This window comes from Dendronephthya gigantea, unplaced genomic scaffold (assembly GCF_004324835.1).
Source record: "Dendronephthya gigantea isolate DGI-Jeju-01 unplaced genomic scaffold, DenGig_1.0 000081F, whole genome shotgun sequence".
In the NCBI taxonomy this organism is placed as follows: Eukaryota; Metazoa; Cnidaria; class Anthozoa; order Malacalcyonacea; family Nephtheidae; genus Dendronephthya; species Dendronephthya gigantea.
The window spans coordinates 874,599-1,010,419 of NW_021163091.1; the positions used below are offsets into that span (position 1 = coordinate 874,599).

The 135,821-nt window shown below is 37.9% G+C and overlaps 10 protein-coding genes and 2 pseudogenes across 12 annotated transcripts; 6 read left to right on the forward strand and 6 right to left on the reverse strand.

Annotated features, from left to right (window-relative positions):
- Nucleotides 1–454: 454 nt before the first annotated feature.
- Nucleotides 455–12,067, reverse strand: LOC114532872 (calcium/calmodulin-dependent protein kinase type II alpha chain-like). Of its 3 annotated transcripts, none has more exons than XM_028554466.1 (18): nucleotides 11,956–12,067; nucleotides 11,742–11,836; nucleotides 10,783–10,842; nucleotides 8,046–8,100; nucleotides 7,550–7,615; nucleotides 7,387–7,459; nucleotides 6,833–6,935; nucleotides 6,616–6,699; nucleotides 6,329–6,423; nucleotides 6,130–6,171; nucleotides 5,957–6,037; nucleotides 5,574–5,657; nucleotides 4,558–4,606; nucleotides 3,629–3,660; nucleotides 3,086–3,213; nucleotides 2,540–2,634; nucleotides 1,884–1,998; nucleotides 455–1,629 (listed from the first exon to the last, which is right to left on the reverse strand). In XM_028554466.1, the coding sequence occupies exons 1-18, from the start codon at nucleotides 12,018–12,020 to the stop codon at nucleotides 1,524–1,526; spliced, it is 1,428 nt and encodes a 475-aa protein (XP_028410267.1). In that variant the 5' UTR covers nucleotides 12,021–12,067; the 3' UTR covers nucleotides 455–1,523. The 3 variants fall into 3 exon arrangements, with proteins under 3 accessions (XP_028410267.1, XP_028410268.1, XP_028410269.1); XM_028554467.1 differs by lacking the exon at nucleotides 4,558–4,606 and adding an exon at nucleotides 4,974–5,019; XM_028554468.1 differs by lacking the exons at nucleotides 455–1,629; nucleotides 1,884–1,998; nucleotides 2,540–2,634 and adding an exon at nucleotides 4,974–5,019 and having other exon boundaries at nucleotides 3,153–3,213.
- A 6,216-nt stretch (nucleotides 12,068–18,283) lies between these two features.
- Nucleotides 18,284–20,142, reverse strand: LOC114532861. The gene is made up of 2 exons (XM_028554457.1): nucleotides 19,927–20,142; nucleotides 18,284–19,581 (listed from the first exon to the last, which is right to left on the reverse strand). Exon 2 carries the CDS (start codon nucleotides 19,538–19,540, stop codon nucleotides 18,587–18,589), a length of 954 nt encoding a protein of 317 aa, XP_028410258.1. The 5' UTR covers nucleotides 19,541–19,581; nucleotides 19,927–20,142; the 3' UTR covers nucleotides 18,284–18,586.
- Nucleotides 20,143–23,245: 3,103 nt separating this feature from the next.
- Nucleotides 23,246–24,916, reverse strand: LOC114532832. The gene is made up of 2 exons (XM_028554425.1): nucleotides 23,672–24,916; nucleotides 23,246–23,258 (listed from the first exon to the last, which is right to left on the reverse strand). The coding sequence occupies exons 1-2, from the start codon at nucleotides 24,778–24,780 to the stop codon at nucleotides 23,246–23,248; spliced, it is 1,122 nt and encodes a 373-aa protein (XP_028410226.1). The 5' UTR covers nucleotides 24,781–24,916.
- Nucleotides 24,917–27,942: 3,026 nt separating this feature from the next.
- LOC114532833 lies at nucleotides 27,943–28,494 on the forward strand. Its single transcript, XM_028554426.1, has one exon. The coding sequence runs from the start codon at nucleotides 27,943–27,945 to the stop codon at nucleotides 28,492–28,494; it is 552 nt and encodes a 183-aa protein (XP_028410227.1).
- Nucleotides 28,495–34,317: 5,823 nt separating this feature from the next.
- LOC114532871 lies at nucleotides 34,318–43,968 on the forward strand. The gene is made up of 3 exons (XM_028554464.1): nucleotides 34,318–34,410; nucleotides 40,255–40,356; nucleotides 42,202–43,968. Exons 2-3 carry the CDS (start codon nucleotides 40,329–40,331, stop codon nucleotides 43,530–43,532), a joined length of 1,359 nt encoding a protein of 452 aa, XP_028410265.1. The 5' UTR covers nucleotides 34,318–34,410; nucleotides 40,255–40,328; the 3' UTR covers nucleotides 43,533–43,968.
- A 4,043-nt stretch (nucleotides 43,969–48,011) lies between these two features.
- On the forward strand, nucleotides 48,012–51,202 carry LOC114532870 (annotated as a pseudogene).
- A 1,580-nt stretch (nucleotides 51,203–52,782) lies between these two features.
- LOC114532860 lies at nucleotides 52,783–57,428 on the forward strand (annotated as a pseudogene).
- A 10,041-nt stretch (nucleotides 57,429–67,469) lies between these two features.
- LOC114532834 (nuclear pore complex protein Nup205-like) lies at nucleotides 67,470–86,167 on the reverse strand. The gene is made up of 27 exons (XM_028554428.1): nucleotides 85,111–86,167; nucleotides 84,732–84,914; nucleotides 84,279–84,332; nucleotides 83,703–83,912; nucleotides 82,906–83,088; nucleotides 82,193–82,250; nucleotides 81,542–81,734; nucleotides 80,979–81,099; nucleotides 80,784–80,877; nucleotides 77,795–77,962; nucleotides 76,720–77,450; nucleotides 76,268–76,459; nucleotides 75,690–75,837; nucleotides 75,208–75,384; nucleotides 74,352–74,455; nucleotides 73,604–73,795; nucleotides 72,621–72,923; nucleotides 72,151–72,411; nucleotides 71,824–71,848; nucleotides 71,694–71,792; nucleotides 71,467–71,550; nucleotides 70,960–71,123; nucleotides 69,698–69,818; nucleotides 69,253–69,387; nucleotides 68,854–68,945; nucleotides 68,300–68,365; nucleotides 67,470–68,022 (listed from the first exon to the last, which is right to left on the reverse strand). The coding sequence occupies exons 1-27, from the start codon at nucleotides 85,216–85,218 to the stop codon at nucleotides 67,927–67,929; spliced, it is 4,362 nt and encodes a 1,453-aa protein (XP_028410229.1). The 5' UTR covers nucleotides 85,219–86,167; the 3' UTR covers nucleotides 67,470–67,926.
- A 1,873-nt stretch (nucleotides 86,168–88,040) lies between these two features.
- On the reverse strand, nucleotides 88,041–92,999 carry LOC114532835 (nuclear pore complex protein Nup205-like). The gene is made up of 9 exons (XM_028554429.1): nucleotides 92,758–92,999; nucleotides 92,526–92,662; nucleotides 91,219–91,429; nucleotides 90,968–91,126; nucleotides 90,427–90,558; nucleotides 90,215–90,337; nucleotides 89,391–89,641; nucleotides 88,553–88,615; nucleotides 88,041–88,151 (listed from the first exon to the last, which is right to left on the reverse strand). The coding sequence occupies exons 1-9, from the start codon at nucleotides 92,771–92,773 to the stop codon at nucleotides 88,041–88,043; spliced, it is 1,203 nt and encodes a 400-aa protein (XP_028410230.1). The 5' UTR covers nucleotides 92,774–92,999.
- A 601-nt stretch (nucleotides 93,000–93,600) lies between these two features.
- On the forward strand, nucleotides 93,601–103,727 carry LOC114532875 (transcription factor E2F8-like). Its single transcript, XM_028554470.1, is given in 14 exon segments — nucleotides 93,601–93,811; nucleotides 94,225–94,777; nucleotides 95,587–95,663; nucleotides 96,455–96,585; nucleotides 96,947–97,033; nucleotides 97,972–98,068; nucleotides 98,265–98,353; nucleotides 98,519–98,594; nucleotides 99,856–99,999; nucleotides 100,494–100,729; nucleotides 100,732–100,789; nucleotides 101,023–101,103; nucleotides 101,516–101,731; nucleotides 102,375–103,727. Coding segments are annotated over 14 exon segments (2,925 nt in total). The 5' UTR covers nucleotides 93,601–93,807; the 3' UTR covers nucleotides 103,451–103,727.
- Nucleotides 103,728–112,019: 8,292 nt separating this feature from the next.
- Nucleotides 112,020–114,033, reverse strand: LOC114532845 (BTB/POZ domain-containing protein 2-like). The gene has a single exon (XM_028554445.1). It carries the CDS (start codon nucleotides 113,898–113,900, stop codon nucleotides 112,596–112,598), a length of 1,305 nt encoding a protein of 434 aa, XP_028410246.1. The 5' UTR covers nucleotides 113,901–114,033; the 3' UTR covers nucleotides 112,020–112,595.
- A 2,755-nt stretch (nucleotides 114,034–116,788) lies between these two features.
- On the forward strand, nucleotides 116,789–118,676 carry LOC114532836. Its single transcript, XM_028554430.1, has 4 exons — nucleotides 116,789–116,829; nucleotides 117,472–117,500; nucleotides 117,575–117,739; nucleotides 117,992–118,676. Exons 1-4 carry the CDS (start codon nucleotides 116,789–116,791, stop codon nucleotides 118,507–118,509), a joined length of 753 nt encoding a protein of 250 aa, XP_028410231.1. The 3' UTR covers nucleotides 118,510–118,676.
- Nucleotides 118,677–135,821: the final 17,145 nt, after the last annotated feature.

Below are 135,821 nucleotides of genomic sequence, written 5' to 3' on the forward strand. Positions count from 1 at the left end.
ATATATAGTAACGTGGGGTACTTTTGATTGCAGGAAAAAGGGAGAAAGCAGTTAACCGCTAAAGAGTACAGAGTACTTAAGAAAAAAATGCAAGCAGCAGGAAAAACAATAAGACCTATGGACTGAAAGAGAATACGAAACCAAGGAGAAGCATTATAAAAAACAATTACAATACTCCGCAACTTTCTAGAGGAATTAGATTTTGATTTCTTCGAACATTTTCAAAAGCATTAGTCTATGGCAGACCACCATAGCAAAATTCAGATTGACAATGAAAGTATTTTTGTGACTATATTTGAGTGGACTATGTATTTGAGTCAACTTCTTACTAGATTACTTGAATGAGGAAAACGCAATTTCACTTTCTTGCAAGGATCCTAGGCTGTCTAAATGACAATATACTTTCTGTATATACATTTTATGAAGTGAATGAAACAACTTCCCTTATCAGCGATACACATTTTATTCAATTACTAAAATTCATGTTGATACAGGAAATTTTAACATTATATTTATTATTTAAATGAAGCAAAAAATAAATAGAATAAATAGCTCAAAGCATACACCATTTTCTGTTCTTATAATTGGGGTGGGGCAGGAATGATTCACAAACTCCCTACTTACCAAGTCAAAAAATATTAACTCGACTATGACTTTTCACCCAAACTAATTCAGTTATATTTCAAGAGAGTTTTAATAAATATCCCTTGGCCCCTAATGAAAGTCTACAGAACCCCGCATTGTATCATTTGTATGACCAAACCGCATATATATACTCGTTACTGCCGCTTAATTTACCCCTTTTCTTAAGACAAGCATAAATAGAAATTCGGTAATTTAACTACAATCAGTAAAGTTGTCAAGCTCTCAAGTTGTCATTTTCAAAGCCAACAAAGCGAGAAGGGTCTCAGAAAATTCATTCGCTAGCAGCTAGGAGCAAAAGGAGTGCACATACTTTCCGATGTTATTGAAACGTTTACCAATTATTGTTGGAAAATGAAATTAAGGCCTTTTGAAGGCCGTCCAACTAATTTAAAATTGCTTTCAGTTTATTGTTCAAACTTAAAAGTCACGAATGCCTTAGTGCGGCCTGAACCTTTTTCTTCAGAGACAGATCGGGTTAACTATAAAATCTTTGGAGAATTTAGCTCAATTGTTCATTAATTGTCTGCAAATAGCAAACTCAAATTTTAAATTAAGCTTCATATCACATCGCTTCTTCAAAGCAACTGGGCAATTGCTTCTCCATAAAACTAGAATATCTACATTATATACTACACAAGCATTTGAATCACTAAATTTCCATCACTGACTGCAAATGAATAATTCATGTTGCTTGATTAATATTCACTACGTCCGCTGGTTAAAATAGTATCGTCCATGCTAAAATTAATGTCTACATGAAATATAAACTCGAAGCCATATATGTACCAAGAATGCTCATATTGATTTACGGCCGGAAGTGGAAAATTAGACGTCAGCACTACACAGGCGTGCACGTGATCAAGGGGTGGGTGGCGTATTCATGAGGACTGGGACGAGCGATGGAAGTGTACGCATAACCAATGCCCAGATTTCTTCTGCCAAACACGCGTCTCCTCGGACTGCAACGTGAATGGCATACCCGAGCTAAAAAAAACAAATTCAAAAAGCAATGCTTCAGGTTGAATGAACTGGCACACACGAGCGACGGTCGCTGGCAACAGTGAATATGGTTTTCAAATATATTTTTGAGCCTATTGCGTATTGGCGTAAAAATATTTACGGTTATTCATATTTAGCCTTAAAGTATTCGTGATTATTATAATAATACTGAAAGTTTTCAAAATATTCATGTAAAGCGAGATATTATTGCTGGGAAAACAAAGCGTTCGTCATGGTACCTGTCAAGATATTGTGTCAATCTCACATAACATATCGCTGCCGAGTCTTCGCTTAAAACGTGAACAAAGGGAGTGAGAAGTGTTGTGTTGATTGGTGTTGTTCTCTTGGAAAACACTAGAAAATGACAGGAAAAAAACATTGAGGAAAAAAGTTGCCTCGCACCTTTATACCCGCCACTTTCAGCTAGTAAAAAAGACACTTCCTCTGCGGCATTTTTATAGCTTCTATCTGAGAGCGGGGGGGGGGGGAGGGAGGAGGTGGTACCTACTTCCTACGTGCTAGTTTAAGGTAACAAAGTGGGGACGGATAAACAAATTACAAATTATATTTTGGGAAGTTAAATCGTAGTTGTTACTAACTATGGATAGAAGTGAACTACCTTCATTTACAATCGGCCACTAAACACAAAGCATTGCGAAAGCATCCCGCTTTCCTGCTCTCGCGATGTCAGAAACCTACGTCACATTGTATAACAGGTGATTTAGTTGTCATTGCATGAGGATGACAATCGATCTCATCGAACTGTCGTTTTCGCCGGATAACGAAAACCCCGAACCATAAAACGACGAAGGAAGTATTGGAAACTCTATGGATTAAACTAAAACAATGTTCATCTATCATAAAATCTAGCATGCATCGTCCACTTTCAACCTACCATTTTCCATGTAAAATTTATGAAACTCTAACCCTTGAACAAGATTTCCTTTCGTTTCTGGCTCGAAACATGTCATTGAGAAGTCGCATAATTTACTACAAAAAAACGATACATATTTAACAGTGATAATTTAGTGTTGCTTAAAAACAAATTGACGTTCCCCTCTCCCAAAAAAGTGTAAGGGTTCAATGTTCATGATACCTACATCAACCACAGTTAATAATATACATAGTTTGGAGACCACCTAAAACTACAATACAACTCATTAACTATGTTAGGTAGATTTTATGCAAAAAATTGTTCCTTTCTCGTCACATGTCTATTGTATTTTGAACATATAAGCCAATAGGAATAACATATTTTTCAAGTCAAGGTTGGGGAGATTAATAAGACGAATTCCATCAGTAAGTTTGGCTAAAATGCAATAGACACGTGACGAGAAAGGAACCTTTTTTATATAAACCTGGACAATAACATAGGGTTAATGAGTTGTATTGTACTTTTATATTTAGTCTCCAAACCAACTGTGCATCAACATAGTCTTACCTATAAGCTTCAAAATCGCCAGTTGTGATGCTCGTGAGCATTTTTTGAGTCAGCTTTATAATATCTTGTTCTATATCTCGCTTCGAGGCATCTCCATCTTCCAGTAAGACAGCTTCTTCGTCAGAACTCTGTGCAGAAAGATATAATTTAGCATTGAAGAGCATATTGCAAGATGTTTATGCTAAAACTCGCAACGATGTATAGGCTTGAAACAATGAAGACATGAATTTTGAATTTTTACTTTAGAAATAGTGTATATGGATGCCATATATGGACCGTTTATTAATTCCACTTGGAAATAGTGAGCAGAGGGAGCAATGCATGATCTACTCTAGAACAGCAGCACTCTGGGTTAAGCTTAAGTTTTTCTTCCAAAAGAAAATATACACTTTTTGATTGAAATTTCCTAATGCTTTAAAATCTAATTGACAATACCACTGCTATAGTTGATTGGTTCATATATTAATTCCAATTTGCTTAATTTCACGAGAGAAGAAAAGCTAGTACTGCTAAGGTGTTTAGACAAGTCATCGTTTTCCATACCTTTTTCTTAGAAGATGAGGATTGGGCACGAACTAAAAAACATATGCCTTAAATTAGTGGAATGTAGAATAGAAACAACTTTACGTACACACATATAAAACTCGCATCCTGTCGACAAGATATACTTCCAGTTGTATTAAACAATTCCCAGAAGGTCATGCAGTTGAGTCAAACTTTATGGGAATTTGACATACTGACAACACCATGTCAACACGAATGGAATACTTTACCATATGTCTAGTGACTATGGCTTTTAGCACCTCCAAAGTGCAATTATTTAGTGTGAACTATAACGACTTCAACGATAAAAGCTGGGTTTCATTTGAATGATTCGCAAAGAGGAGAGAAAAAAAGTTGGCTAACACGAATCGGCCAACTCTTCTATCACAAAGAACCCAAATTACGACAGTTATAATTCACACTAAGTAAGAAGTTAAGTAATCACAAATAAAGCGCCTAAACTGCATCATTGCGTGAAATGAAATGTAAGAATGGCGTTATGTATGCATGTTGGTTATACATTTTACACATTAGTTAGCACACGTCAGATTGAAACAGAACTTCATTAGTAGTTAGAAAAATTTAGTTAATATTGTTTGCCTTTTGATTTCAAATATTTAATAATCAACAGAAATTGAATTCAAAAATTAAATCCAAATGTTTATAAAATTTTTTGATTGATTTGAAGTTAAATATTTCATTTATCATTACAAATTATATCCGTTTCATAATAATAATTATGAAATAATCAAAAATCATAACGAAATTGTAGCATCAATTAATTAAATAAATTAACGCAGATTATATATATGTTCATTAAAGAGACTCAAAAGCGTAATAAATTAACACAGTTATAAAAATATATATTAAATTTAATTGATTATAAATTCATTTAGGATATATTTGAGTTTTTAAATAAGGTTAGTCACCTGAGTTAGACGAGAACCTACGAGCCACTATGGTTGTTAGTATAGCTCCCTAAAAGGGATAAGAATGGAACAATGAATGCATTGCATTGAGTGGATGGCTGCTCTGATGACGTCGCGATTGAACGTTCACGTATTAAGATCAAATGTAAACGTCGGAATTTCAGTGATTAGCCTACAAGAAACAGATTAATTGTCAAGAGCTGACCACGTATTATTGAGACTTTACCATGGATCGTAGTGAACATTACCTTACACGTTATATTGATCATACACTCGACACATTTTATTCTCAAGTTCACTACCTTTAAAGAAACTGCTCAATGCCGCAATAAATAATACGAATATCGCGTGTATGCTCCGCATAAGTAGACGACGTCATCAGAACCGCCAATCCGTTGTGTTTTTAATATCTATACCTGCGTGAAAGTTAGTCTTTGCAATCATTGTAGTTAAGATTGCCCCCTAGACAATCAACAAAAATATTAAAGATGACAAAACAAAGGATTGCGCACGCGCAAGTTGGATGCCACCTTTTGCTCAAACAAAAACAATTCTAATTCAAATTCAAATGCAAAAAACAAATTTCAATTCTAATTTCAAGGGCAACAACAACAACAACAAATACTGGAAGTGAACCAAATACAGAAAAGTATGTACATTTTAAGTCGCATCTGCAAAGTAGATATATCTAATTTGAATTTCTGTTTAAGGGCACAAATTTTTGCTCGCAGAAAAAATATATTACTCGACACCTCGACTACAAATAAATACTGAGAACAATGAGATTTTCAAATTTGATCGCGATCAAAATAGGCCGTATATAGTATAATTATTTAAATCGCACACAAATACTACCGTTTATAAGAATGCTTTTGACTCATTTGGGCCGCGCCATACCTGTATTTACGCTTGTATAGAAATAACCTTTTATAATGGCCTTTTATAGAAATAAACACCATTTCAACACGGTGCAATGTTCACGGTATCGTTAACATACAGCAATTACTAAGACAAACCTTTAACTTTCGTCGAGCATTGAACTTTTTCAATCCATCAATGGTTCCTTGACGATGAACCTTTGAAGCAACTCGTTCACGGTTCTATAAGCGTCAGAATGATTACCTCAATTAGCAGTTGAAAATAATGAAGAATGCAATAAAACAACGTGAAGCAAATCCTTGTGGTGATGAAAAACAATCAGTGACGACAACCACAAGGGACAATCGAAAGTAACAACAACCAGCAACAAATACCACTCACAAGAAACCAACCAACAACAAAAACAACGACAATCAAGATAACCGCTTAGAACAAAAATCAGTACTAACTACCACAGTACTAACTAACAGAAAAATCAAATAATAAAGTACGTGCACGTGAACAAGTTTAAAAAACATACAAGAATCCAGGGATCTTTCAAAGCTTCACTGGATGTAATCCGTTTTTCAGGATTGACAGTTAACATTTTGTCAATTAGTGCCTAAATAATTGAGTAACAATGAACGTACTGTACGATGAAAGACTATCAACACATTGTTATACAGGCATTGCAGATGCATTAGACATATATACCTTCGCCTCATCCGTGACTGTGTCCCATTCTGGTGATGGATACTGCAAAGAAATACAACTCAATGAGTCTTTGTATGTAGACAAATAAACTGGTTCCATACTTGTCCAAAGTCTGTCACTTATCGAAACTAGCACCCCTTAATCAAAGTCCTCAAAATAATAACGCATGAAGGGACACACTAAGATATGGTCCACTTACATCGTAAACTCCAGCCTTGATTTGACCGTACAATTTATGTTGGTCCTCATCCCAGAAGGGTGGATATCCAACAAGCAAAATATATAATATCACACCTAACACAATAAAAATATTTTAAAGCACAGTAAACAATGCACTCAAATGCCTCACCACAGAGTAAATAATAGATTTTCTTTACTCTGTAAACAATAGATATTATTTACTTTGTAACTCACGACATAAAGAATAGCGGTAATTTTTGGCTTTTGAGATTCGAATCAAAGGACGTCAGAATATGAAGAACATACCACAAGCCCAGATATCAACTGCTGAACCATAATGTTCCTTTTTCAAAACTTCTGGTGAGAGATACCCTGGCGTGCCGGCAAAACCTGAAAATGAAAAGTGGAAAATAGATCGAAAATCTATAGCAACTAGGCGGCCTTAAACCTCTTGGAATTTCTCGAAGTTAATGTGGCCAAGTTCAACTACCCAGTATACGGAATATCTACTCCAATTACTTACCATACCATCCTGGTTTGTTATTTTCTACTTCAATCGCCAGGCCAAAATCAGCCAATTTGCAAACAGCATTCTTCTTTTTTGATTCAAGAAGCAGATTTTCTGGCTAAAATGATAGGAAATTTTTTAGTAGGTTAGTCTTTTGTTACAACTAACAGGATATATTGGCAATGAAAACCCAATGCTTTCAAATAAAAGGACTGTTAAAATTATTTATAAGACTCTTCTACAATTTTATAACTCGTACAAACAGTCTCTCTATATATAGTCTCTACAAGGGTAATTATTCGTTAATTAGGAGTAGGTTTGGACTGGGTTTCGGTATAGTAAACGTCGTGTCACTAATATAACTAATTAAGGAACAGTGTACAGTGTACAGTGTACAGTATAGCAGAGCACATAAATACTAACTCTTCTGACAAAGGATCAAAACGGCGACAAATATTTTTGTCTTTTTTTAGGCAGTTGTTATACCACATTTCGCTGACGTGGTAATTAAAAATAAGTCCTATCTCAAGAAAGTGTGCTGCAGGCCATGTTAATTAAAATAATTATACCTTCAGATCTCTATGAACAATTCCGATACTATGACAATGTTGAACACTTTCTAATATTTGTTGAATACAATGACTGAAATAAACATAATATGCATTCAATCAGATGTGACATTTGTATACCATATAACATACGGAGCAAGGATTAGCAGAAGTCTCAAAATACCTGGCATCAGCTTCACTATAATATTCTCTTGCTACAATATCTTCAAATAATTCCCCACCAGTAACTCTAAATGTCATGAAACAATAGGTCTTTTAGAAGGGTTTTACTATTGCCAGGCATGCTCGGAGAATTTTTAACATAACACTAACGACTCGCTCGACTGTTCAAAGTTAAAATCATCAACGGAAATGCTGCAGCCTCAGGACCTTTTCTAAGAATGGGGAGGGGGATAACGTAAAGACTTAGGAGTTGCAAGGGAGAGATTGGATCTCTCCCGGATAATTTTCTGCCTATCGGAAGCTCTATGCCTTGTTTTCTTCATTTATGGGACAGTTATTGACGAATCCATCTCGGCTGGAAACGTTCTCTATTAGCAAATAATATTTCGTACTTCTGAACATGGTTATTTCGCCAATATTTACACTCAATAAAAAGGGAACTTCACTGGGGGAATAGATCTCATTTACACCTGATTTTTACAAATCAATATACTTACAAATCAAATACTAAGTAGTGAACGCTCTCCTCCGCAATACTTGCATGTAGTTGGACTAAAGAAAATTAAAACAATTCCCTTGTGACATATTTCATTTGGATTTTATAACGAAATAGTTGGAAGTCCTATTGAGGTGTCTCATTTTAATAGAGTAAAAGTGATAACATAAGAGCAGTAGTGAAAATTTCAACCGCAAGTCTCATGTGCAAACAGTTAAGGAAAATATAGAACTCATCTCTCGCAAATTATTTTCCTCTTTCGTCTTTTTAGCTTTAGTTTTTCTGGAATTTGGATGGTTAGGTCAATATTTTTTGGACAACAACAATAGCCCTACAATATCCCCACAAAGAAAACCAAATAATTTTGTTTCTGTATTGTTTATACAATATAGAGCGGTTTAATTAACGCCAGTGGTAGTTGTTATGCTCTTCCAAATCAGCTTCAGGTCAAGACGGCTCAAGTGGTATTTCGGAACTCAATCTAGACCTTTTCATATCTGTGTGTCGTAACCTAGTACCTCTTGATCCAGTAGCTCGGTTGGAGAGCATTGGACTATCAAACCAAAGGTCGCGGGTTCCCACCGTGGTCGTCAAACTAATTTTTCAGCCTGTCCGGTTGGTATGTCAGAGACAGAGTAGCACCATCACTTTACTAACAGATTTTATTTACTATGTGATTACAAAGTTGCAATCATTATGTAAAAGAAATGTAACGTAAGAGAAATGGTAGCTGGCCTAGTTTTGGCAAAGCAATCGGTTTTGGCAAGGTAATAGTCGGTACAAAGAATAATGTTCCTCAACTTGCTTAATTATTTGCAATAATTTGACAAGTCGTCTCACTCGTCTATTGATAAATCGTTTTTAAAAACAGATAAAGTGTTTAAAAACAGAAAAATCGTTTTTAAAAACAGATAAAGTGTTTAAAAACAGAAAAATCGTTTTTAAAAACAGATAAAGTGTTTAAAAACAGATCTCAAAAAATTAATTGGCCTAATATTGACAACAATAGTTGTTCAAATTTTAAATATAATTCATGTGCCCATATAAGAATTACAAAGGTACATCTGTTTGGAAAGGGCTGTTATAAATTTTAGAGGTTCAAAGGGTCTTAATTTCGAGTTGAATTATACACACTTCAAATTCAAGCCAAGAACAGTTGATGGAAAAATGAGTCAACAATCGGTCCTCTGGCAGGAATCGAACCTACGCTTTTGTGATGCCTGTGTAATGCCAGTAAAGGCATCATAAACCAGCCAATGCTGTCTAGTTTATTTCAGATGTAATAATACAGGGGTGTAAAACATTGCACAAGGGCTCAGGGGGCAGACCCCTAGTTATAAATATTACTAAGTTGGGAGGACTCTGCACTTTCTAACTTCTTTAATGTCCTAATCATTAACTGTATGTGCTCAAAACTTCTAAGAGAAATGTATATACTTCGTATGTTTTATATACTTCATATGCTTCATGTGTTTATTAGGCATATTTTCTGTTTGTTTATTTGGTATTACATATGCTTGAAATAAAGCCCCATAGGTAGCAAGTCATACATACAAGCGTCCATTATAAAATATCATCAACTAGAAATCTACTCCTGCTGTAAATATAGGAAGAAATTACTTCGCATGCAGAATGAGATCAGTTAAAACTATATTTTCCAATTGTTAAAACTATATTTTCCAAGTGATTCATGGTCCTGCATGGTTTCAGTTTAAAAGACAAATTTAATTTAAATGAATATGTGCTGAATTAAACAAACATGAAACTAAAATTATATTTTATTTGCATTTCATTTAATAAGAAAACATCTGGCCCAACAAAATAGATCAAGGAGTCATACATTTGTCAGAGACCATCACAGACTGACCATCATAGAGTTTACTTTTGAATATTCGTTTAGTTCTAAACACTACAAACATATTTGGACATATAAATTGTAAGGCAGATGAAATTATTTTATTTTGCTGTATTATCTGTCTTAACATGATTTTCCCTCTAAGCCTCTCCTAGCAGAGAAATGCTGTTTCGTTGTGAATGACCATTTACTGTTCATAGCAAAAAATTTTTTTGTCAAACAGGTAATGAATTTCTGCACAGGTCAGTCTAATTTACTCTGACATGAATAGAATGGACCCACAAAGCATTTCTGTCCACAATTAAAAAAACACTTTCAATTCGCTGCTAACTTAGTGTCAGCCACAGGAAACTAGTTTATTCATTAAGAGCTCTCTAATGCATCCTATATTTGCAATCCAAGAATTCAGATTAGTGGCATATGTTTTATTTAACTACGCAATTTTCTAACCGCACAGCAAGCCATAAATGTCAAACAAATTGTGCCCAGCGGAAAAAATTAAAACTTCAAAAGCATCCAATAATGCTTTAACAGCCTTCAGGTTTAGTTGAAGTAGCAAAATTTGATATTTTCGTAGAAAAATATTTAAAATATTTTTTAAAATTCACAATTAGAAACCTTTTAAACGATTAAAAGGTTCCAATGTTCTAGAAAACTAACATTCAAACATTTTACGATTTTCAAAAAATTCTATAATATTCTCGGCGTAGTCGGTGAATTGCAACAATATCGATTATTTTCAAACTTATTCGAACAAACTTGGAACATTTAATACATTTACACCGCGTGAATGTAGCAATTTCGGACATCACGGATTTGCATACGAAATTATCATGAAAATACATCATTAGAAACGGCAAAATATAAAATTAATGAAAAATACCAATATTAGGATGCTTTAAGCGTCTACATATACGAGCTTCTCTCTCGAGTTTTTGAAGATCTAAAAGAGAGAAAAACTTGGTTTATATCTATACACTTTAAACGATCAGTGAATATAGCTTCAGGTGTTAAGGCTGAATTCTGAACGACAATTGCTTCGTGTAAAGTGTTGTGTACTGTATATATATAGTCGATGATTACATAGGTTAAAATCCTTTAGCTTTTAGATCAATCTAACATCACTGATTTAAGGCTAGACATGCTTCCAGAGACTTTAATGCAAGATGAAAATTACAGTTATGCATGAAATATATTTTCGCCCCGGTGAGAATTTCAAAACAACTTTGACAAATTATATAAACAACAATACAGACAAAATCCACAACATCAATTTCGGATTGTATTTCGAAATCGCTAAAATTAAAATTGGATTTACTAATTTCGGATTTTTATGCCCTGCGGACCCTAAACGTAAGATCTTCGTTCGAATGTGTAGGCAGCTGGGAATTTGGTAGAATGGCGTCAAAATGCCGAATGCATATGCTAAATTTTTAGACCGCAAGGTCAAGAGAAATATACAAAAATAAAGGTCGCCCACTCAATAGAGAACGCAAACCATCTAGTGTTCATATAAATGTTTCTAGAAGTCGAAAGATCATCCGATCATATTGCTTCTGCTACACCGAAATTCAATGCCTTCTTCCTGCCCAGATTATGACCACAGTTTATTTTTATCACATCGTACAAACATAGACAAGGCGCAAAACATACGTTTCTAACCATATCTCACAGCTCATAAAATGATTTTGAAAATTTTAGATGTACTTTTCAGTGAACACTATACAATATTATATAATTTTCGAAGCCTTCTGCATTTAATAAACTTGCATGAATAAAAAAATATTATGTAAGAATATATTCATCGGCATACACAAATGGCTAATAATACGTTCCACATACCTCTGGAAGATAGCTTTCTTGTATGTATAATCTTAGCTGCATAATCGACTTTGGTTTCTTTGTGAACACATCTTCGTACAACGCTAAAAGCCCCTCTATAACAAAAGTCGAATATAAATTATCCCTTTTTCGATTTATGAAATCTGTTCTGAAGGCAATCTAATAAAAGGATAAACCATCATATCCATTCTTATACATCAAAGCAAATACCTACTTTCCTAATTCTTCCTTAAGATCGAAAGATTCATGAAAATTATTGCATTGTAAATTCGAAGCCATCTTTACGCTATATTTGTGTTGTTGAAATAGACAAAGTCACGTGACCAAACACACCTGTTACACCCTTTTTGCCCATGTAAGCTTCGGGCTGTCCAATGATGCGGGTAAAGGCAAGAGCTGTACGTAATTTTAGGGAGATTTAGCATGAGGACGTGAGCGTCAAAGAGGACGTGAAAATGGCGAATAAATGGCGTGATGCGTCTATATATGGATATGCCAAGCCATTTTCACGTCCTCCTTGACGTTCACGTCCTTATGCTAAATCTGCCTAAACAATAACAATTTGCCTAATTTACCAATAACAAGACGCCTGTGCTTGCGTTAACTCCGGCGTGCCGCGCACGTGCCAGTCTTCAATTTAAAACTTCTGAACATAAACAATACAGCTCATGCTCATTTAGATGTCTTGCCAACCTAAATGTTGTTCGATCGCGATATTCAGAAGCACATCGTACTTTAAAAAGTATTTGAAGTTCAATTGTTCAAAAAAATGTAAATAAACCGCATGATGTGTTAACTTTGTCTTACACTTTGGAATTCGCGCTTATATTAAATCTTCAATCCTGTGCAAACTGCGACGTGTCAACGCGTCCATGCACGACCACAACTTGTTAAACGGCGAAATAGCAGCGATATTATTAAAATAAGACAAGAATCTCCATGTATTAAATATATTCTTACCCGAATTAAATCTAAACCTAATCGAACAGCATCAAAAGAACGGTTTATAACTGATTTGCTCCTCTTGGAGGAATTGCCATATCGTGCGAGCGAAATCAAATCGCGCATCGGAAAATTAGCCAGGATTTCGAGCTGTGCACCACAACTTTTGGGAGACAAAACTGTGACGTAGATAAATACGGTCACATACACTTTTCAAATACCAGTATAATTCGCGCCAAAAACACTTGCGACCACGAAAAATAAAAAAAAAAAAAAAAAAGGCGAATTTTCCACTCCGTCGCTGACGCCAGAGTAATAAATTTTCTATACTTTTCTTATTATGTCATATCGGAGGCTCGGACCAGGAGGCACTTCGTTCTCATTGTTCTCATTATTCTCCTAATCATTGAGTGCATTTATTACAGTGAAAGAAGAAATGGACAATAACGGACCCTGTAGCGCATGCACCGTTGCACCTAGTTTCCAGTCCTCTCAGAGTTAATCGATTTCCTGATAACCACAACCAGCCACTGCTCTGATTCTGACCTAAACAAAACTGGTTTATCATACGCCTGGAGTCATTTCTCCTCGTTCTTCCTTCTAATAGTATCAACCCTGTTTTCCATTAGGCGGAATTATGCGCGCAGAGCGGAATTTTTCTTTGTTTTTCTCACGTTAGTTCTGCGTGAAAGCGCGCACACACATGGTGCAGACCAGGGCGCTTATATATAAACGCCCTGGTGCAGACAATGAAAAATTCCGCTCTGCGCGCAAAATTTCGCCTAGTGGAAAACAGCCCTTAAGGCCCACATACACTGGACGCGATTCGCTTACGCGACGCGAATTTTTCATTTTCAGAAGCAAATAAATTCAGCCTAGGTATAGGTAACAGACCAGTCAAAATGTATATCTTTCAGTAATTACCAAGGATTTCATGGCATTGTCAAACTTAGTAAATTTTAAAAACTGAAAAATTCGCCATATTCGCGTCGCGTTGGCAAATCGCGTCCGGTGTGTGTCGGCCTTCATGATATGCGATATTAGCGCGTTGTATTAAGGTCGACACAGACCGGACGCGAAGCGGCAACGCGACGCGAATTTTGAGTTTTCAGAAGCATATAAATTAAATTCTGGAAGCAAAATTTGAATCTATTGACGCCCAGAGCAGTCAAAATTTATTATTGTTATGTAATATACAAGAATATTATGATAGGTTGAAATTTATTTCATTTTGAAAAATAAAAAACGTTAAACATTCGCGTCGCGTTGCCAATTCGCGTCCTGTCTATGTGGGCCTTTACAAATGGCGGACAGTTCGGGGCAATCACTGGGGGCAGTGGTTCGAGGCGAACGTCGCAAGGCGAAGAGGCTCGAATAGACCTTTTTCATAATGGCGTAAAACGCGGAAAGTCTGATGTTACACGAAGTTTGATTGGCTCGATAATTTTCTGGAGCCAATCAAATTTCGTGTAACATCAGACTTTCCGCGTTTGACGTCATTATAAGAAAGGTCTATTGCGAGTGACGAAGATAAGGCTGCTAGAAAAAAGCTATATAACAAACGTAAAGAAACATTGTTATGCGCAGAATATATGCGCAGAACGGACTTTACATCATACATAATCATCTTTAAATCATCTTTACATACTCTTGTAACGATTTTATTCCTTTGTATTTCAGCAATTTGTTCTAGATGGTTGCAGTTGAGAGCTCTGGAACAAAAGTAAAATGTCGAATCGCGCAAAAATATCGCTAGTGGAAAACCGGCTTCAACATTCCAAAATTTGCTCCCCCACTAATGGAATGTGTTGCTGCGCAGAATACATGCGCAGAACGGACTTTACATCATCTTTTTTGACTTACAATTGACTAAAAAACGAAGGAAGAGATAATAAAATTAATCTAATTAATTTTCAAGAGCCGAAGTTATATCATAAAGTAGGTAATGATAATTCAATTTTGTCGAGAACCTGGTTTCTGAGGACCTGTTCATATGGGCAAAAGTTTTCCCGGTTAACGAGGGAAATTTTCGGCAACGAGATCTAGCCTCATTAACAAATAATTCCATAAACTTGATTGCTTTCATATGACACGAAAATATTTTATATGAGGAAAAATATATATGTGGAGCGGAAATATATGACATGAGGAGAATATTTTCCTTATGCATGTGAGCGTAATTTTTCCGCCTGCAGGGCTGATTTTCTGCGTAGTCAGCAACTTTGTAAAATTCTTAATTTGTCGCCAACTTTCAACCAGGAATAGCATACGTCACAGCTGAGACTTTAACCGGTTTGCAGGGGAACGCGAAATAAAGTTTCGCCATATGAACAGAACAAAAAATTTGGTTGGTCAGGAACATTTGCCCATATGAACAGGCCCTGATCAGTGGCCCTGATAAGTACAGTAGTCCACCGCTAACTCGGACTCGCTTAACTCGAACTCCTCACTAACTCAAACTCCAAATTCAAATCCAATTCCCCTTGGATTTGGTAATGTTCTTTATAGTAATTTACTCCGCTTAATCGATCTCGCAACTCAATTTGTGCAGTGATAAAATAGAATGTGCAGTGATAAAATAAGAAATGTGCAGTGATAAATGGTATTTTCTCAACAGAACTCACTCTGTTGAGACGGATTCGTCAGTAGTTGTCCCCCAAAATGCTGGAAATCAAGTCATTAGGGACTTGAAAATACAGAAAATTTTCTGTGGCAGGTACTGCAGACCCCCTACATCTCATCCATCTTTAAATTACCAATTTCCAATTAGTACCAATTGTACAATCTACTATACCCGGGACTATACTATTGTAATCATATGTGCAGTGATAAAAAATTCTTAAAATTAGCTATGATCTGTAAGCGTACAATATTTTTTATGTCATTATTATAAAAATATTTAAATTAAGAAATATCTCCTCTCAGTTTATTTAGGAAACTTACAAAGTACTTTTATGATCATTAGTCATTACTCTCGAGACTTTTGTCTGTAACACCGTGTTACTAAGTCTTGCAACTTACAATGCAATTCTATACTTCTAAGAGATGTAAATTAGTGAAGAGTCTAGCTTGCAGAAGAAAAATGCGTGAAGTGTAATAAACACAATTGCATTGCAAGTTGCAAGAAAAATTACACCGTGTAACAGGGCCTTAACACGCTGCAATTTTTCCATGGAATTTGCAATGTGAATTCTACTTTTGAGAGATATATTTGGCAACTACGTAACGTTTACGTTTATTATACACCATGTCTTAGTACAGGGCCGTAACTAGAACGATAATTGGGGGGGGGGGTGTTTATTCATATATATTCAGTTATGCCCGACGGATTAGCTCACTATTGCACTTACAAAAGAAATCCGTCGGGCAGAACTGAATATATGAATAAACACCCCCCAATTATCGTTCTAGTTACGGCCCTGCCTCAGTATGGACGTTCTTCGGCCTGTTTCAGGCGACGAACTTTTCATGTGCCGAACTTAATGTTAATGAGCTAAAGTCTTTGTTTAAGTTCATTTCGGCACATGAAAAGTTCGACGTCTAAAACGGGCCTTACATTTCAAATACTCTTTACTAATTTACATCTCCTAAAAGTAGAATTGCATTGCAAGTTGCCTCCAAAGGAAAATTGGGCATCGTGTAACAGGGGCATTAAATAGAAGAAAAACAGTCTATTTTGACTTTTTCGATCGTTTTTCCCTTCGCGAATTTGCATTATAATGTGTTCAAAATAGCTGAATGTTTTTAGGCAATGATACTTGATAGAACTACGAGGAAGGTTTATTGAGAAAACGAAGACTCAGTTCTCCGGGAAAACTTAACATTTAATTTATGGTCCAATGAGCAAAGAAAGTGCTATTTAACCAATCTATTTATGATCAGGATACTTATCCGTTCAGCCTACTTGCGCCAATAGTTAATTCAAGATCTTCCAGCATACTTATAGACCTAAACTTTCTCCAACTAGATAACCTGACTAACGTTTCACACAAATACAATTCATATACGGAAGGTACCAGCAGCATTTGAGAAAAATAATACAACCACCTGTTGAGCTTGTACTCCTAATGCTTGATAAGCACAATAAGGCATTGGGCGTAAATTCTATATACACTATATACATCTTTAACAGTGGTTTATCGCACTTTCTCCGACGAATTCTGGCGAACAAAAACGCATAATGTAATAAAATAATACATTAAACAAAATAGATAACAATCGACATTGTTATTTTAAATGAAGAATGGCATCTTTCACGAAGAACAACTTAAAGGACTGCGTAATATTTTTGGTGACATGTCTAACAGTTCTAATCCCAGAGAGTGCTGCGAAAAATAATTTTCGTGGCAAAACGACGTCCTATGGAATACATCTTGAAGCAACCGGCGTGAGTACCAAACTCAGTTACGACCTCCCGTCAGCTCGTGTGAAGGCTAGCCCTTCGAAGGACTGGAAAGTAACGAACAACAATGCCTTCCTGACGTCACTTTTAACCCCGATTGTTATGACATTGTACGAAACGCATCCCAAATTTGATATGAAGGGAACATGGCCAAAGTACAAAGTAAAAATCGACAAAGCTCAAAAGCCTAAAAAAAGATTGTTTCGGAAACAAACAACCGATGAACAAAGGAAAGATAACGAAGCCAAAACCTCGCATAAAAAAATTGGATAAAAGCTGAAAAATCCAGATTGGCATCTCAAGGTGAGAAGCCGGATTCGCAACGTTAAACTTGTCTCAAACGTATTTCAATTGCAACTGAAAAATTTATCCTAACACTACCATTTCCTTGTATCCGGGTTTTGCTTGAGTTAGGTAGACGTATTACTCTTTGTGGACATTTAGACAACAAAGTGAGTTGGAAAAAAACCTATTTGAGTTCACTGCTAGACAAAATAACATATCACTTTTTCTTTGAGGATTTGAGACATTAATTACCATCTCATAGTCTGTTCCGACTTTTATAGAGACAATATTCACCAACTCCCGGCAATCACGAACAGATTTTCTCAGGAGGCAGTGGCGCAGTGCTACGGTTCGAAACTGACTAACTGTCATGATCGTCGTGAATAATTGTTGCAACAAAGAATTTGAAACTGATTGTACTGACCATCTATCATGCAAATTCCTGTCTGCGGATCGCAAATCCGCCACCTGTGTATAAATAATTATTAATAGACTGAGTATGCAGTATAGAAACTTATTAGAAACCTATTTAACAGTTAAAAACGTATTTAACAAACTGATTAGAAACTTATTTAACAATTATTCTTCTTCGGCGAGATGAAGACGAGGTTCAGGTTTTCAATGATATTCACCGAGCCTGAGGTGATTATTTGTAAAAAAAAACAATCAGCTGTTAAGTGTTGTAGAGAATACATAAAATAAGTAAAGTTAATTAAGCACGCCGTTCTACAAGAGTTTTCAGTTACCTCGAAATAAGTTTAGCTCATTTTTGCTTTTTTTTTCCGCTTTAGGTACATAATTTTCTTTAAAATTGCTAAATTTCGTTATCTGATTGCGAATAACGATTGTACAGACCTCGCGCTCGGTCAATAATCAGTTAATATTCTTACTATTGCTATTTTTTTACACTTTTTTGTATTGTATTATTAAGAAATAAAAGACACGCTTTGTATACACTTTTTATTAACATGCAAAAAAAGTAGAGTTGCAAAATTGCAAGTGTGCATGGTACTAATAGTTACTATAATAAGCTGGAATGTAGCCTTTTGTGTAGACTGTGGCTAACGAATTATGTATTTTACAAGTAACGAAGTCCGATCTCGAGATTTTAAAAGCGCTATATCTAGATGTCCACATTAGCATAACACTTAAAATTTCTTCTTGTTTTCCTTGGATGTATCACGATAATGCACAAATATGACGGACAAAAGATACACTAATCTATCGTCGGCAGACGAATGTGATATCTTTGTGAGTTTGAACTTGAAGGTAATTTGTTTGCATCACTAACGCGAGCCTGATGTTCTATCTCTTTTAGACATAGCTGACAATCAGAACAGTCTTCACTTTCGACATTTTCAAGTCGTTCGTTTAAATTATCGCGCTCATGTTTAATCACTTCGTTTAACTGACATGATCTAACTTTAGGAAACTCAACTGACGACTGAATTTCTTCCGAGATGATATCGCATGGCCGCGATTTCCCTTCAAAAGTCAAAAGCCCTCTGCGGATATTGTACGGATCAAACAGCGCAGGAAACCGATTTCTTCTGCTTCGGGAAATGGATTTTACAGGTTTCATCATAGAATTATTCTTCATGGGCTCACAAGATTTGACATGCGTGGGATGGTCGTCAAACAAGTCCATGAAGGGTAAACTAGGCCCAGGATCTTCACGGCAATCCGGCCATTGAATTCCAGTTTTCAGGCACTGTTCGCCAAATGTTGGACGAATACGAAAACCCAGGGGTTTAAAACCGGGGTAATGATCGCTGGCAAGGGGCCATTTTTGGGTATTATAGGATGTAGCGTTTATCATTTTATTTGTAACGCCACCCGGAGTCAATTGTTTTGTGAAGTACTTGCCGTAGAAAGCCGTGATTTTTGTGCTACGTTTAGCACTCAAGTCTGGTAGATTAACATTGTTTCGTGCAGAATTCTGAATTGCATACGAGGTTTCCACGGTAGAAAACTGACTAACGGCGCTTGATTTGGGTAGTTTGTTCAGAATAGATAACGCAGTTATGGCAACACACTTTGAAGACAGTTTAGGATTACTTCCTGTGTTGGTTGTTACACTTGGAGCAACAAATGCATGGGATGCTTTTAGTTCGGTTTCATCTTGTTTCTCTAGATTGTCACTTGAGTTCTCATTTTTCGGTAGCAACATCTAGAATATTTCAGTGTTATGTAGATTCCTCCAACTTAATCCTTAGAAATGACAAAATATATGTAATCTATATAAATCACTAACGATATATGTAGATTGGTAGCATAAAGATTATCTTCTAAAGATACAGTATTCTTAATCAGTGGGAACCTAAACGTTATCAGTTTTTAGTAAAATAATTAAAGGTTAACTAAAGAAATTGTAAACGAAATTATGCACTAAATATATTCATCATAAATCAACTGGAGTTCAAAACTACAGCTGTGGCATGTCTAAAAACCACATTTGAATATTCTATGTATATATGGGCCAGTACTGTGGCAGCGTTGATCTGGTATATGAAAAAATTATACCTTAGTACAATAATTTGATCATACGTACTTTACCTTTTAATATCTTTTGTCTATGTAGTCGACTCCGCGAGAATGAATAGCATTCTCTCAATGCATATATATGGCAAAAATGTAAGTTTGACTGTTATATATTGCAAACTGTCTTCAAACAAACAGTATAATTTCGACCCCAACTTAGGTTTCCCTTGTATGATGAATGAAATTCGAGAAAAAAAAAAGACTCAGAGCACAAACATATTCTAAACAATATGTCACCATGGTAAGCGCACATGCAGGACAGTAAAGTGGAAAATTTGCATGCGGAGACTAATTTAAACTTTAGACAAAAGGTTTCGATCATTAGTGGACGGGCTTATATTTGAATCGATGACAATTATATCTATGTATATTCAGCTAATTCCAATTATACAAGGGCTGTAGGCCTGTTAGTATAATTGGGGTTATATGAGTGGACGAAGGGAGAAATATATGAGAAAACAAGCGGTATGGCTTACCTATTTGTGCTTCTGATCACCTTTAAACACTATGGGTACACCCCAAAGTAAGCGAAAAATGCACCCACAGGACCCCCTGAAGGGTGCCGTCCCATAATACCCCTGTGGCGTTTTAACACTTAGCGTAGTCACCACTCTGCAGGGGGGGTTAACGTGGTGGGACTCATATATTTCTCCCTTCGTCCACTCATATAACCCCAATTATACTAACAGGCCTACAGCCCTTGTATAATTGGAATTATATTTCATGAACTCCGGTCGAAATATATGAGAAAACAAGCGGTAGACTTCAACACTACAATGAGTCAACGAAGGGAGAGCGTTTAATAACTTCTGTAACTACAATTTACACAAAGCTCCCTAAGGAAGAACAATAAAATGTACATGACTATGAAAGCACAGCATGTCCGAAGTCTGTTGAAAAAACAGGTTTGTAATAAAACTGTCTAAAAGTTTTGGCATTAGTCCAATCCGCCATTTTTAGTATTTCCTCCAATGGTACGAGTGCATTAGCTGCCGCGGATGTAGCTGCGCCTCTAGCTGAATGTGATTTGAAGATAGATGTATCAATCCCAGCTTCTTTTAGAAACGAACGTATCCAACGAGCCACAGTGACTGTGGTTACTACACCATGAGGCTTAATGTATGAGATAAACAGGTTTTTAGGTTCCTCTGTGGTCTTCCTCCTAACTCGTTCTGTGAGCGTAATATACGACTTGAGGCAGTCTACTGGACACAATGTCACATCTTGTGGAAAGCTGGCGAAGAAAGCTGTAACCGTCTCATCTGGACGAGATGTTTTAGTTGGAGTTGTTAACGTGAAAATAGCGCCCTCCGGAGAAAGCCGGTAATGATTCAAATCGAGTTTTGAGAGTGAGGAGACACGTTTAGGGCATGTGATAGCCAGTAATGTTGCTAGTTTAAGAGAGAGTTGCTTTAACGATAAAGCAGAATTGTTACCTATCTGTTTGATGTGCTTTGTTACCTGGTGCACGTCCCATGTATATGAGTATCGAGGTCTAGGGGGTCGATTGTTGAGGATACCCCTCATTAAATTAAGAACATAAGGGTGTTGTCCGACTGCAAACCCATCAATCTTGGGGTGCGTAGAAGATAACGCAGAACGTAATACATTAATTGATCGGTATTGGAGACCCTCGTCAAAGCAATCTGCTAGAAAGGAGAGGGCATTCCTCAGAGATGCTGAAAAAGGATCAACTTCCCTTGAAAGACACCAGCTGCACCAGCGTTTCCAGCTGGAGTCATATGTTTTTTGAGTGGAACGTCGAGTTGCTGAGATGAGTAATTGGGCAACATTTTCCGAAAGGCCTTCTGCCTGATATCGTTGCCTGAGATATAAAACACGCCCAGATGGAGCCGGGGGTTCATTGGGTGGATCTGATGAGGGTCTGTCGGATTTATCAGAAGTTTCGTTGATGATGGAAGGAGAATGGGATGCCGCACTAGCAGACCGAGTAGAAGGGGCCACCAAGGCTGTGCCTGCCATATTGGAGCCACAAGAACCACTTCCGTCTCGTCCGACACTACTTTGCTGAGAACTCGTGGTACTAGGTTGAATGGGGGGAAAGCATATCCTTCTAGGTGTTTCCAATCCACACTGAATGCGTCCGAGTGAAGTGCCCCGGGATCCGGCCTCCAACTGATGTAATTGGGCAGTTGACGAGTGAGACGCGAGGCGAACAGGTCTGTGGAACAGCCCTTCAGGAAAGGGAAAATAATTACTGGGTCTATCATCCAATCGCTGTTGTCCCAAAAATCCCTGGATTCCCGATCTGCAATCACATTGGTTTTCCCCGGTACATGATATGCTATTACATAGAGATTGCGTTTGATGCACCAATCCCAAAGTTCTAGCGTTACTTTGAGAAGTTCCGGAGAGTGGGTTCCACCTTTGTGATTCACGTACGCAACTGCGGTTGAGTTGTCCATGTTCAGGGATATTATCTTCGAACGTTGTCTCCTGAAGAGAGACTGAATTCCCAGCATCGCACCCTTCAATTCGAGCACATTTATATGTAAGAGTCTTTCTGTGGCAGACCACCTTCCGTTGGTCCGAGCATTGCCGTGAACTGCCCCCCAGCCCTTCGAGGAAGCGTCGGTGAAGATTGTTAGATCGGGTGTTGGGAGAACAATTGGGCTCCCATTTACATATGTCAAATTCTTCAGCCACCAATTGATCTCCTCTTTGGTTTGGGAGCATAATGGAACTTGAGTCTCGTAGTTGTGGTTCGACTGACTGAGGCCCCTGATGAGGAGGGCTTGTAAGTGTCGAAAATGAAGGGGTGCTTTCCAAACCGCTGTGCGGTATGATTCGAGCAGGCCCAGAAGTTGGGCTAGAGATCGAAGTGGAATCTTGTCGGCGGAGCGAATCTGTCGACATAGAGACAGTAATTTCTGAATTTTCTCGGGAGGAAGAGTGAAGAGCATTGTTAACGAGTTGATCGTGAAACCGAGAAATGTTATAACTTGAGTAGGAGTTAATACCGACTTCTCCCTGTTTATTGTGAATCCTAGAGACTCTAGGAGATTCATGGCCATCTGAGTGAATAGATGGGCTTCCTGATGGGTGGAACCTATCAGTAACATGTCGTCCAAATACAGGATCAGGCGTATGCCCCGTTTTCGCAGAAACCCTGTTACCGGTTTCATCAGGCGGGTGAACACCGAAGGCGCTATGTTCAGACCGAATGGGAGAGAACGGAACTGATACGCTCTGTTGTTCCATAAAAATCGAAGGAATTTCTGACTCTGCAGGTGGATACTCACCGAAAGGTAGGCATCCTTTAAATCCAATTTGGTCATAAAATGGCCTTGTCTCAAGAGAGACTTCACTGTTGTTAAGTGCTCCATCTGAAAATGAGAGGTTTCTATGAAGCGGTTTAAGTGACTTAGGTCTATAACGGGACGCATACTGCCGTCCTTTTTCGGGACTAAAAACAACCGACTGTAAAACCCGTCCTTTGTGAAGGGAACTTCCCGTATTGCACCCTTCTCTAGAAGGGTCTGAACCTCTTGTTCTAAAATGGAGACTGTCTCCGGAAGTGTCTTTGTCACCTGAGGCAACATTTGAAAAGGAACGCAACGAAAAATAATTTTTATTCCTGAAACAATTTCTAACACCCTCGGGTCCGACGTTATGCTTTTCCACTGTTCGATGAACTGTGGGAGTTGCGCTGCTGTGGCTGTAGCCGGAGGGACGAAAAAATTTTGGCCGTTGACGAAAATTTTGATATTTCCCATTTTTTGAGGAAGCATTATTGGACGGGAGGTTTGAGTACCTTGAGTCACGCGGCCCTGGGTAGTGAGGCTTACTTTTGTCAGCCGCCTTTGATGGTGCCAAATTTTTAGCGAGGCCGCGGGATAATTCTGCCTCTTTAGAGGCGATAGACGGGAAATCCTCGCCAAAAAGCGATTTCCTTGCATTGGGCAAGGGTTGATTTGCTAGGTCGATTTTCGATTTGTTAATAGAGGCAAGTATTTTTTTGCGACGTAAAGTCGACAGTTGTGTATTGGCGGAGCCCAAGAGGCAAAGCGTTTGCTCCAAAATTATTTTTAGCTCCGATGGAGCTAGATTACCGCCCTGTTCGAGTTGGTCGTGCAGTGAACACAATGGGCCAGTAGCGTTAAGCATAGATCGTTGGACGTTAGCCAATTCCTTGTCTCGCTCCTGAAGGAATTTTTTGTTTTGAGGAGCGACGTGATGCAACATGGACTGGTCTAAAGTTGGAGCCAAAAGTGCATCTACGGCGGGAACGGCCTGTTCGTCAAGTATGTCACATACTTGGTCGTAGGATAGCCTTCTTCGGAAATTCTTTTCCAAAAAGGTAGTAAATTCACTAGAGGGGGCCCAAGAAGTGGCCGAGGCTTCAGGGTCATAAAGACTGGCTGGAATATTCTCTGTCGCTTCCGGTTGTTGCTGGAGGGTCTCCGCTTGAGCGCTGATAGCTGTTGGTATTGATGCCTGATTAGTCGAGTTTGGTGGCTGAATAGCCGAATTTGGTGGCTGAATAGCCAAATTTGGTGGCTGAATAGCCGAATTTGGTGGCTGAGTAGCCATTTGATCCTGTTGTAACGAGTCTGGGCGGTCGAAATCGTTTCCCGCCGAAACGGAGAGTGTGTCAGAGTCACGCTCAAAGCTTTGGTCTTGCAGAGGCTCTGAGACGCCATTAAACGAGCTGTGGTTTTCCAAGTCGCATATTCTCGCCTTACACGAGCTTATATCGGATTTTAAATCCTTTAGATTAGCCAAAATAGTACTGAACATCTCCTGACGCTCGTCGCTAGAGCGTGAAGACTTGTGTCGTTTCGCATGCGACGAATGACGCGACGAATCTCGAGAACGAGAGCGTTTACGAATATGTTGGCTAGACATAATTCGCCAAAACAGTGGAGGTATCTAGTAAAGGTCTAAAAAATGGAAAAGATTGCCTAAAAAAGACAAAAAAAAGACCAAAAAACCCTCTGTAAAAACTTACCTGTCGGTGAGCGAAGCACAAGGTAAAAAAGCCACAGGGGTATTATGGGACGGCACCCTTCAGGGGGTCCTGTGGGTGCATTTTTCGCTTACTTTGGGGTGTACCCATAGTGTTTAAAGGTGATCAGAAGCACAAATAGGTAAGCCATACCGCTTGTTTTCTCATATATTTCGACCGGAGTTCATGAAATATAATTGTGTTAGCATAATACTGGTCTAATGTATTAGAGGTAAAATGAATAGAATTATCTTTGTCTTTACATAGGCGGAATTAATATATACTGTATAAACGAAACATATTTTTTTTGTTTCAAAGCATTTACAAATAGCTAAAGTCTAAACTAACTTTTAGACTGCAAGACCGCATGGATCAACATAAAACAATAATTAAGATTAGATTGCTTGACTAGAGATTCTAATAATTGCATGTGTGTGATATTTTTCTATATGTAAAGTAATCTGGAAAGTTTTACCGTTTCTTTCCATGCATTTTCGCATTTCCTTGTCGTGATGCATGCTTACGCTATATCAGAGTGAGAGAGAGCCATAGCTATCCCCTTGCCAAAGATGGCGAACAGTCTGTAATGTATGCAAAATTTTGTTTACATTTTGACACGCTATATCTATTAAAAAGGTGGAATACAGGCAGTAATGTAAACAAACGCATGTTTACATTTTGCATCGCTATGACAGAAATACTGTTATGTTCGAGAATAAACGAAACATGCTAAATTTGGACTAATTTCGACCGAACAACCCACCATTATTATGAGCAGAATCAATATGGAAACTGCTGTATCTGTGGCCTGTGGCCCACTTTTCTAAAAAATAAACTATTATAAATTCCTATTCCAAATATAGCATTTGTCTTTTCTGAACGCTAAGAGCTATGATAACTCAATGATATGATAACTCAATGTAATCCAATTACTTTATCTGAGTCTGTACGTCCGTTAACTAGGGCTGATTAAATGGTGTCTTTTTAGCCCGGGCTGAGTTTTAAAGTAAACTAAAGTATTTTTCAAATACATAACAAGTTTCAGCTTGGCCTGTGCTTATGACGCATCAGAATTATTTTAAGAACAGGCTGAAATTTCGGTGGTGGATAAGTGGTGGTGGCGGATACGTGTCACCGCATTAATATTTACAAGAACACATTTCAAAATTCTCGCTACACATTTCAAAATTCTCGCTACACATTTCAAAATTCTCGCTACACATTTCAAAATTCTCGCTACACATCTCAAAATTCTCACTACACATCTCAAAATTCTCCCTACACATTTCAAAATTCTCGCTACACATTTCAAAATTCTCACTACACATCTCAAAATTCTCGCTACACATTTCAAAATTCTCGCTACACATTTCAAAATTCTCACTACACATCTCAAAATTCTCGCTACACATTTCAAAATTCTCGCTACACATTTCAAATTCTCACTACACATTTCAAAATTCTCGCTACACATTTCAAAATTCTCACTACACATTTCAAAATTCTCACTACACATTTCAAACTTCTCTCCGCACATTTCAAAATTAGGTGGACTAATAAGGACTAATAAGGAGAACTGAGGAGAACTGAGGAGAACTGAGGAGGACTAAAGAGGGCTAAGGCAGTCTAAGCAGGGCTAAGATGGTCTAAGCAGGGCTAAGGTGGTCTAAGGAGGTTCAAGGTGGGCTAAAGCTAGAGGTCTAAGGTGGTCTAAGGAACGCTAAGGTGGTCTAAATACGGCTAAGGTGGTCTAAGGTTGTCTAAGGAGGACTAAGGTGGTCTAAGCAGTTCTAAGGCGGTCTAAGGTGGTCTAAGGAGGTCTAAGAGCGGCTAAGGAGGGCTAAGGAGGTCTAAGGTGGTCTAAGGAACTAAAGGAAGGCTAAGGTGGTCCAAGTAGGGCTAAGGACGTCTAAGGTGGTGTAAGGTGGTCTAAGGAGGTCTAATAAGGGCTAAGGTGGTCTAAAGAGGGCTAAGGTCGTTTAAGGAGGGCTAAGGTGGTCTAAGTAGGGCTAAGGATGGCTAAGGTGGTGTAAGGTGGTCTAAGTAGGGCTAAGGACAGCTAAGTAGGGCTAAGGACGGCTAAGGTGGTCTAAGTAAGGCTAAGGACGGCTAAGGTGGTCTAAGTAAGGCTAAGGACGGCTAAGGTGGTCTAAGGTGGTCTAAGGAGGTCTAAGGAGGGCTAAGGTGGTCTCCTTAGGGCTAAGGTCATTTAAGGCGGTCTAAGGTGGTCTAAGGAACGCTAAGGTGGTCTAAGTAGGGGTAAGGTGGTCTAAGGTGGTCTAAGGAGGGCTAAGGTGGTCTAAGATGGTCTAAGGAGGACAAAGGTCGTTTAAGGCGTGCTAAGGTGGTCTACGGAAGGCTAAGGGCGGCTAAGGAGGGCTAAGGGCGGCTAAGGAGGGCTAAGGACGGCTAAGGTGGTGTAAGGTGGTCTAAGGAGGTCTAAGGTGGTCTAAGCAGAACTAAGGTGGTCTAAGATGGTCTCAGTAGGGCTAAGGATGGCTAAGGTGGCTAGTTTCGACGTTTAAGACGATGTCTCTTTCTCTCTTCCGTTCCAACAGGGTCAAGCTCTCTGAGAATTTGTTGAACTCTATCCCTTGATACACTCATGCCATATTTAGGCCTGAGAGTGTGCCACATAGCTCGATATCCTGATATGCAACCGGGACCTTCCAATTCTTGACCAATGACTGTAGCAATTTCATCATCATCAATCTCTTGTGCGTTTTTTCGCTGTGGGCCATAATCATGTAACCTTCTTTGAAGTGTTGACATTGAAATATCAATGCCATGGTACTGATACAATAAACACAAAATTGTTTCGTATTTATAACCAGCTAGAACGTAGCTTTCTATTACTTCTCTCTCGTCAGTAGTTCTTTGAATTGCAGCTCCGACATTAGTACCACAAGAAGAGCAAAATATGTGATTTTCTTCGAGTCGATTTCCGCATGAGGTGCAATACATGGCGACATCATCCTGACATACCAAGGCCAGAACGATAAGAGTAATATTTCAAACCATTATAAATAACATGAAGTACCCGTCGATTTCAAAAGTTTGAAATGTGTAGCGAGAATTTTGAAATGTGTAGTGAGAAGTTTGAAATGTGTAGCGAGAATTTTGAAATGTGTCGTGAGAATTTTGAGATGTGTAGGGAGAATTTGGAAATGTGTAGTGAGAACTTTGAAATGTGTAGCGAGGATTTTGAAATGTGTAGTGAGAATTTTGAAATGTGTAGGGAGAATTTGGAAATGTGTAGTGAGAACTTTGAAATGTGTAGCGAGAATTTTGAAATGTGTAGGGAGAATTTGGAAATGTGTAGTGAGAATTTTGAAATGTGTAGTGAGAATTTTGAAATGTGTAGGGAGAATTTGGAAATGTGTAGGGAGAATTTGGAAACGTGTAGTGAGAATTTTGAAATGTGTAGTGAGAAGTTTGAAATGTGTAGTGAGAATTTTGAAATGTGTAGCGAGAAGTTTGAAATGTGTAGTGAGAATTTTGAAATGTGTAGGGAGAATTTGGAAACGTGTAGTGAGAATTTTGAAATGTGTAGTGAGAAGTTTGAAATGTGTAGTGAGAATTTGGAAATGTGTAACGAGAATTTTGATATGTGAATGTGTTTTCTAACTTTGTAATGTGTTCTTGTAAATATTAATGTGGTGACACGTATCGGCCACCGTATATTTCGACTCTTCGAGCGCTTTAAAATCCCGAATGGCAATAACTTGATCTTTAAGGGACTATGATTGATGAATTAATGAAAAGGCTTGAAATTACGAGTAAAATGTATTTAACATAATAATATGATTTATTGCTGGCGAGCGCAGCGAGCCAGTACACTAATCTGAAGATTGGCCGCGTACGCCTCGGAGTCTGGGCACTATATGAGGCGAAATCTCGATTTTTGTCATTCATTCTGGCGAAAACCATATATGGTATACGTTCTATATATGGAAGTTACCTGCGTCTGCGAACCCCTGCAAGGTTATTTCCGTCATATTGCCTGCAGGGCAAAAAAACTGGCTTCGAGCCGCGCCGGTATTGACGGGAAGAAAGAAAACTAAATATCTCGGCAAGTATTTGGGCTAAAGACCCCGAAATACCGCCAAACGATAGAGCTTGAAAAGACGATTTAAATAGTATCAAACATGCTTGATATGCGAGAAAAGGTTGCATGTGGCGGAAAACTCAGAAAAATCTATCCGCACACAGTGAGCTGTCGGCTGCGCTAACAGGCACGAGTAACTCGTAGCTCAGCTGATAGCAGATAACTCTCGTGTGCTGCAGGCTTAATATGCATGCGATTTATTTATTATTCAATATTACATATCAAAGCACACCTAATCTATAAAATATTGCGCAAAATACAAACTAAAACGGTTACAGTGAGTTACTACAGTTAGTTCACATTCTCTGGATTATTTTGATATCTTTAGCGTCAAAATCGAGCCTTTAGAGGATTTTTGCCGACTTTTTAATATAAACATGCATGATGATATGAATTATCACATCACCGGCAATACTATTTCACTATAATACAAATATCGAAAAAAAAATCTGGCAAAAAAAGCTGAAAACTGACCCCTTGGTCCAATTTTACATCCAAAATCAATTTTTGGGGTGAAATTTACCCTAGGGGGAGGGTATCATAGAGTTTTGTCGCCTTTTCCAACCGCGCTACAACATTCCGAGCACGTAGTAAGCACGCGCTTAACTCAAGTGAATATTATGGCGAATTGGCAACATATCGATCTAAAAAAAGAATGTATCTCAGGAGAATTTTCTCCTTAAAATGGTTCTATTTTTATTAAAATCGGTCAAGTATTCACACAGAAATCGCAAGTTAAAATGAGGTAACCACTTTAAGATGCCATCTGATCCGATGACAATGATTTTTAAGAGTCAATACGAATGGCGGTCATAGAAAATTTTCGTTTTTGCCACTTCGTTGGCTAACCGCAAGTGAACACTGAATTTAACGATTTCTAACGAAGCACTCGTTTTATTGAGCGGTTTAACTTGCTTGAAGTCACAACAAAGGACGATTTGTGTTGATTTATATTTCCACGTGATGACAAGCGCACGACAACCGCCCCGAAAAGCCGCCACTGAAATGGCGCGAAACATTGTAGTACTGAAAATGTGTATGTAACCGTATTTGTCTACGTCCCAGTCTTATCTCCTAAGTGTTGTGGTGTACCGCTTTGGCTAATTTTCCGATGCGCGATTCGATTTCGCTCGCATGATACGGCAATTCCTCCAAGAGGAACCAATAAACCGTTGTTTTCATGCTGTTCGATTAAGTTTTGATTAAATTGGGGTAAGAATATATTAATACATGTTGATTCTGGTCCTATTTTAATAATATCACTGCTATTTCGCCGTTTAACAAGATGATGTGGTCGTGTATGGGCGCGTGGACACTTCGTAGTTTGCACAGGATTGAAGATTTAATATAACTATACAAGCGCGAATTCCAAAGGCAAAGTGTAAGACAAAGCGAATGTATCATGCGGTTTATTTACATTTTTGAACAATTGAACTTCTATACTTTTTAAAGTACGATGTGCTTCTGGATTTCGCGATCGAACATTTATAATTATAGGTTTCGCAAGGTATCTAAATGCGAATATGAACTGTATTGTTTATGTTCAGAAGCTCTATATTAAAGACTGGCACGTGCGCCGGAGTTAACGCCAGAACAGGCGTCTTGTTCTATAAATAATGGGGAGGCTCATATCTCCTGGGCCTAAGTATTAGCTAGGCCCAGGAGGTATGGAACTTCTAGTTCAATATAACAAACATACCATAGGTTATACTTAGTATAAAGGCGTATCGTATCATTCGTATGGTATGTTTGTTATATTGAACTAGAAGTTATTATCGGAACGAAAAATTGCTGCCGAAGATCTGAATTAAAAATCTGTACTTTAATATCCAAAATGGCGGATGAAGATATTCAAAAATATCTTGAGAAGTAATAAAGTTAACAAAAATCCGTAAAAGAATTTTGTACATAATCATGACGTTCTTTTAAAATAGACAAAGATAATTTTTATTGCCGCATCCCTTACCAAGGACTGCATGTATCATAGATCAAGTATCAAGGACTGCATATATCTTAGGTCAAACGTGCTCTAATTCACCTCCAGCATCAATTGCAATACCCGGTAGCATTGATTAGGTGAATAACACACAATTTTAACATCTACAAAACATTGAGGAAAGATATTATTGATAAAATACTGGTGGATAATTACAAAATGTATAATCACCCCCTCGTGCTCTATTAACACTATTAGTGTCTCAACAGACACCGCGACATCCAATTTTAAGCTATACGATAGTCGCCTGGGATGTGCTCATCACTTCGAGGTGTTCAAACTACTACACTATAAAATATTTAAAGGTAATAGGAATTTTTTTTTTTTGTGAGTGTCTCTACTTTCAAATTACATTACGTTTAGCATAGATCGTTGCCGAGGTGACATGCACGTTTAAAATTCACCTCAAAATCAACTATCGCCTTGAAAGGTTGCATGATGAACGTAAATATTTTCTGTGCAATTATTAACAGTGACAAAATACTAACGATTAGCAAAGCATAAAAATCTCTGTTTTTGCCAGATTTTTCGGGAGGTCCAAAAATTCCGTTTTCGTCTAAAAACAGGGACGAATTTGGGCAATTTGGAATCAACATCCTTCAAAAAATTTCTGAAATAACAACTTTATGGATTAGCTATACAGACAGTCGGTCTTTTGGTTAAACTATACCTAGTAACAAAGAATCTAGCATATAGAACAGTGTTAAAATGCTCAGACATGCAAGAAAGCAGTGTTCGCTAAATAATTCCAATTTCCAAACAGATTTAATCAACTTAGCTGGTGTTTATAAACCTCCGTGAAACAAATCACTCAGTCCAGAGGTTCGGTTGATTGTTAGCAATGAATGATCGATGCCTTTTATTGAGCCCCATGACAGGGTTGACATTCTTCGTTCATCCTATGAATTCTACGCCCCGGGGAAAACATCCAGACATACGAGCTGCCCACGGCACAGTATTCGCTAAAAAATACCATTGTCATGTGGTATAAAACAAGTTTTGTGATTGACACGGTTTATTTTGAGGTATAATATTCATTTGAATTTGTCAAATTTACTGCATACATTCTTCATACATGATATTGCTGAAAATTTTCGTCAAACATTTGACATTTAACAATTATTCGCCGAAGACGAGGAGAATATTCCCCGATAATCACCGAGCCTAAGGCTCGTTTTAGTGTTTTTGCACAAGTGAATTGCACTACAGGGCGACGGAAACGCACGTACACCATGTGATTAAATTACAATTTGCATTAAAAGCGTGCAACAAACGTTCAACGTCCAATCGCGTTCATTTACAGCAGGTCATTCGTCTCTACGTATGCCCATATCTTCAAAAACACAGGTGAATTTGCTTTGTTTTGCATACCATTCTTTTCAAAAATATTTTTGACAAATTGTAAACCGGTAAAGCCATTACTCTTCGTACTATAAAGTTTTGAATTTTTGAATGTATCATTTTGGATAGTGTAAATATAAAAAATCATACCTCGAAAAAGGTTCAATGCAAATTTTGTCGCATCTTTTGTGTTTTTGGCGACGGCATTTTCTTGTCTTGCTCATCTCTTTGTAAGAAACGTCAACTGCAATTTCCGTTTTGTTATATTCACCCGAAGGCGAAGGTAAATATAACAGCATAATACGTCAAATTTGCTCAATCAATATGTAGGATTTAGTATATTCACTTTTACAAAAATGCTAAAACAATATAGTGATATCGAGAAACCATAGCGGTAGTGTTACCATAGTCCTATGATATCGAGGAACTAGATCGAGCACGAGTGAACACGCTTTTCAGAGATTAAACATGCATCTTAGCAATTTTTTTTACTGTTTTTGAGGTAAAATGTGTTTCTATTTTTGAACGACTGAGAGAACTTTCTATCCAGTTGCGTGGGGAGGCTATTCTGGTATTTAAAAGGCAAATTACCAATTCCACTCACCTCGAATTCAACACTGTATTAATTGTTACTGACTTCGATGGTGTACTCATGCTAGAATTTTTCTGGTATACCTAATGCCGATAGAGCATGTGCATTTACAATTCATGGAATAATTTTGAAAATTTTGAACCTCTTACAATAAAAGCCTCTCACTACAAAAAAAATGATATGATTTTTAGGTTTTCAATCTTGTCTTTAGGTTTTCAATCTTGAACTGGCTGAACAAGTACATAAGTGAAATAAAATTACTGGCAACGACATCAATTTACCAGGATATCGAAGCCTGAAAAGTATAGCCACGAGTATCTTCACCAGTTCGTCAACTTACAGCACGTTAACATCACAACAGGCGTCTTGTTATTTCATAATTATTGCTCAAAGTCAAACTCGATTAATGAATTACCACAATAATCCCCGTATAGTAAGCAAACTTACCTGCGCCGAACCTTTGGCCTCAAACCCTAGTCGAACCTTTGGCCTCATCACATTAGTTATATAGTAGTATACATTAGTTATATTAGCTATAAATCAGTGCCTGAGAGCCTAATTATGGCATGCCAAACGTGTCTAAAGTATTAATTAATGAAAAATGTTTGTTGAAATTAAATAAATAACAGGTGAGATTTAGGGTTTTGCTATTCAATTATGAAACGGGTCCAGAAAAGTTTTAATGGTAGAGAAAGAAAAAATACTGGTCAAGATAAAAAAATCATATATTGAAAGTTCTAAAACATTGCGTTAAAAGTATCATTTACCTAATACGGAAAGTGCCAACTGCAAAATGAAAATCGATAGGCGAGAAAAAAAATGATGGTTAAATTCGTACCCAGTCCTTTACTGCGCGACAGCCTAGACCCTAGGCCTCAATGCACGCACGATTGTCTCAGACTAGTCCCTAGTCTTCCTTAGAGCGTCTTGCATTCTTGGACGTTTCCGGTTTGAACGCGCGGGAGAGGACTAGCACAAAATTTTTTTTTAAAATTCTTAATTCAAAATGGCGCGAGTAACACATTTAAATGAATTTTTTTATTCCAAATATATCCCTCGCAAAAACAAAATGACTGAAATGGCGGGAAAAGGCCCAGTCGATGGCGGGAGATGGAGTGGACTCAAGTCAACCATCATATCTTGACTTGTCACTTTTTTTTCGCCTATCGATTTTCATTTTACAGTTGGTACTTTCCGTATTAGGTAAATGATACTTTTAAAGCAATGTTTTAAAACTCTCAAAATATAATTCTTGATATATATAATCATACCGACTTCCAGAGCCTAAGTTAATTAACTATATAACAGGAAATGGAGAGTGCCGGATGTATTGTTGACTTTTCCAGTTTCCATTGAAATGTTGAGGGTTTTTCCCCGAATTGACAAAGAGGCGCTCTGATCATACTTGGACTGATTGAGTCTGATTCACGCAGTTCACCGCTACTTTTAACTGGTTTCTAAAGCAATACCACATCAGTTCCTACTTGAATAAGGTAAATTTTAATATTGTAAATGTGTTAAGGTATTGTTTGTTTTAGCCATCTGCGGCTAAACATCTCTATATCTTATCATCAGTAATCTAGTGCAAATTAAAAACGAAAGCCAAACGAATATTGGCCTAAATATACAGCATATTGTTCAGTTTGTAAAATCCATGCTATTAAATTCACAGGTTTTTAGCATACATCTTTTCTCGATTATGATATATTTTATATAAACTTCCTGAAGTATTTTCGTATGAGTACTGATGACAGTATGCTTGTAGGACAGTAGGAGTACAACTTTAATAGCTGTTAAACCAATATACAACAGCGCCAGTGAAGCCATGCCTTCATGCCATTGTGAAAATCGTATTTGTAGGTTTTATCCGGCTTTAATTATTGCCCGCGTATACGTGTTTTGCTTCTTTGACTTTGATCTTTATATTGAAATAAGATCTTTATATTAACAAGATCCCTGTTCTGGCGTTAACTCCGGCGCACGTGGCAGTCTTCAATATAAAGCTTCTGAACATAAACAATACAGTTCAAATTCATTTAGATGCCTTAACGAACCTAAATGTTCGATCGCGAAATTGAGAGGCACATCGTACTTTAAAAAGTATAGAAGTTCAACTGTTGAAAAATGTAAATAAACCGCATGATACATTTTGTCTTACACTTTGCCTTTGGAATTCGCGCTTATATAGTTATATTAAATCTTCAATCCAGAGTCTTCAATCCTGTGCAAACTACGTGTCAACGCGCCCATACACGACCACATCTTGTTAAACGGCGAAATAGCAGCGATATTTTTAAAATTAGACCAGAATCTACATGTATTAAATATATTCTTACCCCAATTCAATCTAAACTTAATCGAACAGCATGAAAAGAACGGTTTATTTGACCCCCTTGGAGGAATTGCCGTATCATGCGAGCGAAATCGAATCGCGCATCGGAAAATTAGCCAAAGCTGTGCACCACAACTCTTGGGAGACAAAACTGGGACGAAGATAAATACGGCCACACACACATTTCAAATACTACTATATTTCGCGCCATTACCTGCGCCATTGCACACTTGCGACGACGAAAAATGAAAAAAAAAGAACAAAAACAAAACCGAGGCGAATTTTCAACTCCGTCGCTGGCGCCGGAGTAAAGGTCGACACAGACCGGACGCGTGCGGCAACGCGGCGCGAATTTTCAACGTTTTTAATTTTTCAAAATCAAATAAATTTTAAACTATCATAATATTCTTGTAGATTACATAACAATAAAACATTTTGACTGCTCTAGCGTCCATAGTTTCCAAATTTTACTTCCAGAATTTTAGATGAAAACTCAAAATTCGCGTCGCGTTGCCGCATCGCGTCCTGTCTGTGTCGGCCTTAATAGTCTGACATTTTAACGTTACATATTTTTTTCGGGCGTACCGACAGCAAACTAAATTTTTGCGAATGTCAAGTTTATTATTAGTAGGTCAGCTTCTACTCGAGCAGTATCAAAGGACTGCAAATTTGGATCAATTCCACTCGCAATTTAGATCCTTCAGCCGTTCAGGCCCACATTGGTCCTAATAATGTAGATAGATAGTCTTTTAGTCGTAGGCGGCATATTTAGAATTGTAATAGAGTATTTCGTTAAGAATATAGCGGTAAACTCCATTTTTCATGCTAGGCAGATGTAAACAACGATATACTTGAATGCAGAGCTCTTGAAACACTGTAAAATACCAGTAGTCTTTCTGTACTGAAGTACCACAAGACCGATCTGGTCTTCCATATAAAGGAAAGCGCCCTTCTTCAGAAACAATTTTAATTTAAATTTTACCAGCGCCGCTTCGCGGCGCGCCCGTATCATCATAATTATGCGGGCGCGCCGCTTCGCTGCGCTGGTATAATTTAAATCAGTATAATTTAAATCCGGTCGAAATGTATCGAATACAATTGGTAGATTGTAAAGCAGACGAACAACAATTCTATAAGACCAACAAAAAGGCAAAAAAAACCTTATTTATTTATACTCCCATTTATTTATTTTTATTCATTCATTTATTTATTTATGTCCCAAACGTAATAGGAAGAGATGGTCTATAATAAAATTTATCAAATGTTGTCGTGTTCGTCCAGTCGGCCATCGACAATATTGTAGCGATATCCAGGCCGGCTTGCTTTGCTGCTGATGTCGATGCGCCTCGTACCGAGTGTCCTTTAAATATGTTTTCTGCAATCCTTGCCTGATAAAGGACATCTTTGAGCCGACGTGAGAGAGTAGCCGATGTAACCGGCTTATGTGGTTTCTTGAGCCCTAGAAATAGCAAATCCTGTGTATTGTCCGATGAGGGGCTTCAGGATATTTGCGCATATATCTTACATCTAAGGAAGCCATTATGGAACTTCTTTCTGGACATGTTAATGCCATTAGCATACATAACTTCTGTGAAAGTAGTTTTAATGTTAAGGACGCGTTCTCGCCAAGTCCTTTTAAATAGGTGGTCACTTATTGTACATCCCAGGTGTGTTGATAATGGGGTTGTGGTGGTCGGGAAATTGAGATGACTTTCATTAATCTAATCACCAATGGATGTTGACCCACTGGTTTATTATCTATGTAGACATGTGCCGAAGATATTGCTGAGCGGAGAACACTGATTGTTCTGTATTGTTTGCCTTTAGAATATTGTTCCGCTAAGAAGGTTAGAATGTCCTCTACTGGACAAAGTAGGGGATTACTTTGCCGTTCACTACCCCAGCGACTCCACTGAGTCCACGAACAGTTGTAAGATTTGGTGGTTGAGGCCTTGACGCTATTTGCGAGGAGCTCAACAGCCGTGGCTTGAAAGGCCTGTTGCAGTGAATTGTTCCCTGATATTCGCTATACGGCTAGTTTGAGTGCAGGGAACAGAGGATGAGTTCTTCCTGGATTGGTCACGTCGGTCAGTAGTCCGGATCGTTTCCCAGATAGATCGGGTACTCGATTAGCATCCCAATTAACAGGGGCCACCAAGGTTGAGCTGACCACAGGGGCGCTACAAGGGTTAGAGTTGCCTTGACCGTTTTTGCCTTGTGTAAAACTGCATTCATCAGGTTGAATTGGGGGAAGGCGTACGCGTTGAGGTTGGCCCAATTCATTGTGAAAGCGTCGGTATGGACCGCTTGGGGGTCGGGTCTCCAACTAACAAATTGGTCCAGTTGATGAGACAGACGTGACGCAAATAGGTCTAACTGGCACCCCTGATTAATGGTTTGATTACCGTGTCTTGAGTTTCCAGTCGTTCAGATCTCGTGTAGTCCGAGATTCGATGTCCGCGACTGTGTTCAATTTGCCTGGGATATGTTGTGCAGTAAGGAATATGCGTTTTTTCTCGCACCATTTCCAAATCTCCAAGGTCAGTTGTAGCAGACGAGGGCAATGAGTGCCCCCCATATTGTTTAGGTACGCTACTGCTGTAGTGTTGTCTAACTTTAGGCAAATTACCTTGTTCGTGTCGTTTTTCACAAAGGATTTTAGAGCAAAAAAGGCTGCTTTCAGCTCTAAGATGTTTATATGGTCCTGGGTTTCCACCTGTGACCACCTTCCCCCTGTTCTTAGCGCTCCGAAGGAAGCGCCCCAGCCCATCGTCGATGCGTCTGACGTTATCGTAACATCTGCCGTGGGCGGGAGAATGCGACTTCCTTTCAACAAGTGAAGATTTTTTATCCACCATAACAGGTCGGTCTTTGCCGCATGAGTCAAGCGTACCTGCAGGTCGTAATTTTGTGTCTGTCTTAGCGCGCTGATCTGAAGATTTTGAAGCTGCCGATAATGCAGGGGAGCTGACCAGACTGCTGGTCGACAGAATTCTAGAAGGCCTAGTACGCTGGAAATATGTCGAATAGTTGGCTGTTGTTCGTTGACAAGCTGTTGGCATTCTTTGCGAATTGCCTGTATCTTGGCTTCGGGCGGAATGAAAAACATTTGTACAGAGTCGATCAGAAGACCGAGAAACTGAATCTTTTGGGTTGGGATTAACATCGATTTGTCGTAATTTATTAGGAATCCTAGAGACTTTAGAAGTTGAATCGTTATTTGTTTGTTGATTGAGGGCAGCTACAGAAGGGGCCATTAACAGAATATCGTCCAAGTAAATTATCAGTAAATAATCATATACTTACCTTGGCTGAAAAAAATGGACTGTGTGACTCCGACCACGAAAGAAAAAAGTCGAAGAGTTATGCTGGGGGGGGTGGCCCTTTATGCAAGGGGCCTCTTCCTGCACTTTTTTCTTCAGCCTCAGTGCTTTTTATGTGTGGCTCCGACACGGAATGACTCCGTCATACCAATTGTATTCCATAAATTTCGACCGGAGAGTGTGAAGTATAATTAAGATTTGTATCAAAATATACAGTGAAGAGTTACAATATGAAAGATTTCATTCCTCAAAGCCCCATTTAACGTTAGTCAAGGTGGCTAATACAAACGGAATATTGATCTACGTGTGTGTAGTAAACAATGATGGATTGAATGCAGAAAATCGGCAAAATAAAGAGAAATTCACATGCGGACTATTTCTCGGATAGTAAAAAACAAATTCCGATTCGGACAAGACATCTTGAGAGTCAATAATATATGATTGAGACAAGACACAGGTTCAGACCGTAAATTTTCGACTTTATTTCACAGCCATCTTCATTCATTCTGTCTGAAGATGACTTTGAAACTAAATTCGAAAATTTACAGTTTCTCTAACCAGTGTCTTGTTTGAATCATATATTGACCCTCTATGTCATGTCTATTCGGAATTTGGTTTTTAATTTACTTTTTTAAATTGTCGGCAGCATGGTGATGGTTTTTTACAATACAGACGTTAGTTTTCTCTCCCTTATGTGTACATTTACTGTTTTCTTTTTCGATTCTCCCCTCGAATCTATAGCTTCGCCGCTGCTGGACAAAATGTCGCTAAACAACCCTTTTTATTGTTAATTATACTCTATAATACCGATAAACAACTCGAAAAGCTTCGTGAAAACTAAAAACCCAATTGAAGAAATACTTGATGAATAATAAAATTAAAAAATTATAACGTTGTTAATTCATTCTGAAGCAGTCATATTTTAAAATTGCCCTTTTTAGTCGTTCAACACGAAGTTGAAATTGCCATTCAACTTCGTGTTGAAATCATATATATAGGCAGCCCAAATATGCGTTATAATTTGAACGCGAGAAATTTCTCGGGAATTTGTCAACATGGTGTAATAATATATACTTACATATGTAATTATTATGTATTAATTATATTTTATTATATCATCCATCGCAATTATCGCAACGATCAATAGAATTCTATCGAGCCATCCAATTTACTGTAGAGAGTGAGGGGAAATTGGCTTTTTTGGATACGTCGTATGTTCATAGAAATATCGTAAACCTACCCATACTGACAAATATCTATCCTTTTACTCACACCACCCAAAATCCCCTTAAACAGTCCGTGTTGCAAAATCTTTGTGTCAAAGAGCTGGGGCTGGTTGTATAAACTACATTTTAAGCAGTTAATAATAGCTAACTTATTCCAAATGTCCAACTCTGCCACTAACGATCCCAATGTATTGAGAGGGAAAACTTTTGAAATGAAATTGTTTAAAGTTCCTGTCGCGACTAAATGTAACTCGTCAGAGGGTAAATTTGAGTTGTATATGATTTCCACTAGAAATCCATTTAATCCTGTTGTCTGTTAAAGCCAATTGGATGTTAAGGCCAAACGTAGTACCAATACAGGCAAAGCGGGATGTATTACTACAAATCTATCAATGAGATGTGCTGTAGTTCCGCCATCTTCTTAAAGTAGACTTTTTTGCATTATTTTCTATTTAGAAGTCAATCTTTTACGAAGCATATATAGACATCATTGTTAATAAAACTGCAAACAAACAACAAAGATACAAGCAATGAGCAATAAAACTGGCCAGAATAGAGGTAAAGTACATCGATATAACATGGGGTTTCGTTCAAATTAATTGTTCCAAGGACTATTTCAATACGGAAATATTTTAATTGTATGATCAAATTAGCACGCTGGTTAGCAGATCACAATCTGAAATTGCAAATCACCATCCGATTGATATGGATATCGATCGCTCTCCAGCTGAGACCTTTTACCTTTCACTCTCTTTGTTTCCCCTCTTTAAAAAAAATACCCCTGAAACTTGCGTTAACATCCGTCTGGCGCAGGCTTAATTAGTGTGGTCAATAAATCAATGGTCAATTGGGAACGATAGGCAAGTCATCACAGGTTTTAGCATCCGAGAATTTTTGAGTGGTGTGAGTTGTTCAAAACACGTGAGTCGTGGAAACCAGTAAATCGGTTAATTTACAAATTTGGAAAACAACTCAGGTATTTGGTAAAGAAATTTGCGTCACAATGTCAACAATTTGTAAAAGTATATTCAAAATTGAGTCGTAAACGTGTCAATAAAATAGATTACATAGTTCTGTGTTTGTGTTCTGCACCAGAGACGTAGGAAGACGTGGAAGACGTACACCCCAATAATATATCTAGGGGAGCTGAAAATCTTATGAGTTTCGCCCCCTTAATAATACGGTCCTTAAAAAAGAATGCTTTGAAATTCAAACCCTACTTTTAATTCAACATAACTTACAAACGAACTAAAGAATTAAAATCAAATAATCCATATTTAATCCACATTACTCAACTGAGTAATGTCTAACTTAAAATTTGATATTCTTACATATGAAGTTTGAACGAGTAGTTTCCGAGATATTCGCGTTTAAAGACACAGTATAACGTTTTGAAATTTCTGAAAAATCAGCAAGAAATGGCCTGTTAAATTATGGTTTCTTGTAACTTATTTTTTAGTTTGCTGAGAAAATTCGTTTTTTACTTGTTCTTATTCCTCTGCAAATTCATGTCAAACGGCAACAACACACTTTCTTGCCCGTATCAGCATGCATCAAAAGACCATCCCGTCCAAATTGCGACATGACCTAAGAATGGCTTCGCGAAGTTCTCCCAAGTTTTAAGGTTGGTGGTCATGAAGAACTTCCCAAATCTGCTGCTTTAAATAGCCTCAGAGGACATGAATTTGCAGATGAATAAGAACAAGTAAAGAATTTTCTTAAAAAAACTAAAAAATAAGTTACAAGAATTAAACCATGCTACGAATGGAATGTTCCGGGAGAAATCGCTTTTACACAAAACTCACAATCTCGCACCACAAAAAATTTGTATCATTGACGAAAAATCAAGTTTGGTATTGATGTCGGCAAAGCAGGGCAATTCTGGCAAACGCCGAATTTGCAACCATTGCAAAAATGGTAGAAATCGCCGTGTTTGCACGATCGGCCATTCCAAATAGACCTTATGGATAATGGCGTAACAAGCCGTGACACCTGCAGGGAATTCTGGTCTTAATAGTCACGGCGGGTAATTTTGAAGTTTGAATTTTTTGCCGTGACTACTGAAACCAGAATTCCCTGCAGGCGTCACGGCTTGATACATCATTATGCATAAGGTCTATTTGCACTATTTGCCAGCAGGAATATTTGACCCAGATTTGAGAAAAAATAATTTTAAACTTCAGTAGCCGGTTTTACGAAGGCTGGATAGCGCTATCCACCGGATAGTGATTTTTTCAAGCATTGCAAAAATGCTTCAAAAGTACTAATAAAATTGTAGATTTTGATCCAACAATGAATAATTCTGCTGTGAAGAACATTCTGTTCTTATCTTAAGTAGGAACTCTGAGTACACCTTTTTTTACTTATTTATATATGTATTTGAATGCATCTGTGCGATTTCAGGGAAATCAACTTCGATGGGGAAATTTGATAGTGCAGAATATGTGGTTCTCTTAGGAGATGTTGGTTCAGGAAAATCTACATTGGTCGAGAAACTTACCGGGGAGAAGGGAAGGAGTTCTGACTGCAGTACTAGTTGCACGAAGACATCTGAAGCTGTTTGTGTTCCAGATGGCAGCCTCATCATATCTGATACACCTGGAAGCAACCCAATGGATGAGGAATTGGAGCACAATGTTTGGATAGCAACAGCATTCAACTACAAACCAGTCTCAAGGCTGTTTATTGTGGTTAAAGCTGAGAATCGCAAGGACAATGTTATCCGTAACATAAGCGAATACGCAAATCGTTTCCTGGAACCCGCCGAGATGGACGTATTGGGAGTCCTCGTTACACACATGGATACGGTGAAATGGACGGAGGAAGAGTTTAAGCACGACGTAGAAAGAAAACTCGGTATCGACACAGTTGTCTTCTCAGGTATGGACACCCAGGGAGACACGTTGCTGAGCAACGTCCTGAAGACCTGCACGAAGAAACACAACCTGACGGTTGATGACGAGAATTTTTTCAAATTTTTCAAACTTCACAGCAACCACAGGGAAATTCTTCGCTCTACTAGAGAAGAAGTTGAGCAATTTTCTGCTATGAAGCAAAATTTTGATGAAGCTAGGAAGAGTTACACTGGCAAGGATCTTGTTGATCTTGTCTTTGAATTTCAAGCATACATGACTGACCAAATAGTTCAGGCCCAGCAGAGGTTATCTGAGAAGAATAAGTTTACCTTTTACGGCGATGGTGCGGCAGACGAAGCAAGTCATGTTGCGAACTTGGCGAATCAACTTCGAATGATACTGTACGATATCAGAGTAGAATGTGTTGGGTATCAAAGCCAGCATGGTGTGTCCCAGCTGCGCAAGTGTCCACACTGTGGTTTGATTTGGACCAAGGTAGAAGGCTGTGATGGTGCTACAACCTGTGGAAACCGCCCCAGCTCCGTCAACGACATCAGAGATTCGGCGTTTTCTGTTCTGGCGACTTTCAGCTTTGAATGGATCAAAAACAAGTTTAGCATTATCAAGCGTGGATCAAAGAACGTGAAATCTGAAAAAAGTTCCTCGTCCAATTTCGCTGGCTGTGGCAAAACAATCGACTGGAGTGGTATGGCTACCGTTGCAGTCCCAGATGAGTTCAGTGAGACTGTGAAAGTTTGCACAAATGATATAAAAATGCTTCCCCCTTCTGCATCTGGTTTCCGAAAACAACTGGCTAACCGGTTACAAACATGTGAAGTGGCGATGAAACAATCGAGCGAGCGGAACATTTCATGTTAAAGAATACTGAAGCAGTTTTATTTTGTATTGTATATACGAAATCTGTTCTTAGTTGTCTTGATATTTTTGGGATTTGTTCATATTCTCACAACATCATAACGTCTTTTGTTGTGTTTTACCTTCGATTATTGGCTTTACATGATATCGAAAGTGGAGTAGTGTCCCACAAACTACTTGGGTCTAAATTGTTTTGTTGTATTTGAATGCTTTTCGAACTTTTAATTAATAATAAGCAACATCTAACATTTTAACTTGTAGTTTAGCGATTTTGACTTGAAATAAATCTATATTTTTGGAACAAATCAGTAACATCAAGGATTGACGCCTGTCCGCATTCCAAAAGCTCACTCACACTCAAACTCATTGAGCATGCAAGCGATCTTAATCTTCTCACAGGGTTTCCATACATGTATTTGCAGTCGAATAAAAACTTGATTCTCAGTGTTTGACCTTAAATTTTTCCAATAGTTAAGAAAAAAATTTTCATTAATCAGTAAAAATAAAATTTGTATGTCACACTGAATGAGTGTGAGTAAGCTTTTTCAATACAGGCGTGAGTATATCATATAGTTTGGTCTTCAGTGTGTTAGCGCTGCTGATTTGGACGAACTCCATGATTTATGAGCGAACCTGTAGCTAAAATTAATATACCTATAATGTAAAAAGTATAAGGGCCGATATATAGATTGGCAGATAGATTTGTAGTAAGTACTCACTAGAAATATTGCTCTCTCTTCAAAACCTCATATCGGTTAACACACAGATAACACACTCTCAAACACACGAACTCTAACCTTCTGCTATCCTTTGAAGCTTTATACATTAATATAGAAAGCCAGTGCTAAATAATGGTCTAAAAGCGTCAAAAGAACTCGCGGTCTCAGTTACATAAAGTTGTTTTCTTTGAAGCAGTTCCCTGCTATGTGTGCATGCTAAAGCCAACTCGTTAAGTTGAGCATGCACGGTTTCAAATTTAGTTTAGTTTTTTTTACATCAAGAACAAAAAACGCGTCCTGCTTATTGATAACACAACGTGTTATCGAAAAATACCTATATTCAACATTCTTGGTGGCACAGCGTTTTCTATACGCGTTATTTCAAAACAATGCGAACCATGCTCATTCCTTGCAATTAAAGTACTAACATCGCAACTTAAGGTTTTTAGCCTTTGGTGAACGGCTGCACGTACAATCGTGAACGGCATCGTTGATCGGCTAAAACACCAGTTTAAAGCTATTCTCATATCTGATTTTGTAAATGACTACATCTTGTGCATTAAATATGTTCTTCCATATCATGAAAACTAAACTATTTACATCGAAATATGTCAGCTCATTTGTTTGCCCCCATACAAAACATGTATTCTCCCCTATTTATTTTCATACTAACTCTCCTGACGAAGGCCCACAGGTCAAGTGTTTAGTCTATTTAGGCAGTTGTTATACCACATTTGATGCTAAGTTGTTTGAAGACGCTGCTACGCTGCTCCTTGGTTATATTGAAATATATAGATAATTTTGTTTTTCATTTTAAACTTATCCACTGTTCAAGCTACACGCCTTTCGAACACCGGCCCCAGGTGCATAGGTACCACATGATAATTCCGCACGCAGAACGATATGCGTATATGGCTGATGCTGAACATCGTAACATCAATTCCTAGAAGTAAAAAGAGGCTGTTTACATGTAAGCATCCTTTTGCTTAGAAATCGAATTCGTGAAAGTCACTATATAGATGTGTTTAGAAAAGCATCGCTTTACATTCAAGGAGTATTATGGTTATATAAGGCCTGGTGGCTGGTGTACACATGTAAATTTTAACACGGAGCGTTTATGGCAGTGCGTCATTTACTGTTACTGATTTATTAGAAAGTGTTTTACAAGAATCAGTTTAGATTATTTTATATCAATTTGCTTAAAGGGTTTGAAAACATGTTCCTTTGGGATCTCAAAGTCCAACCGAACAGCATTTGTCAAAATGGCCATGGCCCATAAATCTAAAATCTTCAAGGCCAAATATTCCTTGCCTGAGCAGTACATAACCGCTTGCTGTTAAAAATCCTATAAGAATATTATGACGAAAATCCGAAACAAGACAATACAAGTCTGTCCCTTACAATAATTTTCAGTTTCTTTCACCGGCACTGCCACTAAATGATGCCTTTGAGTAGATATGCGTTCAGCAGTCAGCACGTGTTGACCGTATATTTATCAGAATGATTTAAAAAATATTACCACGTTACCAATTAGTTTAGCCATATGAGGTGGTATAGACGTCTATTCATATTGCATTCCGTTCTTGATTTATTTTAAAGCTTTTTTTGATAACCCATTGACTCGTCATTACAAAGACCAATCAATTTTAGTAGAATATTTTAGACAATTTTAGTAGAATATAGTCTCTTATCACGTGTTATATTTTGTTTTGGTTTGGGTGATCTATGTTTCCGTTATTATGTTACCAAAAAATTAGAACCGGAACAAAATAGGAATCAAATAGCAGGAATTGCCGTGTCATAATGTTTCATATTTAAGACCTTCCCATTCAAGTTCCCGTATCAGTGAAGCCGGACTGGAAAGGTACTTGAGTTCAGCGCCACTCTTTATTGGTTTGTAAAGCTGTACGCCATCGCTATCGTCTGCTTGAAAAGGTGAAGTACTAAATATTACTGTTGTAACATTTTAATAGCAGTCTATTCCTCGATTCGAAGCATGATACGTTTCGAATTGATCAATGAGTAATTTGAATGTCAATGTGTTTGATTCAGTTTGCTTGGTTTATTGCATGTATTTCAACAGTTCAGCCTTTATTTATTCTATATACATCAGGAACAAAAAAGCCCCATGCTCGTTGATAATGCAACAATTCCCCAGTACCAAGACCAATCTTGTGAACAGTTTTGGTAGAATATAGTCTGTCATCGCATGTTAATATTTGTTTCGGTTTGAGTGATCTATGTTTCCCGGTATTATGCTACAAGGAAGTTAGTACCGGAACAAAATCGGAATGAAATAGCAGGAATAGCCGTGTCATAATGTTTCATATTTAAGACCTTTTCATTCAAGTTCCCGTATCAGTGAAGACTGGAAACGTACTTGCGTCCAGTGCCACTCTTTATTGGTTTGTAAAGCTGTACGCCATCGCTATCGTCTGCTTGAAAAGGTGAAGTACTAAATATTACTGCTTGTTGTATCATTTTAATAGCAGTCTATTCCTCGATTTAAAACATGATACGTTTCGAATTGATCAATGAGTCATTTTAATGTCAATGTGTTTGATTGAGTTTGCTTGCTTTATTGCATGTATTTCACTAATTTCAGCAGTTCGGCATTTATTCTACATATACATCAGAAACAAAAAAGCCCCATGCTCGTTGATAATGCTACAATTCCCCAGTACCAAAACCAATCTTGTCCACAGTTTTGGTAGAATATAGTCTGTCATCGCGTGTTATTAAGTATTTGTTTCGGTTTGGGTGATCTATGTTTCCCGGTATTATGCTACCAGGAAATTAGAACCGGAGCCTAAATTTTCAACTGAATTTTGATTTCTGGAATAGCAACTTTAAGAAATCAAATGCACCGTGACGGCGAGAATAACCAAACTCTGGGTGAATGCAAATACAAATTTTATGGCGGATTGCTAGTAAATGAAACTGAAAAACGAAAATGATTGTGAGAGGAATTAACAGCTTGTTTTAGCGCAGATTAGACTTCCATAATAATTTTCTAATTTTCTTTCAACAGGAAATAGCTGTGTAATCACGGCATGTGATACCAAATTCAGGAATAAGGGCGTTTAAAGGCGAATTGGATATTGAAATTATATCAGAGGGGAAATTTTCCTAGGCGAATTTATATCCAATAAATTCATCATTGCCTTCAAAACTTTAGCCCCCATTAATGGACCTGAATTCATGTGACAGAGTGACACTGATACAGGAACTTGAATGGAAATGTCTTAAATAAATTATGAAAGAATTAGGGTGAAGGTTAGGGTTAGGGTTACTAGCTCATAACTACCTTTACTAGAGCCATTTCATTTGTCTAACTTTCCACCTGTTTTCCCAGTCATAGTACAACTTCAATATTTGATGTTCTTCAAGTAATTTCGACAGCTTAGGTTGCTTACTCATGCGCAAACTTGCCGCGAACTTATAACTGAACTAATAATTCCTTTGTGCTGGTCCAACAGGAAAAACCTGAGTACAATTTCATCGACCTCCCAGGATTAAAAGCTTAGAATGCATTAATTCACATATACAGAACAATGTCTTCACTTAAGCTGGTTTTCCACTAGCGATATTTTTCGGGCGAAGCGACTTTATTCCTTTGTGTTTGAGCAATTTGTTCCAGATTATTGTAGTTGAGAGCTCTGGGAAAAAGTAAAATGTCGCTTCGCGAGAAAGATATAGCTAATGGAAAACCGGCTTAAGACACCTGAAAATGGATGGGTATGCGCATGAATCAGACACACCCTGTATTTCCCTTTTATCGTTTCTTGTTGTTTTGCTCTTTTTATTGTCTAAACTTTATTATTTTGTCATTTCGAACTCTTTTTAGGTAACAATTGTTTGATACTTTTGAAATTGGGTTTACACATACTGCCGATTGGTCGAACACTTCGGTATGCAGTCAATCATCCAAGGACTGGTCAATATATTGATTTTTGTGATATTTTTGGGTTTGTTGCTGAAGCTAATATGGTACGTATATTTAGCTATAGATGTAATAATTGAAGCTATTGAAAAAAAATTCTAAAATATCCGTAATAAAAATATTAAAAAAATATATCCAAAAAATTAAATAAAAATCTATATCTTGAAATACAAACATTTCAGACTGCGAACTAAGCTAAACCTGGCTAAAGATTTCGTTTTAGCCCGCAAAATGCCCTATAAAGTTCTTTGATTGATTGCTCTTGCCTGCTTGAATAAATATTGTGTTGGTCTATTTTAGGATGAAAGTTGTTAAGAAATTAAAATTCGTAGTTAAAAGAGAAGACACAGGTAAACTGGCTCGTATAGAAATCGAAGCCAAGAACCAAGTTTTCGATTTGTTGGAGTCGAGCAGACTGCCGCTGAATTTTGAGAAAGACACAATACTGTGTATGCGGCGAGAGGGAGAAGATAATGACGTGAATGAAGTTACTAACCTAAATGAGATTGCAGATTCTAAAGTTATTTGGATAGTAAAGAAAAAGTTTACCGAAGAAATCTCCAGGGAAGATGGAAGTGCATTCTATTCCATTGGAAGAACCCCTTCGAAGTTTACGAAAAATGCTTCTGGCCAACACCCTCGTAAGCCTACCCAGCAAGAGAAGCTACTGAAGAAGCTAAAAATGCAGGCAATGAAAAATGAAACTGAGCGAGTTGACGGTAAAATTTAATTGTTAATAATAAATCGGAAATCAGTTACTGGCGACTTTAGCTTTTTCACATTTGCCAAGTAGTAATAAGTACTACATATTATTGGGCAATAAGTACTTGAAAATGTTTTGAAATTCAAACCGCATGAGTATTTGAAATTGTATATAGGTTGTAGTAACAATGTACTACTGTGCTCTGAAATGGTCATTTTCGAGGAACTTATGCAATGATATTTTAAAATCTGTGATTATGCATGCCTCTCAAATCTTCAACATCTTAATCGCCCCTGACTCCGTCGGACACTTCGAACTCGATGTAGCTTTCTCGAGATTCCACCATGCATTTTTAGAATGAACGTGCTCCAACGTAGTTAACAGCGAGGTTCAGATTAATCGATTTTTTAATACTATGCACTAACAGTAAATCTCGCTGATCTATTGAGCGATTAAAATGTTATATCAAAAATTAAAATGTTCCATACGAAATCTTACGAGTTTAAGTTGTAATAAAGTAACGAACTGTAAGTTGTAATAAAGTAACGTACACCTTTCTATACATACTTTCCTAAGACAAGTGTACCTTTAGGAAGGACACTGTTTTTCCTTACTTAGATGTATATTTAAATTTAGGGAAATCAACGATGCTAGGAAACTTTGACAGTGCAGAATATGTGGTTCTCTTAGGAGATGTTGGTTCAGGAAAATCCACAGTAGTTGAAAAGCTCACTGGGGAAAAGGAAAGGAGTTCTGACTGCAGTACTAGTTGCACGAAGACATCTGAAGCTGTTTGTGTTCCAGATGGCACCCTCATCATATCTGATACACCTGGAAGCAACGCAATGGATGATGAATTGGAGCACAATGTTTGGATAGCAACAGCATTCAACTACAAGCCAGTCTCAAAACTGTTCATTGTGGTTAAAGCTGAGAATCGCAAGGACAATGTTATCCATAACATAAGCGAATACGCAAATCGTTTCCTGGAACCCGCCGAAATGGACGTATTGGGAGTCCTCGTTACACACATGGATAGGTGAAATGGACGGGAAGAGTTTAAGCACGACGTAGAAAGAAAACTTGGTATCGACACCGTTGTTTTCTCAGGTATGGACACCCACGCTGACACATTGCTGGACGACATATTGAAGACCTGCACAAAGAAACACAACCTGACGGTTGATGATGAAAACTTTTTTAAATTCTTCAAACTTCACAGCAATCAGACGAAAATTCTTCGCTCCACCCACGACGAAGTTAAAAGGTTTTCTACAATGAAGAAAAATTTTGACGAAGCTAGGAAGGGTTTCACGGGCAAGGATCTTGTTGATCTTGTCTTTGAGTTTCAAGCATACATGACTGACCAAATAGTTCAGGCCCAGCAGAGGTTATCTGAGAAGAATAACTTTACCTTTTACGGCGATGGTGCAACATACGAAGCAGGTCATGTTGCGAACATGGTGAATCAACTTCGAACGATACTATTTGATATCAGAGTAGAATGCGTTGGGTTTCAAAGTGAGCATGGTGTGTCAGAGCTGCGCAAGTGTCCACACTGTGGTTTGGTTTGGACCAAGGTAGAAGGCTGTGATGGTGCTACAACTTGTGGAAAACGCCCCAGCTTCGTCAACGACATCAGAGATTCGGCGTTTTCTGTTCTGGCGACTTTCAGCTTTGAATGGATCGGAAACAAGCTTAACATTACCAAGGGTGGATTAAAGAACGTGAGATCTGAAAAAAGTTCCTCATCCAATTCCGCTGGCTGTGGTAAATCAATCAACTGGAGTGATATGGCTACCGTTGCAGTCCCAGATGAGTTCAGTGAGACTGTGAAAGTTTGCACCAATGATATAAAAATGCTTCCCCCTTCTGCATCTGGTTTCCAAGACGAGCTGGCTAACTTGTTACAAAAAGCCAAAGGAGCGATGAGACTATCCAGCAAACCTTCTGAAATCAAAGATTGAACGGGTTTCATGCATGTTTTTCTAACAACGTGGCTAATTGTACATATGAAATTTTTTAATAGTTTCAACTTTACTTGACTTCAAACAAATTGGTTAGCTTAGTTTCTTCGAGTGAACATTTCATCGTTTAGCCTTGATAACAACTTAAATAACTAACTTTTAAAATCTAGTATTGACTTTAGTAATTTTAAGAAACCGAGAGTAAAAATTATGAATCCAGCTTAGTTCATTCACTAATTTTGTACGCGTCATCAAAAGGTGGGGATCAAAAGGTGACCCCATCAGCAACCAGCTGGGACCGGTTGTATAAAAGCCTGATGCTCGGATAGTGATTTTTTCAACCGTTCTAAAAATGCTTGAAAAGCAGTAAAATTTCAGCTTTGGAACCACAATTATTGTTAAAGAGAAATTATACCCAACAACGGGCGATTTCAAAGCGATTTAAAAAAAGCACTATCCAGTGGATAGCGCTATCCCGCTTTCATACAACTGGCTCCAGGGGCCGGTTTTATCAAGCTCGTTTAGCTTAAACGGTGGATAAGTCAAAATTAAGTGACACTCTTACAACTCTCTTGAATGAGTCAACTTGAATTCTATATATGCACTGAATATGTAGTTGTAATTTGTAAACAGTATCTTTGTATGAAAGTAAAAAAGTTCGCTTGTATAAAACGATAATTAAATAAAACGATAAACTTGCTTTCTATTTTGAACTTAAGCCTAGTTCATACGTCGCATTTTGGTCGCGTCGAATGCAATTCAAACAATAGATAATGAGATGGTACTCCTTATTCAGCCTCATTATCATCTCATTATCTATTGTTTGAATTGCATTCGACGCGACCAAAATGCGACGTATGAACTTGCCCTTATCCACCGTTTAATTAAGCTAAACGGGCTTGATACAACCGCCCCCTGATGCTTAATGATGAGAATTAAGAAATTCTTCGAAAATTTTAACGAAGAAATTTTAAAGAAAGAGTGTTGGCAAAGCAATCATTCACTGTTGGAATCATTTTCCCTTTATACGAGCAGGATCCTCTCGGTAAAAAACATTCATAGGCATTTTTTGGTGGGTATTAGGAATTCTTAAAAAATGTGACAAACTTCTAAAAAAAAGGCTGAATGTCAATGGCCACAGCAAAGGTACACGCAGATATGAGTTATATTGGCGTAGATAGCGTATTTATTAAAGCTAAGATAGCGTACCAAGATAGCGTTAAAGCCAGCCATGGTTTATATTCTAAACTCAGCCCAAGATTCCCTCAAAATTCAGGTATAATAGATGACCGACTCAAACATGTATGAAAATTACCATTTCTGAATCAACGTTTACGCGTGTACTCTTGACCGATGGCGATATGTGGTTTCTTGTTATGTGTTGACCTTAAAATGTATATTAGCCATATGAGGTGGTAGACATTCATATTGCATTGCGTTCTTGATATATCTTAAAGCTCAGTGTTCTGATAACTTATTAGTGAGCTTAAGCAAGTGACGTTTTTGACAACACGTACCTTGACCGGAAGTAAAGTTCTTGTTTTTCACCAATCACAATCCTCGACCCAGTCTTTTGACGTTACTCATGCCGTTCGTGTTGTCAAAAACGTCACTTGCTTAAGCTCAGTATTCATTCATCATTACCGGGACCAAACTTGGACAATTTCAGGAGAAAAAAATGGGACATATTCTGTCATCACTGCAGACACAGGTTATTATTTTATATTCGGTTATTCGGTTTGAGTGATCTATGTTTCCCGGTAATACGGAATATTATGCCACTGAAAATTTGAACCGGAACCAGAATTTTCAACTGAACTTTGATTCCTGAAATAGCAATTTTAGGAAATCAAATCGAAGGAAAAGCCCTAATGTTTTCATATTTAAGACCTTTCCATTAAATTCCCATTCAGTGAAGACTGGAAAGGCTGCGTACGTTCAGTGCCATTCTTAATTGGTTTCTAAAGCTGTATGCTATCGTCTGCTTGATAAGGTGAAGTATTAAATTTTTGTGTTGTGAGATAATATTAACCTGCAATGTAAATATGTAGGCTATTATTCGCTGATTCAAAACATCGTACGCTTTGCAAACCCAGTCTAATGTTTTCATCAGAGTGATCGGATGACGTGACCTTTGTTATAAACTTATATAATTTATGAATGAGTTTGTTTTGTCTTTTGAGTTTGTGTTTTGTTTTCTCTGTAAATTAGCAGTTCCCTGCTAAAGCCAACTCGTGAAATTAAGAGCGGTCAGTCAATCACCTAGGAGCAAAAAAGCGCCCTGCATGCTCTTTGATAACGATAAAGTGTTCAGAAAAATTCCGTTCAACTATCAACAATCAACAATATCTCACGGTGACCTATAGAAATTCGTATTATTTCCAACAACTGCGAACCACATTTCTTGTAATTAAAATACAAATACCGGAACTGAAAGGTCTTTGGCCTTTGCAGTGAACGACTGTACGCGCAAATGACATCGCTGGTCGGCTAAAAGCACAAGGTGCATACAAGTGCCGCGGAACCATGCCTGAAAGCATGATGTCAGCGTTTGGGTTGCCAATCTCGTTCCAACGGGAATTCTCTAAAAGGCTGTTTAGGAAATTATCATTTTACTGTACATGTCTTCGAAATTGTCACGTGATTGAGGTCCATAGAGGATCATTGGGATTGTTCGGTTTCGCATTACATCAATGCCATGATAGCCTACATCATTCATATTCCTAGTTTCAAACTTGCATTCCCGGGGAGAAGAGGTTTTTATTAAGAGCTCTTATATAAATACTATCAATACGAACATTCGCGCCTCCCCCCAAAAGCATTAATCCACACATTTTTACTTAATACATCCCTATACAGAGTGAGTTAAAAACATTGTTGTTAATTGATGTGAAAACTTAATAATTTCGATAAAGTACAGTTTTATCGCTCCTGTTGAGGATTAGAATGCATTTTAACTCCCAAAAGAAACAGCATCTCCGTTTTAGATTAATCAATGATTAATGCACTTTAAACACATTCTGCCAAATAACAGGAGTTAAATATATGGGGCAAATTAGCAATAAATCAGGCATAAATCAGTTTTTTACTCAACCTACATTTGTGTTTCTTCGGTTAAGTGTTATTTAGCCTTTTTATTGCTTAATCTTTATTAGGTAACCATTGTATTTTCGTTAAATTTGCTTGCAATTGGTCGAACAATTCAGCATGCAGTCAATCATGCAAGGACTGGTCAATGTATTGATTTTTGTGATATTCTTGGCTTTGATGCTGAAGCTAATATGGTAAGTTTATTTATTTATGGATGTAATAATTAAAAGTATAGAAAAATTGTTTATAACCATAATAGTAATAAAATCAAATTTATCAATGCGTCTTAAAATAACCTTTTGAAACAGTAATATCTTATCATAAAATTTTAAAATTAATTCCCGATTTTTAAAATTTAATTCATAGTCAGTAACAATATCAACTGGCCTTACTAAACCTGGCCTTTTAACGGTTTAAAACATCTCTAGGCTCTATATCTCTCTATATTCTCGCAATACTCTATATTCGACTGGATGAACATGGGCGTCAATCGAACGTTAATTGAGGGGGACCATAATCATATATTCTGTTATGCCAGGCTGATATTTATTGAAAGTGTAATAGTTTTCAAAAGAAATAATGGAAGGAATAATTACATTGTCATACAAACTTGGAAAAATAGACATATTTCAGGCTGGCAAAAGCTGTCATTTCAGCCCCCAAATTTTACGATAAAGTACTTTGAATTGCTCTTATATATCTGTTTGGTAAATGAATATTGTTTTCTATTTAGCTCGGATGTTGTTAAGAAATTAAAATTCGTAGTTAAAAGAGAAGACACAGGTAAACTGGCTGAAATAGAAATCGAACCCAAGAACCAGGTTTTTGACTTGTTGGAGTTGAGCAGACTGCCGCTGAATTTTGAGAAAGACGCAATACTGTGTATGCGGCGAGAGGGAGAAGATAATGACGTGAATGAAGTTACTTACCTAAATGAGACTGTAGATTCTAAAGTTATTTGGGTAGTAAAGAAAAAGATAACCGAAAAGGACTCCAGGGAAGAAGGAAGTGCATTCAATTCGATTAGAAGAACCCCTTCAATGTTCACGAATATTACAAACGATCCCCGTTCTCCAACGAAGAAAGAGAAGCTACTGAAAAAGTTAAAGAGGCGGGCAATGAAAAATGAAACCAAGCGAGTTACATGTAAGATTAAATTACTGTTAATAATAATAACGGAAAACAGTCACTAGTCACTTTTGCTTTTTCAATTGGCCATGGCGGAGCGAAATTGGCAGGGCGTGAGAGGGCAAAATATCTTTCGTCACTGCAATAATACTGAGTTTAAAAGAAATTGTATTGAAATTCAAAGTACATAGGATTTGAAAGCAGGTTGTAGATACAGGTTGTAGAAGCAGATGTACCTGTCCTCTAAAATGGATATCTCGAGGATATAGTGCAATCAAAATTTTGAATCTCTGCCACTCGTTATTTCGAGCTCGCTGTAGTTTTCTCGAGACTCAACCCTGCATTTTAGCATGAACCTGCCTCAACGTTGTTAACAGTGAGGTTCAGATTGATTTTTTGCTACCATGTACTGACACTACATCTCGCTGATCTATTGAGCTCGTGATTAGTTAATCTGATTGCGGACGTCAAATCTTAACTTCGCAAAGCACTTTTGGATAAATCCCTATATTTTCCTACTTACATGTATATTTGAATTTAGGGAAATCAACGATGCTAGGAAACTTTGACACTGCAGAATATGTAATTCTCTTAGGAAATGTTGGTTCAGGAAAATCCACAGTAGTTGAAAAGCTCACTGGGGAGAAGGGAAGGACTTCCGACAACAGCGTCAGTTTCACAAAAACATCTGAAGCTTTTTGTGTTCCAGATGGCAGCCTCATCATATCTAATACACCTGGAAGCAATACAATGGATGATGAATTGGAGCACAATGTTTGGATAGCAGCAGCATTCAACTACAAGCCAGTCTCAAAACTGTTCATTGTGGTTAAAGCCGAGGATCGCAAGGACAATGTTATCCATAACATAAGCGAATGCGCAAATCGTTTCCCGGAACCCGCCAAAAAGGACGTATTGGGAGTCCTCGTTACACACATGGATAAGGTGAAATGGTCGGAGGAAGAGTTTAAGCACGACGTAGAAAGAAAACTTGGTATCGACACCATTGTCTTCTCAGGTATGGACACCCACGCTGAAATATTGCTGGACGACATATTGAAGATCTGCACGAAGAAACACAACCTGACGGTTGATGATGAAACTTTTTGTGAGTTCTTCAAACTTCACAGCAACCAGACGAAAATTCTTCGCTGTACCAACGACGAAGTTAAAAGGTTTTCTGCAATGAAGAAAAGTTTTGTTGAAGCAAGGAAGAGTTTCACGGGCAAGGATCTTGTTGATCTTGTCTTTGAGTTTCAAGCATACATGACTGATCAAATAGTTCAGGCCCACCAGAGGTTATCTGAGAAGAATAACTTTACCTTTCATGGCGATAGTGCGGCAGACGAAATAGGTCATGTTGCGAACTTGGTGAATCAACTTCGAACGATGCTGTACGATGTCAGAGTAGAATACGTTGGGTTTCAAAGTGAGCATGGCGGGCCAGAGCTGCCTAAGTGTCCATACTGTGGTACTACAACATGTGGAAACCGCCTCAGCTCCGTCAACGACATCAGAGATTCGGCGTTTTCTTTTCTGGGGTCTTTCAGCTTTGAATGGACGGGAAACAAGCTTAACATTACCAAAGTCGAGCAAACAACGTGAAATGTGAAAAAGGTTCCTCTACCGCTTTCGCTGGCCGTGGTGAAACAATCAACTGGAGTGATATAAAAATGCTTCCCCCCTCTGCATCTGGTTTCAAAGACGACCAGGCTAACTTGTTACAAAATGTCAAAGGAGCGATGAGACTATCCAGCAAACCTTCTGAAGTTAAGGATTGAACAGGTTTTATGCACGTTTTTCTAGCAATGTGGAATAGTGGCATAATACTTTATTATTATGTTCTCGTCGGTTTATGCACAATGTGGTTTTAACTCGACTTTGTTTAGGATAAGTACCATATAATTTTACTTAGCATGACGTCACTTAAAGTGTCTATATCAACCTCAGGGAAATAACCTACTTAGATAGATTAGACGATTTTAAGAACATTTGTAATATTTTTGATAAGACGAAAATTTGATCTTCATGTACCTATCGGGCCTCAAAGTTGGCTTTTTTCATGTTTGACCGTGAGGTGCTGTGACTGGGAACTAGTTGCCTTTTTTTACCGGAAGTGACGTACATTGGAGAACACGCTAATTTTGTAAACAAGAAACACGCTTTAAAATATAGGAGGTTGATATAGGCATTTTAACAGTTTATCCAAGCGCGAGCGTAATTTAAAACCCATCACAACAACTCGTGAGATTACATTACGTGAGGGCGCACGCTTGGCGAGTTCTCGTTAATCGTGGATTTTTTGCCACTTTCTTCGTGAATCTGTACGGAATTTTCCACATATCTATCAATAAGAGTTTGATCTACTTGGAACCTTTCATTTTATTATAATTTGGGAAGGAACTTGCTGGATATTGGGAGATTTGGAAAAATCTAAACGGCAGTTTTTGACGACTTCGTTTGAGTTAAGGCTAATTTCCACTCCGGAAAACGAGCAGCGGATCGGATCGGAGCAGCGGATCGTTTTCCGGAGTGGAAATTAGCCTTTAGAGTCGTTAGATTATCGCCACAGAGGAGAAATTGATTCATATCTCCTCTGTGTTATCCCGCAAACATACGGTGCACGCGACTACAGTACTCATTCATTTAGAACAGCGTTAAGAAAAATTATCGCGTGCTCGGATCCAACTCAACTGATCAAGCTCTACGAAATATGATGAAAAAAAGGAGCACGGGTAACTGCAAACGTCTGCTCTACTCAGCGATGAAGTCTTTAATACTACTTACATTGTTTCTATAGTTAGCGACAAGGTCTAAACCTGTACTCGCCCAACTGAACACTGCAAGAATTCCTGGTAAAGTATAGCGATTTCTGCAGAACTATTGTTAACACCAGAGAAATTGAGTCGTATTAGTTGACCTGCATCTAAGGACGAAAGCGGACTAATATTCATTTATGCAACGTTCTTTCGTCAAAATCCCGAGATCTTATTCGCTATGTCAGTGCATATGCTAATGCGACCTATAAACAACTTTTGTATGCAGATTGTTTCCTATGAACTTATGATATGATGCTAATTAGCAGCCATTCCTTTGTTTGTCATCTGCATGACTGCAAATTCCCACCGTTATTTCTCGAAAGACGTTTTAAGTCAAATTGTATTATTGCCAGCTAGTCAACAAATATTCCATCGTTATTATGCCTTTGGGACTTTTAATATGAACAGTATTATGCAATGACATTCGTCATTTGGATAGCTATACAGTCTTTCACCATACCGAACACAATATTCATAACACAATATACGAACATTAAAAAGCGGTAAAGTAGCGGTAGGTATGTAGATGGTAAACAAAACTTGAAATATATTGTTTAAGTTCACATATAGGACATTTAAATCAACAATTTCGTTCTCCATGGTAACTTTCACACTTGTTGTTTGTTGTATAGGCAGTGAAGCAATTCTTAAATGCAAATGATTTTAATTCGTGGCGTAGTCAGCCTGACAAATTAGTCCCACTATGCTGATATTTTGGTGCTGACAGTGAAAACAATGAATCTCTAAAGAAATGAATAATGTTAATAAAATTTCCATAGCAGGACTAAATCGCCAGTCTGGCTACGCCACTGATTTTCATAGATGAAATTATGATCTAAAGAATATTCCTGATTTGCGGTATGTGCTTTTTCCCTTGTGGCTGTGACCAGATTATTGATCGAGGTCTGTAAAACACTGACTAATTAACTCTATATATTATACATTTACGAGGTCATTCAGTCACACTACATTCTATATCTATCTGACAAGAGCGTTAGGGGAACGCATCTTCTATTCCAATCTTGCCAAGATAAATATTTGCGTATTTCTTCCCTACCATATAAATGCATTTATCTAGCTATCAGTTTGAAAGACCCGTTTTGACTTGATCCGTACAAAAGACATGCATATATCGACATTGAATTATTTAGGATTTCGTCCCCTTTCGTCACAACCAATAACACACATCATTTTCCCTAAACATGCAAATTTAAAAGCAGCAACCAGTAGGAAGCAGCGGTTTTGCTTAGGCTTACGTCTCGGTAATGATATTAATGAGCCTATAAGTCCCCTTTCGTTCTTAGATGCAGGTCAACTATTAGTTAACCTGCACCGTAAAACGAGAACGAACGAATATGCAAGTATGCTAATGTTTTCATTGAAATTACGAAAAGCTGATTGGTTTGCATATTTAAATATGTACGAATGGACGAAAGCGACGAACGAATGAGCGACAAAAAGTCGCTTGCTTGTACTAAACATGTTTTCAACCGTATTGTAATGCTTGTATATTTTTTCTGTCGTTGTGCTGATAGAAAAACTACATTTCGGCTAATTCAATCAAGGATGGTGGAAGATAGTCTTAACTTAAGGCCGTAAAGAAGATACACACAGACATGTATTACCATTAGATATATATTTGGGGATATGCAATACACATGCATGCGCACGTAAAAATCTCACATCTTGTAACTGCATGAAAACGCCTAAAGAATTGTAATTTCATCACATTTTTTATTTGAGCCTAATAGGTGATCATAACAGAAAGGAATTTCATGTGATAGAAACTATTTAGCGTTAAGTTTAACTCGACTTTGTGATATTATTGTAATTTCCATAACATGCCAGTTAAAACGTATATTCAAATCCCAGAGCATAATAAGTTTCCATAGCCACAAATAAACTTAAAGCAAATCAGCAGTAACTGCTATACATATTGCGATAGTCAAATTATTGTCGTCAGTCGCTTCGATCTCGCTTGTCTGCTCTTCCATTGCGGCATTTATCACCGGTAGTATACATTGAATATATTGCCTGAACGGCGTTGTGCAAATTTAATAGCACGATGTTTAAAACCTTTACGTCGTCTGCCATGCTTTTTCAAACATCTCATTCGTAGTTCGCACAATTGCAAATCCACCTGGAATTGCATATAAATACACGTATATGCAAATGTCTTAAAACACATCAAGAAATGCTTAAGAATTGTTGTAATAATTGCATTGAGGCTACTTAACACGACCTTGATTAACTATAAAATTCAATTGAGTTTACGAATTGACGACTTCGGTAAAATACTCAGGGTTCTATATATAATATTATTCAACTTATAGTTATTCCTCAGTTTGGGATGTTACCATTACTGTTCATCGATCATCGTCATCTTGTTGCATGCCCCCTGTTTTAACCGTATAATATACACGATATCACAACACAAAATTACCTCACCAAAATATGCATGCTATGGCTTAAAGTTTACAAACAAATATGATAATAAACTTGTTTTAGCCAATAGAAACCATCTATTTCAACGATTGTGAACCGTACTCTCGTTCAGTTAATGAGGCTACTCGTTCGTTCTCGTTCTACGGTGCAGGTTAACTATTAGTTAACCTGCACCGTAAAACGAGAACGAACGAATATGCAAGTATGCTAATGTTTTCATTGAAATTACGAAAAGCTGATTGGTTTGCATATTTAAATATGTACGAATGGACGAAAGCGACGAACGAATGAGCGACAAAAAGTCGCTTGCTTGTACTAAACATGTTTTCAACCGTATTGTAATGCTTGTATATTTTTTCTGTCGTTGTGCTGATAGAAAAACTACATTTCGGCTAATTCAATCAAGGATGGTGGAAGATAGTCTTAACTTAAGGCCGTAAAGAAGATACACACAGACATGTATTACCATTAGATATATATTTGGGGATATGCAATACACATGCATGCGCACGTAAAAATCTCACATCTTGTAACTGCATGAAAACGCCTAAAGAATTGTAATTTCATCACATTTTTTATTTGAGCCTAATAGGTGATCATAACAGAAAGGAATTTCATGTGATAGAAACTATTTAGCGTTAAGTTTAACTCGACTTTGTGATATTATTGTAATTTCCATAACATGCCAGTTAAAACGTATATTCAAATCCCAGGAGCATAATAAGTTCCATAGCCACAATAAACTTAAATGCAAATCAGCAGTAACTGCTATACATATTGCGATAGTCAAATTATTGTCGTCAGTCGCTTCGATCTCGCTTGTCTGCTCTTCCATTGCGGCATTTATCACCGGTAGTATACATTGAATATATTGCCTGAACGGCGTTGTGCAAATTTAATAGCACGATGTTTAAAACCTTTACGTCGTCTGCCATGCTTTTTCAAACATCTCATTCGTAGTTCGCACAATTGCAAATCCACCTGGAATTGCATATAAATACACGTATATGCAAATGTCTTAAAACACATCAAGAAATGCTTAAGAATTGTTGTAATAATTGCATTGAGGCTACTTAACACGACCTTGATTAACTATAAAATTCAATTGAGTTTACGAATTGACGACTTCGGTAAAATACTCAGGGTTCTATATATAATATTATTCAACTTATAGTTATTCCTCAGTTTGGGATGTTACCATTACTGTTCATCGATCATCGTCATCTTGTTGCATGCCCCCTGTTTTAACCGTATAATATACACGATATCACAACACAAAATTACCTCACCAAAATATGCATGCTATGGCTTAAAGTTTACAAACAAATATGATAATAAACTTGTTTTAGCCAATAGAAACCATCTATTTCAACGATTGTGAACCGTACTCTCGTTCAGTTAATGAGGCTACTCGTTCGTTCTCGTTCTACGGTGCAGGTTAACTATTTGGACCTCGACCCGTGACAATCTTTCGCGGAAGCCGTTATTTCCATTTAAAACAAATTACCGCTACGGCCTACAATTCAACATTAAAAACAACAAAGCACATGTTTTTTATGTATTCTTGCGGGTGATGTAGTCACCAATCCTGGACCCACGAAAAGAATCAACTATCAACCAAACAGAAGCCAAAGTTTTTTCGCGAGATGTCTGGTCATCAACGCACGAAGCTTAATAAGCTCACACAAGTTAAATGATAAACAATCTTGCCACTTGTCTAACTTCCAAAATCTTGTGTATTCCGAACAAGCGGACATCGTGTGCGTAACAGAGACTTGGCTACGAAATGACATTAAGAGCTCAGAAATACTTCCATGGAGTGACTATGTTATCTACCGCAAAGACCGAAAAACCCGTGCCGGCGGAGTTCTTTTGCACTGAAGTATAGCTCTCTTTCGTCATCTCGCGAGATTGTTACTGACAACGACTTAGAACTAGTTGCAGTGGAACTAACATCTACCTGTAACCAGAAATACCTGGTATGTTGTACATACAAGCCTCCGCATCATATGAACAAGCTATGGCTATTAGAGTTCAGTTCAACTTCTTTTTGGCCAATAAGTGTTCAAATTTGACCAACATACTGATTTGTGGCACAGTTAATAGAATATACATGGTTTGGAGACTACATAAAAGTACAATAGAACTCATTATCTATGTCTGGGAACATTTATGCAAAAAATTGTTCCTTATTCGTCACGTGTCTATTGTATTTTGAACAAATAAACCAATAATAAGGTCTGAATTAACATGTTGTTCAAGTCACGGTTGAGGAGCTAAGCCAAGCCACTGCTATTGGTTAGTTGGGCTAAAATACAATAGACATGTGACGGATAAGGAACCATTTTTTGCATAAACCTGGACAATAACATAGATAATGAATTGTATTGTACTTCCATCAAGTCTCCAAACCGTGTATATTCTAATAACTGTGTTTGTGGTGACTTCAATTTTCCTAAGATTTGCTGGGAATCGCCAGAATTAACAATTGGCGAGGAGGAAGTCGAGTTCACTGAACTTTTGAACGATCACTACCTAACACAAGTAAACCTATTCCCAACAAGAGGCAACCACATCCTCGATCTTGTTATCTGCAGTGTTGCGGAAAATGTTCAAAATATGTCCTTACTCAACCCCAGTCAGAGCGGTTAATAACCGACCACTCGACAATCTCGTTTGACATCGCGACAACGTTCAAAGCACGGCCGAAAATAAAACGATCTGTATTTGATTACAACCGAGCGAACTTCCACGGACTTCGTGCAACTCTAGAGTCGGTCGACCTTTGCGGTGCAGTTGAATCAGGAGTGGACAATAACGATGGCTGGGTGAAATGGAAAGAACTATTTCTGAGTGGTGTACGCGACAATATTCCAGTAAAACCCATCAGCAACATCATGTAACGTAAGGTATGACGTTTGAGAGACTTTGAATTGACAAAATTCTGTTGATTTATAGGGACTAGGCCATGAATTTTGACGAATTTTGCATTAAAAAAATACAATTGGCATTTTTTAGCTTTGTGCCCAAATCTAAAATTCTACAACTTTATTCTAACAATGCTACACGCCTTTTAAAAAACATTTCTGTGCGAAAGCCTTGAAATACGATGGATTGCTTTCACAGAAAAAAAATGAGATTGCATCAGTTAAACTCTCCCATCAACCAAATTGTTGTGATATGTTCATGTAAATCTCATAACTCTAATTCCCATTGTTTACTCCGTACTTCAGTAGTTCGGTTTTTTCTAACCATATGAATTTTATTGTCTTGCGCATGCGCTCTGCCGCATGTTTTACACGATTACACGTGTTATTGTGCATAATATTGTGCATTGGGCAGTTCATGGTAACATCAGCAATCCAGAGGAGCATCCTTTTCAGTCCCGGCCCAAGGGGGCAGGGGGGGGGGCATCTGCGTTGATGACGAATCTCTTAATTCCACATCTCAATCCTGCAATTGTATTGAATTTATATAATTACCCTAAAATAGCCAACCTTAGGGTGATTATGAGCAGAAATAAAAATCTACGATAATTTTATTGTACATGTCTTCGAAATTGTCACGTGATTGAGGTCCATAGAATTATTAGGATTCTTCCGTTTCGCATTACATCAAGTAGGCCTACATCATATCCCTAGTTGCGGACTTACAGTCCCGGGGAGAAGTAGTTTTTACTATTAAGAACTCTTATATAAATACTATCAATACGAATATTCGCACCTCCCCCAAAAGTGTTATCGCTCTTGCTGAGGATTAGAATACATTTTAACTCTTAAAAAAAAAGCATCTCCGTTTTGGAGATGATTGATGCCCTTTAAACACATTCTGCTAAATAACAGGAGTTATATATATCGGGCAAATTTGCAATAAATCAGGCATAAATCAGTTTTTTACTCAACCTGTATTTGTGTGTTTTTCGGTAATACGTGTTATTTAGCCCTTTTTATTGCCAAATCTTTATTATTGTATTCTCGTTAAATTCGCTTGGCAATTGGTCGAACAATTCAGCATGCAGTCAATTATGCAAGGACTGGTCAATGTAGTGGTTTTTGTCATATTCTTGGCTTTGATGCTGAAGCTACTATGGTAGCTCGCGAGCGTGAGCGAGCCCCATAGTTTGGTGGCTAGTCGAACTTAAACGCAATGCATTATGGTGCGTACGTGCGTATGTACACGGAAATTTTCTACAGTGATTTAAATCCTATCTTTCGCAGTGCACCGGCTCTTTCAGTCCTACTCGTATACAGTGATTTAGAGTACATTTTAAACTTGTCAAGACTAAAGTGCAGATATTTTTATCAATTTCTGAGTGATCAATGCGAAGCCCGGTTTCAATTTGATTTTTGCTGAATATTGATGCAATTCTGTTAGAATTAGTTCTGACGATTTAGTCATGTTATGCAAAATTTATCAACCTTACTGCAAATATTTACAACGTTATAATAATAGTTGTGTTTTGGAAAAAATCACTAAAACTTAGCACACCTGAAATGTGAAACCTAGCAAGTGGTGGCAGGAGGTTAAACATCTCTGTGGAAATAACAAGATTAATACAAGAAACCTTAAAGACATGCTATCGCCAGACCTAGATTATGATGAAGAAGTTTTATGCGAAAAAATTAATGAAGCATTTATAAGCGTAATGCATGATTATTCTCCTTTGTCACCGAATGTACATGTCTCTATGGATATGAATGAACCATTCATCGAAGTTACAGAAATTGAGGTTGTAAAAAAATTAAGAAAAGTCAGCCGTTCAAAAGCCGGAGGCCCTGACGGACTATCTAATTGGATACTAAAAGATTATGCGGATATCCTTTCACAACCAATTACCTTAATCCTAAATGTATCCTTCCAAAACAGCCATGTTCCCAAATTGTGGAAAATTGCCGATGTCGTTCCCTTGCCTAAGGCGTCGACCATCAAAGAGTTTACACAGGATCTAAGACCGATTTCACTTACTTCTAGTCTATCCAAAATCGCTGAAGAATTTGTTATTGAAAAAGATTTGAAACCTGTCTTGTTAAGATCTATCGATAAAAATCAGTATGGATTTATACCTAGATCATCAACTACTCATGCTCTCATATCAATGATTCATCACTGGTTACAAAGGACAGATGGAAAAGCTGTTGTTGTTCGTGCTGCCTTCCTGGATTTCAAAAAGGCATTTGATATGATAGACCATAACCTTCTGATAGCCAAGCTTTTAAGCCTTGGTGTCAAATCCTTAACCATCAACTGGCTTATTGACTTTCTCAGAGACCGACAACAGAGAATAAAACTTAATAATCAATGCTTCTCTGGCTGGAAAAGTGTACCGGCTGGAGTGCCCCAAGGAACATGTCTGGCCCATGGCTCTTTGTAGCCATGATCAACGACTTAGAATTGTCTGGAAAAACGGACTCACTGATGTGGAAGTTTGCAGACGATACCACTATTTCCGAACTAATTTTACAAGATCAAGAAAGTCATCTACAACAGGAAATTAATCATATTGCTAAATGGTCGATGGAAAATAAGCTGACCAAAGAAATGCAAAGAAATTACTATGTGTTTTAGTAAGACCTTTCCAACGTTTAAAGTAGTAGAGGTAGACAATCAACCCTTCGAAAGTGTTCAGAAAATAAAAATTTTGGGTCTTACGATGAGAAATGATTTGAAATGGAACGATCATATCAATGACATTACTAAAAGGCAGCAAAGCGTTTGTATTTCATCAAGCAATTAAAACGGGCTGACATAGCCTCAAAAGACCTTGTTTGCTACTATTGTGCTATAATAAGATCAATTCTAGAGTACTCCTGCCAAGTGTTTCATTCTAGTTTACCAAAATACCTATCGGATGAATTGGAACGTGTCCAAAAAAGAGCAATGGGTATAATTTTTCCTGGAGTCAAATATGTTGATGCATTAGAGAAAGCCAATATTCCAACCTTATTTGAAAGACGGCAATCTCTATGTACGAAGTTTTTTGATGAAATCGTGGATAACAAGGACCATAAACTCACCAATTTATTACCGGAAAGAACCAACGGTATTAATAATCAGTTAAGGACAAAGAGAACATTTCAAACGATCAAATGTTATACAAATCGCTTTAAAAACTCTTTTATGCCAAACTATTCAAATAGACACACTTCTTAAATGTAATCTTGTAGCATGTGATGTCATATAGCTTGTTTAGGTTATGAACTCTAATTTTTAATGCTTGTAGTTGTAAATATATTAATAACTTTTAAAATATACATATTTTTACCATTCATATTGATGTATTATACATGTAATTCAGTCTTAATGACTGCGAGATGTATATTTATTAAACGATTTGATTGATTGATTGATTGATTAAACCAGTTTCTTTCCTAAAACTGGCAATTCTCTCTATTATCAGAAAAGGTTAACTTTCTAACATCTTCATGTTTGCGAGAGAGAGAGTCATAAGAATATATTTGGTAGTAACGTTTAAGACATCTTCAGACTAAATGATAAATTACATGATAATTTGAATAAGTAGACGTCTAGTAATATATTTACAAGGTATCAATTTACAAAAGGTGATAACAAGGACAACGTAAGGACAAGCGGTACATGAGGGGACAAGGGACAGAGACGTCACGACACGATGACAATACAAAGTAAGGACTAAAATAAATTGAGAGGGATAGAGTTACCTTGAACATTAAGAGAAGGCTTAAGTTTGCTTAAGTTTGGTGATTCTCATGTATCATTAGCTCATAAGAGTCAGATGAGGAAGAAAGGATTCTAAATTCGTCAAAGCTAGCCGGGTGTCTGCAAGCCTTTAGGTGCGAATGTATACTGGACATAACAGGGCTTGAGGTCTGTTTACCAGTGATAGATGATACTTATGCTCTGATATTCTGGTGTGTAAATGACGCGTGGTTTGACCCACGTACGACGCGGAACAGCATCGACATTTAAATAAATTAACTACACCAGATCTCAGGTACTTAGGGACTTTATCTTTGAACGGAAAGAGTGAAGAAAGCCTTCTAGTGGAACGAAAAACAAATCTACCATCCAAATGCGGAAAGGCGGCGCTACAAAGACGGTTTTACTGGGTTACACTCTATTCAGATTCACACTCAAATCAACCGTCTTTGTAGCGCCGCCTTTCCGCATTTGGATGGTAGATTTGTATGGCAATGCTTTGTAGACCTTGAAGTTATTCGAAAATACGCTCATATTAAAATTAGTATAAATTTCGAGGTGACTATTGATTTTCCTGCGGTCTGATTGGTGAAAATTCACTGACCATCATTGCTACCTGAATAGTTAGCATTCTTACATAAATCTAGTTCGTGTCCGTGCATGTTCTTTTGACTGTGCAACCAAATTTACGATTTTTATGCAACTGCAAGCACAATATAATTTTATTGTATATAGTATCTCCTATGATCAGTTCTACTTCTATTGCGCTTAAAAATACCATATTTTCTCATCTATCGTTAGTACTACATCCAATCTATAAATAGGAAACAACTGATTCTAAATGCATGAAATTCAAATTTAACATGTATTTTGTTGTCTTATTTTCAACACAAACACTTTTAATGAATCTATCTAGTCGTAGGTCCATGAAGTACGAGAAGTCTTTTGATTTTTCTGGTTAAGGCATCAACAAAACCCGCTCGGGTATGCTCTTTGCTGTGTGCCTGAAAAATACAAAAACATCACAATCACTTTCAGGGGCCGGTTGTTCAAAAGCAGGTTAAATTTAACCCAGGGTTAGTTTTGAACATGTCTACCGTTTGACGTTGTTCAACTTATAGGACAATAACGTCCATGGTTCAACTGGAATTTGACTTCAATTCAAGGAGTGAGATTAGAAATGCGATCTTGCAAGCCGGTGCTAGTATATCATATAGTATCAATTGCAAAATATGATAAAATACTTTATCAGCAGTTCATTCGAGCATGACTGTGCTATACCTTTTCTATATCTCGAAGTTTTCTTAGAAAGGTGTCGGTCAAACAAGTGGATGCTTCAGTTTTTAGCTATATCGATAAGAACAATTGCCATGTTAAGAACGTTAATTAAGATTCTGTGATTCACAGAGGTCTTCTACCGCATGGGATTATGTTGTTTTTAAAAAGTATATTTTAAACAAAAATTGAACGTAAAAGAAACTCATGTCATAGCAACTTCGGATGTTCTTTCATTTTGAATTAAACGCTCTAGAAAAAAATCATCTTATTCTACTATGACGATGTTACACACTTAATCTGCATGACGATGTTATACACTTAATCTGCATGACGATGTTATACGCCTAATCTCGTACCAAGAATATTTTTAAGAAATTCACATGAAAGACCCTGGGATTAGGCCTACACGTGCAAAACTAGAAGACAAAAACTAAAAGCGTTGAAATAGAGTTGGTGATAATCTGGCAATGTGGTGATAATCAATGTCGGTGATAATAAGGCAAGACGGAGAATTCTGATTACAATTTTATATCTGATTGCAACTTTATATCTTTCACCTTTTCAATGTCAGCTATTGTTACTCCAGTATGAAATTTACTATGCAACTGCCCACGATCACTTGACAATTCGTCATCATACAAACCATAATCTGTAACAACATAAATTGAAAATATCGGTTAGACAAAGAATACACGGACAGCTCGTTCATAGCATCAAAATATTAATAAATTTAAACGTTTTGCTTTTGAATATAGCAGTGAGCAATATTTTCCTTCTATTAACTATATTAGTTATTATGGGAAATCAATCTCTTTAAGCCGTTCATACGTGAGTGCTACTAGAGGAACATATATGGAGTGACACATTCTAGAGGCAAACAGGAAGTGCAATTGTCACAGAGGTTTTCTCATAATCAGTCCCAGAACATTTGAGTTATATATAACATAGACAAAAACCTTGAAGTCGCCTTGGTTTGGTCCTCCCTGCCAATGAACTGTGCAACGTGGACATCTCGCGATCAGAGGGATTACAGTACAAATAGTAATACTCCAGGTGTTTACATAAAACGAATAATGAGTTCTCGATAATATCTGTATGCGTTAAGGTATAAAGTAGTAGACAAAAATATTGCATTGGTAATCATAAGGTAATTGTAATTAACTTAGGTAATCATGTTTGAAATGATGTTTGAAATTTTGCTAAAATTGGCGAATATAGCGAAGCGAACAGTTAAATCATATTAAAATCTGGAATATAATATGTTGAACATTAAAACAAGACATCGTAATCTATAAAATTTTTACTGGTGTCATCTCGCGCATGCTCAGACGGATTTCACTTATGTTTATGTAATTATACAACAGACAAACAAATACGCTTGAGAAATATTTTAAAGGATACATAAGTACATATCGAGTTCATCATCGCGATATTTGACAACATCTCGAAGACATTTGAAAGCCAGTTGTTGTTTTTGTTGCGTTGACATTCGCTCGGTTAAGGATGAATATTGTAGTCCAAACTAGTAAAAAAATTGCACAAAATAACACAAATTACAAATGTGCGATTTCTGTGTAACTACTCTATACCTACTTTGACTCTAGAAATATCCCTATTTGATTCAAACCAGCGAACTCCAGCGGAGCAATAAACCCTTTCGGCCATCTTGAAGGCAAATTGAAGGGCAAATCTTAGTGATAGTGATTAGTTGTTCGAAATCCTGTTCCTAGCTTATAAGCCTAACCCTGGGATAATGCATACAGCGGGGGTCAACAGTCTGTGTCCAGTCGATAATTTTTCTTCATTTACAATAAATGATATCTTGTGAGTTGGAAATTAGATAGGTCGATCTGAAGTTGCGCATTGTATGATATAGTAATGCCTCCCATATGTTTTCTAGTTAAATCTCACGTTATTTAAGTGGTACAAGAAATGCGGATTTTTCTTTTTGTGGATCAAACCAAAGATGCCAAAAGAGTTTAACGAAGGAAAGTGGGGCCAGATAATGGAATCAACAATGGAGAGATATGTCTCAGCGAAAAATGATGATGTTACATGTATCAAAGGAAAATTGCGAAACTTTTCGTGAATCAGGTTAGTATTTAATCAAATGAAGATCTGGGAGACCAAGAGCTACTGCTGGAAAGGAAGTTGGAATGAAAGTATAAGGAAAACTAGTGGACCATCCTTAATAAGTGTTGGAATAGAATTGAACTAGAGTGCTAACAAAACTGGTTCACTCTATGCAAGAAAAGGTCAAAGCTGTTTTGAAACGTAAAAGAGGTTATACGAAATATCAGAACAGCGCCAATTTGTGTTAAATCCTATAACATAATTGTATGCACAGTCATGCAGTGCTGTCAGTATATCAATGTGACAATACTTTTGACCCCCACTACATGTATAAAAATCACATTTTGCAACAGCCATGTTGTTTCAAAAATCTTCCACGGTTTAATACAGATTTTATTTCCCTAAAGTGTTGAACAAAAAGCCGTTCAGAAATGGAAAAACAAAACAGTCCCGGGTAAAAATTTAATCTGGATTTAGCTTCGAAACCAGAACAGTACGAAACTCTGTGGGTATCGTGCGAACAGTTGTTGTGATTTGTACTGCACGGATAGTGTAAACTATAGTTCATATATGCCTCTCTCAATTCTCACCTCTCTCAATTCGTCCATATTGAGTTCATCAATGTTGTTTAGTCTGTTGCTTGCTTGTTTGCTCGCTTCGACACAGTCCAAGACCTTGTCACTGCATACCTTGAGATTACGGACAATAATAGCAAGACTTGGTCGACTGCTCGTCGCATTAAGGCCAACAGAAACTAAACCAGAACGAAGGACAAACTATATAAAAACTTCTAAACCACGTAATAAAATAGTAAAAATAATAACTATAGGTATATGCTATGGCTTTTTTAGTATTAGGTAATAGCAAATGCTTCTATTTGAAGACAAAACACTTCTATTTGAAGACGAAACACAAATGAAAGTTAAATCAACAATCTTTGGTATATACAACAGTGGTAGAAGTAACATAAAGCTTTATCATACCAGATTCCCAAAAGGAAAATTCTTTCGAAAGAAACAATCAGTAGCTCGAGTAACAATGTTGTAAATTGAGTCCACTTAATACACAGCACGGTTTTTTTGTGTAATAAAACGAACCTGGTCTATTGAACAAACTGTCTCTGGCATACACGTCGGTCAAATTTGGAGCGAAGATAACTCGACAATGGTTTGAACCAGGAACTACAAAAAGCAATCCATCGAAAAAATCCGTTAAGATCATAAAAATATGAAACCCCCCGGCTTGTGAAAATTTATCTTTAAGACATTATTTTATCGTATAAACACTCACAAAATCGACACTGATAAAATATGCTTAAATATACCTCCTGAAACGACAACATTTTTACAGTAGGTAATCAAGTTGCCATATATCTGCTGCAATGTTTGGTAAGTTTCAAGAGCAACGACATTATACTGCAATGCTTAAACGCTGCCTCTCTTTGCCTCTCTTGCCAACATCAAGTACATCTCGCACAATCTAAAGGTAACGAAGGAATGGAACACCAACATCAATGTTTTGAAAGCACAATTGAAGGTAATGGCAGGTGAAATGCGGTTTTTACTGCAATTAAGCTCCGGGGATATTCTAATAATCCATAGTAAAAATAGCGGCTCGTGTTTTACACGATTCAATTCCATATATATAGCTAGGTTTGGAATCTAAGATCGTTTCTCAAGGCATTTTTTAAAACCATGCAGGAATTTTTGTTGGACTGGAATAAAACTAATTTCTTTTTTAACGATTAAAGTTAGGAAGGCCCACTAGTGCCGAATACTAACTTTATCCCAATTCTCGCGCACGCTATACTTCGGAAGAAGTGCCAACATGAGCCTTTGTATTCTGGATAGTGGTGCTTTGAACTTCATTATATCGTCCAACCTAGTCTCCTCCTCCGAGAAAGAGTCCTCAGTGATACCTGACTTGCATATTATACCACTGACCAGGTACAGTTCATGTAACGAAGACACAGTTACTCTGTCTGTTTGCTCTTGTAAGATGTCTGAAAATACTTCTGAATGAGCGACGATGAAATGTAAGATCTAAAACAGAAAAAGGTCAGCTCTGATTAAACCCCTGAATAACATTCAGATGAAGACGGAAATTGAAATATATTTAATGCGAATTTAAGACGCCATCGATACGATAAAATGACGTTTTTGAGACAACTCATAAAAATAAAAGCCGATTTCGAGAGAGCGAAAATTGTTCTAATTAAAGCCATATCAGCTAATCTCGGAACCAAGTTTACCTGCATTGAAGCTTCATGATGTTCTTGACCAAGTGACGTTAGAAGCGATAGAGACATGCGCAGAGCGGGGATCAATAACTGCTGATATCGTTCCATAATCGAGGGAATAAATGTATCACCCGAAGACGTCATCGTAGGCATGTGATCAGATGAGTGACTGGAGTGACGGTGCGTGTTGAAGTTGCCTGCAGACCCATTAGGACGAAGATCAATAAAGCGACATTCAGAAAGACGAGACATCACTCCTGCATTCAGCAACGCATTAGCACCCTCTGGTGTCTGGGAAAGTCTTGTCAATAGAGCCTGCAAAAAAATTATATGCAATGCCAGATGATGGCCCCTACTATAGCAAACATAAAAAATTTGTTGCGTCATATTTCTTTAGTTTAACCGACAGGTATATGGGCTCCTTTCCCTACGCACATTCATTGACCTGCTCATGCATAAGCTATTTTTTCATAATAAAGTGATAACAACTGATATGAAAACATTGTTTGGAAAAAATTTATTGACATCCTAGTCCTAGACCCACTTTCCAGCATGGACTTCGCTTTTAGTCACGCATTGCTTTCTTATGATAACTTACTTAACTCAAACATCAAAAATAGCCCAAGGAATACAATTTGCAGTAGTCTGAGATGAAAAAATTGAACACTAACAATCCAGGATTACCGGATTGGTTTATTTCATTTGTCAGGCAAGGGGCACACTAACGCCAACATGTATTCGTTGCTTAAAACGCTCACGATGACTGAAGCCTATGGCTGTCACATCTGTGTGACAATAATGCTTTGTATGATGTATCCATAACAAATAAGAGGGGTTCTCTTTGTTAACATTCAAAGCGTCCTAAAATTACCTGGCATGGTTTTTTTAAAAATCATCTGGGTAATCAACAATGCATGTGATAAATCACAACTTGGGAAATACTTTGACTACAAAATTGTTTAAAGTTTGAGATGCATGGATGGTTGAATTCTTACCATTCTTGATTCGTAGACATAGAGGGATTTGAGAGGTTCAGGACTAGGCCGCAACGCATTTTGTAAGTTCTCATCCTCCTGGAGTAGACTTTCAATATGATGCCGTAGATAGCCCTTTGTATTTAGAAACTGCAACCAGCGATGGCGCCAGTCGATTGCTACGATCGAGTCGAGTACAGCACACGCTAGCATCTAAATATGATAAACTATATAAGTACCATCTTGTCTTGCGAACCTTGTAATGTTATATCTGTATCAGTCATGTTGAAATAACTCTGCCCAATGATGTTATCGCCAACAACTTGGAAGCCAACAACGTAAAAACGCGCTTGAAAACTACCATGGAAGATTTTAAATAAAGATTTTTAGCGCAATAGCCTCCTAAGTTAAATAAAAATTCGTAGAGTATAATTTGAAATGCGAATTGTCGTTAAAAATCGTAAAGTGTAAAATTAGCCTGAAAAAAGATACGGCATTTCAGTACACTATCCACCGTAATTTGTTTCTTCACAACTCTAAAAGTATCATATTTCTGATTTCTTTAAAAATCTCCAGGAGTTGTAGGTCAGCGTTCAATTTTTATAGCTCAAAATCAAACCTACCAGCTGTACCTATACATGATATTTTCCATGCTCAATGAATCATCGCACCTAAACTTCTCGATTTGTTATCGATAGAGTTTGATAATCTTCAGCACAGCATGAGCATTTGTAAAGTATTTGTGTAGAGATTCAATGGTACAACTCACCCTAGTAACGTCATGACCATCACAAGAGTCACGGCAAACTATCTCCATGAAGGATTCGCCAAAACTTGAGATAATTTCATAGTTCTTCCTTTGAAGTGCCGTATCTGCAACACGTGAAGCATAAATTATCTATAAGATAATTTTTGTACCCAACACAATGCAGCGACGTTGGCATAGCTATGTATAAACTAGACTATAGCGTTTATCTGTTTAGCGTAAAAGTCTGATAGTCGAAAATACGCGAGTATTAGACTTTCTCACGAGGGCTGATATAGTGTAAATGGACCTTTTGCATAATAGAGCAACTTTTGATTTAGGCAACAAAAAGGAAATGTCCGAAAAGTACATACTAAATTTGGTAAAATTAGTTTGGCTGCAAAATACTGTAAAGTGCGGAAAATATAGCCATGTGCGGTTGGCAATTTTATATACTTTTTTACTACGGCCGGAAGTGTGTAACTAAATTATTTAAACGCTTCCGGCCGTAGTAAAAAAGTATACAAAATTAGCTCCTTTGCATGGCTATATTTTCCGTAATATACTTGACATTTTGTGGCCAAATTTGGCGATTATAATAATTACGGTATGCTCTTTTTAGCCGTGGTGATTTATTTCCTTCTTGTTACCTAGATCGTAAGTTGGTCTATTATGCAAAAGGTCCATTGCTATAGTCTTTTGCTCTGTAAAGTACTTAACAAAATAAGATTGAAGACAATTGCAAGTCCGAGAACTCGAGTCAACCGGGTTGTTTTCTTATATGGCAACATATTGCAGCTTAGTTATAAATTTACAACATCTCATAAATAACAAAACAACATTTAACTTTAACTGTTATGGAAATCACACGCCCACTCACCAAGACTTTCACGCCGGTCCTTCTTACGCTGACCAATCTGCAGATAGTACAGCAGGCTCCCGTATAGGTTAGCTCTAACACGTTGGTAATTCCCGCTTGTTTTTAACAAAGCTTGAATGAGACTCTGAAATATCGCATGTAAAGGTTCGGTCGGAAGATCCAGTTCCTCTGTTTGATCTAGAATATAGCAAAATACAATCAGGTTAACTCCCAAGGATGGACCTGATGCATAATGACGTAAAAAGCGGTGACACCTGCAGGGAATTCTGCTTTTTGTTGTCACGGCAGGAAATTTAAACTTCACAATTTATTGCAGTGACTACTAAGACCAGAACTCCTTGGAAGTGTCAAAGCTTGTCACGTCATTTTGCATTTTGGATGGTAAAAACGGACACTATAATTCTAATTGGAATGCTAAATTCATGGTTGAATAAAAGTTAGTTTTCTTTTTAAAGTTAGTTGAATAAAACTATAAAAGTTACCATCGTCACGCCATGCTGACGCAACAGTGCCACGTGACGGCAGATCCTCTCCAGAAGGCAAGGTAGACTGGCGTAAATGAGCCATCAATGTTAGCACAACCCCAGAGACTGGGGCGATTAATTCAGGTGCTGAATTTTCATCGGACATCTGAAAGCAACCAACATTATCAGGTAAAACAATCCTGAGGCAAAAACACACTGGCAGTAGCCGTAATTTAGAGGAGGGTTGCAGTAAAAACACATTGGCAGTAGCCGTAATTTAGAGGTGGGTTACAGTCGCTTATGCGCTGAATATAGCACTATTCATCAGATGGTGGTTTCTCCAACGCTCTAAAATTGCCCGTACGCGTTGTTTGGTATAAGCTTGATTAAATTTTGGTATTCTTAAATAAGGGATTGTTTTTAAGAACTAAATACTTGTTAGCTCCAAATCTGTAATTTCATTGCTTTTCAAGCATGTTTACAACCGTTGGAAAAATCACTATCCAGTGGATAGCGTCAACCAGCTTTAATACAAACTAGCCGACGTAGTTAGAGTGCTACAGAAACCGACCACAGAGGAATAACAAACTGCTCACCTTGTTTAACAGATATCGCATGAGATCAAAAATAATCGTCTGTTTAATTTCACGATTCAACAACTCCGGAGGGCAACTTGCTAAAATCACCTCAACTAACTGTCGCCACGACTCAAACGCGTGTTGCTTGGAATAAAGCTCTTCTCGAAAACGATTTCGCTCCAGAGAATAATTCATAATTCTCTTCACTTCCTAAGGTGTTTTAAAAAGGAGATTGTTAATCTTTTACCACCACATTGTGTTATGAAACGGGCTATTAGCTGTGTGGCTCTATAGGCAAAAGTTAGACATGGTTGTCCCCCTAGTATGACGTTTGGGATTCTGGTGCCATTCCAAATTTCAAAATCATTCTCAGAATGACATGCTGGGGATCCCCTTGACTTACTCTATCAAATTACATGCAAGAAAATACAGTACCAAACTTAATCTTAACCCTTTCTTAATCATCTCACATGAACCAAAAGATGCCTCTGCACCTCTGTGGCCGGTACTTGCACCGCCTCTAGTTCGGTCATGAGGAGCCTATGTAGCTTACGTAAATTCGTATAAACGAATGGTAAATCACTATTGTTTTCATTGCATGAAGTAATCACGGCTTCGGTGGCTGTTGGTTCAAAATAATTTAGAACGCTTTGTAGGGAGGATGGAAGCTCGTGATTGAAATTAATCGAGTCAAGAATTCTTGTAAGTTTCCGGCTTCCACTGCTACCCATAGTGCTTCGCGACAGCTCTGTGTCTTCTAGTGGGTCAACCACGAGTTCGGAACGCTGTGCATACGATATGGAAGGCTCCATCAGTAAGGACGAGAGCAAACGCTGTACGTGTGATCGCTGGCGCGTATGCGCTGTCAGTCGCAGTTCAGTGGCGATACTTTTGAGAAGCCAAGACTGTTGGTTGAGCTTATAAGATGTATTACCACGTTCATTATCTTCGGCGGGGTGTATGAGTTCCTTTGGAGGTAAATGGACGAGATGGGAGTAAAAAAAGTTATGGCTAGTACGTAAATATCGTATCGAGGCCTCACTAGTTTCTTTATTTTGACACAAGGCGTAGATGAGTTGGAAGCACAACTCGGCGAGACGGGGGGCGTCATGGATGACACCAGGACCACGGGGAGTGTCCAGGCCTTGGTTAAGGATGTCGAGTATGGAATGCAGGCATGTACGCGGTGTACCAAGAATACCTGCGAAATAACCATATTAGTAATAATAACATCACGGTAATGTATTACACAATTAACATTACGTTTGGGATCGTGTGTAAGACTGGAAATAGTTGATTCCTTAAATTAGGGAGCGAAAATTACAGGATTCTTGAGCAAGTGGCGCTAGTGTAAGCAAGATGAAACATGCTGATAGATTAAACAAAAACGTTTTCTAGATCACCAAGTTCGAATACCGATAAGACACCATAATGTTCTTGTCGAATGTTTCAGGCGTTCGGCCGTAGCAAAAATGAGTCGCTCATTGCATCGACTGTTCAAGCATTACTCTTTTTTTAAAAAAGAGTAATATACCAGACACTTACCAGGATCTTGTAATGTCAATTCCTGTATCGGTTTTCGTCCGTGAAATCCAAGTAAATAATGTGAGAGATTCGGGGAGCGTAACTTCAAACAATACAGCAAAAATCGAACAATATTCTGGCGAATGGCTGCTCGGATTTGGCTGTTGCTTGCGTACCCTGCATCAAATCCTAAAACCGTTTGTAAAAATAGGTCTCATCAAATGTCATAATGTTTTCAAGCAGTTGAACAAATCCACGGCAATATTTATTATCAGGCCCACACTATGGCAAACCTCTAGCCTAGCGAAATTTGAAATCTACGGCTGTTTCAGCAAACCCTACCGTGGCAAACCCTACCTAAGCACAGTAATTTGTTGTTATGTGAAAGCAAACATATAAAAAACCGAGATCGTAATTATTTTTTTTTGTTTTACAGACAACATTCAACAGACAAAATGCAATTTAACCAATTTTATTGGTTACGAAGTCAGTTACTTCTATATGAAATATGAAATGAAAAAAAAGATTCATATTTTAATGAAAATCGAAAAATTACGACGAAATCCGACAAGATTCTGGTCTCCAGTCCTAATTGCTATGCGCAAAAACATGGATTCCACAGGCGACTTAATGTGACAGGGCGAGACAAGAAGAACAATGTATATATAATCCCCGAGCGGACGCGGAGCGCCCTGCGAAGGTACTAATTCCGCTGGGAGATTAATTACACCCGGGTATTGTGACATAACATAGTGGAATCCAAAGTTGCCCAAATTCTATGTCATGGAACGTGGACGTTCAATGGTCATGGTACTTGTGCGCACGCGCAAAATTTGAGCGTTTGAGCGCAAAATTTAAGGCCTTCCATCATCGTTTTAACTTCAAAAAGAGTTCTTAAAAGTGTAATTCGGAGTTTTAATATGACAAATATCACAAGCTTTTATAGAGTCGACTGCAATCGCTGCACGAGTTCAATAATCGAAAAACAACATTCGACGTTTACTGCTTGGTTTTGAAGGTTTAGCCATAAGTATAGCCCAGAAATCTGTTTGTACTCAGCCTTCGACTACATTGCTTACGCGCGCGATCAGCTTTTACTGTCTGAACTATATAATTACTGTATTATATATAGATTTATTGAAAGACCCACCTACTGTACCATGCTTGAACACGACGCACCGAAACGAAGTTGAGCGCGGCGCTTAATAACGGGCACTACCTCGAGACGTAGTAACAACGCGTTCAAATTTATTGAACAATTTTCAAACCGAGAAAATGCAAACGGGACACGAGGTCCCATGCAAGGCATTCCTCCGATTCCATATACAAAAACAAATTACACACAGAAGAAACATAAATAATATAGCTACACGCATCGAAGGATAGTTGCCTAAGATAATTTAAGAAACACCTAAATAATTTAGAATCAGGTAATAGCATATGTTCTTTTCGCATGTTAATTAAGCTCTATGACATGAACAGGTTCTATGCAATGACCATGTACGGGGCATGTCGACGTCGTAATAAGACACAGGGACCTTATAAGCATGTAGGACGGCAACACGACGACGACGTGGCTGGAATACTCCTTTAAATAAATGTTATGATAAAGCGTTGTTGTATGTTATCAACTGTACCAATTTAATGAGATATTAGACGTTGAAAACATTGTATTTACGTTTAGGGACAATTCTATAGAGCCTAACTCGAGGTAGCGCTCACTGGGTCCTGAAATGCAGACGTTCTACATAGGACGTAATAATTAAACGACGTTTTGCCGTTGTAAATAGAACCTAGATCACGTCTAAAACTCCCATAGGTATTTAATGATTCATTTCTTTTCAATGAAGCATTGTATTGATAGTTGCTGTCGTGTTCCCGTCCTACATGGTTAAGGTCCCTACTAATGAATGTAAATACGTTCTTGAGAAAAACGATCTGAACATTGCCAGGCTACGTAGGTCTGACAGACACAGTTCCAGGTAGGAACGATACGATTAAAAATCGACGATTGGAATGTACTTGTTTTACATGAGGGTAAGCATTAAACTAGGGTTTAAACAATTACCAGTGCGACCATAGGTAGCCCAGAAATATATATTGATATATCAATATATAATACAGTAATTATAGTACAGACAGTACAAGCTGATCGCGTGCGTAAACAATGTAGTCGAAGGCTGAGTACAAACAGATTTCTGGGCTTCCAATATATGGTTTAGCTATAGTGAAGTATTAACTCTCACTTAAACTGTGAAAGTCTATAACTTCAAGCAACGTAATGCAGCGGGAAGACGGGTAATTTCACTTCACCTTTACGACTGTGTTTGTTTCCGAAAAATTTGAAACATCAGCTATCGGCTTTAAATTTAGGTCATTTCATAATATTGAGGGTTAGGTCTGGCAAGCTTAGGATATATTTTGCTTCGTTTGAAATGGCGAGGGGTTGCTGCATGCATGTATTTCTAGTATTTAATAAATGAAAGCATGAAAGTGCATAGAAGATCTTAAAAAAGGTGCCTCTCTTTATAACGACACCACGGTTTTTTTCGAACGAAACCTACAAACAAGGTCTTCGTTACGGTTTGACATGCACATTAAAAAACTGCGTTTTAGAGAACTAAGACTATGTGCACACGGTAACGTTTTCGAGCGTTTTCATTTTCGTTTTCATGCCAAAACGGTTTGAAACACCGTCAATTTACAATAGAAGTTGAAGCTAACTTATAAGATAAAGCATATTTTTCCTTGGAACGTGTGGACAGGGCGTCAAAACAATAAAATGGACAAAAACGATTTTGAAAACGCTCGAAAACGACGCTCGTGTGCACATAGCCTAAGTGCGGTCTACTTTGTCAAAGTTTCACAGTTTGAGAAGTTAAAACAGTTACTAACACCTAGACCTTATATTTGCTTTTATATTTATAATTTTATCCCTTAGGATTTACGACCTATTGTATATCAACAATTCAAACTGCAATTTGACAACGTAAAACTTTCTTTATGTTACCTTTGTCTTCATACGATCCATCTCCACTAGTCTCCTCGTGTTCAGCGGTATCGAGGTGATCAACAAAACCCACCAGTAGCTCCTGCGCTCGTTCCTGAAAAAAAAACACATTTTAAAAGAGTGCATATAACTGGGTGATTGCAGAGTCTATAGTTCTTAAGTCTTCGTTTCGTGAATTAAGACCAATGTATATACCTTATTAGTTGTAAGTCTGTTGTAGATTTCTGGTTGAACAGTCGGGGTTTGACAAACCAAAAAGAGAATCTTGACAGCGACTAGAGTAAGTTCTGGCGAGGTATGAGTGTGGGTTATGTACCTAAATGACAAAAGGCAAATAAATCCATAATCCCATAGAAAAGGAGCCACCGGTCGGGTCAAGGCAAATGCAGTGGATTGTTTTTACATTTCGGCAAACGATTCTTCAATCCCAGTCGCGTCAATTATCCGTTAAAACGTCAAGAGTTTACCCAACATAGCTTAACAAAACCCGTGCTATAATGCTCGCATTGCAAAATTGTTGAAGCGATTCCTTTTTGTTTCTCGATACATGCAATAATGAAACTCACCATTCAAGAGATACATATATAACATATATTCCTAATTTTTATATTTAGAACGACTTCCAGCATTATTAATTAGGTAATTCATGATTTGTCTGTTTTATTTACGGAAAGTAGTCTATATGCCAATGAACGGCATTACGGTGGGAATCAGTGGTTACGCAACATTGAAGCAAGACGATGTTATTCGTTTTATACCTGGAAATATGAGTGATACTATCAAAGCCATGAGAACGCACACTCACGCCAAGCAGCAATTGATCCAACGAGGACACCAACACCGACGAGTTTTGTTGTCGTAAACAACGCGTAAACTCTCGCTGCTTTTCCATCGTTATTTCGACCATCTTGAGAGAAAGTAAGGCGCTCATTTCAATGTCATCATTATTGCCTAAGAAAAATAGAAAAATACCCATGGTATCTGGAAAAAACTGGTCATAAGAAACCCACTACTTTTACTTTATTTAAACTAATTCGCATGCAGCGAAATTTCAGTTGACTTTAAACCCCTGGGACCGGTTGTTCGAAAGGCGTTTAGCTTAAACGGTGGATAAGTTAAGAATGGAAAACCAAATTATCTATTCAATTTTGAAGTTATCCACCATTCAAGCTCTCCCGACGAGGCCTCTTACACATAGCAACGCCGGGAAGTTTATTTGTATACTATATTTCATACGCATGCATTTGCTGATCCTATCTTAAGAAAGACTATACGTGAGATAGGAACACATTTGCTGTTCCTATTATTCCTACCATAGTATAATATACTACTTGCTTATTTAAACGACGATCAAAGCGAAAAAGAATAGTATTTAAACGCCGTTGATATATAATAAGGGCATAACATACCTTGAAATGCAGTAACTTTGTCAAGCAGCTCGGAAGCTTCATTAATTATCGACAGAATCTACGAAATGAGGATATTAATGAATGATCTCAACATATATTCCTCTTGCACCCATGCAGTATTAACTGTAGACAGTAAATTGGGAAAAGGTGAATGAAGCTATTTGGCGCAAAATGATGTAAAATACGTGTGATCTAAGGGGAAACATTTAACAAATAACAGCTAGGCAAGTCGTATTTCGAGAGAGTTATACGGGACTTATCAATTACCACGTGCGTTATTACTACGTTTGAGGTAGTGCCCGTTATTAAGCGCCGCGCTCAACTTCGTTTGGGTGCGTCGTGTTCAAACATAGTAGCCTAGGTGGGTCTTTCAATCGCTCTTAAATTGCTCCTGTTATGGTACAATTTGAACTCAACCTTTTAATTCTTTAAGTGTTCTCATTCTTTACGTTTCTTTTATTACTACTTATTACTTTGTCTACAATTTCATTACTTTTCAAGCATTTTTCAATGGGCTTAAAAATGACTAGCCTGTGCATAACGCTATACCACCGCGGCCCCTGGGTAACATAATACTCAAAATATTCAGTCACTCGCATGCGTCGGAAGAGGCTTCTCATACAAATTCGAAAAAGTGAGAACAAGCAATTTAGATCAATAACCAAGATCGCATGCAAGACACAAGTAAAAAAAGGACGTGGATATAAACTTACCATTTTCAGCATTGCTGTTTCATTCAGCATATGTACCATCAGAGTATACCCAGGAGACTTGGCGACCGTGACTCGTTCCCTTCCACTGATCTCTACATAATCTTCAGACATATTATCGGAGCTGGGTTCATGCTGTTCAAGCAGTTGGACAAATATCTGCAAAACTCCACTTGCTACTTGCCACTAAATAACGTATTACAAATAACGTATTACAAATAACGTATTATAAATAACGTATTATATCAAAATAACGTATTATACGTATCGTGTTAATCGGTTGCTTAAGGTTATATTTTTAAATTTGTATGTGGTGTGTTTGCATCGAAATTTCTGGGCATGCAGAAACTGTAAAGCATTTTGCTATATTAGGTATTTGGAAACCTCCGTTCAACTCGTTCGAGTATATTGGCAAATGTAAACATCTAAACTGCTTTGTACAGTAGCCAAGAATTGAAGGTATTTTCCCAGAAAGTTGTTTAAATTGCCATTTTGTACTTGTCAAGCTGAACTGCTGATTTGTTTAAAGCGCACGGATACTCAAGAAAACACAAGCCCGCACGCCGCCACCTTGCTACCCTTCATATTTAGCTACGTTTCCTGAGGCACAGTAAAGCTCGTTTTTCTATTAAGGGCAAAATTGTTCCCGCGGATGTGCAAAGCGGAAATGGTTTTTGAAAAGCAAGTTTGAAGTTTTATTTGCTCGTGTGAACGTGCCAACAATTTTGCTCGCCCACGCTGTCTGGCGCCCACAATAGCATTGATTATGATATACGAAAACAGCTTCAACAACGTATTACCTTCTCATTGGGATCTACGTAAGCCCTTGCTTTGAACTTCAGCAGAACTGAATCGCGCAAGAACTCAAGATACGGTGTAAACCCAGGCACTCTGTATCCAGCGCCCAGGTTTGCAGGTACTGGATACTGGGTAAGGTTGCCCAATAGTTTTATAAATGCGCGTGTTTCGGGATAGGCCTCCCCACGTGATTCAATCTCCTCAAGTTCAGCCTATAACAGAGAATGCAGTTATTTCAATGGAAATCGGCCGAAATATCTTATACTGCTTTTAAATAGCTTAAGTACTACTCCTAGTTACACATTTTTCATATACATATATGTATAAGGACGTTAAGAACATTAATTTCTCATGAAAAAATGAACACTAGGTGGGACGGTACACTCATAAGAATATGGGTTTACCCAGCTGAATAACTCACTGGTACAATGATGGTACATGATTTTCAAGTCGTACACAAAGCAAATACACAAATGACCAACAGAAACAAGTCATTGGTGTCAGACGTCATACGAAAGTATACTGTATAACAGAACTTTTATATACAATAGTTATATACTAATAAAAAAGAACGTTACCAAAAGCCCTCCTTCTTGCAAAGCGTGTCCAACGGGCTTAACAGTTTGTAGTATCTATATAAAGTAGTAGAAGCCTAAACTAAGCACATTTTTTTAATTATACACACATAAATTATGTTGATGAAAAACGCCAAAAGTACAAAAATACAACTATTTGAAAATAAAAGATACAAAGATAAAAGATTGTTACCATTCAAAATCTAGCAATATTCAAAACCCACCCGGGTGATTAAAAATACTAAAGACCTTATCCAATAAAGTAAAACCAGGTCGAGTAGTAATAGTAATAAGGTGACTGATACCACCTCCTCCGTATAGGCCCTTTTCCTTGGCAAACCTGCAGGTGGTTATATTTCGCAGGAGTAAATTTAGGAATGAAACCTGCCCGAAACTCCGACTTCCGCGCGTGCGGAGGAGGTGGTGACTAATAGGTCGCAAGCGGCCGTCCTGTACCTGTGATGTCTCTAAAGATTGCCACATGGATGCCGTAGTTTCAGGAGACTTTGCGAATGCAGAGAGTGTCTCAAGTATGCAACCCTTTAGTGACGTAGGAATCGAACAACCAAGCAAACCAAACAATGATGTCAGCGGTAACCATGCTGGGCTTTCACAAATGGCAATTCTTGCGACTTCATCCTAAATAATTAACCATACAGCAAAATAACTTTATAATAATTAAGGGTTCGTGTTGGAACATGGTACACCTAGATTCCTTCTACGTTTAGTACACGTTGTTCCAGTGAGTAAAGGTTCAGGAAAACGACCCCTATCTAAAGAGGACCTTCATTCGATCTTAGAAACGTTCAATTGTTTCATCTCAGAGCATTCATACCATTTGTGCCACAGTTGCTGTCAGTCGTAGCACAGCTTCGAGACCGACTTCTTCTTCAGCAGTGATATTCATTGGTGAAAACTGGGCTTGGTAATTTCCGGACTGCATTCCTACACATAAAACAAATCTACAATTTACACTATTCACTGCATGTAGGTAGATATATAATTAACAATTAGTCGCCGGAGGTGATTACAAGCCTATATTCACTGAGCCGAAGGGGTTTACAAATAATAATCAACGCAATTTCATAAAACTTTATAATTACTTCCAATTTTTTATTTGAAAAGCAACAACAAAAAGCTATCACCGACCAGTGACTATCACTTCCGAGACAGTGAATCTTGACCAATCAGAATGCAGGAAAATCAATAGTCACCTTGAGTATAGTAATCCAATAGTGATCAAAAGTAAATCATGGGGTAAATCACTTATTTGTTTTTTTGACAATGTAAGATAATGGAGTGAGAGATCTTGTATGTATATCTACTTTTGCAATAATTTTAAGACACCGCACCTAAAAACCCTTTTCTATGTCAATATTTATCCCGCTTGTAATGTATTTGAAATAGGCCCTGCATAAACGCTGGTCTATAAAGCGGTGCATCGTTTTGTACGATAATTTTAATGACAACACACCTGAAACCTTAGGGAGACCTTATCCCAATCTTAATGTTTACACATTTTACGAAGTAATTCATGATATCTGTCTTCATTATTTTTGCTTCCGCCTGAAGGTAATTCTGCAGTTTTGCATTCCGCACTTTATTGCGCATATCTCGAAACAAATCATTGCCTAATGTTGCAAACTTGTTATTTAAAATCATGGCAAAATAATATCCATTAATATGAATTATGCTATAATAATTATGTTCCCGTATGAACGATTTCCGGTATATAGAAATGTTGTTCTTCGCGCATTATAAGGGATGAAGACAACATAAGTTTACCTTCAAATAGTGAAGAAAAACCTTCAAATAGTGAAGAAAAAAGAGACTATTGCTCCCTTGGTAGTTCTACCAAACTTCATCTTGTTTGGACTTACCGACATTATCGTGTCTAAGATCAACGTAATACCGTCTCAGTGAGTCAAAGAAATGATCCCACGATACAGCATTGGCAGTCCCGGTTGCATTTTGACCATTTGTCTTGAGTAAGTTGAAACAATGGTGCGCCGAGTGCTTACTGCTCGCCAGGCCGTTCAGCATGTCAAGATATGGTACAAATAGAGAAGCTGGAAGAAGATCGCCAGCAACACGGATGAAATTACACAAGAGTATCTACAGAGATAAAAAACTAATCAAAAAAGCTGGGCGAGGTCACATGTATTGTAACTAAGTTTGTATAACTATAGTTTTTCTACGCTCTGCATGTGTCAAATTACGAAAAGTTTTACGCCGGTATACCGGGTGGCGCAAAAAAATGTTCCCCCTCTTAGACTTATCGTAATTGAAAAACTAATACAGATATCTTATTCAAATAAAGTTTGTTGAATGCAGTAATGTCTAACTTAAATTTGATACATGTCTTGAACATTTCTGTACAGTATTGGTCGAGATCGAGCCGTTTAAAATAAAGGTGCAGTTTTTGACGAAGCGAATAACATGACTAAATATCGCGACTCAACTTATTTTCAACTTCCACGATAGGCGTTTTTTAAAGCGTTTTTTTTCATGCATGTTGTCTTTGCATGTTTAAAGAAGGTATTCGAAGTATCTTTTAAGTGTATTAGATGTTAAAATAATACTGTTCATCGTTCGAACAAATTGGGTCCCTATAAGGAGTTGCAATGCACAAGGGAACGAAAGCAAAGAAGCTTGCCCGCTTTGTTATAAACATGCCTCGTTTAACGATACAGCAACGAGTTTGGATTTGTTTGGAATATGCGAGGACTAATAATGCAAGAGAAGATAAATTTACGTCGATGGCAATTTTTTTGCACCACCCGGTAGATTCTCTTTTATCGCGGTAGCCAACTTCAATTAAGAGCAGCATTTAATTTTACATCTTAACTCAGTTTGAACTACTCGAATGTACATTTTAGATTTGTAGTTTACTCTTTAGACTTTGCAGGTAGCGTAGCGGTAGCAAGCAAGCATGGCTCCCTACTTTCTACAGCCATGCATGGATCTCAAATATAAAGAGTTCATATGGAAAGCAGGCTATTTTTTCATCATGACATCAGAGCTCAGCTGACACGAGATTGTACGTTTCTGAGATAGATGTGTTGGTGGAAACTATACCATCGTACATTCGCGCGGACGCAATTTTGAACACCTTAAAATGGCAAGACGACTGTAAAATATAAAATGACTCAAAACGAAATTTCGTAGAGTGTATTATTCTTTCAAATGATCCACGACTGTTGCCTTTCGTATATTTGCTAAATTTGTTAACAGAATAAAAAAAACGGGGATGTCGATTTGTATAATTATATTAAAATGGATCCAGTAACCAACCTGCTTTGGAATAGCTTTTTGATTGTGTCCCGCAGCAAACGTTGAAGAATATCCCTCACTATCCAATGATATCCAATAATCCTCGGCAAGTTCTAAGCCAAGTGGGTCCTTTTTATACAAATCACCAATCTGAATAATATTCATAATATGAATAATATATTTTATACTGCACCTGATTGGTTCCTAACGGTGCAGTGGTAACACAACATATCAATATCAAATGTTTTCGAATTGGAGGAAATAGATTCACAACTGTAGCTGTGGTAGCTGATTATATTTTTCAAATTTGAGGAAATAGATTGATAACTGTAGCTGTGGGTAGCTGAATGTAGGCTTGTCGCCGAAAAAATTTCTTGCCCACAAACCATAACAATGTGGGTGCAGTTTTCGTAGTAATTTTTACTGAAGTGAGCGACAGTGCATGAGGATACTTTTTGACATCGAAAGCGGCAAGTTTCAAGCACTTACCATCTAATGAAGGTTCAAATCATGACGCTGATCGACTGGAGGTGCTAGACCCTCTTGGGCACACGCCTGTAAAATCCGAGCAGCCTCATCACCCAGTGTGCGCAATTCTTTCACCTGAAAATTACATTTTCCAAAAATATGACCATCTGGGCAAACAATGTTTAACGAGTGAATCTTGTTGCATGCTTAATCCACGGGGCTCAGTTTAAGTTCTTCATTCTCGTGGTCCCCATTTCCTTGGAGCGAGGATGCTACCTAAGTGGCTGTATGTAAGCTAAAGAATAAATGGTGTCAAGCAGGGCGCTTTATAATATATATAAAAACTTTCTGGTTTCAAGAATACTACTGCAAGCTGTCGCCTTTTTATATACGCACAGTAGCTCCTGTACATACAAGCACCCCGGGCAAACTATATCTTAAATACTGCATGGCGGCAACTAAGTTCAGGTTATGTAAAACTGTACGGTTTGAATAACGCACGTCTGACGTGGTGCAACACACGGAGACAAACTTACCTTCAACGGCATGTTGACAATAAAGTTTGTTATCAACAGATGAAGACGACGAACAAAGTACTCCTGGTAAATAATATAAAAATAATATAGGAATATATTATGATTACATCGTGATAAACAATTGCATTGATGTCATTCTCCCACGCTCAGATTATTCCAATTCCAGAAATTCTCCAATTTTATACCTTAGGGACTTTGTCAGGAGAGTTTGTATCATACCAACACACTAACTCTCTTGACGAAGGTCCATTGGTCGAAACGTCGAGAAGTATTTTTGTCTATTTTAGGCAGCTGTTATACCACACTTGATGCGAAGTTGTATGAATGTATAGTTATTAACAATTATACCATAATTTATAATATAGCCAGAATAATACAGTCTGAATAAAAATGTGTGAACTTTTACTAAATTCTCGTCTCATTGGCCGTTTTCACAACTCACCGTATACGAGCTGATATACTATACAGTGGGTAGCTCAGCGAATCAAATTCCGTAGTAAAATATATTCTAATTAGATTTATATATGCATTCCCAACAGAAAATAACTATAAAACGTCTGGTAAGCTTAACAATTGACAGTTGACTATGAGTATTGCGTGAGGTTGGCGAAAAATACGTTGATTTGCCATGCATGAAAGTGAATATATATTTTTACAGTATACGTTTGTAGACCTCCAAAACCTTGTTTCTTTGAATTATTTATACATGACATTCCACATTTGTGATCATTTTTATTCACACAATTTGAATTCTTAATTTAATTCTTTGATTTTAATTTAAAGGCACAGTAGTGAACACAGAGACAGAAAAATACACAAATAAAACAGCCAAACAAACCTCCTCATAAAAGTTGCGAGAACCGACCACTGTTTTCCTAAGAAATTCAAACACGTCATTCAATATTGCCATGGTAACAATAGCGTCGTCTTCTACAAGGAGTTCAACTTCAGCCACAAGATCAGCAGCATACTGACTGCACATTCGTAAAGTGAGGCCCCAAACAAACTGGACTGCGGCACCAAGCTGAGGCCACGCCCATCCTTCAGGTTGTGAGGCGTCTTGATGAAAATGTGGGATGAACTCTGGATCTTTCAAAATTGGAAGGGTATTTTCCACTAGGAAAATAAAATTATATATCAGTGTCCTCCATGAGCCTGGTTTACATTATCGATATTTTTCTAACCAAGATATTTGACACTATTGGAGATGTGGATGATTCGGTTTGAAGATGGCTTTATCTAGTTTCAACATGTGTCTTGTTTGATTCAAACATTGGCAGAATGATTCTGTCTGAAGAAGGCTTTGAAATAAAGTCGAAATTTACAGTTTCAACTTGTGTCTTGATTGATTGAAATATTGATTCTCAAGATGTCCTGTCTTTTCGGAATTTGCTTTTTACTTTACTTTTTGAAAACAATATTAATAGTTAAACGGATCAAAAGTAACAACGAGAACAAGGATTGCCTTATGTTAGAAGTGGACGAGTCAGCGTCAAGTGCCTTAACTTGACAATGTGAAATGTTGAGACGTATTGCCTTATTAATTTTTTACATGATAAATTCGACCAACGTTTTATTGTTGTTATTCAACAGACGTAGAATGAATAAATAGAAATAAACTATGGTTATTAATACCATAAATAGTAAGATAATACGACTTACCATTGTTGTTTGGTAATTCTGACTGTGTTTCCAGGCTATTGACATTCAGGGAATACAAGAGAGCAAAAAACACAAACAGATCAGCTTGATCAATATCTCCAGTCTCTTCATTCGGAGTAACTCCTTTCAAATAGGAAAAAACCTTCAACGTCTCAGCCTTCGAAAGTGGCGTTTGACAAGCAAGACAGAACAAAGATTCGGCCAGAGCAAGCGTTGTTCAGTTATAAGGTTAACTAGCTGTCTTTGGTGTTTTTCGTTCCCGATCGCCTGACCGTCTTGTAGTTTTTTCAACTCGTTTTGCAAAGTGAGTTCTTTGAGTAAGTTGAGCAGCTTTGTAACTAGTCCTACAAAAATATAGAAGAAATACAGGTATGCTACCGTAATTATCTAAAGTTCACAAGAAGATGAATCAACCTTAATTATTACAGTAATTCACATGATTACTATTAGAATTTTCGACTTCTTGTGAAATTACTACAAATATGGCGGATAGGTATCCGAGTTCACGAGTTATCATGCAAATTCCTTTTTTTCTGTCACATCAATTTAGTGTGCATTGAAATTTTGAGAAAATTTTGTCTACATGAGGTGAAGTTTTCTAGTACAAATACCTTTTAAAGGCGTAGCTATATAGTTAAAAACGTGACTCATCAAAAGGAGGTACGTCTTGGTTCCCCGTAGCTTAATAGTAAGGACGCAGTCCAAAGTCACATCAGTGAGTTGCATTTTGCGAATCATAATTAATAACGGTACCTTCTTCTATCATTTGTTTAGTGAATGGCATAACAAGCTCAGACATCTCTTCATCAAGTTCCAAGGTCCAGGTTAACCCATCACGAGATTGCAATAGGGTTCGTAGCGCGGATAACAAACATCGTCTACCGTCATGATATAAAATAACAGCAACTAGACCTAGCAAGAATAACCGAAATAAGGCCAACATAAATTTTTCGGATCATTTCCTAAGATTTTAAAAAAGTTAAAGACTATTATAATCCACCTACCTCTTGTATACCCTGGAAAGTTAGCTTTCTGTTGTTCACTGACCAACAACAGCTCAACAGCAGCCAATTCATTCATGTTCAAGATATCGCTGAGCAATAACGCCTCCTCAACAAACTGTGGAGGAAACTTCTGCTTCTGAGCATGTTCACTAACACTAATTCCTACTGTTGTTGACTGTTGAACCTGGCCTCGATGCGCAGCATTTTTTGCCTGAAATTGATAAACAGTCTTATCACTAATTGCTGTTAGACTTTAACCATAACCATAGAACTTTGCTACTATGTTTTTAATATGACCAATCATATGGTAACTTGTGAACTATAATCTTGTCATATCATACAGTAACTTATGAACTATAACTAATGATGTTAAAACATCACTTCCCGGAGTTTTGTGATGACTTAATAATAACATTACAATACAGAGTTTTCATGACAATTTATTAATTTGGTATTATTGCATTGATAATATTAGTGGTCTATACATTTTTTCACAAGATGTCAATGCTCTATGTTGTTGTAACCAGTTATTAAGTGTATTATTAGACTTGTTACTCAGGCTACCATAAGTAGAACAAGTTGAAACATAGGCTCGGTTTTTACTTTTGCATCACAAGTGTACGAAAATCACATGTGGGCAGCATGAAGTCTTCGAACAAATTGAAATTGTCCTAGGATTGTTTCTCAAAGGGGTGTCATGAACATGCGACTTTACCACAAGATAACTGTAGACCAAGAGAATGCCTAAGCAGGCGTCTTGTTACAAGATTGTTTTGACAAGTCTGATGCAGCTGTGTTATAACAAGGTTGCTACAAGTTGGCAACACAAGATTGTAGCAACAATGTTAGATGATGTTTGTACCAGTTGTTGAGACAACCCTGTAACAAGTCTGATGATTGAACAACTTGGTTAAAACTTTTTAACCAGTTGTCCCGAACCTTTCAACAACTTAGGACAAACAGTGCAAACAAATTTTGGTGAGAGCTTGTGTCAAAAAATAGTCAAAAGAACATTGATCACATATTTTGTAAACAGGCCCTTTCAACAAGTTACCTGAAGATTACAATATTAAAACTGACCAATACTTGCATGTGACAAAACAGCATTTAGAATTCATGGTGTTAAATAGGTTTATTGGATAAAATTATCATGGTCCCCTAAAGCTGTTGCTTTGTATGCAATGCATATTTTGGTCTAGTCACTCTAGTGTTCTGAACAGTGGCACTGAACCAGTATTTGGACGAACGTTTTCGTTGGCTCCATAGCATCAAACTTTATACTATATCCTTTAATTAAAACAACCTACCGGATTTCTTAGGGGTGATAGCAGCTCCGACTTAAATCTTTTCAATATGCTATCAAGATCATAATATGCTTCAGGTCTATTCTTCAAAATAGCAGATTCTACCACCGATAATAACAGCTTATACGACCGCCAAGACCCTAAATATACAACATGAAAGGTGTCAATCGTGATGAAAATAAATTCGGAGTAATAGAGACAAAAAATAAGAAAAAACAATCAATATATTATATACCTTCTTTCCCCGCCATGTGAAAGCAAAAATTATTTATAATTTCTCTGATTTTGTTTCCACTTTAGGAAAATTCGCCATTGAAATTTTTTCTGTCAGACGCTCAGTGCCACATTTCTTCAGTGATCCACTAATGATCAGTCTTCAGTTCAGGTTAAAAATTTAAAATGTTGGAAGCATTTAGTGGCATTTTTAGACGTTTTCTAAGCTATAAGTTTTGGTAACAGTATCACAGTATGCGGAGAAGGTTTATTTTTATGAAATCATTGAATTAGACAGATAGCTTGCTTATCTTGCTATCATAAGAATGCAGTTAATCAAACTAGTTTGAATAATAGTATGTAGAACTATTAACTTAGTCTGTAGAACTTAGTTTTATATGTAATGCATGAACGATTATTGTAAATTTCCCTAGTGCTAATAATAAATTATAAAACTACTTTTCATAGTTTACCGACCTAAACAATGTTCACTGTAGAAATAATAGTGCAGCGCGTAATGTTTTTACTTTTTAGGTAAAAATGGTAATATTCAACGGGAACACTGAACTCTTTTTTTCTATGGATCAGTGATCAGTGACAAAAAGTATCATCACCAGTTTTCGAGTGTGACGGCGACGTGCTTGGCTTACATTCCAACACGAGATTAGCAAGGTGCTCACGCAAGTACGCTAATCCGCACTGAGCTATATTATAGCTCAGTGGCTAATCCGGTTCGCTAATCCAAGTTTGTTGCTCGCAGGCTCAATTTGTGTTAGGCTGAATTTTTGAATTCCTGAGTCGCAAATTCCGGGTTTTAATTGGCTGGCTTTATGAAATCTTGGCATGTGATTGGTTAATTCCTTTTGTCTCATTCAATTGGACAATCTCACTGGGAAACCGCCAATGCCGCCAACCGAAAAATGCCGCGGAAATAGCGCGCCAAAATCAACTGTTGTAGGAATGAGACAATTATTAAAGCAATTTGTAGATTCAATATGCATTTTAAATTTGGATATTATATCATTTTTTCGCCCGTATAACCATACGGAATTTTACGTAAAATAAAGATAACATGAGTGAGTATTTATTTATAATTTTAAAGGTTTTTAAATGCATTATATTTGTTTTATTGTCCTTGCAAATTTTACCCTTGGGACGCCATCTTTCGAGATGTGTATTTTGTGTATTATTGAATGCCAGTCAGTTCTTAGGGGAAATTACAGTCCATGGGCGTTATTATGTTGTTGCTCTTTGAAAATATACATTTATGTATTATGAAGTCTACAAATACAATTGTTGTATTTATAGTTAACTAGGCGGTCTACATGAACACGGTGGTATTTACAGATGTATATTTGTGAAACAGTGAATGTAATGTTTCTATTGATATCATTTATAATATTTCTGGCCGCATGTGTGCTGCCTGCAACATGTATAATTATCAAATAAATAATATTGTTTAAAGAATTATCGTATTTTTTAATTTAAGGCATGTACGACGACGAGAATACAACAGCATCGACTAATTTCGTGCCAAGGCAAATAAACAGTGGAATATGGATTGAAGCAAACGAGAGTCCAACAGAAGAACAACCTCCCTGTTTGCCCAAAAGAATATTTCAAAAGCATTCATCACTAATTGAGCTTTCTGCCATTGCTGTAACAGAAAAAGAAACTTTAGACAAACAGGAAAGCTCCCAGTGTAGTGGTACCTCAGCATGTAGTTCAGCAATTGACATTGAAAACAAAATCCAAGGACAAGACTATGGTTGCTTGAATCAAAATGTGGGTGCAGAACTAGAAGTCCACTCTACCCCAAATAAAATTTCCTCAATTGAGTCAACACCATGTAACAACCCTTTGACTCCTACTGCAAATCTTAAGATGTTAATGAGTGTTGTTAGTCCAGCAATTCGTGACAGAGATGAGAAAAAGCGAGATTTGTTTGTTGGCAATGATGACAATGTGTCCAATGAGATTATCATAGAGAAACCAAATGCCTACAGTAGGAAGGATAAGTCACTTGGCCTTTTGTGTCAGAGGTATGTATGTGTGCATCAAACGTGCAGAGGCTGGTTATACAAAGACTGGATAATGCTGTCGACCAGGGTCAGGCTGTGCAAAGTCAACATAAAGCACCATCCACAGGACTGTGGGTTTGCAGCAATTTTATAAATCCAGGAAAAGCAATAAAATTACCGCTTAGGAGCTAACAATTGTTAAAAGATTGAATCCCCAATTTCAAAATTTCAAATGGTTAATCAGAGTTATGCCTATGTACAGAACAACAGGCAATTTTAGAGTGAAAACCAATGAATAGTGCTACCCATCTTTCATTCCACCACTCCCAAATAGTGATGCTTTCAAATTTTAATTATGCTTGAAAAGCAATAAAAATGTAAGAATGGAGCCAGCTGAGTACAATTAATAAAAAGAATCTTTACTGCGGCTCTCAATAGGCAATTATTTTGACTAACAGATGAGTATGTTTATATCCAGCTTTAAAAGGATAATATAATATGGATGGGGGGGGGGTTGCCAAAATTATTGAAATAGAAATTACGTTAAAGGGTTACATAAATATAGAAAATTAAAATGTCACTGTGGGGTTCTATTTAGAACTTAGCTCTCCCATTCTCTGATAATCTGTAGACCCTGCATAGACCACTCAAATTATGTCAGTTGACAATGTGTATATATATATATATATATATATATATATATATATATATATATATATATATATAATGAAAAGCACTACTAACAACATTGTGACTTGTATTATATTTGTGACTTGTATTATATTTGTGACTTGTATTATATTTGTGACTATATATATAAACCTTTATAGATTCTTAGCAATGTTTCCAGAAAATACCAATGGGAATGCAATTGAAATATCTTTGGATGAAGTCTCTAAAGATCTAAGTAAGTCATGTAGGCTTCATATATTTGTTAACATTTCTTCTACAAAACTCCCCTCAACTCTGTCTCACCTGATTTTGTGACAAATGCATTTTTTGTCTATTTGAATTGCATGGTATAGCCTATACAGGTACTTAGTTACATGTCTATGTCTCTGCATGATTATGTATTGTAAAGTATAATACTAGAAATTCTCTTGTGTGGGCCGGTGAAAGCAGTGTTCGATTTATTATATAATTTAGCGAACAGCATTTGTTTTAAAATTCTTACCAAAAGTTTCATTGTGTAACCGCAACAAAATAAGCCAGGAAAACATCCAGAGCTTAATTACAAGTTATGAGGTTTGCTGCATTCCAGAACCTCGTAAAATAATATTATTCAAAAATGTTTGTGATATACACCATGTAATTTATTTATTTATAAGCTTTTGAATAATATTTAACAACACCATGCAAAACTTCAAAGAACATGCTCGTAAAATAACACACTACATATGCTGCGCATTTGACTTAATTGGTCTTCGGAATGAATGCAAACTAAAAAAGAAATCAAAACTATAAAAGTTGAAATCAACTTGGGTTTTCCAGGTGTATGAAATGAAAATACATATTTTTTGAATGAAAATATACTAACATGTTTTTAATTTTGGTCATTGCTGCACTGTATTTTACTCTAAATTCTACTCTCTAAGATGACCACAAATTATTCATTACTCCCATTGCTGGCATTAGTGTTAAGTATGTTTTCGAGCATTCTTAAACTTATTTTTATTTTTTCTTGTGGTGGCTTGCTAGAAGTGGAAAGAAGAAGAGTTTATGACATAGTAAATGTTCTTGAGAGTGTGGAAGTTTTAAGTCGTTTGGCAAAGAATAGATATTTATGGCATGGCAAGTCTAAGATTATACAAACACTTGGAAAACTGAAGGTCAGTAAGTCACCATGCCTCTGGGTTTTACTAATAAGTGATTTAATTGACCGTTATTAATTTTGGCCTGAATGTTGGGCACAGAATGCAGATACTAATTATCCTCCACAGCCACCACCAAATGAGCAAATGATAAGAAATGTTTCCAATGTGCCACAAATTAAGACACAACTATTTTCAGGCCAACAGACTGAAAAGCTGAATAAATTTGGATAATAATTTTTACCTTTCATGTATTCTCATCTAATTGCAGTTTTTACACTTACAGTTTCTAAATCGTTTCATATGGCTTTCGTGCTAAGCCTGAAGCTAAGCTTGTGGAACGCAAGTTGCCCCATGTTTAATATTACAATTTTTTCAGGCTCTTTCAAGAAACAGTATAATTAAAACAAATGAAACACTGGAAAAGGAAAATTTACCAAAAACCCCAAGTTCTGGTAAACAAAAGGTGGGTGCCTAACTTGTGACCAGTCATCCAGACCAGTAGCAGAGATGATACCTCATATTTCCAGCTGATCCAAACGGAAATAAATCATTTTTATGATAACATTCAGTGACAACATGCTAACGTTTACATTTTTGTCTAAATACACTCATTCGATAATTACGTCACAACATTATCGTTTTAAATCTAGAAACATGCACCTTAAATGAGATTAATTTCCGGCAAGTTTTACTCAAAAATGCAAAACATCCTTCTTTCTTCAACACATGCATGAAAAAGAATTTTTCATTTTGACAAATATATGTGGAAATAGGCCATTACTCGAGAGCGAGGCTCCCGGGTTTGGCCTAGTAGCCTCGTTTTAGTGTTACGGCTTATTTCCACATTTATTGGTCAAAGTTGAATATTCTTTTTCATGCATGAGTTGAAGAAGAGTGTTTTGCATCTTTGCACGTGGCTTGTGAGAGTAAACTTGCCGGAAATGAATCTCATTTAAGGTGTTTCTAATTTTAAAACGATAATGTCGTGACGTAGCTATTATCGAAAGGGTCTATTTTATGAGCCAGGAATTCATTTGCTGACATTTTCTGTTGATTTGCGGAACATCCAGTGGTTTTATTATGCTAATAATAAGGGGGCGATTGTTCAAAGCTTAAGGTTATAGCGCTGACCTTGAGTTAACCGGTTGTTAAACAACCGGCCCAAGGGCAAGGAGTCTTATACATGCATGCGTTCCCAGGAGTCAACTCAAACATTAACATATAGGCTTATATACAATGAAGTGCGATGCGATATATCCACGGCGCAAAAAAAAATAGGCCCCCACATGCATTGGTCTATACTTATGGTATTTATACCATCATGTAGCTATACTTCGTCAGTTTCGTGCGCTGAGCACCTATCATTGAAATTTGTTCCATAATTTCATTATTCCAATATAGATGAAGAGACATTTCAGTTGCGGTGATCTACCTAAACCCAACAAACAGTCGAAAGAAAGAATTTTGACAAAAGATGAAGAACGATTTATGATAAAAGGTGTAGTTTTGCTCAGGCCAATTTTTTAGTAAGCTTATACGATAGTGTTGCGTTGAGAATTGCATAGTTGGTTTCGCATTCACCAAAATAATACCGCCTGCTTAAGTTGCCTCGAACTGCGTGTCTGGCAACAGGCTTTTTAGCCTCCTATACCAGATTTGCCAACTCGTTTTCAAAAGCATCTTTCTCTTTTCAGCTGCGATTGATTCAACGGACAGTTGTCGAAAGGACAAATCATTGGGCGTTTTAAGCCAGAAATTTCTTTTAATGTTTTTACTTTCTAAGGTAAGATGCCAGTTTTTTCCCATTCTAGTAATATATCTCTCTCGGTATATATATATATATATATATATATATATATATATATATATATATATATATATATATATATATATATATATATATATATATAGAACAGGGTGAGCATGTAAGACTTTTGTTTTGTTACAGGGCGGCGTTGTCACACTTGAAGATGCTGCTACTGTTTTGTTAGAAGAACATGACGAACGAAATGTTAAATACAAAAGTAGGTACAATTTTTTTGCGGGGGATCTTTTTTCAGATTGATAGGGGAGGGAATTAACTGCGCGTGTATGTCATAAACTATACATAAAGCAAGATGAATGGTTATTTGCATGGTTAATTCTTTCTTAATTGCTCGTTCACTTCAAAGCGATACTGCAGAAGTTGAAAAAGACCATAGCCGAAATTCTCAATAAGCTTCAAACATGGCAAGAGAAAAGAATTATGTCTGGCGCAAAAGATTTGAAGCTTGCAGACGGCAAACGATTGCAGAATGCGTATTAATTTCAGAACTTGAAATTTTACCTTTTTAAAGTTAGTCAATAGGTTTCTCTTTGATAGCGATAGCGATAACGAATTGCACAATTGTGAACCAGTGAAACTTAGGTGTTCTCCAAAGCTATATGAGAGTTGTGCCCGCTGCAACCTCTGTATATATTCTGATTTCAATAATTTCTTCAGTATGATTATAGTATTCAAGTCTAATGTTTTGGTTTTCTTAACATGCCAGTGGATTTCAACATATTTTTCCAAACTAAAATTGGCCTTACGAGTGTACGCAACAGCCAAAACAAAATGTCGTCTACCCCATCTCTCCCAACGTTTCCTATAAACGGCCGTACACATGCGAACAAATTTCTTTTTCGAAAACTTTTCGTTTTCGAAAGAGTTTTGCGACCTGTTTTTGCTCAAAGCATCATTGCAAGAAAAGCTTGTCCAAACTTTCTCATGCGAACATCACAAGAAAAACGGGGCAAAGCTATTAGCTCATCTATACTAATGAGGCCTTATTTGGAGCCATACGCCATTGCGATTGCCGCGGATATTGGTATAGACTTAGCCGCAATTCTTAATACTTAGACTTCAAACTTGGTGAGAAAAAACATTTATAAATATATTCAAGAAAATATGTCTTGCACAAAAGATTTGAAGCTTGTACACGGTAAAAACGAATCGTCTGAATTAATATAACCTTGTGTATATTTTAAGGCTCTAAATAGCCATTTCACATGCAGCGATCAGATGTGTATCATGACCTGTCAAAGTTAAGATTGCAGAATGCGTATTCAGAAGAAAAATTGAACTTTTTAAGATATTCAAAAGGTTTCTCTTTGATAGCGATACAGCGATTAGATTTTCGGGTTGAAAGGTCTTAAAACAGTCAAATTTCTGCGGTGTCATTGCGATGTGTAGTGAGATACAGAAATTGGTATATATACCACCATGTTCTACCATGTTGTAATTTGTACTTCCATATCAATCAGCCAAAGTTCGCCGCTTGTATGATATCGCCAACATATTATCAAGTCTGGAGCTTATTGAGAAGGTGCATATACGAGGAGCAGTTGGGAAAAAACCTGGATTCAAATGGATTGGCGTTGATATAGAAAGTCTGCCTAATAATGCAAGTATGTAAAATATAAGAATTTCTCGGTCAATTTGGTCATATAAAAGCATGCACTATATTCCATATAATTATTATAATACTTTTCGGGATTAACATATGACGGGAATAGAACTCGAAATTAATATCTAGGCTGAGAATTCATGTCATTTTTACATGAGCCTGCGATTCCACATAGAAAAGGGGTAAATTCCATGGACACATATAGATCGTAATAGATCGTTTTTGTGACATCGCTGGGTATTTTAAGACACAAAATCAGCTTACAGGTGAATAAGAATACATGTGTTTTAATTATAATATATATATTATAATACTGTTATTCAGTTTGGCAAAATCGTTAACTAACCAAAAAAGTTAAAATATTACATGATTGCCTGGAAATGTGAAATGAATTTCAAGCATATTTCTGACGGATAAGAATTATATCTTCGACGTAAGAAATAAATTGCGTTTTTCCAAGCAACCATGTACACTTTTGTTTATTATTTTTACTAGTGCCCGATGGTAATGTTGTAACCTTTAAGACCAAGCACTCGCTGCTACCAGATCCAACCAGTAACCCCACAAACAAAATACAACCGCACATCCTACCAGCACCTAGTTCGTCCCACAGCGCAACCGCCAACCCGAATAAAAGTTGGACAAAGTCTGCCTCCTGTAGCGCATCGTTTGTCAGAAGGTCCAGTTCAAATGGTGGAGGAATTAAGAGAGAGAGGTCAAATAGCAGTACCGCTGAAAACAAGATGGCTTTCACGTTCATGAGTTTGCATCCTCCCCTGTGAATCTATTTGGTATCGTGAAATTTTCTTACTATATATGGAATAACTTTATCATGAAGTCCTATATATAACATACGTCCTAGAGTCAAAAGACGGTTAATCCATAGTTAATGGTTAATCCTTATCAATGCCGTGTTTGCGTATATGCAAATTTTAAATAACTCGTAGCTGGATAGTTTTATAGCTTTGTTTTGATTAAGTACAATAATGTACCTGTTGTGTTATGTGGTTAAATTTTTTCATAGGTCGGGATATGAGTCTGTACAGTCCAACTGAAGTTACATTTCGTGAAGAAATACAAAAACTACGAGAGAAATTCCCAGATCATATCCTTTAAAACTGTATGCCAGTATATTACAGATTGCTTTCTCAAACAGCATGCAGTAACAGAAAATAAAATCTTCTTGTTAAATTTTGATGGACTACCAAGGTGCCTTAATATCAGTATAAGAAACAAGACGTGGTCAATTGTCTCTGCAAAATAAGCGTATTATCATATTGAGTAAGGATAGATAATTCATTAATTAGGGTACATTGCATTTTCAACAGCCCCCCATAATTATATAGATACCTGAGGTAACACTTCTGTCAGATTTTTGCATTATACTAAATAGTGCAGTACTTACCTCCGCGCTTTACATATATATATATATATATATATATATATATATATATATATATATATATATATATATATATATACATACATGTTGTTGAAAATTTCTTAACTCTTTCCACGTATGTCTCAACTGTTGGCAATATTGCCGCCATACCTGCCCTCGTCTTTTCCAGGCAATGGGAACAAGACAAGCAGAAGAAATTTGTTCACTAAGAATAAACTAAACTCAAGCAGCTCTGAAACAAACGCAAAACGAGTGCGTACAAATTCTGAGGGAGATTGCCATACAGTGGATGTGGATAGTGCGAGTTGTTCGGAAGCCAATACGGAAAAAGGTAAAACACTTTATAATGCAATTATTTATGCCTTGGTACTGCTGGAAAATGTGTGTTTGTAAAGTGTATTTGTAAATTTTCTCCGCAATTTGAATAGGTAGTTAGTTTTGACGCATCATCCGTCTGTAAATATAAATACGGGGTGGGGACATAAAAGTCATCAAAAAGGACTCTTTCTAACTTACTCTCTAAAACTGTGCAGTTTCTAACTCGCGATTGTGTTTCGTCTGACCATAGTCTGACATATTCGTCTACATAGTTTATCTAGATAGTTGTCGTGTCTTTATAATCAGACAAATGATCTGTAAAGGCTAGCTTCCTCTCAGGAAAAATCTCCTTTGGATCGGAACGGACAGGAAAATTTCCTTTGCCGGTGAGTTCTCATGCAGGCGGCGTTTATACAAAGGAAACTTTTCTGTCCTGTGCGATCCAAAGGGGAATTTTCCTGAGGGGAAACTAGCCTTAAGACGGATCATTCGTCCTTTATAGTACATATAAATCGGGCCACTGATTTAAAAGGCCTAGTAAAACCGACTAATTACTTCTCGAGGCAGTTAAGTTACAATCACTTTTAGTGATTTTAACCAAATATTATTACTCACATCTTGCGAATCGGTGATTGTAAATATCGTTGATTTTTCAGATGAAGTAAACGAAGAAAATAAAAATCAGGCTGGAAACGAAAGCAAATTCATGCATTCTACTGACTCTCCATTCAAAGTGATGTCCTCGTGTGCCTACAACCAGTCCGAAACTCAAACCTCAAATGCTCTACCTGCGAATACTAATGCTATAGTGACCGGTAATGCGGGTTCAATAATTGATGAAAAATTGCAGCAAGGGATACAAATGAAAGAACCACATAGGAGCAGCTGCAAGTGGCAACAAATGGCGAGACGCTTCACAACTGGCAATGGACGTACTAGCCCAATGGTGCAGTTGGTCGACCAAGCTGTATCTCCTATTCCTCCCAGCAAACTAAATCCACGGTCCTCAATTGCTATTCAGGCCAGCCTTATAAAAGATATCAGCCCACTTAAACCTCTTGTTTTTTTACACCATCGTATTCCATCTCCATGGAAGCCACCTGCACTATCACCAAGCAACACTCCTCCTGCTCCTCCTTCCACTCCAGAGCTACCAAACAAAGCAGGCATGGGTCCATTTCAAAGCCAAGGTAATCAAATATTCATGAGAAGTATCTCACCTTATCCCGTTTCCCAGAGCTGTGGGCCATCACCAGTTGCACCTTTCACAGGCGCAAAGCTTTTTTTCCCAATGTCCCCTAATGGTATGGCATTTCCCAAAGGAAACCTACTGTATGGCATAACCCAGGTAGCTCCGCCCAACATGACACAACCTCTTTCAAGTCACCAAAGCAATTCATGCCCACCCTCCATCAATCCCTCCCCCACCCCCGTCGACTCAAGTCTAACCTATACCCCTGAACTTGTTGTGCCACACTCACAAGTAGCTAGCTCCTCTACAAGTGTCACAACAGGCGTATTACCAATGGTTACTCCAAAATCCTCTACCCAGTCAGCAAGCGCACCCACGGTTACCGAATCCTTCACCCCATGCCAATTACAGAAACCTAGAAAGCAACCATGTATGTTATTTGGGGCAGGACGATCCGGAGAGACACCCTTAAGTTCTATCAACATGGAAACTGCAGAAAATGTGTCAAGGCAACTCTGTTTAAGCAATGGCGACGTTTGAACTATGAAGATCTTGCGAAAATTTTTGACTTTGGTCTTTGGCTTTTGGCCAATGGTTGTGTTTCAAAGTGTTTTTCTCGCAAGGTGGTATATATTGCCTTTTGCGACAATAGTTCTACCTGCAGATCGGAATATTTCATTGCATTATTGTTTAACAGTATGTAGAATTATTCTGCAACAATTTTTTAAAATAGCCAATTAAGGAATTCTGATAATTTTTTTAATCAAATGTGACGTCTATTGTTTGAAGCCTTCCCACATACGAAGCCTAAACTTTTAAAAATTATTCAATTTTTTCCATAAATAACTGCATTGTATTATCCATGAATTAGAAATTGAACAACAAGAAAATTATAAGAAAATATTTGCCAATTTTGTTCGAGCAGGCAACTTTTCTGCCTAACCATAGGTTTATGAATGAGAACGATTTTCCCTTGACAAATTTTTTTTTGGGAAGCTCATTGAAGGTATCAAAACCATAAAAGGTAGTATTATAGGGTAGTATGCGGTACCCGGCTACCCGCATTGACCTGAGAGAGAAAGCTCTTGGAGCATTTGACTTTGACTTACACAAAGTACTGGTGATTGACTTTAATATTTTTCAATATGGCGATGTGCAGGGAAGAAGAAGAGATTGATTTCCGAGAAGAAGCAAAATCTATAATATCGGATGTTAGTTTTGCTGTTCAACGTATCGACGTATCAACGAAGTTTAGCAACTCGAAAGAATGTGTTTATATCAATCTAGTTACTTTGGAGGGCTCAAAAATGTGCTTACAATTGGATACATGCGGTTTAAAGGTAAAATTTATGATTTTAATATAATATCTAAATACTGCGACTTGTTTACGCGGTTTAATTTTCCACGGGCGGGGAGAGAGGATCGGCTGAAGTACACCTATTTTCCATCGACCAAAAGCTCACACTCTTATAAAGAACAAGTAAACTGCAAAAATAACCAGACCAAAAACTACCCAAAAGGTATTGTCAGTGGTTCAATTTCTGAGTTTGCAAATATTCGAAAGATGGATAAAAAATTTTAGAAAATTGGAAACTGAAAAATAGTATCGACCCATTTTCAAACCTAGGCATCGCACACAGGAGATAAACCACCTGGCTGGATGTGAAACATTAAAAAATTGAGCTAGTTTAATGTAATTTATAGTGGTCATTTAGAAAAAGTATTACAATTTGCAAAAATATAGGATACTGTGGGCACACCCTCCCTCTCCACCTATGGAAAATTAAATTTCCTTTTTGCAATTTTAGAAGTAACATAAAATCAAATTAAAGTGGGGGGTGGTATTAAATCAATTTAAATGACCCGAAGAAAGAAAGTAGCATGGGGGGGGGGTATTTGTCAACTTGAACTTTGAAAAGGAGCATAATTCTTAATATAGATGCTCTAATCACTCCAGAAAGAGACATTGCTTATTGCCTTCATTATATAACTTTGACAAGAAAAGGCTCTTTGTCTAGAAGTTATTTAATACATTGAGGGCCTTCTTAGCTACTAGATTTTTCATGTCCAATTATCTAATAAATGATATCAGCCCATCTTTTATTAGCTCTTAAGCAGACTTCCTTGCACTGCCTGAACTTTTAAACTACTTCAAAGCAATAATGGCAGCATTTCGTTCAAACTAGTACAGACAGTATATTCTTTATAGAGTGGCTATATCTTAGTCTATTAGATGCCAAACAATATTCATAAAGATATACTACATATATGCATCGATATTTAGACAAGTTGTGGCTTTGTATTTTATACAGGGTGTATCAGAAAAAACTAGAAGATTTTAAAATGTTCAGAAAAGTATCATTTTATCAAGATATCTCAAAAATATATTTACGTCTAAGTATTTTAGCATCTTCTGGCTTTTCTAAGAGTAAAAACTAGCAGAAAAATTAACCTCGAAAAGCGAGAGAACGGTTTGTAAAAGCCTCATTTTTAACCGCGTGTGCAAAGAAAATGAGACGTTTAAAATCCAAGTTCAGTTAAACAGGTGAAAGTTTGGAATATTTTGTGCAATTTATCGCAATTTCAAAAAATTTGATAAACATTAGGTCCACCGCGAAACGTTTCAAAATTGGATTTTTTCCCCGTTTACTCCGCTCTCTCGCGTAACTTTTTACACGCAAGAATGATTACATGCATGAGTGATAGTTGGAATGAACGTAATTACGAGCACTCTTTGTTAAATGAAAACAATAAAACAAGAGTAATCATTGTTAGTTATGTTTAAGTACGTCATTCCAACTATCACTCATGCATGTAATCATTCTTGCGTGTAAAAAGTTACGAGAGAGCGGAGTAAACGGGTAAAAAATCCAATTTTGAAACGTTTCGCAGCGGACCTAATGTTTATCAATTTTTTTGAAATTGCGATACCTTGCACAAAAGATTCCAAACTTTCACCTGTTTAACTGAACTTGGATTTTAAACGTCTCATTTTCTTTGCACAAGCGGTTAAAAATGAGGCTTTTACAAACCGTTCTCCCGCTTTTCGAGGTTAATTTTTCTGCTAGTTTTTACTCTTAGATAAGCCAGAAGATGCTAAAATACTTAGACGTAAATATATTTTTGAGATATCTTGATAAAATGATAGTTTTCTGAACATTTTAAAATCTTCTAGTTTTTTCTGATACACCCTGTATATTAGTTCAATCAAGCGTAGATTACACCTACTAGCATGGCTAAAAGATAGCCATGGCCAACCGTGAGCCGGTTCGAACTATATAACAAAGCTGTTCGCGTGACAATGTCATGCAACACGCGATCATTTGAAAATGCAATAAATCAATAATCATAAAAAACTAAGAAATTAATATTATAAACCATGCTCTATCACATAGTGCGCATCGTCTAGTTATACATATCAATAGATGAAGTAACTAGCTAAAATAATTATAGAAGCACTGTTGTTCGTGTACAAAAAGAAAGGTCAATGTGTACTCACTTTGGTTTACACGCGCACCGTAATGTTGATAACGTTCAAAACACCGCGAGTACGTAGATTCGTTAAACACGACTTTGATCGATGTAACGAACGTTCACAATTGAAGAACTTACAACTTTCGATTAGTGGACTGACTAATTAATTGACCTTCTTCGGTCACGCGACTTAACGACACTGCCACAAAGCATGCACCCTTAACGTAGGCGCAACTAGATTGACATGTCCTGATTGACAGTTACAGTAAAGGTAATTTCTAGCTACGTTGATTGATGGTGCAATCACCATCTTTACGTTTTAAAACTAACAGACAGCAAGGGCACTGAGTACAAAACCGGTTGTACACTGGTTGGTGTTAACATGGTATCACCACTTAAAGATTTATTCTTTCTACAGCATCTCAACCTTCCATATAGGCAACTTCGCCATTTGTACAATAGGAATCTTGAAAATCTTCCTCGACAAATTAAGTAATTTGCAGGTGCATAGACACTCCTACATGATTTCTGGTCTCAACCGGAAGAAATTTGCACCTACTTCATCCAACAAGGCCACAAATCATGGTTTGTTTAAACAATGTTTTGTTAAAACAGTATTGTTAACAATGTTGTTAAACCTTGTTGAAGCATTAATGCATGTTAATGCAATCACGATGCAATGTTGTTGTAACACAAGTTGCAACAACATTGATGATTCAACAAGCTTCAACAACATTGTTAACAATACTGTTCACAGGGTGCAGCACAACATTGTTCACTCCTGTTTTTAACAACGTGCATCAACATACTTTTAATACATATTTTTACGCGTGTAGTAAATACTCTTCAACCGCATGTCAACATGGTGGCTAAATCAACCATGCCTATTATAAGTCTACGATTAACCAAATTTCTGTTCGATCGGTATTTGTCATGTGTGGCGATCATAGTTGCCAGCAACAGCAGCAGCCTATATCAACAATAAACCAACAGGTCATGCCAATACCATCGATTTTAAAAGAAAGAAAATTATATGCCATAACCAACAATTTTAATTTGACCAAGCTGCACAGATGTTAAGACCAGTATCTGATGTATATTCTAAACCGTCTCGGCTATTTTAGACCATCACTAGAGTTACTCAACATGCACGAGGGACACATTTAAGTACATCAGACCTGCCTCTGGATGCAGAGATTGTACGAGCGCTGAAAAACATTCACAATGCCACTGTCATTAGAGTTATTCGCCAAGCAGCAAGCAAAGTAAATGACATGACAATCAGCTATCTCTTTAAACATCAAACACCATTATAAATAGCATGTATATAACGCGTGTTCTGATTGGTTGAAGCCTATTATGGTTTGTTATTTTATAAAACAATTACTTAATGGTTTCCGTGTTTGGATGATCTGATCCAAACACTTTGGAATGTTGCTCGAGTTATCTTAACTCTCGCAACATTCCCGCGTGTTTGGATCAGGCCATCCAAACACGGAAACCATTATTAAGTAATTGTATAATAATGCACGATGTATACAATGTGTCTGTGACTTACCCGCCATTTCATTGTGTTCCGGTCTATCTTGTAATAACTCAAAAATGCGACAAGCAAAATGGTGTAGTTGTCAATGTATAGCGTGCAAATGTAAAGGTGGGTCAGAAAAAAACTATTTTCGTAACCCTATAAGCAATGCTTGGCACAAACCTAAGCAATGGTTGGCCTTCACACAAACATCTTGTGACATCGGTTAAGCCAGGTGGTTATCCATTTGTTCGGTTGTTCCTATCATCCCCACGGCCTCCGCAGGAGGACGTTGGTGTAAAGAATGGAACAGTTTCACAGCTCTAGAGCTGTATAGCTATAGCTACCATATTTATATAGTTAGAGCACTTTGGTTCATATCTATTTAGAAACAAAAAATTCTGTTAGAGATCATAGCCATGAATCATCGCTTAGTTGTAGTTAAACAAGAGCTACTGTATGTTTCGTCAACTTCGTCATTCCGAGTTGTACTTGACCTTGTAGCTACTCTATTTTTTTACTAGCACTGCATGAAGTATTTCGATAAAAATAAAGCGGTTAAACTGCTTTTCTCGTGCTACAGAGCTCTTGAAAATACTCTATAATACCAGTAATTTCTCTGTATGTACTGAAATTCAGCAGGACCGGCCGGTCTGGCTGTTTTTACCGTATAAAGGAAATGTTGCACCCTGTATACTTACTTATTAGAGTATTTTCCTTGAAATATCTTCATATTTGACAATTTGCACTTGTAGGTCATAGGCAATGAGCTTGATGTCAACATGGAAAACTTAGATGGAAAATGCTATGAATCAATTTACTCGCTCTTGGATTCCACAAGTCCTGGCTACGTTCAGAAATTCGGAGAAAAACTTGCAGGAAAACTCGCTGACCTACAACAGTAAATATAAGCTAGAATATTTAAGACTACTTACGTATTGATACAATATTAGATTACGTCATGCATCAACGGTTACTCGTCTGTCACGCGCTTATGCTCGTGCGCGCTCCTAAAATTTCCGGCATTAAACTTGTTCCTATAATATCAGCATTTTGAAAACAGTTCAGAGAGCTAGTTGAAACATTTGCTTTCTTCTGCACGTGTAATGCACAGTTTTTCCGGAAATAATATAAGTAATATATATATATATATATATTACTATTTATTCACGATGCAAAATATTTAATATTCAGTCCGTAGCATGCAGACAAAATATATTCGTCCGTTCAGGATTATAAAAATGCACCTAGCCTATTTTAAAATAAACATATTTTGTGAAATCTATCGATTAGCTTATATGAAAACATAATGCACGTATTCAAAAGATAACTCCGAGCGAGTTTCGAATATAGCTAATATAAAATCTTCTAATGTACGGCTTCTTTATGACAATTTTTATTTACACCTATACAAATAATTAATATTTAATAAAAAACACGATTATTATTATGATTGTAGTGATTCTAAGAGCCTGTTTACATGCGAGTTATCCCGACTAGACGAGGTGGAAACTGCATATAATGAAAGACTAATCAGGTTAAGCCGTTGATGTGATGCGCTTTTTGCCTCGCCTAGCCGGGATATGATTACGTTCTGCAGTATCAGACGAACCGGTTAACTAAATCATCTCATTTTTGCATCGACGCGACCAAAACGCGACCTATGGTCTACTAATCGGGTACGCATTTCAGCATTTGAGTGGTGCAAATTTTATGTCAAGGATTTATAAACACAAACAAAACTTATTTCGTGCTGCTGTTAACGAACAGTACAAAAAGTCATGTTGTATAAATATAGTTGCTGTGCATGGATGAGATGTGTAATCCTGTGAATTGTGTTTTGAGGCGCGAAGAGTAAGAATCGACTGTTATTTTTATGCAGGGTGTATAAAAAAACAATATTAAATACTCATAATATTTATATGGCTTTTCAATATCCTCTATTCTGATTGATTGACGAGCGGCCGTTAAAACCCATATCCGGACCGTTGTCCGTCGTATCTGGACCAGTATCCCGGGTGTCATGCAGTATTGCAGTTCAGCCATATAATAAACAGATTATTTATTGACCTTGCTTGTTCGATCTGTACTGTGAAATATCAGACCGAGGTTTTTTGCATGAACCTCGCTCTTCGTCGCTCGGTCTATATTTCACAGTACAGACTTCATGCATGCTCGGTTAATAATCAGTTAATATTCGCCTCTTTCAATAACAAAAGATCCTAGCCCAATAGACTTTTAAGGTTGCGTTTTTACTGATACACCCTGTAGTACGAAACAGGCAACCGGTAGTTTCCTCCAGTTCCGGTAGAATAGAACCATTCAGGAGCAAAATGATAAAACAAGCAGCACAGCGACAAAGGTAATTTACCGAAAATTGGAAATACGAGTATAAACATTTCCGTTAAGTTTTCCACTAGGCGAATTTATTCGCGCGAACAGATAAGCGATTCTTCTTTTTCGGGGTGAATTTTTTCACAAACCAATCACATAACCGGATTTCACATACGCGTCACGCGAATATATTGGCCAAGTGGTAAACGGGCTTTAAAGGGGACGTTTGCGGTTATTCCCTGAGAAAAAAAAATATCCACCCGTTGCAGTTTAATACACGGCCATATGAAAGATTGACGCGATGATGGTTAAGACTTGACCATTAATTAAGGCTGGTTAATATGTATATTAATAGTCTTTCAGCCCGTGAAATTAGACGTAGTGTTAAGGTGGGTAATCTTGACCACCGGAAACCAGAATATCGTCAGGAAAAGCGTTGGTGCTTCACAGGTGCCGCTCCGGTGCACATCGAAAAATAACTATGGGGTGTCCTACTACGTTCTGGCACCGACTTTTACAGTGTTTGTATTCGATAGTAAAAGCCTAGTAATATACGGCGTATTTTTAGTGGAGAAACGATACGAATGTCTCCGGGCGTCGAGTGATGAAAGCTGCAAGAATTTTGAAATTTAATTCTTCAGAAAGTTATGTAATTTGGTGCTACAGTTAGGGCAAAAATTCGGAAAACGACGAAAGCACAGAGTTTAATTCCGTTGTTACAAATTCAATTTCAGAGACATAAAATATTATCAGGATTCAATGTGTAAGCTCACAAGGCTCCTCCTTGCTTGGCGAAACAAGAAAATTTTTAAAATTTGATTGGTCTAGGGGCTAGATTCTCGGAAATGAGCATTTCAGAGCCTTGTTAGAGCCATCCATTTCATGAAAATTTTGATCACATTCACAGATACATGTGTTACTACGAACTTTCTACAATTTAACTGACTTAACTTAAAAGACCGTTCAATTAATTTATCTAATGAATATTTTCTGATATTTTTAAAGTTATGTATGTTAAGCTGTTGGCCACAGATTTGCTTCCGTGCAGGCGCAGAGCTGTGAAGCGTTACACGCCCTACACCCTTCTAATGCACGCCTCTGATTATTTTTTAAACGTTTCAATTTCTTAAAAATGATCAAGATATTTGGAATGCAAAACAAGAGGGCAGTAGAAAGTTGAATACCCCTAAAACGAACCAAGGCTACCAAGCTATCAAGAAAACAGCATTGAATGTATCATGCATGACATGAATGGAAGATATTTTTGCAAACTCAGTCCAATACCCTTAAACGAAACACATGTTAATTACAAATGAAAATTTGAAATTTACTGATGACATACAGGAGCAATTAGGGAGTGGTCATAAATATATGCTACTTAGGGACAATGGATATTATGGATAGCCCCCTAAAATATTATGAGAACATTTGCTACCCTATCCAAAAATCATCTTAAATTTTAGTATGGCAATACCACAAATAGTTTTAAAGCTTGCACCAAATAGCTGGCAAACAATATTGGATGTTCAGAGTTCAGACTAAATTTAATTTATAACATGCATAAAAAAGCTTTTTCTAAACCTGTGATGATATATATTTATATCAGCCCCAAATATATACCAGGTCATGTTGAAAAAAAGTAACAAATGTATTATTTAAAATAATCAAATGATTATCTGGCTATACTTACTTTTAAATTGTTTCTTTTTTGCTATGAAAATCATTTGTTGTTTCCAATAAAATCTTTTTTAGACATGAAAGACATTATCCCTTACCAGAAGAATATAATTTATTTTATACCCAATCCTGATCAGCATCAGAATGAATTTTCATACCCCATTAGTAAATTCTACAACCCCAGAGAGCACATTTGACCACTCTCTTACCACATCACTATATATAATGACAAAATACAGGTTGACATACAAACTGAAAGTTAATAAATGGCAATTATAAATAAGCCTATTATAAATAGATCACAACATCCTGCAAATTTTCTGAAGAGTTGCTTAAGTTGTGTGTAAAGCAAACAAATAGCAGCATTTACATCATTAATCTCATCATTAATCCTATTACTTAATGCCTGATTTGAACTTCTTCTAAGAATCAACATCCTTTGACTTTGTCTTCAACCAAACTTAACCATCTTAAATATCAATGATAAATAAAAGTGGAACCAGGACACATATGAGGTCAGGCTTTGTGAAAAAGAGAAAATACAAAAGCAAAACATATGCAAGGAACTAGAACTAGAAACAATGTTTTCATTAAGGTGAAATTAAACACTCTTTGTTCAAAACTGTCCAAAGTTTGCAGCACAACATTGTTAATTCGCAAATCACATGTATTACTTCACGAAATCGCAACTAGTACTTCACGGAATTGGCCATAACTGATGCTCGTTTTATTGTTAGGCATGGGTGCGTCACTAAATGTCACTGAGACGCCATTATAAGTTACTATACGCAAAGCTTCTGTCCGGTCACCACAATATGAATCAGGCCCGGTTATTGTTGCAGATAGCGTCACAATTTCATTTTGATTCAGCATCACCGGGTTTGGTAGCATTACAGCAAAACAAGGCATCCCGTCTTCGTCGACTTCAGAAGTGTAAGTTCCAGTTACACTGGCGTCCTTAACTCTAAAATTCACCGCGTAATCGCTATCATTTTCGTCTCCATATAATACCACGCCAAGTAGCATAACGTTTTTGTCGACGGACAGACGGAGACGATTTGGCGTGCCATCAGCTTTCCACCAACGGCCAACATGCGGTTGGCTTTCATTAGGGCGATCAAATCTGGAAAACCTGACCATATTACCTGTGAATCTATTCGGTCGATTCCATTTCAACTCGGAGGAGTTGAAACCACTAAATTTCTCGAAAATAGGTATCATTTCTTCGGCAGTTAACAAGCCAGACTTCGAAACGTGCTCAACAAACTCTGCGTTGGTCATGGTAAAAAATCGAAACTCGTGGACCAACCTTCCAATAATAGACCTTCGGTTCACACTTGTTGTCTCTAAGTTCTTGAGCGAACATTGGAAATCGATCCAATGCAGGGCAGCTTGAAAGAGTTCTACCTCTTTTATATGCAGATAGTCTCGCTTAAGCAATTTGTACATGGTCGTTCGACTGATGTTATTGAAACCGTGAGAAGCTACCACTTCGGTTGCATTGAATTGTATAAATAGCCAACAACGTTCTTCCAATTCGGTATTAGCATAAAGAGTGGCCAGGTCCAAAGACGTCAGCACATTCTCAGGGGTGAAGTTTGTCACCTGGAAATCAACACATACCTTGCTGAGCGAGGGAAGAATGTATTTGTTCGCTAGATCAAAGGTCCCAGCAATATTTTCCATCGTTAATGTGCACTCTTCTGTGTATAGAAATCTTAAAAGCTGTTCAAAACAATCCTGGTCTGTATCAGGTAAATGGACAGTAGAATCTTTCACAGCCAAGCCACCATTAAACATTGCATCGAATACAGCACTACTTGTGCACAAGACATAACGATGAGCGTAGAATATCGTGTCTGAACCTTCGCAAGTAAAGCTGATGTCGCTCATGTCTGGATTGTTGAACATATGACGGTTTCTTTCCAAGATAGTATTTTTTGACGACTGCCAGTCCACGTTAGATTGAACGAAAGTCATGTTTATTAAACAATAGAACGGATAAAACGAATACTAAATGACCACAAGATCGTAAGTTATTATCGTAACGGTGTGCGCGGTAATATGATGATCTCGAGCAAATCGTATTAGAGTGTCAATCAAATCAATTAACTTTATTAAATATCTTCTAGCTAACTGTCTAGCCACTGTGGTCTAGCCGAGCCCTCTGACTGAGCCGGGCCTAGGGCTAGGGCTACCTCCTCCGCAAGTCCTTTCCGGGTTAAATATGGCGGTGCCCGAGACCTCGCTGTATATTGCAATTAATCAATTTTGCATCAAATGTGGAATAACAACCAATGGCGTTGCCAGCCTTACGATTTTGCCCAGCTGTGTAAATTTTAAGTTATAATTATTCATGTCTTTAGAAATCTATTGTTTTCACAGTCAGTGAACACCAAAATATTAGCATAGCGGGACAAATCGACAGGCTGGCTACGGAGTTTGGGTTTTGGTCGAGGGTCGAGGGTAGTAAGTCGAGGGTCGAGAGTGAGGTCGAGGGTAAAGTCGAGGGTAAAGTCGAGGGTCGATTTTTATCACATTTTACAATCGGCAATGTCGAGGGTGAAGTCGAGGGTCAATTGTAGAAATTCACAATTTGCAATATTAATTTGCAATTTGCAATGTATTGTTAATAATATTAATATTATATATTATAATTTATATATTGTTAATATTTTCTTCTACGCAATATGCGACACAGCGCAAGCTATACAAATTATATGTATAAGTATACATACAGATTGCAGTTGCAATTTATGAATCTTTGGGCATTATATTTTACAAGTCAGACTTCCAAAACGGGTTAAACTTATTAATTAATTCTCTTGCATGAACATCTTCCCATCTTGCGGTCTCACTTTTTTGTTTTCTGATTCCTGTTATCCGAGTTGTCACCTCGAATTGCCGACATAGTGGTGAGACGATGTGCAATGTGGTGTCGGTTTTCACTTTACTGAACTCTTGGCTTGGTAAATACAGCTTTCTATCCGCTAGCGAATATTTCTACTCGAATCTTTGTTGGACTAAAGATAAATATGCCGAAGAAATTGTATAGCGAAATTGTGTCCGGGCGTTGTAGTAAAAACGAGATTAAGACAGAAAATTCAAATAGTAGCTGGCAGCCAAACTGGCTAAGAGCATTTCAGCACGAGGACGAAGAAGTCGCCCTTCGAATGGCATTGTCATTAAGCAAGGTATGGTTGTATAACATAACTTTGACTCGTTAAAGCATCGATCTGAAGATGTAAATAGACTGTGCTAATCAGACACTAAATTTCTTTCGCGTGTAACGCATACAGGAAAAACAATTAAACGACCCAGGCGCAGGACCCTCCAAGGAACTGAAGGAAGAAACTCCAGTTACAATAATCATTGTAAGTATGGAACAATATGTATTTCAATTGTAAGCAATCACAAGAATAATGTAGAATTATTAAAATAGGTCGACACAAGACACAAATTGAAAGCTAACAGATATATAGGCAAAGGCTGGTTTTATCATCAATGCGAAAATACTTCACGCGCACATGCATTCATGATGAGTTATAGTGATGTTGGCCTTGGTGTCTTAATGTGCACGGCCAGTGCAGTGTCGTTTCTTAAGACATTGAAGTTCGATTTAAATCAGCAAGGATGGTGTTTCTTGAGTATTTATGTAGATAAACGGACCTGTGTTAGTGTGTGTTTGATATATTTCGATACGCGCTATTGCAAAACAGTGGCCAATGTGGCATTTACAATAGTGCAGTATCATATTACTGTTTATGGTTTGCAGGAATATATTGCATAGCATACACCAATATTATCAGTAACAAAATAAGGACATCATATCATTGCCTTCTTTTACTGAAAGACTAAGCAGTTTTTTAAGTTCTTCAAGATCGTCTTACGTAGAACTTTGTGGCACAAAGGACTATGCGGCACAACATATACATGCTTATACATATTTCCTGATGATGACTAAATAAAGTCGAAACGTTGAATGAAAATGCTTACTTTATTCGGAGTTACTATTGTTGTGTATATTATACAGTATATGGCATATATTTATACTACATTATATCGCTGTCTGACGGGCTAAGAGTAATTAGAATTTTCTAGGCATTCCTTGAATATATGTTAGTTAACAGAATTAACTTCCATTTCAAAATGAAATGATTTGGTTCACCGCGTCAAGCTCGAAAATTCGAACATCGGTACTCGTTATGACGTCACATCAGCAAACATGGCGGCTATAAAAGTTCGCATCTGATACCGAGGTTTGAGGGCAAAATTACTCAACTTCTACTCAACACACAAAAGTCATATATACATCAAACCTTTCCTAAAAGACTGAATATTGTTTAGGCTAATAAAAATGAGGTGGAAAATTTCGTTAGCCAACACTTTATATAATCGTTTTCTAAAGTAGGGTGGTTATGGCACTAAACAATGTTATCATTGTTATGTAACATGCAGGTCACGAGTTTATATTTTTCAATCTTTCTATGGTTAAACTCTACGAAATCTCAGATTTTGACATTTCGGGGCACAATCACGACAGCTTCGGCAATAAGTAGATGTATATGTATAATAAGTAGATTGCCGCGTGGTACTTATTTGCTATGAAAGTATCAAAACAGCAGAAATATAGTTATATTAATCATTTGTGTGTTAACAAAACCGCCATTTAATAGAATAAAAATTAAAAATGAAATAGAATATACAATATAAATGAATGTATACTAAATAAAATATATATTACTACATTACATTATATACATTACAACCTGAGTTTTCTTTATAGAGCGATGATAGTACTACTGAAGGTGAAGAAAACGAAACGGGGGCCCAAAGCCCATCTATCTTAGATTTTTCGGCCTTCAGGGATGTTACAATCTCAAGTGGTCACAAAAGTTGTCATAACAAGGTATGGAATGGTCTAAATGATCTAGTTAACACTACAGGGTGTATAAAAAACTGCAACCACTTAATATTCATATATATTCGCTTCTATCCATTCACAAAATTTCATAGGCCCATGGGATTAAGGTTGCGCTTTTTTGATACAACCTGTATATGTAACGATAATCTAAATAGGAAACATATTTCTTCAGAAATTAGATCGCTTCTTCTTAAACAATTATCTCATTGGTATAAAAGCAGCTAACTTTCTATTAGCCAATCCTTGTAGTACTGATACTCCTGCACCCAGAGCAACTTCCCCCTAGCCGTTATGTAGAGTTTCTGCCTGACATTTAGCAAAACGAATCAATATCAAATCGATTACATATGGTTAACACCTTCGTCCACCTTACCCGATTGCACAGTTAGGCGTTAGCTCTGTCGATCGCGGGAGGGGGGGCTTGGTACTGTTACTTGGAGCCAGGTTGAGATCCGCATCTAAAGCTGAACAATTTCCCTCCCCCCAAATTCCCTCCGCTCCGTGATTTGCCACTCGCCTATCCCATTCAGTCACGTGGTTTTCCTGACGTCACGACCCGACGTCACTAGACATGTTTCCTCGCTGTTAATCTTGGTTATTACATAACCCCATTTTTCGTGATTTAAGACACAGCGTACTAGAAGAAGATCTCCAGAGTTCGAATCTTGGGATGAGGAAGACTACAATCCTGGTATTCCTGTCCTACCATTAAGCTAAATAGCTTAAAAAGTTCCTTCCGCTGAGCCATCTATACGTGTCAGTGAAAGTTTGGAAGATGACAACGATATCGTAGAAAAGCAGACGTTTGAGTCGAGTGACGAGTCATCAGTTAAGAAGGACAATAACCATGTCGTGAAGGACGGGCAAGATAAAAAGAAAAGGAAAGAAGAAAAAGGTAGTTTACTCACTATTTTTGATTAATTCTCTTGGATATATTCAAAAATTTTAAAAATCAAATTTTCATTCGTTTTAACCTTGTGAACACATGAACCGGACGAATTCAAGCACGGTTCCAAATATGTCCGGTCCCGTGTGAACGTAGCGTTAATCGCCACTTATGTATATGTATCCTGAGCGGGACACTCGAGTTAACAATCGAGCGGAGCACTGACTAACGGAATGATTTATTATGTGTATGTTACCACAGGCCGGAAGACGGTGTCCACATCTTCAACTGAATGCAGTGACCGCACCAGCGACAGCGATATTAGTAGCTGCAGTGAAACCTTTCCAAAACAGAGAAAAATTGCCGTAGATTTATGGGAGAACGTTGAAAAGAAGCTCGTGGAGAAACTGCCTGTTGATATTAATGGTCTTTCCGCTTTTAAGATCAAAGAACTCTCCACAAAAAAGAAAATGGTATCGGCTTTAGTCGACGGCAGGAAATGGAAAAAAAATTGTCCGACGAACTGGACTGGCCATTCCCGTGTGCGGTACGCGGACTGCAAAGGCTCGTTCAAATGCATCGAACCAAGATGTCCTTACAAGGTGCAGTATGGGATCGTGAATACGAAGCAGTTCGATAACTCGAGAGACGGTAATGCCAAATGCCGCGTTTGTGGAAAAAAGGCAGAACATGTTCCATGTAACGCTCGAAGATATATAAGTTATGGACAAACAAGTGTCACTGTATTTTATTATGGAACCTCTTTAACGAAGCGTTAAAGAAGGTTTCGGAAAGTGACGATACACAGTTTAATCCCGCGGGGTGGTGCACCGATATGGCAGGCGCGAATCTAGCTGGGCTTGTTAGAAATAGTATATATAACATAAGTAATGCATGAATACCATATAAGGTCAAGCATGTTAATTATTCAGTAGAGTCACGTGATACTATTTTAAAACTCTGATTTTGTTGCGTTCGCACGAGGCTTTTGTATTTCATATATTTTGTTCTTATTAAATGTTTCATTATGGGTAAGTTTGTATTCTTTCGTTCGATAATTTCAACAGGTTATGGGCCCAGAATGCTAAGGTCCACTTTGGCGATTCGAACGAATGTTTTATATATGATTTAAAACGAGTATTTTATTGAGCCGCATTTCAAGCGGATAATATGGCTGATATGGCGATGAATTCGACGTTGAAGTTCGCGAAATTAAATGGTACGAATTACCGTACGTGGTCGTTTAATATGCGTTTACATCTGGAAAGCCTTGATCTGTTTTCGCATGCAGATGGTACGGCCGTAGCTCCGGAGGAAGATTGGGCATTACGAACATTTAATTCTGGTGCGAAGAAGGCGTGGAGCCATATCTGTTTTGCCATTGAGCCCGCACAGCAAATACACGTGAGGGGTACGAAAACCGCGAAACAAGCATGGGATGCTTTGAAAAATCAGTTTGCGCGTGAGTCCTTGTTGCAAAAGGTGAGGCTACGACAACAATATTATTCTTGTTATTATCGCTCTGGTGATAATATGTTAGAGCACATCAGTCGCTTACGATCACTGCATGACCAACTGAGAGAGATGGGGGTGGACATCGATGAGAAGGAACTGGCAATGACACTACTTGCTAGCTTGCCTGAAGAGTTCAAACCATTGATAACCGCTCTGGATGCTGTTGGTGACGAGAGTGTGTCGTATGAAAAGGTGAAGAATATGCTTTTGAATGATATGGATCGTAGCAAAGATGCAAAAAGATCGGAGGATGCTTTTTCTGCTAAACGAGACAAGCGTAGAAACCAACGACATGGTAATGTATTTCGTGGTAAGTGCCATAATTGCCATGAGATTGGACATTTTGCACGTGATTGCCCGAAACGAGATAAATTACATGATTCGAAGGGCGGTGATTCGAAAGGAAAAGAATCTAAGGAAAGAGATCAAAGGAAATCGGCTCGTCGTGCTGAACATGGTGATCATGATAATATTAATGAGGATGAAGCATTGCTTACTTCCAGCTCAAATCATAAATCGGGATGGATCATTGACTCTGGGGCAACGCAGCACATGACATACGAGAAGGGCAGATTGTCGGATTATGTCGAGTTCAAGGAACCGTGTACTGTTAATCTGGGAGACAATCGTACCATATTCGCATATGGGAAAGGAACTTATCGCATGGTTGCTGACGTTGATGATCATGAACAAGGCATAAGTTTACGTGATGTTTTGTACCTACCCGATTTGGAGAAAAACTTACTGTCAGTTAGAGCGATGATAAAGTTAGGTGCTACTGTTCAATTTGACAACGAGAAATGTGAGATCAGACGAAACTCGAAGTTATTAGCCATCGGTGAATTATGTGGAAAGCTTTACATGCTAAAAATTGTGATGGATGAGTATGTTAATGTTGCTAAAGAAGATTCGGACATGTATCTTTGGCACTGTCGGTTTGGTCATTTGGGAATGGAGAACATTTCAAAATTGACAAAGAATGATATGGTCCAGGGAATGGACAATGCCAAAGATGGGGGAGAAAGTTCAACATGTGAATCGTGTATTATGGGAAGACAACATCGCGCACCCTATCCAAAAGGCATACCCTATCGAGCAACTGAGCCCTTTGAAATCGTGCACAGTGACATATGTGGTCCAATGCATGTTGATTCACTTGGAAAATCACGGTATTTTGTCACTTTAATTGATGATTATTCCAGATATACTCAAGTGTATTTCATCAAACGTAAGGACGAAGTACTAGGAAAGTTCAAAGAGTATGTGAACTATGCACGCACTTCTAGAAAGAATGTAAAAGTTCTCCGTTCTGATAATGGTGGAGAATATTGTTCGAAAGCCTTTGACATGTTTTTGAAAGAGAATGGTATTGTACACCAAACGTCTGTTCCATATAATCCTGCTCAAAATGGTGTGGCCGAACGTAAGAATCGGACTGTTATGGAAACCGCTAGTTCAATGATGTTCCATTCAAAGATGCCGAAAGAATTTTGGGCTGAAGCTGTTAGTACTGCAGTGTATGTTCGTAATCGTAGTCCTACTAGTTCATTGGAGAAACATTTGACACCGTTTGAATGTCTTTTCAATTGTAAACCAGATGTCTCGAATATGAGAGTATTTGGATGCATAGCATTTGCACATATTCCTCAGGATCTACGAAAGAAGTTAGAAGAGAAGTCTCGAAAATGTGTGTTCATGGGATATCCTGAAGGGACAAAAGGTTACAAATTATACGACTTATCCAAAAAGTCTTTTATACGAAGTCGAGATGTGATATTAGATGAAAAGAAATTCCATGACTTCAACTGTGAACATTCATCAAAACCGAGTTCTGAGTTCTTCTATCCAGGAGAAGAAGATGTTCGAACTGAACCACATATCATTCCAGTTGATGCTGTAAATGACGAAATTCCTGATAATGAAGATAATCAACACGTTAATATTGAAAATAACATTCCTGTTGATGAACACCACAACAATCCAGTGGGAGCAAGTTATGAGGATAATTTCATGCGAGAAGTTGAGAATTTAAATCCGCAAAGACAGCGAAGACCTCCAGCAAGATTCGATGAAGAACTGTACATGACTGATAGTCTTACAGCTGATATAGATGAACCAGTGAGCATACAAGAAGCGTGGAGTGGAGAACACTCGAATGATTGGAAAAAGGCAACAAACTGTGAGTATGAGTCACTCATTATTAATGATACTTGGGAACTTGTTCCACCTCCTGAGGGAAAGAACATTGTCGGTAGTCGCTGGGTTTTTAAGATAAAACATGGCGCCGATGGTTCTGTCGACAAATTTAAATCTAGGTTGGTAGCGCAAGGTTATTCACAGTCAGAAGGGGTTGACTTTGAAGAAGTCTTTTCACCTGTGGTTCGTTATACATCCATCAGATCGTTACTAGCTGTAGCAAACGTATGCGACTGGGAGGTGCATCAGATGGACGTTAAGACCGCGTTCTTACAAGGGGACCTAGATGAGGAAAATATATGAAGCAACCGGAGGGTTATGTCAATCAAGAACACCCGGATTACGTATGCAAGCTGAATAAAAGTATTTATGGCTTAAAGCAAGCTGCAAGATGTTGAAACTTTGCGATAGACACTTTTCTGAGATCAAACGGGTACAGAAAGTGCAGTTCAGATCCATGCATATATATTAAGTCAGTCAAGCGGAGATGAAAAAATTGATTTTGTGATCCTTGCTCTCTATGTGGATGACATCCTGTGGTTTTCCAACAACATTCAGATGTTAAAGAAAGAAAAAGCAGCTCTCGCCAAAAGATTTAAGGTTGACGATATGGGGGAAGTTAGTTTTGTTCTTGGAATGTCCGTGAAACGAGATCGTAAGACAAGAACAATGTCTATTAGTCAGCCGAGATACTTAGAAGGAGTCCTGAAAAGATTCCAAATGGAGAATTGTAAACCTGTTTCCACACCCTTGGAACCTGGAAGAAAGTTCGAATCACTATCTGAAAGTGATACACCAGTTGATACTCAACGATACCAGTTGGTGATTGGTTGTTTAACGTATGCAACTACTGCAACTAGACCGGATTTGGCAGCAGCAGTTGGTATTCTGTCAAAATTCATGTCTCGCCCAGGAAAAGAGCACTGGCAAGGAGTAAAAAGAATATTACGTTATGTAAAAGGGACAGTGAATTATGGTCTTGTATTTACTGCAAGTAGTGATTAGCCTGTGTTATCTGGATATTCGGATGCAGATTGGGCTGGTGATCAAGAAACACGACGTTCAACATCGGGGTATGTTACCTGCATTCAAAGTAACATCGTTAGTTGGCGTAGCAAGCGACAATGTTCTATTGCAAGATCAACAACTGAGGCAGAATATATAGCTTTAAGTGATGCATGTCAAGAAATCGTTTGGCTTCGAAGATTATTAGCTGATATTGGTCTTAAACAAGATGCTCCAACAACAATCTTTGAGGACAATCAAGGGGCAATACAATTGTCGAAAAATCCAAGGTTTCACAAGCGCCACGAAACATATTGACATTTCATTTCATTTCATTAGAGAACAAGTAGATCGTAATATAGTATGTGTTAAGTATTGTTCGACTAATGACATGTTGGCTGATATAATGACGAAAGGTATAGCTAGAAACACTTTTGAGCGATTCAGAGACATATTAGGTATTAAAAACATTGAGTAGGGAAGACAATCTTAGATATATTGAAGTTAACTTTATTAATATGGTATTATCATTAAGTGGGAGTGTTAGAAATAGTATATATAACATAAGTAATGCATGAATACCATATAAGGTCAAGCATGTTAATTATTCAGTAGAGTCACGTGATACTATTTTAAAACTCTGATTTTGTTGCGTTCGCACGAGGCTTTTGTATTTCATATATTTTGTTCTTATTAAATGTTTCATTATGGGTTAGTTTGTATTCTTTCGTTCGATAATTTCAACAGGGCTTACAGCAGTATATGGTAGGGACGAGCTGAGACGGATTCGTGCGAATTCCATTTTAAAGACCATAGGAATAAAAAGGCTCAAAAGTTAAGTCCAGATAGCGCGGAAGAGTTTAAAGAATTGTGTGACGAAATTATGCAATCCGTCACAGAGGCCCGTTACAACAGTGTCAAGGTAAGATTTGATTCATTTATTTCAAGCAAGGAGGAACATAAGTTTTAAAAACTTGGTTAGCATGGTGGCACGATAGGAGGGGGTTTATTTTCCGTGCTTTTGCCCCTCAAAATGCACCTCGAATGAACCAAGCTGAGGTGATTCACGCTGGCTGGTCCCACAAAGAGTATTAACAAGGGTCGTACACATATTCCTGAAGATCACTGTTTAACTTCGTCATTATTGGTTTAATTTATAACACATATTTCACAACACACGCACTTGAAAAACATTGCGTAACTAATGCGGCAATCCGATATTGCGAAACAAACAGTCAAAGAGGCAGGTTCCGAAGGAAACGTCTATTTACATGAGGTTCTTATATCAGGACAAAGGTGTAAGGGGAAAGGAGCTTCTTAGCGCATTTCCGAAGTACAGTAAAGCGACCATATATCGTCATGCCAAATTACCGTTTGACGAAAACGATTCTTTCGACAAACGCAAGCTGAACAAAGACGCCCAAGTAAATTGTCTGTTCGCGACGAACCTTGTAAGGCATTTGCGTATATGTAGAGAAGTCACGGGTTCATTTGGTGCATCCACACTTCGAACAGCAGCTGGAATTAGTCCTGAAGTATCACAATGGACCATCGGAAGAGCACTTCGAAAGCACGGTTACTTATACTTACAATCGCGCAAAAAAGGACTTATGACAAGGAAAGATTTGACGCAAAGATTTCGCTTCGCCCGTAAGGTTAGAAGGCTGCTACCGGAAAACTTCTGGGAAAATGGAATCAGCTTCTATTTTGATGGAACCTCGTTTGTGCACAAAACAAACCCCCTTGAGCAGGTACGAGCTACAAAATCAATGGCTTGGAGAAAGCGTGGAGAAGGGCTTGCTCTAAATTGCACAAGCAAAGGAAAGAAGGCCGGAGTAGAGGGGAAAACAGCTCACTTCTTTGTTTCCGTTGCTTATGGGAAGGGTGTTATTTCTTGCGACCAATATTTTTATCGTTTGACTGGAGAGACATTTGCTGAATATGTACGCCTTCATTTCCCTCGGATATTTGAAAATAGTGCAAATCCAACCGCCAAACGTTTTGTGCAGGATGGTGACCCATCGCAAAACAGCGCAGCCGAAAGGCGAGCTTTCAACCAAGTGGGAGCTTTAAAGTTTTCTACACCACCCCGAAGACTTAAACCCAATTGAAAATTTGTTCCACTTGGTTTCCAAGAAACTAGAGAAAGATGCTCTTGACATGAAGATACACGTGAAAGCTTTGCCCAGTTTTCAGACAGGGTAAAGAAGACTGCTAAATTTTCCAACCAACAGACATTATAGACAACATCATTAAGTCAACGAACAAACGTCTTACAATGATGGTCAAGAAACGGGGAGAAAGATTGAAGTACTGAATGATTTTACCATCAGTTTTTCTCGAGAAGTTTGTCCTAGCAAAATATCAATTTTTCTGTTCTTACAAACACTGTATACTAACTATATCTAGCACATTATATTAGTTATAAAAAGAGTACTGCATGCAAATAAATATGCACGTCTCAGGTGGTTGATGCAGATAATCCTGCATGTTACCACATGTTACCATCATGTTACCATTCATGTTACCATTTTTCCCTTACTAATTTCTATATATATTTATATGTTACCACATGTTACCATCGATTTTGTATAAAATATTATATATTATTTTATATAAAATAGTGGTAACATGTGGTAACATGTTCAAAAGTTATAGGAAGTTTATGTGAAATTGGTAACATGGATGGTAACATGGATGGTAACATGACGGTAACATGTGGTAACATGTACGAAATGTATGATAAATATTATGTAAACGCCTATATTGTAAATCCCAGCAGTTTTTTAAACAGATTTTGAACGTATTTATAAAATAATTATTGTCATGTTAAACAAACACATTGAAAGTGCGTTCAAACAGTTCATCCCAAAAGAACTAACGTGGGGAAAAAACAGCGAGGACAGGGAGGTATATCCATCTGTTCATCCTCAGGTATGCTCTGATTGAAGTGAAACACTTTCCACCGAGACATCATGTCATTCTCAAGTGTATCCTCTGCGTTGTATGGACCTCGGTATGTAATGATCGCTTTAGAAGTTGCGAATACTGACACATCGCTCTCAATACACACGTCCTTTGCGAAGTGATTCTTCGGAGCCGGAAGATGTACTCGGTCTCCTTCAAGTAACAGCAATAAACTCTTCCATTCAATCAGTTCTCGTGACCATCTGAAATCGTTGAGAAAAATAGCTTCAGCATTATCAGCTCCCACCCATGCATACTTGTCGGATGCTGGGTTAGTAAACGTATCGAACAGCAGCTCCAAAGGCCTTAATAAAAACGATTTTCCACAGTTTGTCGGGCCTACCAGCAATATGTTTCTAAATTTTCCTCTGCCATATTCCAACAACCGTTAATTGCCATTGCATACACGACAGGATGAATTTTGTTGTTGATCAGAGCCTCGTTTGCGCATTCTAGCCAGTGACCTTCGCATCCTTCTGTACAGTTTGCTTCCGAGAACTCACGAATTATGTCCATACGTGACTGGCTTTTGCGGCATATAATTTTGGACGCCTCTTTCATTTTCCATGTCTGCTCCAACAGCTCATCGAGAGACCTTGATGAATGAGATAAAAGAAACTGTGCTAGATCTTTTTTTCCTTGCTTGTTCTGTTCGTTTGCAAAAGCCAAGAGTGATGTTTAATCTTTAATTTTATGCTTTGTAATAAATTCGGAGACATCAATGTTTGTTAGTTTCTTGATTTTCGCCACCCTGTGATATTTCTCACAATGTTTGTCAGTTTGAGATGTGGAGCTGGTGCCTGATAATTGAGAACGCTTTCGACGATAAGCTTGCTGACAACTGCTTGTAATCGGGGAGCCAATTTCATCCAGGTTGGGATGGTTATTGCTGTGAAAGACATCTTCGTCGAATTTCCGTATGTATTTGTACGCTGAATAGTTTTTTTATATCAATTTCTTTCTTATAATCACTTAATCATCATGTTCCTCTAGCAAATTCTATTTACATGATTATGTATTGCGACATGCATTAATTACGCAATCATTTTGATCGCGCGTCACACTCTCCTCTCACTTTAGTTTTCGTCCCGAAAACGCTAAAAGTTGATACAGAAACTATGATTAGATATGGGTGTCTATTTACATACTGTGAGGCTTGCTGTGTGCTAGCAGGGGCTATGCGCCATGGCCATAGCGTTCCGGAGGGTAAATGCGCGGACGTAAAATGCGCAGGCCTAACCCGGGGAAGTTCGTGATTACCGACCAGCTCAGGGAGCATCGTTTCGAACAGGCGGACAACTCGGGACTGCAACAAAATCTCCCGATTCCTGACCAGGACAAACAATCTTTCCCTGCCCAGTAGGCATAAAGTAAGGTTTTAGATGAACTCTCGACCTGTTTCTGATCTAATCTTATAATTTACGCCTAGTCTCACTAAAATAGTGTAAGGTCCAACCCATTTGGGTCCGAATTTCCACTTCTTTGGCCGCTTTAGCCAAACATGCTGGCTGACTTCATAAGGCCGCCACGCTGCAGTATTATTGCTGCCGCATTGTTTAGAACGAACCGCAGAGAGACGATCCCAAGCTATTGCCTTGGCCTGATTTAGCGTTGAACGTACAGATCGGATGTATTCTGTGTGCGTGGTGGGGCTTGTGAGGGGAAGGCCTAGTTCGGACTCGAGTGGTAACCGAGGCAACTTTCCGAAGACCAATTGGTATGGGCTTATCCCAGTGGATTCTTGACGGCTAGTATTGTAAGCGTACACAACGGGGTCCAACCATAAGTCCCAGTCGTCTCTGCGCGACGAGACAAATGCGGCTAACATGTTTTGGAGCGTGCGATTCTGACGTTCGACCTGGCCATCGCCCTGGGGATGGTACGCTGTGGTACGCGTTTTAGCTATGCCCATTATATCGCAGATTTCGTGCATGAGGTTGCTCTCGAAGTTGGCGCCTTGATCGGAATGTAGGACCACAGTCCTAATACTTGGCCAATAAAAACGTTCGCGAATTCGCGCCTCGGTCCTTGTAACGCCCATATGACCGCAAAAGGGGCTGTCATGTACCCCTTTTAATACCGTCCTCCCTAGTGAGGTTGGTATGACGAGTGCATAGCTTGGGTGTGGAGAGCGCACTGTCCGCGATGGAGCAAGTAAGCCATTGTGCAAAAACAAGCGATCATAGTTGTGCCACAGATTTCGCAAGTGGGGTTTGACTTCCATTCCTCAAAACTGGGCTTCTTTTCCCCGCGGGATATATAATCAATGACCAAAGCAAGATCCTGATCTTGGCGCTGAGCGTCTTTCTGGTTGATTGTAGGGCTAAGTGATATTGAACACGACTGAATCGGGTGGTCTGGAGGAGGAATTTCATGCACTTTCTCTCCCCACTTGGAAGTAACGTTCATCGGCAGATTTGACGCTATTATTTGATTTGACACTATTTGACGCAGTGCTGGGTGATGGAATTAGGTACCATAAGTGGGTGATGATGACGAGGAATGTTGACACGGCGTTACGCAAGGTTTGGCAAATGGTGCGACTCGTTGAGCGAAACATCTGCACAGATGTTGTCACGGCGCTTGAAATGGCTGTCGATTTCTCCTGAGAGCACGCGCGCGGCACAAGCCTCGACAAGGAATCCGCATTTTGGTGGATTTTGCCAGCCCTATGTTCTATGGAAAATTGAAACTCTTGCAGATTCATGATCCAGCGCCCTAATCGCCCTTTTGGGCTCGATGGTGGATAACCATCTTAAGGCACGATGATCCGTAACAATTTTAAAATGGCGCCCTAAAAGATATAACCGAAAATGTTGCGTACCGTAGTGGATAGCTAAGGCTTCCTTTTCGGTGGTAGCGTATTTACGCTCACGGTCAGAGAGTGCTCTAGATGCGTATAAACGACCACTCTGTCGACCCCATGGTCGTCTGTTTGAGAGAGCACAGCGCCTAAGCCAACATCAGAGGCGTCCGTATAGAGAGTAAACAAGCGGTCAAACTTAGAATATGCGAGAATGGGCGCAGTGCAGAGTAATTTTTTGAGTTGAACAAAGGAGTTTTCATGCAAACGGTTGTTTACCTATCGCTTTCGTAGTTAGTTTAGTCAGCGGAGCCGCCAGCGTTGCGAAATCTTTTATGAAGCGCCTGTAATACCCGGCAAGACCTAGAAAACTACGAACGTCTCTTACACAACATCGTGCGGAAATACGCTCGATTGCTACGACCTTACTGGGATCGGGACTAACGCCTTGTTGGGATACTCGGTGGCCTAGAAATGAGACCTCGGTTGCCGCAAATTGGCACTTTGTCATCTTAACTCGCAAATTGTGTATTCTGAATCGCTCGAGGACGGCTTTTAGTCGAATGTTGTGTTCGTCTATGCCGCAGCCGAAACAAATCACGTCGTCTAGATAGCACGAACAATTATCAAATTTTAGCCCAGCTAACACGATTTCCATTGCGCGTTGAAAAGTGGCTGGTGCCGTTGTAAGCCCAAAGCTCATCCTATTGAATTCAAAAAGCCCTGAACTAGTTACAAATGCACTTTTAGGCCGATCCTGGGGATCGATAGGTATTTGCCAATAACCGTTCCTTAAGTCAAGAGTCGAGAAGTACCGTGCGTTCCCTAAAGAGTCAAGAATATCGGCGATGTTTGGGAGCGGATGTGAATCGTTTTGTGTTACTTCGTTAAGTCAACGGTAGTCGACGCAAAACCGAAATTCCCCATTGCGTTTTCGTACAAGCACAATCGGACTAGACCACGGGCTAGTACTAGGCCGGATAACGCCCTGTTGTAACATTTCATTTATTTGTCGCTCGGTTTCCTCCCGATGCGCGTAGGGTAAACGGCGTGGACGATGCCGAATCGGGGGACTATCACCTGTGTTTATTGAATGAGTTACTACCCGAGTGTGTCCCAAGCTTTCCTCAAAAACGTCCTGGTAAGCGGACAAAACCTCTATCAATTTGTCCCTATCCGTATTGTCTAGGGAAGAGTTGATTTGTTCCGCAGCTTTTTCTTTAAATTCCTCAACAGTGTGCGAAGAATTGCCGCACATGTGTACTCGTTCGCGCATTAGGAGAACAAATTAATGGGGAAAACTCAGCGATTCTACAACCCTGACATAGTTCTAGTGGCTTGTCCAAAGCATTTAAGATTCGAATGGGGACACTACGCTCTTCTGGTTTGACGACGGCATGCGCGACATGTAAACTAGGTTGATACTCTGTTTCCTCGGCTCTACTTATTGGTGAATAGAACTAGATTTTAGTAGTCTACCTTCAACTATTATTTCAGTTCGACTTGGTACCATCACATCATTCTTCAGACCTATAATATTGGTGCCCTTACTTGGGACTGGGTTAAAATATTAGTGTCGCTGGTCTTACAATCGCGGGTTTCGCCGGTCTCGGTATCTGTCTCTAGAGCTCCGGATGCTCTCCCTTCGCTGGGTGCCATGCAGCCGACTGCACTAACCAGGGATTTCCCATGAGGTCCAACTAAGCGGTACGACTTACTCCCCTTAAAAGATTCCCCACGTAAATCTAAATTATTATTGACCAGGAAGTCCCATCCTAGCACACAATCGTAACTGATATTCGTGCAAACTAAAAAATTTCCTACGTACGTTCTCTTGCTTGTACTCTTGCAAAACGTAACACCTATTGGCATGCGACCTAATATTTGTAAACTACCTCCTGTTATAGATTTGCAACTTTCTGACACCGAGGTGTCCAAATTCTTACAATCCATATCAATTATTTTTTTAATCTTATCGCTAATAAATGTTCGCATTGAGCCAGTATCTATGAGCGCGTTGACTTCTACACCGCCAACGCAACATTTAACATACGGTTGGGCAGGAATATGAAAATAAGAATCAAGATTCTTACTTACTTCGGGGTGGACTGCGTTCCCGCCTAGACTCTTCGAGTCGCCCCTTGCCCGTTTAATTGGTTTCCACAGTCTCTTGCCAAGTGTCCATATCCCTTGCATTCGTAAAATTGCTTCCCGCTAACTGGACTTTGCCGTTGAGACCATGAACGAGGGCTACCATTCACGCCATCCTTGGCAAAATGTCCTCTCTCCCCGCAGGAATAACATGACCCTGTAGTAACGCGTCGCGTATCATGCGGTAGTTGAGAACGACGAGCTTGTTGGTTGACTTGGTTCTGCTCGAACTGGCCCAGGCGATTAACTTTGTCCTCCATCTGCTGCTGTTTGACCACCATGTCAGAGACTAGAGATACAAGACGACTCAACTCGGACGACTGGCTCGTGCTACATGCCTTGCTTTCGTCGGTCGATGTCACAGATGCAGAGTCGTGTATATCTGATTTATAGTCCTTGACATGCAGCTCTATATCGTTGCACAAAAGACATCAGGCACCGGATCGTACTCTAAAAGTTTGATTTTCATTTGTTTTGGCAAGCCTCTCATAAACTGCCTCGTCAAAAGTGCCGTTTTCGCGGCGTCTTCGATATTGGGTTGAGCTTTCAGCAGGATTTGCTCCAATTCCCACCTAAAGACGGACGGATCTTCGCCAGATCGTAACATCCGTGCTTCGATTTCGGCGAAGTAATTTTCTCGGCTGGCTTGTGGGCAGAGTGCTTCTTTCAATGTTTTGGAAGCGTCCGCGTAGGTTTTGCGGTCATCTTCTGGGATGGCGTAAAAATGACTAGCTGCCTGTCCTCGCAGAAATGCTGGGAGTTTCTTTATCTTATCCTCCGTTTTCCAGCCATTTGCTTCGGCGCAAGCGTCGAACTCTCTCAGCCAACCCACGATATCTCCACTTTCGAATTTCCCAGGGAGAATTGCTGAAGTCATTTTATAGGTGTATCGAAATCCCACCGCTGAGCACCAAATTTGTAGCGTACGCCTAAGATCCTGCAAGACACAGTCACAGCACGGCTTCCAGCCCCAGTCTGATTTATAATCACTTAATCATCATGTTCCTCTAGCAAATTCTATTTACATGATTATGTATTGCGACATGCATTAATTACGCAATCATTTTGATCGCGCGTCACACCGTGATCTTGGTGCCTCTCAATGCAACATGCCCAGTGTTGTGGCGATGATTTGCTTCGTGGGGATGTAAAGGTTTCAACTACATCAGCAAACGATTCTCTAGTACGAAATTTTTGAAGATCGGCTTGGCTATATGTTATTAAATAGCAACGCCGTGGTTTTCTGCTATGAATTTCGTCTATTGGTACCGCCATTTTGCATAACCGTTAAGTTGCGATATGAAAAATTCAAATTTCCCGCTGAAAGCTAATAATTAACCTTGATGTAAACCGACTTTAGAAATTATATTTCCACTAATTAAATCTTTTTAGCTCAAACTCTACCGATGAATAATTATATGTGGTAGCTATTGATAGCTTTATAGAAAAATTTATTGAATGTAGATCGCCTTTTTCAGCCAAGGGGGCATGGACAATCATGTGCAAAAATTATGAGACTTTACGTATTCTAAACACATTCTTTTCATTTTGACAACTATTTTGTCACGTATTTCGTTAAACTATTGACTATTTCTCCCCTTCCCCCATTGACAATGAGAGTGATATTTTCGGCAAATCAAATGGCTTGGTATCATAGAAACAACATTGTTTTGGGGGGAGAGGGGGGTAGATACTAGGTGTCATGACCGTGTCTCAATAATTTTTGCACATGATTGTAGGTACCAAAGTCCGGGGGCATGCTCCCGCGGGGAAAATTTTGGATTTCTAAGGCTTGGAAACGCCATTTCCCGCATTTTGATACGAGCTTTTAAAAGTAATCGTAAGGTTACAAATAGCGAAATTCTGTCATTATTACATTAGAACAACGAACAATACACATGAAAATCTCTTTAGATTTACTGATTACTCGTTGCTTACCTAACTTGATCCCCCCTCCTTATATTCCGCTGGATTTAAACATTTCATAAGAATGGTTTCAAAGACCATTGGGGCGACCGCCCCCCCTTGCGCCCCCCTTGGGTACGCCCCTGGATGAATGCCTCACAAGAACTACTTAATGTAACCATTGACTATCACAACCAGAAAAAAACAAACATAGAACAGCATAAACGACTGCCAACAACATACTATAAAAACCAGCGCCATTGCAACCAAATACACAAAACAAGCCTGCTTACCATACAGAACAATACCAAACCAACCAAAAATTCCACACATACACCAACCAACAGACCTAAACCAAAACCCCTCATGCAAGCCCACACACCACACCGCCACAAATCCGGAACAACTAGCACAATAACACTAACAAGAACACCACAACTTCGAATCCCAACCCACTATCGACAACCTAATCACAGCAGACAGCAAACCCATCAACAAACAATACTGAGCAACAACCAGCACCTAACACAAACATTCCGTCTCAGTTGAACTACAAGACGCAACAGCAGTGGCGTAACGGACGTAAGGTAGGGTTAGGACAAGAACTAAGGGCCCCCAACTGTTGGGGTCCCAAAGGGCCCCCATTGACTGCCGTCTATCGCCACGATTCCTAAAGAAAAATGGAGTGTCAGTGTATCACATAAAAAAATTAGAATTAAAAACAAATTGTTATACCAAAAATAGGCCCAGGGTATGAGGTTGATTGCAAAGGAAAATGCACCATTAATGATTGAGCATCCATCGGCCAATGGTGGCTGAATTTTCAATTCTATCATCCATCGCCACACCCTCGTGGCATGTTACATGAAGTAGATAATTAGTATTGCATGTTAGACTCACTTCCGGCGCTTTCGCGCGCTTTCCGGGGTTCGTTGTTGTTCATGTTTTGGTGAATGTAAATACGAATTGCATTCGAAGCATATTATATTAGAGATTATACTTGTGTCTTGAGTTATTCTTGTGTATTGGCGCATGTTCTATTATTTCTATAACTAATGAAGTAATACGCTAACGTAAATTTACAAGCCTCAGCACGCCACTGCGCAACAGCAAATCCTGGATTTTCTTAGACGCAAAAAACCCACACACCACAAGTAACACAAAACCAACCAAAATTCAACACAAGTACAAACAATTACAACAAACGGAACATCCTAAAGTATTTAACATAACAACGTACCAACCATACTACATGAAGTACAGCCCACGACCAAAACACAATTAAACCTCTGATGTCCACACACAACCATTATGACTGACACATAAACCCCCACTGTCCCCAACATACACCTTGACTCCTGACTCCAATGACGTAACATACTAATGCATTTTATGCACACACGCTTGCAATCCTTTGTCCCTGTTCGATCGGCTCCTTGAACGAACACAACTCTGCTCTTAAGCATATCTAAGCCGATCTTTGGTTAAATTTCCACTCGTTTAAACATAACAACTTTAAGATGGCTCATCACGTTGTTTTATCCAAGTTCAACAACAATTTTTTGTAAGACACACAGTTTAATTTTATAATTTTACCTTTTACTAATACACTTCCACGCAGGTTTGATTCTTTATGATTCTCCCATAAACACATAATTTTTACTTCTTTTTTATCTTCATGTTCCTTTTACATAAAGCCAACCCTTTCGAAACTTTCCAAAATTCCATACACAAAAATGACTGACAATATTTCGTCCTCGGTTACAGTTTTGACACTCGTTTATCAACCAATCGAAAGCGCTCTTATATCCAATTTAGGCTTCAAAATACATTTAATCCTGCATGGGTTAAATATTTTAACCCTTGGGTTAACTAACCGTATGGATAACCCCCGCTTTGAACAACACAGGTTTAACTAACCTAGGGATAAAGATTTAACCTGCATTTGAACAACCCGTCCCAAGCCGACTTGATACACCTAACAATTTCTGACTGATTTTGTTCAAACTGACCAGACTATAACTCTTAAAAATATTTACCAACCAACAGCCAATATTTTTGAAACAGTTTGGGTCACATCCCCGGCCTGGTAGTCTATTAAATTATAACAGCCAGCAGTTAACGTTGCAAGTATCCAAGTCATTACAAGCATGGCGTTATTACACCTGTGCCTAAAGTATATCCGCCAAATGATGTAAACAATAACTTTCGGCAAATATCTGTCTTACCATGCACATATCTCGAAAATTTTAGAGAAAATAAACTTCAATTAAATTATAAAAATTTCACATTACGTCCTCGCCAGCGTGGCTTTACTAATGGCCCCTCTATCACATAAGCTCTGATATCTATCAAACAACCATGGTTTAATGCTACAGATGCTACCCATTGTGATAAATCAGCTATTCGTGCTCTATTTATAGACTTTAAAAAAAGCCTTTGATTTAGTTGAGCACTAGATTTTGGTGCATAAACTTGCACGAATGAATGTCAATAAAAGTTTCTGGCTGTGGGTTAAAAGCTACCTATCAGGTAGAACTCAGCAAGTTATGATAAATGGAACACTATCATCGACCGAGAGCTGTCCTGCTGGAGTACCACAAGGATCTGTACTTTCCCCAACCTTATTCAATATGCACATCGACGATTTAGACACCTGCATGGGGCCAGTTGTATGAAAGCCATGCAGATAGCGCTATCCACCGTGTTTTTTCAATCGATTCAAAAGCGCCCGTTTTTTTGTATAACTTTGGTATTAAATCTTATTCCTAAATCGAGGATTTTGTTTAATAATTGTTGGTTCCAAAGCTGACATTTTATTGCTTTTCAAGCACTTTTAGTCTTAGAACGGTTGAAAAAATCACTTTCCGGTGAATAGCGCTATCCGGCTTTCATGTATCAAGCCCGTTTAGCTTAAACGGTGGTTAAGTTCAAAATTGAAAGTACGTCTATCGTTTTATTACATGCATGATACAACCGGCACCTGTGTTTCTGAACACCTAGGAATCAGTACACACAAAGACGCTGACGATTGTACACAAAGTGGGCGCGTTATACAGGGAAAATGCAGTAACATGCAGCAAGTCTTGGATTCGGTAAAAAACTGGTCTGATGATAATAAAATGCAATTAAATGCGAAAAAACGAAGAATGTGTGGATTTGCTTTGGGAAGTCTATTCCGCAACCTCCCAATCTTTCTATTTCGGGTATTATTATTGAAAGAGTAGACATTTTCAAGTTACTTGGGCTTGGTTGTCAGAGTAATCTGAAATGGAATTCTAACATTAAAGAAATCACACGTAAAAGTAGCAAGATATTATATCATCTCAAGGAGTGTAGGAATTAAGGCACATCTTCCTACGGAAGTCGGCTATGCAACTTACTGCACTAAAATACGACCTTCACTAGAATATGCTGATGAAAATCCTTCAACGGAGGTGGCAAGTATTTTGCAATTAATTTAAGTATGCCGGTCATATTTTTACAAATTTTCAAAGTCGCATGCAAAATTAAATTATTGTATCTCCGTCAATCCAATAATTTTGTACT

What these genes read in the sequence shown, in the direction of transcription:
- LOC114532872 (XM_028554466.1), bottom strand. Translation starts at nt 12,020, where the DNA reads ATGGCTTCGAATTTACAATGCAATAATTTTCATGAATCTTTCGATCTT. An exon ending in CAGTCACGGATGAGGCGAAG is followed by an intron (nt 6,038 to 6,129) that starts GTATATATGTCT and finishes TCAATTATTTAG; the next exon opens with GCACTAATTGACAAAATGTT. An exon ending in TAGGTTCTCGTCTAACTCAG is followed by an intron (nt 3,661 to 4,557) that starts GTGACTAACCTT and finishes TATGTTTTTTAG; the next exon opens with TTCGTGCCCAATCCTCATCT.
- LOC114532861 (XM_028554457.1), bottom strand. Translation starts at nt 19,540, where the DNA reads ATGTTGCTACCGAAAAATGAGAACTCAAGTGACAATCTAGAGAAACAA.
- LOC114532832 (XM_028554425.1), bottom strand. Translation starts at nt 24,780, where the DNA reads ATGTCTAGCCAACATATTCGTAAACGCTCTCGTTCTCGAGATTCGTCG.
- LOC114532833 (XM_028554426.1), top strand. Translation starts at nt 27,943, where the DNA reads ATGTGTAGCGAGAATTTTGAAATGTGTAGTGAGAAGTTTGAAATGTGT.
- LOC114532871 (XM_028554464.1), top strand. Translation starts at nt 40,329, where the DNA reads ATGAGCAATAAAACTGGCCAGAATAGAG. An exon ending in TAAAACTGGCCAGAATAGAG is followed by an intron (nt 40,357 to 42,201) that starts GTAAAGTACATC and finishes GTGCGATTTCAG; the next exon opens with GGAAATCAACTTCGATGGGG.
- LOC114532834 (XM_028554428.1), bottom strand. Translation starts at nt 85,218, where the DNA reads ATGCAGTCCGGAAATTACCAAGCCCAGTTTTCACCAATGAATATCACT. An exon ending in AGTATCACTCATATTTCCAG is followed by an intron (nt 81,100 to 81,541) that starts GTATAAAACGAA and finishes TTTGTCATTTAG; the next exon opens with GTACATAACCCACACTCATA. An exon ending in TGCGCGAGAATTGGGATAAA is followed by an intron (nt 71,849 to 72,150) that starts GTTAGTATTCGG and finishes CGTTACCTTTAG; the next exon opens with ATTGTGCGAGATGTACTTGA.
- LOC114532835 (XM_028554429.1), bottom strand. An exon ending in TATCACCCCTAAGAAATCCG is followed by an intron (nt 91,430 to 92,525) that starts GTAGGTTGTTTT and finishes TATCAATTTCAG; the next exon opens with GCAAAAAATGCTGCGCATCG. An exon ending in CTTTCCAGGGTATACAAGAG is followed by an intron (nt 91,127 to 91,218) that starts GTAGGTGGATTA and finishes TATTCTTGCTAG; the next exon opens with GTCTAGTTGCTGTTATTTTA.
- LOC114532845 (XM_028554445.1), bottom strand. Translation starts at nt 113,900, where the DNA reads ATGACTTTCGTTCAATCTAACGTGGACTGGCAGTCGTCAAAAAATACT.
- LOC114532836 (XM_028554430.1), top strand. Translation starts at nt 116,789, where the DNA reads ATGTTACAATCTCAAGTGGTCACAAAAGTTGTCATAACAAG. An exon ending in ACTAGAAGAAGATCTCCAGA is followed by an intron (nt 117,501 to 117,574) that starts GTTCGAATCTTG and finishes TAGCTTAAAAAG; the next exon opens with TTCCTTCCGCTGAGCCATCT. An exon ending in GAAAAGGAAAGAAGAAAAAG is followed by an intron (nt 117,740 to 117,991) that starts GTAGTTTACTCA and finishes ATGTTACCACAG; the next exon opens with GCCGGAAGACGGTGTCCACA.